At 45.6% G+C, this 121,896-nt stretch overlaps 2 protein-coding genes and 1 long non-coding RNA gene across 3 annotated transcripts; 2 read left to right on the forward strand and 1 right to left on the reverse strand.

Annotated features, from left to right (window-relative positions):
- The first annotated feature begins 64,320 nt into the window (after nucleotides 1-64,320).
- LOC146186301 (uncharacterized) lies at nucleotides 64,321-92,057 on the forward strand. Its single transcript, XM_084608023.1, has 7 exons — nucleotides 64,321-64,442; nucleotides 74,954-75,015; nucleotides 75,911-75,958; nucleotides 82,099-82,146; nucleotides 84,524-84,626; nucleotides 90,800-90,909; nucleotides 92,004-92,057. The coding sequence occupies exons 1-7, from the start codon at nucleotides 64,364-64,366 to the stop codon at nucleotides 92,055-92,057; spliced, it is 504 nt and encodes a 167-aa protein (XP_084464149.1). The 5' UTR covers nucleotides 64,321-64,363.
- A 6,789-nt stretch (nucleotides 92,058-98,846) lies between these two features.
- Nucleotides 98,847-104,975, forward strand: LOC146186302 (uncharacterized). Its single transcript, XR_014707850.1, has 4 exons — nucleotides 98,847-98,959; nucleotides 99,540-99,578; nucleotides 99,715-99,746; nucleotides 104,762-104,975. It is a non-coding gene; the product is annotated as an uncharacterized LOC146186302 (long non-coding RNA).
- Nucleotides 104,976-107,473: 2,498 nt separating this feature from the next.
- LOC146186303 (uncharacterized) lies at nucleotides 107,474-121,440 on the reverse strand. Its single transcript, XM_084608024.1, has 5 exons — nucleotides 121,308-121,440; nucleotides 121,104-121,160; nucleotides 111,941-112,155; nucleotides 111,284-111,478; nucleotides 107,474-107,737 (listed from the first exon to the last, which is right to left on the reverse strand). The coding sequence occupies exons 1-5, from the start codon at nucleotides 121,438-121,440 to the stop codon at nucleotides 107,474-107,476; spliced, it is 864 nt and encodes a 287-aa protein (XP_084464150.1).
- Nucleotides 121,441-121,896: the final 456 nt, after the last annotated feature.

The following is a 121,896-nucleotide window of genomic DNA, read 5'->3' on the forward strand; positions in this document are numbered from 1 at the left end:
CACCACTGCAGAGAGAAAACAGCACTGTATTAGCGCTAATATTACTCCGTTATATGTCGAGGTAGATACTTTGTTGACTTACATTGAATGTTATGCTCCGCTGAACAGAGCTGGAAATATTTGATCTGTTTTTAAAGGAGTCATCATCATCATCATCATCAGCCTGATTATACCCACTGCAGGGCGAAGGTGTCTCCCATATTTCACCACTTAACCCGGTTCTGTGCTAGCTGCATCCACTTGACCCCTGCGAACTTCTCAATGTCATCCGCCCACCTAACTTTCTGCCGCCCCCTGCTACGCTTTCCTGCCCTTGGAATCCAGTTTGTTACCCTCAGCGACCATCGGTTATCCTCTCTTCGCACTACATGTCCTGCCCATGCCCATTTCTTCTTCTTAATTTCCACTAGAATGTCGGTAACTTGAGTTATTTCTCTGACCCACTCCGCACGCTTTCTATCTCTTAATGTTACCCCTACTATTTTTCGTTCCATAGCCCTCTGGGTTGTCAACTTAAGCAGAACTCGCTTGGTTAGCCTCCACGTTTCAGCCCCATAGGTGAGTACAGGCAAGATGCAACTGTTGTATACTTTCCTCTTGAGCGATACCGGTAAGCTGCTAGTCATAATCTGCAAGTGCTTGCCAAATGCGCTCCATCCCAATCTTATTCTTCTTGTTATTTCCTTTTCATGGTCCGGATCTGCGGTTACTACCTGTCCTAAGTAGACATATTCGCCTACTACTTCCAGTATTTCTCTACCTAATGTAAGCTGCTGTTCCTTTCCGAGGCTGTTGAACATCACCTTAGGCTTCTGCATATTGATTTTCAAGCCTATCGTTCTACTTTTCCTGGCTAGGTCATCAATCATTATTTGCAGTTCATCTCCCGAGTTGCTTAGCAAGGCAATGCCATCAGCAAATCGCAGATTACTGAGGTATTCTCCATCTACCCTTATCCCTAACTGCTCCCATTCCACGTCTCTGAATACCTCCTCTAAACAAGTTGTAAATAGTACTGGGGAGATTGTGTCTCCTTGCCTAACACCTTTCTTTATGGGAATTTTGTTACTTTCTTTATGCAGAATTATGGTTGCTGTGCAGTCCCTATATATATCTTCCAGCACTTTCACGTACGGCTCGTCTACCCCCTTTTTTTGCAATGTCCGCATCACCGCCGAGGTTTCAACCGAGTCAAATGCTTTTTCGTAATCAATGAATGCTATGTATAAGGGCTGGTTATATTCCGAGCATTTTTCTATCAGCTGATTGTTGGTATGGATATGATCGATAGTAGAGTACCGTTTTAAAGGAGTGAACAGGTAATAATCGCGATATCGTAAAAGTAGCAAGACTTAAGAAATCCGAAGTGAATATGTGTGCCTGGCGTGGTAATCAACAAATTCAACTTCATATAGAGACTGGGCAGAGCAGTTGCACTGCGGAGACATCCCCCACTCTTCCGGAACCCGTTAAACCTATCACATTTATGACAAAATACAAACTCGAATACGGAGTATTTTTACATTTAAGTGCTTCATCACCCCGTAGTAGGAGGAGCGGAGAGAATGAAAAACTGATTGAGTGCATCATTTACGGTTGGCTGACTTGAGAAAAATAATGATAAATAGGAAATAAGGCTGTCATGAAATAAAGCAGGTGGAACAGACATTGTCTAGAGACAGGTGATACAAGCTTTGAAGCCAACACAAACACATAAACACGCACATTATATATATATATATATATATATATATATATATATATATATATATATATATATATATATATATATATATATATATATATATATATATATATATATATATATATATATATATGATTTCGTAATGAGGGTGTAGACGCGGGGTACGTGAAAGTACTACAAGATATTGTTACATATATGTCATTGCAGAAGGCAGAAGACGGCGATCAACAACAGAACTGAAGACGAATTGGTGGCTGCGGTTGATGCAGAGAAGTACAGGTACATTCACGCAAGTCATCAGCTGTTGTATCTCTTTGGTTTATCTTGCCACGTATAAATATCTCTAGTGGCTGCATAGCAACCATAGTGCTGCGTTAGAAAAGCATAACAAAATCCTGTAAAGAAAAGTGTTAGGCAAGAAGACACGAACTCCCCAGTACTCAGTAACCTTCGATTCGCTTATGACATTGCCTAGCTAAGGAACTAAGGGATTGAACTGCACAGAATAATAACCTAGACAGAAATAGAAATACGATAGGCTTGAAAATCAATATGCAAAAGTCTAAGGAAATGTTCAACGGACTAGGAAAGGAACAGCAGTTCACAATAGGTAGCGAAGCACTAGAAGCGGTAGGGTAATCTCTCTACTGTGTTTGTGGGGCTCAATGCCCCAAAGATAAGCAGACTATGAGACGCCGTAGTGGAGGACTCCAGAAATTTCGACCACCTGCGATTCTTTAACATGCACTGACATCGCACAGCACACGGTGCCTTGCTTTTGGCTTCAATTGAAAAGCGGCCACCGTGGCCGGGATTCGATCCCGCATCCTTGGGTGCAGTTGTCGAGCGCCCTAAACGCTGCACTACCCCTGCGTGACCACTATCTAGACCATGAATACCTTGGCGAATAAGGTTGGGGATGGAGCGCATTTGGCAAGCACTCGCAGATCATCACTAGCAGCTTACCGGTATCGCTCAAGAGGAAAGTATACAACAGTTGCATCTTGCCTGTACTCACCTATGGGGCTGAAACGTGGAGGCTAACCAAGAGAGTTCTACTTAAGTTGACAACCCAGAGGGCTATGGAACGAAAAATGGTAGGGGTAACATTAAGAGATAGAAAGCGTGCAGAATGGGTGAGAGAAATAACTCAAGTTACCGACATTCTAGTGGAAATTAAGAAGAAGTGGGCATGGGCAAATCATGTAGTGCGCAGAGAGGACAACAGAAGGTTGATTTGGGTAATAAACTGGTTCCAAGGGAAGGAAAGCGTAGTAGAGGGCGGCAGAAATTTAGGTGGGCGGATGAGGTTAACAAGTTCGCAGGGGTCAAGTGGATGCAGCTAGCACAGGACCGGGTTAATTGAAAAAGTATGGGAGAGGCCTTCGCTCTACAGTGGGTATAGTCCGGCTGGTGATGATGATGACCAGAGGGAAACATTTTTCGTTTGTTCGGAAGCCAGAACAGAAAAGTGGAGAAACTAATTATGAGGCGATTAAAATTGATATGGCATATGCCGTCAACGGCAAATTGTTCGGCTATGGGAAGAATCTAAAAGGCTACTTTCTACGTGGTCCAGGAACTTTGTGTGGGGCACAGCACTTACGTTGCAGTGAACACGACAGGCGGCAACTCTGATCCTTCTCTCAGCTTCTGCTTGGCTCAGAGCACCGATCCGCTGCACCGCTTCCACAAGCTGAGGTTGCGACGAAACCAGTTGGAAGGCTTGTGCTGCGCGCTTATTCTCAGATCCGAGAACGAACCCGACGGCGCAGTGCAGAAGACCGTAGTTACGGCGAGCCTACAGTGTGCAAAAATTGAGAGAATATAGCTGCAAACACAACCGTGTCTCCGTAAGAGTTAAATAGCTTGTTTGCTGCTTTAAATTCTGAGCTGATTCACCGTTGCCAGGGGAAGGTTTTCGGAAAGCCTTTGCAACTGGCTTGTCATAGTTATGTGGAAGAACGACTCCTATAGCTTAAGTGAATAATCCAACTCAAGTTCATGCAAATCAAGTAGCGATAGGACTGCAGTTTAAAGGCTTATGTTTCAAACCTTCATGACAACAGACATTTCTGTGAGAAAAAAATTGGCTTATGCTATTTGCCCCGTATAAACGTACAAAAATGCAGCCGAATGAAGTAAAAAGTGTATACAGCAGATTTGGCACATGAAAGGTATACGTGTCGCAAAAGGACTCGCCAGCAACTCACATGCCCGAGGAGCTGAAGTTTTATATGCGGTAAAGTGTCAAGAAATCTTACCAGGTTGGCGACTTGGAGTTTGTGCTTTTCATTCAATTCGTAGCCTATTGCAGTGATTGATGTCAAGGAGTAGTTTGATTGTAGATAACCAGCAAATGTTTTCAGGACTCGATTCGCCGAATCAAATGCCAGTGACAGTGTTAGGCTGTTCGTTCGCTGGCGGTCCCGAAGCCATTCGCTAAGCAGCTTGATAGCATCGTCGTTGAAGTTAAAGCCTGCGCATAAAAATAAAAAGATGTCGCTTAAGGGCGCATTTATCGTTCTGCTGGACGAAAACGAATGTTATAGCTTTTTTGAAACAGTGGATCAACCCACAGAATCATCGCGGCAGAAAACCCACACTCGATGCGCACTGTATAATTCTGTCCTACCTATGTTCAATCCGGCAATAAATATTTAGGATACACGCGGTCGGCCATTAGGAGGGCTGCGATAGCGCTAGCGGCTCCTCGCGTCGGCTCCCTTGGTGGTTCCTCGCTAGCGTATATGCACTTTAGTACTCGCCTGTTCACGGATCCATTCAATTGTACCTCTGTAATCTCATACAGTTAACATACAGTCGTAAACAACGCAGCTATGTAACAGACCATTCAACAATGATACAGAGTCCCGCTTCAACGAAGCAGTACCGACGTGCCCAATAGGCACAGGCTTTGGGTTTAATTCTCATCCATCATAACGCTCTTCCTATTTCGGCCAAACTATGTGCTAATTAAACGTCTAGATCCCACCGATCATCCACTGCCCGCCCAAGCTAGCGACCAACTGTCAAAGGAATGCTCGGGCTGTTTTCGATCGCAACGCAGGGTATGCGGCTGTCATAGTATAATCAGCGCTCCTTATATCCCCGATTTATCAATCACCTAGGGCCTCAAAATAGAAACTATTCGCTTGCAAGCCCAACACACCATTCCTTGATCTTAAAGACCTCAGCTATGACGCAGACGATGATGCTTCTAGCCGAGCAAGCGCTTGGCACAGCGGCTCCTCCAATTGCCCCGCTTCCAGTTGCGCGCTTTCAATTGAATTTCAGACGCCTCTCATGAAGAAACGGCAACTTGCATTGCGATTGTCACTATGGCTGGGCGAGACATGTGAGCATGCTGCTTGGCCCCCGCGGCATTCTAGCGTATAAATGAAGAATCGTAAATGAAAATATTATAAAGCAAAAGCTTTACTATGCCCCTGCGCAGCTTGGGCAGCGTGTGTTTGACATGGCCTTCAACGTGCCTAGCGGCACGCGGCCTCAGTACCGCCCGCTTCTTCGTAAATGTGGCGCTCGGCCCTGACGGTGCACGCTTCTTGTGCCGCTTAGCTCTTCTGCGTCGCACATCGCTTCTTCGCACACCTGACAAATTTAATTTGTACCGGTTCATTCACGATGCGACACATCCTTTCAGTTCCCTGCCTACCCTTTCCCTCGATGGCCACCGCTGCCCTTCGGGCTTACCTTGGGACTTCTACCTTCAAAATGCACTCGACATCCATCTAGAGCTGGCTACAGTGGACTTGAGATTTGCAGATATCCATAGAGGTGTCGCACGCTTTCGATTTGTCAACCAAGGTTTAGCTGGGTTAAACCTTTGCTTTATTTTTTCCTTCCCTGAAAAAGCAAGCCCGACCCTCCCCTCAAAGTAATATAAGCGATAACTTGCTGCGAGCAGTTAGTTATATGAGCAGCTTTTCTTGGAGTTAGCACAATTAATAATAGCGACGCACAGACAATACGTGAGGAGACGATTTTCGGCTAGCTATGTGGTACTCATGGGTCACTTCGTTGCAGTGATAATACTTCGGAGCTATTTTGGGTTATTTCTAAAGAATACGCACGGACCGCGTCTATAAAATATTTAAGCCCTTCTTCGCTTTCGTCACCAATAAGGATTCGCGTTGAAAGAAGAAGTACACATTGTCCGCCATGCACGTTGTACCATCGTTTGTTCTCACTACCCATAGCGAGCATTAATGGCTATTTTCATAATATCAACTGTACTATGGGATCGCGCCGTGACGGTGCCTGAACTTAAAGGTAGAGTGCGGAGCCTATAAGGTTGCTCAATTAATTTTATTGGCCCATTAAGGTGGGTGTTAAACATTCTTATGGAATTATTTATTGCCGCTCTTCATGCCACGGACGCCACACCACAACCGTGCTTTGAACCCATCCAATTAGAACTGGCAAGGTAGAATTTTGCTTCTTGCCACTGGTGCTGCGTAGAGCGAGCCTTTTTGAATGCTCGCCTTGGGACGTCGTGTAATAGGAAATCTCCGGAGCCCTTTTGAATGTCTTTTTATTACCCACTCACACTTGCGACATGCAGAGACCGTGTAACCGTTTTCTCTGAAAAGCGACAGTAGCAGGCAGTAGCATGCTGCTTCTGTGAATGGGAGCTGGTTCCACATGTGGTGCTTCTTTGTTGATACAAAGTGCAGATTGATTTTATTTAGCGGTTCAACGTCCCAGAGAGACTAAGGCTATGAAATGCGCCGTAGGGGAAGGCTCCGGAAATTTTGACCATGTGGGTTGTTTTACCTCTTTCGGCCCTATATGTTTCTTAAGCGCAATATGAACAGATGAAAAATTAATGTTTACTCTAATAGCATCTTCGGATTCCTGTTTCTACCGGTACTACTATTGTCAAAATTGAGCAAAGGTGATCGGTATGAGGAGGAAGAAGAGGCAGCAGGGAAGCCATCACTAAAGAAGCAACACTACAGCAAATTGGCAGATTGACATTTCCGTATCCATTTTATCTTTTACAGCAATAGCTTTGGATCTTTTTGTTGAATATCTTTTTAAGCTTACACCCAGCTTTTAAATACAATGGAATGTGTAGAGGCCTCGCTGGACCACGTTTCCGACATGTGCGAGCTCCACACTATCAAGACTGAAAGGTTGTCAGGGGGGGCTATTGAGTGATGGTAGAGAATATTTCTTGACGAGCTTCCGCTTGCTTTTTTTCTGATGTACCTATATTATTCAGGCTATTTTACTGCTGACATCAGTTATTTACGGTAATCACACTAAATTGTATACTTGTTTCTGAATTTACGGAAAACTGAATTTTTTCTATCAGAGAACACAAAAGTTGGAATCTAGCCATGCACAGACGATGATCACATTGGTGAACAGCGAATGGGAGTGAGAATAAATTATTGCTTCAACACTTGCTTTTATTTAACTCCATTACTGCACTGCTCTTCCTGTGGACACAGCTAGGGAGCGCCGGAAACCTTGTGCGGCATTTGTACAAGATACACGTATACTATGTTCTCACTAACTCATTTTGTCTATGAGGAACCGGCGCTGAATTCGGATATGGCAATGGCGTAACATGTGTAAGCTCTATAGGGTTTATTAACGAGCCGTCACTGCGTCCTAAAAACAGCGCAAGGCACAACACGGAGACAAACAGGAGAAAGGACGGAAACAGGCGCTGTGTCTTTACTTTGCATCACTGTCTTTACTAGCAGCCATGGCACGCCACACGCGACATCAATTCTTTTAAACGAAGAAGGGAGTGCTTACGGCGTATGTTGATGGCGCGACATCGGTGGAATTAGAGTTCTGGTTGCACGGCATTGCATATAGCCTTTGATGTCGGACAAACTAGCGGCGTGCAGCTGGGAGTAGCGCATTTACTCGAACCTCACAATTGGCGGAAGACCGGCCCGACGCGTCGAAAATATTTTTCTGGTGCGTGTACTTGCGAATCTGGTAACGTTGTGGTGGCTGTCCCATTCACAGCGCTCCCACAACTGCCGCCCGCTAAATAAAATAGTGATTAGGGTCTACACCCACTGCAGGGCAAATCCCTCTCCTATATTCCTCCAATCAAGCTTGTGCCCTTGAGTCTTCTTAATCTGATCAGCCCACCTAATTTCCTCCCGCTCCAACTGCGGTTTTTTCCCTTGATCTCAATTTGTTAACCTCAGCGACCATCGTTTAGCCTCGCTTCGCATCACATGTCCTGCCCATACCTATTGTCGACTTCGACTAGAATGTCATTAACTTGTGTTATTTGACCTACTCTCTACGCGTACATCTGTTAACATTATATCTACCATTTTCCATTTCATAGAGCTCTACGTTGTGCTCAGCTTAACTGGAACCCCTTTCATTGGATTGCACATTTCAGCCCCATATTTGAGCACTGGTAAGTGTAACTGTTGTATACTTTCCTCTTGAACGAAGGCAGTAAACCTGTTGCGATATTCTGAGAGTACACGCCAAATGCGCTACATTACATTGTTGTTCTGCTAGCTATAAACTTGTCGTGGTCTGGATCTACAGTTACTACCTTCCTTAAGTACACATAATCACTTACCTCTTCGAAAGCTTCGCTACTTATTGTACACTGCTATACCATTCCAAGGATGTTGAACATTACCTGCCTTCAGCATATAGATACATAGGCCTCCCGTTCCGCTTTTCTGGTATAGGCCATTAACCATTCTTTGCAATTCGCTCTTGAGTTACTTAGCAAGGCAATACATTCGACGAAGCGATTATTATTTTGGTATTCTTCATCAATGTTTATCATCTAACAGTTCCCACTCCAGATCTCTGAATACTTTCTCAAATAAAGCAGTAAATAATCCTGGGGAGATTGTGGCTTTTTGCCTAACACATTTCTTAATGGGAATCTCATAGTCACTACAGTTTCATTTGTGGCTCCATGATTTCACAATGCATGCATGATGGCAGAGGTTTATATTGAGTCAAATTCCATCCCATAATGAATAAATGCTACGTACAAAGGGCTGGTTATAGTCCAAGTACTTTTGCATCACCTTGTTGATAGTATAGATATGATCAAAGGCAGAGTACCCTTTGAGAAGGCCTGCCTGATCCTTTGGTTGATTGAAGTCTAAGGTGGCGAGTGTCCGATTAGCTAGTACCTTAGTAAATACCTTGTATAATGTCATCCACATCTAGTTAAAACATATTCACTCTTTTCAAAGCTCTACTGCTTCTGACCCGACAACGCAAAACGCCAAGTGGCAGGTCATGCGGAGCACCATCGCCGGATACCCCTGTGCTTGTGTCGCTCTGCAGCGATATGCAGTTACGTCAGACGCATTGTTGCTTTGAAAGCATTGACTGTGTAATAGCTGAAGGGGATGACGCCAGACGTATCGGATAGTAAGCTTCTCGGTCAAATATTTCAAGACCTTGTCGTCCTCTTTCTGAGGATTCAGGTAATGTGAACGCTCTTCCACTATTCCGGTACTCTTGAGGTCATGAGGCATTCCTTATAAAAAGGGGCCAGTGTTTATAGCACAATCCTTGAACAGTCTTTCAACTAGTCTGCAGTTACCTTGTCCTCCCCATCTACTCTCCCTCTTTTCATTGCTGCTAATACTTCGTGTACTTCGGCACAAGCGCAAACGTTTATTTGCTCCACACTTTTTTTATTCTGCTGGTTAATTTGGCTACTATATAAATCAGTATGAAACTTCTCAGCTACATTTACTGTCCTCGTCATGCCAGTAATGACATTGCCGCTTTATCCTTCAGCGCATACACCTGCTTTTTGCTAGTCATAGTTTCCTCTGGACAATTTTGAGGCTACCACTATTCTAGAGAGCATGAACTCTCCATGTTACGCTTTTTTCTGGGGAAATTTTATGCTAATAACCGGTCTCGCTTGAAAGATCTGCAGAATGTATCTTCTCTTAGTTTGAAGGCATTCGTGCTTTTGCGTTTCTCAAGTAGGTTTTTGGTCTCCTTAGATAGCTTACCGGTATAAGCCTAACACTACCAACCTACTATCGCGCACTCAGTAACGCTATCTCTGAAATTATCGCTCATTGCTTCTACATTAAGGTCAGGTAAGCTAAGCATCAACTCTGCAGCGAGATCCAGAGTACCTCTAATTTCCCGCTTAGCTCCAATTCATTGATCGGCTTCTTGCTTACCAGATTGTTCAGTTCCCTTTTGTAAATCTTCTGTATGACTATACCTTATTATGCTGTGATTATTGCATCGCCCCTCCTCGATGACCTCCACATCCTGCAGAATGAGGGGCATAGAGCACATAAATTCGATTTCATTTTTAGCCTTCCAGTTAACGCTTATCCATGTCCACATAATGTACGTTGAAGAAGGTATTCATGATACGTAAATTATTACTTTGTGCGAATCGTACTAAAGACTTTCCTCTGCTATTTGTAGACGGTATTCCGTAGTCCCTTAATATCTGGTCGCCAGTGTGCTACTTGCCTACCTTAGTATTGAAGTTACCTATATATACGATTAGCAGTACGTGAAACTAATTTCATCAACTATGGAATGCGGCTGAATAGATTGGTATCGGAACCTGAAATCCTTGCGTGGTGTGTAAAAAGTGAATATTTGAGGCTTAGCTTGCATGAAGTAATATCCTCTTATAGCTATGGAACGAAAACTAAAAGATTGGATATGGCATTCCGCATCGTGACTGTGAATGTCCAGTGCAACCGACAGATGTAAAATAAGAAACATATTGCCACCTTGTTATCTAAACTGACAATTTTAAAAACAAATCTTGATACCGACCCTCAGCGCACACTCTTCAGAGATAATGAAATTGCCAACAATATGGCACGTTATTATGAAGGTAATGAAATCATCTTCTGCCGTATTTTATATATTGAGCACTCTAATATTCAAAACCAGAGAAATAAAGATTTTTCTCGACAGCCAAAAATAACTGCAAAAAGAAATATCGTCTTGCAGAAAAACTGCAATTATCAATCTAATCCAATATAGAACAATATTTAGCCAAATTTTAACTGATTCCTTCAAGTGGGAAATGATAATTTGTCCTTCAGGACCGCCAGTCATGTTTTTATTATGTCTAGCACTGGCCCTGTTTATCCTTGACTATGAACGCTTCTTTCGCATCGCAAAGTGCATGCTTGTGGCTTTTGCTAATTAATGGCGCACATTTGTTTTGGATTTCGTGGCGTGCAACGAGGTCTGCTAATACTTTGTCAAAGAGCGTACAAACAAAAAAAAAAGATCAGAAAGAACAGCCCTGAAAAAGTACAGCCGTGAGCAAAAATGGTACAAGACGCAGCTCATGTTGGAGCTCGCGAGAACTGCATTGGAACGCTATCTAGCAACAGCTATTTTGGATCTATACAACCGTGGCAGTGCCCCATTTTATCGACATGCATGTGTCACTTCGCTAGATGGCTTTTCGGTGCAGTTTTTTCGATCAACACCAGGGGCTGCTTATTGTATACCACGCTTGCTCACAACTGTACAGTCAGGGAGAAAAGTTTCCGGAATGCGGATTTGTGGAAAAACATTTCTTTTCTTCGCTATTTTCCTGTGACATTTTTCTCTGAATGGCGCGTCCATTTCCCCTAGGGATTCAGCAGATTTTATTCACTATGTTTCCCTGGTCATACAAAAATAAATAAAAAGAAATACTAATATTAACAATAATAAATAATAAATAAATAATAAATACGTCCCGAAAACTTGTGTCTCTGGCTGTACGTCTCTATACCTTGCGAGCCTCGAGTTTGGAAACTGAAATAGATGTTATACTCATTTTAACGCATTTGATTGTCAGCTAGTTATGGAAGTCTATTTTAAGTTTCAAAATATGACCATTGCAAAAACAGTGTTGCATTCTAGCTCGATCATCGTACTTTCGACAATAAAAAGACATAAAAACAACCGCTTGCACTCAAAAATTTTCTGCAGCGGTTCTACTTAACGCATTTTGGCAACGACCCCTTTAGTGAGCACGTTTTCAGATGCGCTGATACGCTGTTTTTCGGTCGCTTCCAGAATAAAAATGATTTAAATGCTCAACTCCTCCTACATCAATGTGTGTTTAATCAAAGCTGCAGAGTGGATCGCATTATTATGGAACAGACCCCCTTGGAATCAAATAAGACTATTATACTAGTCAATTGTAACATTATGCAAAACGCCTCTTAATTCTATTTCGAACATATAGCCAACGGGTGACGGCTGCTGCTCCTTATCTTTTTACGGCTTAGAGTTTCGCCAGACTGTCTCTTATAATGAGAAAAACTACAGCCTACCTCCGGATAGATGGCAGTCGTCCCGCTGAGAAGACTGGTTTGAATGTACAGTGTACTTTTGTTTTAAGTTTTCTTGCTAGATTTCTGTGTGACGCTTACGGGTATCATCAATGTTGCTTACTCTTGACAAATCATCCATACGGTCATTTGTACCCTGCCGAAGACGTTTCTCTACCTAAGTAAGAATCTAAAGGTCATTTAACCTTGCGTACTACATTTATCAAGCTGTTCACCATATGACATCGCACGGTATGTGGAGTTTATTGTACGGAAGCTACATCGGTTGTGAAGTACGCCGTACTGTATGCCTGATAATTTCGGCCACTTGTGGTTTCTTAACGTTGTGGGATGTTTAAGTTTGTTACTTTCCGCAAAAAGAATCTTTTTTTATGTTCTAATCTTTACACTACATTACGCGCCTATTATGCTTCTTGAGTAATAAAAAAATAGGGTCGCTGAAAAATCCGACCAGTTGGGTAAGGGGGTGTGTTACTGTCAGCAAAAAGGTAACCACGTATAGTGCGAAACTCGCGACGAAATACGGTTTACTAGTTCACCTCTATCTGGAAGGGTGGAGAATATCTTTCATTGTTTACCGTAACGGGCTTATGGGATCAATTCATATAATATTGTAATTTTTGACTATTTCACCAGGCGAACCGATTCTCGCCACGTATACATGGCCTTATATCATACTGAGGGCAAGAAAAATGGCATAAATAAGTATAATATGTAAAGTCACCCAAACCTTTAAATGGCGCGCGTGCCTCCCATATTTCCTGTCATTCTGAGCGCTACAGACAGAGTAGTTAGCCAGCGAAAAGTCCAAGTATAAGCAAGAAATCACCAAACCTTCCAGCAACCTTTATCTGCACCAGGACGCAAGAGCACTGAAAAGGCGGCGATCGTGCACGCCAGCTAACGATTTGGGCTGCTGTACAAGCAAAGAGAAACCAAGTTAGCAACAACTGGCTAAATGTTTCCCGAATACGAGTCGTCTGAGCTGCAGATAAGCCTTCGTGGAAACTTAAATTGTGGCTAACATTTTTGACGTTACTACTGTTCCGCGTATAATCATGAGCATCCGATATGTACAGAAATTACCATAAACTTACTATCTAATGTGAGCACTTCGATGCTTGTGCACTGAATGATGCCGTTCACGATCACACCTGCAATTGAGGGCCAGGCCAGGAACCTTAATGAAAGCTTCCGCAATCCGTGCGCCAAGGGCAGGTAGGCGGCCAAGGCCTCCGCAGCCTCCTGACCGAACTTGAGAAACTCAACCCAGATTTCCAAGGAAGTCAGATGATCTTAACCGTAATCAGCGAGGGTTCGGCACATGTCTGGCATGGACTGATTCCGATTGAGCAGGTTGGCGGCCTCGTTGAAGTGCAGTTGCTGTCCGCCGCTCAGCAGCTCGCTCCAGGTGCGGATAGCCAGCGTAGTCATGTGACCATCATTCGCTAACCAGCTGCATAAAAACAGGAAAGAGCTCTGACGTCATTTGATGTTCAAGTAAAAACAATGCTGATGGCAGGCGACATTAGTGTGGGCTGCATGGCAACTATGTACAGTTTCTTGATGTTCTCGATGACAATGAACAATAAGGTAATTGCCTTGCTGCTTGTTTGGGGACAGAACAATGACGTAAAAGCATGAGAGCCAACACGCTGCCGTGATGCGCACATGAGTATTGCAACACCATCTCGAAAGTCTTTTCGAAATCGTCGAAATGAGTCCAGTTGTATATAAGATAATTTCTTCCTTCGGATGTTTTGTTGAAATCATTGGATAAAATGCAGTAAGTTATTCTAGTACATACCAAGTAAAACATGTTTTACAGCTGTAAGAACGAACTAAATTATGGAAGAATGGTAATTTGGCCAAATTGGTAAGGTGTCCGGTTGAAAGTATAGCAGCAATAAAAAACAAAACAAAATTCTCGTAGTTGGCATCCAGGTCATCCACATCGGTGGTGCCAATGCTCTCAGTGAAATCACAGTGTTTGAAGCAGCTTGCTATAACTGTGGTGGTGTGTTGTTCCAAACGGGCACTAGAATGTGCATTGCACTGAGAAGAGAGATGTCATACTTGCATCCTGCTTCCAAGCATAACAACATACCGTATTTATTCGAATGTAACGCGAGCTTTTTTTCATGATTTTTGGCTCTGAAAGTCCATACTCGCGTTATAATCGAATACTGCGATTCGGTGTGCTCAAAGCAGCACTGGGATGCAGCCATACTGAATCCGCTACCACTCGGTTTCGGTTTCTGCCGATTTACGATGTTATGTTGGCAACATGGGTACCAGGGAAGCCAAGTCTCAATCCATCTAAAGTCACAACGACTTGCTTTTTGCTCGTGGGCTCAGAAGCACGTTGTCGCCTTGATTGTGTACTTGTCGCATCTTTCACATTGGATTAGCATGGTTACTTATGTTATCGCATTTTGCACATGGTGACGTGCCGTGCACAATATGACACTCGCCTCAAGAAAGCTATTCTGATAGCAGAAGAAATCGGACATCCTGCAGCAACTCGACGGCTAGATGTTACTAATCTACCTTATGTGGATGGCGGGTGCAGCGGGAGGTGATTTTTAATTGTGAGCCTGACCGCAAAGGCTCCAGATGACATCGTCTGGGAAGACGAGAGTGAAAAGGAAGATTTGGTTTCTGAGAACTCGGCCTCTGACGACAACGACGACGAATCAGCGTTTTTGATTAGACTGCAATGGCGATAATATCTATTAAAGGTACTTTTTCAAGCACTTATCTCCCAATACATTCGCGGTTATGCTACATTCGAGTAAATACGGTACATTCAGAAACATGCTTGCGGTATCAGGTTTTCAGGTACGGAATTATTCCCGTGTCCATTGGGTTTATTAGGAGGCAGAAAAAGCAGCTCGATGTTTTCTAGCCCCGACATCCTGCTGTATGCACTGCAGTTGTCGAGCACAAGCAATGCCTTGCATTTTTTTTTTTGCAGAAAAGCTGCGGTCCAGTTGATGTAGCCAAGCTTGAAATATTTCGGATGTCATCCAAGCTTTTTTGTTTGATAGTCTACAGGCAGCTGTTTTATGTTCTTGAAGCACCGCAGTTTCTGTGATTTTTTAATAACAAGTTGTGGCAGCCACTCCGTGCTGGCCATGTTCACTCCGAGCAAAATTGTCACCCTGGTTTTACTCCATTTGCCGCTGATGCAAGGGCCTCCTTTAAATGCGAGTGTCTTATCTGGCAGAGCCTTGTAGAAGTGCGCCGTCTCATCTGTATTAAACACATTGCGGGGCTCATAGGCAGCAAGGCGCCTCGGAAGCTTGCTCCTCCAGTCGTTCGCAACGCTTTCGTTCACATCGCCTGTTTGGCCGCAGGCAATGTGGAAGAAAGACTAAATTATGCCTCTTTTTTGAAGCGGTCAAACCATCCTTCTGATGCATTGAAACCTTCAGTGTCCGTCATTAGAGCATGCCTTCCTGCTTGTGCGCAGATTAGGGATCCGCTGAAGGGCAGCTGTGGACGGCACATCTGTGATTCATCGAAGCAGTGCTTCTTTTAACTTTGGGTTCACCGCTGTTCGGGGTCTCTTCCGCTTAGAGAACTGTCCATCGAACGCTTCCAAAATTTTCGTTTCATTTTTAATGTATGAGCTGAGTGTGCTCCTCTTCACGTTATACTTTGCCATGATGTCCTGTCGCAGAATTCGTTCCTTTACAGCTTTCAGTATTTCTACCTTTTCTGACAACTTTCCGCCACATACGTCGCTGGGGCCACGATGGTGCTGTCGGGAGAACGCTGTCCACACATGCAACAACTCACACTCAATGGCACATATGCAAACAGAGAGAAAAAATGGCGAGGTGCAGCTGCGCAACAAGAAACAAGAAAGCATCCTGTCGTGCCTTCTTCGCTGATTTTTACAACGATGAGAATGGCACCTTTATTTCGGTTGAACACCAGCGCCGCTCCCGCTATCGTCGCCACCATTATCACCTCACCTCGGCTACCCTCACAGCTGCCCTCTACACATGCAAGCTCTGCCGCCTGTCCAAATTAACCGAAGGACGGCCAAATTTGTCCAAATTAACGAGTTTCACGCCATAGTTGACGGGACCGGATGGGCTGTCCAAATTATCTGATTTTCCGAATTAGTGAGGGTTGAATTAACGAGGTTTTACTGTAGCTCGCATTATCATAGTGCCTGCCATGGATCAGTCTACCTTTGTACCTCAGTTGTTAGCTACTTCTTGCATAGCTCAGTTAAGTCTTCAGCTTGTCGCAGTGTTCGCAGAATCTCTTAACACGCCCTCAAACAAGGTACCACGTGCCGGGAAGCTTAAAAAATGGCATGTGGCAATTATTCTTGTCACTTTCGTGCTTCCACTTCATGTTATTTCATGTCTTCATAAAGTTCTATGTAAGTATTGAGTCAAACTGTACTGTTCGAAAACCATCTGAGGATTTAAGTTAGGAGGTAGCCTAGACTAGGAGGAGAAAAGGTTTTAAAGGCCTTTTCTACAGAGAGTGTCAAGGAATGGCAGACAGCAGACTTGTTAAGGATGCAGATAGGCAACTGATCCTTGAATCGTGACCAAACAGGTTTGTGTTCCGCAAGCATTACGACAGCTGCATCACACACAGGCAATGCTGACACCATTTGAAAGGCTCAGAAAGGCAACTCTAATATCGATCATATCCATACCATCAATTAGGTGATAGAAAAATGCTCGGAATATAACCAGCCCTTACACATATCATTCATTGATTACGAAAAAGCATTTGACTCAGTTGAAACCTCGGCGGTGATGCAGGTATTGCGAAATCAGGGGGTAGACGAGCCGTACGTGAAAGTGCTAGAAGATATTGTTACGGGGATGCACTTAATGTAACAGCACTGCGATGGGCTGAACTCGGCGCTGAGACTTCAGTAGCCGTGCAGTGTCCACTCTGTGAGCGTCGTCCTCTTTCTCAACGCTTTTTGTGTCGTCCTCTTCGTCAGTGAGCACATCACTTTGGTACCGCGTTTCCAGGTAACACTACCCCCCTCGGCAAAAGGCAACGTCCCGGTGCGTATTAGGCGTGCGATGTGGAGGGGGAGTAATATGGCTTTAGGCGGGCGACATGTACGATTTCGGAAGTGGGTGTAGCAGTCGGTGACTTTGGGTGGAGCGGTGAAATCTCATAGGTAACGTCGGTCACTGGGCGTAGTACACGGTAAGGACCTGTGTAGTGGGGCAGAAGTTTTTGACACAACCCCACACGACGGCACGGAAGCCAGAGCAACACCAGAGATCCGGGAGGGTAGTGCACATCGCGGTGGTGAGCGTCGTAGCGGCGTTTTTGAGTTTCTTGAGAGATGGTGAGATTCTGACGAGCAATCTGGCGAGCAGCGTCGGCTCGGGCGATGGTATCGCGGGCATAGGTTGTGACGGGGCTAGCGGCGGAGAGCAAAGTGTCGAAGGGCAGTAAGGGGTCTCTTCCAAAGAGAAGATAGAATGGAGAGTACCCAGCAGTGTCATGACGCGAAGAGTTATATGCAAAGGTGACAAATGGCAGACTAATATCCCAGTCGCGATGACTGTCGGATACGTACATTGCGAGCATGTCGGTGAGTGTGCGGTTAAGACGCTCCGTAAGGCCGTTCGTCTGAGGGTGATACGCAGTGGTGAACTTGTGCCGAACGGAGCAAGAACGAAGTATTTCCTCAACAACTCGGGAAAGGAAACAGCGGCCACGGTCGGTAAGGAGTTGACGGGGAGCACCATGGTGTAGTATGACGTCGTACAAAAGGAAGTCAGCAACGTCTGTGGCGCAGCTGGTTGGAATGGCGCGAGTGATCACGTACCGCGTGGCATAATCGGTGGCCACAGCGATCAATTTGTTTCCCGACAAGGACTCGGGGAAGGGCCCTAGGAGGTCAAGGCCAACACGAGAAAATGGCTCAGTCGGGATAGCAATCGGCTGCAGGTGTCCAGGTGGTAGCACAGGGGGTTTCTTCCGGCGTTGACAGAGGTCGCAAGCGGCTACATAACGTTGGACAGAGCGGTAGAGTCCAGGCCAGAAGAAACGCCGGCGCACGCGGTCGTATGTGCGTGAGAGGCCAAGATGACCAGCTGTAGGAGCGTCGTGCATTTGTTCGAGAACGGCGGAGCGTAGGTGTTGGGGAACGACCAGCAAGTGCTCAGCACCATCAGGTCGCATGTTGCGGCGGTATAGCGTATTCCCATGAAGGAAGAACAGGGCGAGGGAAGAGTCACGGCTGTGTGTGCGGAGGCGGTCGATGAGAGAACTGAGGGTTGGGTCCAACCGCTGTTCGTCGGCTATGTGGGAAAAGTCCGAGAGAAGACCCAGGGGTCCGACTCATGGTCAGTAGAGGAAGGGGGATCGACGGGATAACGGGACAGACAGTCTGCATCCTGGTGAAGCCGACCGGATTTGTATTCAACGGAAAAGGTATACTCCTGCAAGCGCAGTGCCCAGCGGCCGAGGCGGCCAGCAGGATCCTTCAGGGAAGAGAGCCAACATAAGGCGTGGTGATCGGTAATTACAGTGAAGGGACGGCCAAACAAATAGGGTCTGAATTTTCCAACGGCCCAAACGAGAGCCAGGCACTCCCGTTCCGTAATAGAATAGTTCTGTTCTGCTGATGACAGGAGACGACTGGCGTAGGCAATAACGCAATGTTGGCCGCGTTGTCGCTGTGCAAGAATGGCACCAATCCCGTGGCCAATGGCGTCGGTGCGAAGTTCCGTCGGGGCAGACGGGTTGAAATGGGCCAACACAGGAGGATTGGTGAGAATAGCGATGAGGGTGGAGAATGCGTTAGCCTGTTCTGGTCCCCATGAGAAAGGAACGCCTTTCTTCAGCAGATTGGTGAGAGGACGAGCAACAGCGGCAAAGTTTGGGACGAACCGGCGAAAATAAGAACACAGTCCTATAAAGCTGCGGACATCACGGGGTGAACGGGGACATGGAAACGCACTGACAGCGCGAACTTTGTCGGGATCGGGTTGCACGCCGGTGGCATTCACCAAATGGCCAAGCACTTTAAGTTCGCGGCGACCAAAACTGCACTTCTTTGAGTTCAGTTGAAGTCCGGCACGGCGAAAAAGTGCCAAGATGGAAGAAAGGCGACTAAGATGGCTTTCGAACGAGGGCGAGAAGACAATCACGTCATCCAAGTAACATAGACAAGTCGTCCATTTGAAGCCGCGGAGTAAGGAGTCCATCATGCGTTCAAACGTAGCAGGGGCGTTGCAAAGTCCAAAAGGCATAACCTTAAATTGGTAAAGTCCATCGGGTGTGACAAAAGCTGTCTTCTCGCGGTCTTGTTCGTCAACAGAGATCTGCCAGTAGCCGCTACGAAGGTCGATGGAGGAAAAGTAGCGGGCTCCATGTAAACAGTCCAAGGCATCGTCTATTCGCGGCAGCGGGTAAACATCTTTCCTTGTAATCTTGTTCAGATGTCGATAGTCGACACAAAAGCGCCAACTGTCGTCTTTCTTTCTAACGAGCACGACAGGAGATGCCCAGGGGCTGTTCGAAGGTTCGATGATATCATTGCCCAACATCTTGTCGACCTCCTGCTGGATGACTTGGCGCTCAGAAAGGGACACACGATAAGGCCTCCGATGTACAGGCTTTGCATCGCCGGTGTCAATGCGGTGAGTCACAACTGATGTTTGGCCCAGAGAACCGGCAGCAAAGTAAAAAATGTCGGAGAAGGATAACAAAAGGTTGCGCAGGTCCTGAGCGTGTTCGGGGCTGAGGTCAGAGGCAATCATTGCGGAAATAGGGTCGGTAATTGTGGTGGAGAGTACGGGTGTTGGAAGGACGCTTGAATGTGGGCCAGGAGTGAGTGCACAAATGGTGCAGTCTGTGAGAGGGGACAAGGTAGCAAGGGATATTCCTTCGGGAAGAACTTGGGGTGACAGACTGAAGTTCAGGATAGGAAGGTAGGTGCTGTTCTGTGTAACGCGTACGATGAGATGAGGAAGAACGGCGTTGCGGTCAAGAAAGACCTCGGTGATAGGGCAAGCAAGATAGTCACCGTCAGGCACAGGCGGGAAAGGTGACAGAGGTAGGTAAACAGCAGAGTCAGGGGGCAGGCGAGCGAACTCAGTGGAGCGAAGGCGGGGTGCAGATGGAGGATGTTCTGAGCAGACAGGTAGGTCCAAACGAAGAAGGCCGCTGGAGCAGTCGATAAGGGCAGAGTGGGCCGTTAAAAAGTCAAGGCCGAGGATCACATTGTGAGGGCACTGGTTGAGGACAGTGAACAAAACAGGGATGTGATGACCGGCAAGGGTGACTCGGGCAGTGCACTGCCCAGTGACGGCAGCAGTACTGCCATCGGCAACACGAACGGTGGGCGAAGCGGCGGGGGTGTGTACTTTCTTGAGGCGGCGGCAAAACGATGAGCTCATGATCGAGACTTGGGCACCAGTGTCAATGAGGGCAGAGACGGGAACACCATCCACGAACAGGGACAGGAGGTTACAGGGCGAAGAAATGGGCAGTAGAGGATTTCCAGGTCGGGGTACCAATGCAGCGTCACCTCCGGGAGCTGCATTGGCTAGTTTCCCGTGAAGCGGCCGGCAGAGGACGGCGAGGAACTGCGGCCAGGAAGAGGTGAACGGGAACGGCGGGCTGGCGGGGAAGGAGACCGACTGGACACAGGAGGAGGCGGAGTAGTATCGGTGCGGGGCGGCTCATAACGAGGCGTGAAACGGGGGTGACCGTAATTGGAGTAGCGGTCAACGTAAGGAAAACGTCGAGGTGGTGATGTCCAGCGGCTGCGGCAGTGGCGAGCGATGTGGCCAATACGCGAGCACGTGAAACAGATAGGCCTGTCGTCAGGGGTGCGCCACTCATCAGGATTGCGGTATCGGTAGCGTGGCGCGTAGGTGTTGCGGGGTGTAGCGGTGGCGACCATGGGAGGGACGGAGCTCGAACTGTGTTGTTCTACGGTGTGGCTACAGGGGACGCCCAAGTTGGCAACCTCTTGACGAACGACGGCTTGAATGAGGGATATCGTCGCTAGGTTGCTGTCCGAGGAGGGCGGGTTGGATGCAGCAGGGGCGAGCGCTTCTAGTTCACGACGCACAATGCGTGTCACATTTTCAGTGTTGGAAGGTTGCCTTAGGGTCGGCAGATCCTCGCACGTGGAGGTAGGGGCAGTGTTGGGGAGCCGATCGAAGCGATGTGCAATGCGTCTGTGTTTGGCCTGCTCGAAATGTCGACAAACCTGCAAAACGGAGTCAACCGTAGTACAGTCCCTACAGAGTAGAAGATTGAAGGCATCGTCGGCTATGCCTTTCAGGATGTGCCCCACCTTATCAGGTTCTGGCATGTCTTTATCAACTTTTCGGCAGAGGGCCAGAACGTCTTGTATATACGTAATATAAGGCTCGGTAGATGTCTGGGCCCGTTTGGCGAGGTCCCTCTTAGCGGCGAGTTGACGGCCAACCGGTTTTCCGAACAGGTCACGGAGTTTTTGTTTGCAAATATCCCAGGAGGGTATTTCTGCTTCATGCGTTTCGAACCAAACGCGTGCCGTGCCAGTAAGGTAGAAGATGACATTGGCCAGCATCAGCGTGGCGTCCCACCTGTTGTGCTGGCTAACACGCTCATAAAGCGAAAGCCAGTCCTCGACGTCGACCTCATCTGTACCGCAGAATGAGCCAGGGTCACGGGGGTGGGCTACGACGACAGTTGGGGTTGCGGAGGTAGATGGAGCCGCGTCGGTTGTCATCGTGACGGTTCCGAGGTGACGGCCACTGCGGAGATCCAGCGTCAGATTGTGTCGAACCCGCGACCTCCACCAAGATGTTACGGGGATGCACTTAATGTAACAGCACTGCGATGGGCTGAACTCGGCGCTGAGACTTCAGTAGCCGTGCAGTGTCCACTCTGTGAGCGTCGTCCTCTTTCTCAACGCTTTTTGTGTCGTCCTCTTCGTCAGTGAGCACATCACTTTGGTACCGCGTTTCCAGGTAACAATATATATAGTGGCTGCACAGCAACCATATATAGTTCTGAATAAAGAAAGTAACAAAATCCCCATAAAGAAAGGTGTAAGGCAAGGAGGCACAATCTCCCCAGTACTATTCACAGCTTGCTTAGAGGAAGTATTCAGATGCTTGGAATGGGAGCAGTCGGGGATAAAGGTAGATGGAGAATACCTCAGTAATCTGCGATTTGTTGATGACATTGCCTTGCTAAGCAACTCGGGGGATGAACTGCAAATAATGATTGGTGACCTAGACAGGAAAAGTAGAAAGGTAGGCTTGAAAATCAATATGCAGAAGACTAAGGTAATGTTCAACAGCCTCGGAAAGGAACAGCAGTTTACATTAGGTAGCGAAGTTAGTAGGCGAATATGTCTGCTTAGGACAGGCAGCAACCGCATATCCGGACCATGAAAAGGAAATAACAAGAAGAATAAGATTGGGATGGAGCGCATTTGGCAAGCACTCACAGATTATGACTAGCAGCTAACCGGTATCACTAAAGAGGAAAGTATATAAAAGTTGCATCTTACCTGTACTCACCTATGGGGCTGAAACGTGGAGGCTAACCAAGAGAGTTCTACTTAAGTTGAGGACAACCCAGAGGGCTATGGAACGAAAAATGGTAGGGGTAATATTAAGAGATAGGAAGCGTGCAGAGTGGGTCAGATAAATAACGTTACCGACATTCTAGTGGAAATTAAGAAGAAGATATGAGCACGGGCAGGACATGTAGTGCGAAGAGAGGATAACCGATGGTCGCTTAGGGTAACAAACTGGATTGCAAGGGAAGGCAAGCGTAGCAGGGGGCAGTAGAAAGTTAGGTGGGCAGACGAGGTTAAGACGTTCGCAGGGTCAAGTGGATGCAGCTAGCACAGAACGGGGTTAAGTGGAGAAATATGGGAGAGGCCTTCGCCCTGCAGTGGGTATAGTCAGGCTAATAATGATGATGATGATGATGAAAGGCAGCAACCTGACATTCTGGAAAAGTGCTTCACCATTAGCTTAAAAAGCTGGATAAAACTTCAGGAAGGCAGTTGCAATGCTTGATAAGTGTGTTGCATTGTGGTTGCAGAGATTTCCGACGTAATTTGCGAAATGGAAGTCTGTGACCTTGTGACGTCACACTGGTCAGCCATGCGTACTATTTTTCTCCAGATTCGAAGCACTTCCTGTTGTCACCGTTGGACGTCTGGGCTCTTTTTCGTAGTCTCGGCACATTCGAAATTGCCGCCCCCTTTTTTAAGTCATCGCTTTCTTCTCAGATTTCCTTCTGTTGCTCGGAGCGACAGTGTCATGCAGTCTGCGAAACGAATGCCGATATTCGGGTCAAATGGTGTAAATAGAGCGGCACAAGCGATTATATTTACCAAATTTACCAAATCGCGATGGGGTTTACCTTGGAAGCTGGGAAGAGGCTTAATTTCGTGGTTTATATTCGCTATGTGAAGCATGCCACCGGGAGCTAGAAACTGGTGAAATGGTGGAACCATGGATGTACCACCGTGTGGGTACAAAAAATGCAGATGCAGCGACTAGTGGTGCAGTGTCCTTAGATGGGATGATGAAGAATTAATTCGGGTGGTAGTGCAGCAAGTAAGTATAACTGATGAATGGATAAATACAAACTGGGCCTGTTATGACCGTGTGGTCGTTTGCACTTAGTAGCGCTAAACTGTGGGATTAGCAGCTTGTGGGAAGTTTGATGTCGCATGTGGAACAAAAAATATATACATTGCCACATGTCGCTGTTGATTTGTGAAAAAACTTCAGATTCAGATCAGATTGGTCCATGGGTGGCCTGATTCTTAGACCACGATGGTTCTAAGCAATAACGTGGCTCTTTACGCAACGACTGCTTTGGAGGAAATGTGCATAAGCAGTGCTTGAAGCAGATAATTACGTTTGGATGCACATTAGTGGTTTGCACATGTGTACGATTTGTTTCCAAGACTTAGGCTCATCGTGCACCAAAGAGGAACCGAAGGAATGAATGCATGGTTCACGACTGCAGGTCTCGAGAGGACCCCCGAAGTTGAGAGCTTGGTCCGTCGTTGTGCCAACCTTGCTTTGGAAGGAGCGTCGGCTCGTCCCAATAAGATGCCCATTTATTTTTTTATTATTTTTGATTTGTTTTTGCGTGTTCTTGCCGCTAAATGCAAGCCCAAAAAGGACCATCATGGCAGTCTGTGGTTGCGTAAATTTATCTACTTATTAGTACTTTAGTTTTGTCAGTTTTTCTTGTGGTGGTCATTTTTTTTAGTGAGTGTTCTTGTGGCCTGGCATCTGGGTCGTTTTCCGCCGTGCATGGGGCATGCAGCTACCTGCCCGTGGAGAAACACTTTATTTTGTTGAAGGCAGAAGACAAAAAGTTTAGGCAAACATTTTACTGCACTTTCAAGAACTTAAATTAAGGTCGCAGAGTATTACAGATCTGTGTTTGGGAAACTGGAGAAAAAACAATATTTCTCAGGGCTTTCCATGCAATTGCTGCCTCCATCAAGACGTCATTTTTTTGTTGTTGCGTGGAAATAGTTATGCGCCAAGAAGCATGGGTGAAACGTCATATGCCAAGTCCATTCTTATTGCCTTGGCAACCTGGTATGAACGATGAAGCCATTAATTGATGTGTCGTGAATGCTGTTGATTTTATTGGCCGCATGGCAGTTAAAGATGCTGAACCAGGAGGGAAGAAAAAAATAAAGATTTCCTGGATTGCGCAAAAAAATCAAGGCTGAAATGGTCTGGGTAGAGGAAAATGGCAGCTGGAAATGCTGGAGTAAGTCCAGTTGTGAATATGTAGTAGAGTTTCTTTTGTGTAGCATTCATTAATAGAAGATGAGAAATGCATTTATCTGTCAGGTTCAAAATTGATATGGGACTGTCGAAGGAAGCTGAATTTAATTGAGGAGTGCTCAGTCAGCTCTGTAGCATGCCTTTTCTTGCTCACACTGCATTTGCAGACAGCTGCCTGAACCTGCCTCCCAAGTCAGCTGTTGGCAACCTTGCAGACTTCCTAAAACACCTAGGGCTGTCTAAGTATCTGTCCGTGTTTGAGTCGAAGGGCATTGACCTGGAACAGTTCCTCACATTTGGCGACGCTCAGCTTGAGCAGGCAGGCATTCGGTGAGGACAGACTCAATTCTGTTTCTTTTTTTTTTTCAAAATTTGTCGTTTAGCAAGCGGTTGTGCATGCTTGTGTGTGTGTGTGTGTGTGTCTGTGCGTGCGTGCGTGCATGTCACAAGGGGCTTTCTGCAGGGCACCTTTACATGGGGGACTGGAGGTATATCCACCGGTAAAAAAAAAAAAAAAAGCATATCCCAACCTCCACATGCCCACCTCCACAATCCTGAAGCTCCACATAGTCTCCTCTTTTGTTGCAAATTATACAAGAGGTAAAAATAGGTAAAATACGTACCAATTATGGAAATAGGATGCACATTCGAAAAACAATTTCTTATCATAGGTATTTGGTGCAGATATAATAAAAAAATTAGGGAAGCGCAGAATTAGTTGGATCGGGATAAAAAATTTGAATTTACAAGGCAGTAACTCTTGATGAAAGTTGCTAAAATAAATTCTGGAAGACATAAAACGTTTTAAATCTTTCTAGATGCTTGCCGGACAAGTCCTAAAATTATATAACACAAATGCGTTTTGAGGTAGAAATTTTCCTCGTACAACTTGAAACAGGGTTTTTTCAGCCTTTGATTTGAAATTATTTTTCTCTCCGGGAAGAGAAAAAATTTAGAAGTGAATTTTTTTTACTTAACTAAAATTTGATAACAATGCTTTAAACCATTATCGGTTTACACTAAGATCACTTTTGAGAACTTAAGGAAGAACTATCAAATGATAGTGAGAAACCGAAGCGTACGTGCGCCGCAGCCGCCATCGTTCTGGGTTGTTGTTTCCGAGTTTCAATATTGGAATCAAAATTCAAGGATGCAGCATTGTCTTCTGAGCCCCTGCTGCTGATAGCCTCCAGCACTGCTCCAGAGGGAAAAAATTTGCTCGAAATAGTTTTTTTGCGTGCGAGTGTTGTTCCCGAGGCTGATGCCATGTTGGGAGCGTTCCAAGCTGCAGCCTGACGTTCAGTGGCATTTGAAAACCAGCTTCCACATGAAAAAAAAAAATTCAAAGCGCTGAAAACTGAAATAAATTGTTGAAAGTACAAGCTTGACGGTGCAGCAAGTCTGTCCGTTGGGGTGCTGGTGGTGCAAAATTTGAACTTCGAGTTTTTCAATCACCAGTGGGGGATGGAGTCAGAATGGAGCAGTAATAAAAGAGTTAATAAAATGTGAAGCTAATACGCCACCACTGCCTTGCCGGGTTAAGCTAAGCTGGACGGACGCGCTTTATTCATGACGCACTCTGACGAAACACGTAGCTCAGCAGCCCTCTCTTATACCATGCGTGAGGCGTACGCGGCCGTGCAGTCCGCGGCTATACACCACATCACAGCTGCTTCTCCGCGGCTCTTCACTGTAATGGAGCAAGGACTAGGCAGGCGGGCAAATATCAGCAAAATGCTGGAGTGAGGGTCTTGGAGCAGCACTCAGAAATAAATGTGAAATCAAGTTGAAATACCTCATAACAGTCATAACAGATGAAATACCTCAAAGCACGGCATAACAATAAAATATACAATCGGTACTACTCCTGAAGGTTCATTGCATCACATTTTAGATTGCACATTTTTCCGTGAGCTAATTTCGGTATCATTCAACCGGTATTGTTCAAGAGAAAAGTGTATAACAGTTGCATCTTACCCACCCATACTCACCTATGGGGCTGAAACGTGCAGCTTAAAGAAAAGTGTTCTACTTAACCTCAGGACATGGAACGAAAAATGGTAGGGGTAACATTAAGAGATAGGAAGCATGCAGAGTGGGTCAGAGAAATAACTCAAGTCACTGACACTCTAGTGGAAATCAGGAAGAAGAAATGGGCACGGGCAGGGCATGTAGTGCGAAGAGAGGATAACCAATAGTCGTTTAGGGTAAAAGCTGGATTCCAGGAGAAGGAAAGCGTAGCAGGGAGTGACAGAAAGTTAGGTGGGCGGATGAGGTTAAGAAGCTAGCAAGTGTCAAGTGTATACAGCTAGCATTGGATCAGGTTAATTGGAGGAATATGGGAGAGGTCTTCGCCCTGCAGTGGGTGTAGTCGGGCTGCTGCTGATGATGATTTCTCCTTGAGCAGAACATGGAAAATTCACTGAACACGAGCCCTTTTACAGCATGAGCTGTTTTGCATAAGGGCAGGAATCACATAAATTTTCTGCATGCGAGTGTAACTAAAAGAGCACGAGTCAGCAACCTCTAGTTCTTTAGCCATCTTAGTGCTGGTGTTGCGTGTTATGCCTTGAGCATAGTTCATTTCTTTCAGCATTCTGTGCGTGATGCTGTATTGTCGAATGCTTAGTGCGTTGATATAATGCCTTTGTTTCTTTTTTTCTGATAATCGTCTTTCAGCCTTGATAAATTGTTAAAATGGGCTGTTATCCACACTGTGCCTCAGAATGTAAACAGTCGTGAAATTCTTGTGTTTCTTGCACTGCAGCCTAATTGGCCCAAAGAGGAAGATGGCTGTTGCCATTTCCAACTGGAACGAAAGAGAGCGACAGCTCGCAGCAGATCGTGGACGCTCGACTGTGCTTCCATTGTGATGACACTTGGCCGTAGTCTTCCAGAAGCTTTGAGGAGCTTTTTATTACGCTCTTGCTGTTTGTGATTGTGCTCCTGCGTTGATTTCTAAAGAACGCTTTGTGTGCTGATGGTACAAAGAGACAAGAAAGAAACGACATGGAAGAAACAGAGCTGCTAGCTCATTATCAATGAGGTGTTCAGCGTTATATCAGCTGAAGGAAGTTCAATGCTCGAGAGTTTGTAGGTTTCATGGTGAGTAGCAGACACTCTGCCACAAAATGTCTGTCGATAAATTTATTAGCGTCTAATGGCGGTTGCATATTGTAGTTTAGCCTTGTGCAAGCTAGAACTAACATTTAATTTCACATATCATAAACACAGTCTCTCTAAGTGTTTTGTGTCCACTTTACTATATTTCACTGTGAAATGCTGTGGCTTTTAAGGGATTTTTTACGTTTTATTTTAGATAATTTTAAGGGCTAGGCTATGGCTTAGTGATCCCACTGTTAGCTGGAACACCAGTCCTGTCAAGCATGAGTTCATATATCTCAAGTGCTCTTCTTGATATTTTGTTTCGGTACGAATTTATTTTTGATATGATCTTGGTTTTGCCTTGAGGAGTAGGTGTCGTGTAAACGGCCCCAGTATTCTTGAGGCTTGCTTTTAGGGTTGTACAGGGTCCATCATTGAGATGTATTTTGCTCATAAAATATGCATGTTGGACATTCACTCATTGTATTACTTTTGCACTGTGAACGATTGCTGCTATTTTTGTATCAGACTCATGCACAGGATGTTTCACTGCAAGAGATCAACGCACTACTAGGAGGGTAGTCAAGCCAGTAATCTTTTTTCATGGAGAAGTATTGTTAGAAAACTGCTGAATGCTATGACTATGAATATGCACAAGATTTCTTTTAATAGCATTCAGTCAACAAGAAATGCTAATAAACTCAGTCATTAACTTTATTTTAAAGACACAATTCTCGTGCCAATCCCAGGTTAGCCACGTTTGTTGCTCATAAATTGTCATGCAATGAAATTAAGCTTACCAACTGTATGAAATATCTACAAGATTTCTTTTAATAGCATTTACTCAATAAGAAATGATAATAAACTTAGTCGTCAACTTTATTTTATAGAAACTATTCTCATTCCAATCCAAACTTGGCCAAACTTGGCCAAGCTTGTTGCTCATAAATTATTATGCAATGAAATTAAGTTTGCCAAATGGATTACATGATTAATTAAAGGCAAACATGGAATATTATGTTGCTTTCTTTAGTGGAAAAAATCGTCTTCTGGGGAATGGCTTTTAGGAACAAACATTTCCTTCCATTTATACTTTCTGTTCTGGGGTCCGGTGTCCACTTTTGGTATAATTTCCATTAAAGTCCAAGGCATTTATGAGGCTGCATAATCTGTGTTTTTATCTTTTTATGTTTCCTTGCAACCTAATAAAGAAATGTGGTGTAGTACCAGCAATGCTTTATTTTCCTCTTTCAATTCACACATCACTTCACCGTACCGGCAGAATGCAGAACGATTACATAGAAACCCAAAGGTGTTGCTGGTTGAAGCATAAATTTACGTGTTTGGATGCATTTAAAAAGTGTGATCATTTCTCAGCTGTATATTGTGTTTTTAGCGCCGTCATATAGTGGAGACCGAGGCAGAATGTGATGGGGCAAATTGGTTAATAAACTTTGTAAGAGTCCTTAGATTTTAAATGGGTGACTGCATTAACTAGATATTTATGTGCTATGACCCGCCAGTTGTTCTTTACGATTCAGTTTAAAGTTGACTGAGAACGGCCTTTTTGTAAACAGGAAGAAATTCTGATGCAAGATTAGGTGAAGTGATCAGAATGGCGCTAAGTTCCGCATACAAATTCTTTAAAACTGTGCTGCTCATTCAACATGATCTAGATTAAGGTTGATTCATTGCAGTTGGTTACTGTCCTAGAATTATTTTTGCAAAAAGTTACTTCCTGGGGCAAAACATAATGTTCTGGGGTGGTTAAGTAAATGAAATTGTTTTGTTGCTTCCGGTAAAGCTCTGCCCACTTTTGTCTGCTCTCTGGGATGGTCTGTATGCACAAAATGGAAATTTGAATGCCGACTAGCAGGCACCAAACATGGACAAATCGGATAAATCTTTGAAAAGACACAAGCAGCAACCTGTCAAGCGTATTGGTGTTCCCAAAGGTTCTCACTGCTGAAAAATAATGAAAGTAAGAGCATATGAAAATCAAAAGCTGTATGTAAAGTCTTAAGAACTTCAGAGCCACACTCTGGTGACAGGACATCCCAACAGTGGACTAGCTCAATTCATTCTGGCCAACAATCACACTGAAAACCTCGAGATCATGGGATATGAACTCCACCAAATCGCATGCCCCTTCAACGCTGCTGAGCAAAAGAATGGCTGTCGCACTAGATATATTGCAATGAAAGTCGAAAATTGGAAAAGACGCAGCCAGGCTATGTGCCGAGCCTGGCAATAAATACCATAGCTGATAGTGGGGCATGGAAGAAACCGGTGCTGGGTTCAGTCAATAGAGTATGTGTGATTCAAATAGGCTTGCGGACGTCAAGATGTCAATGGAGCAATCGCTGGCACTCATTGTAAGAACAAGGAATGTGTTCATTCTTAAAGGGATGTTTAATGTCACGCCATGGGGTGGAGCAAAATATGATAGTTCGAAGTTTTCAATCTTATCAAATTTCACTTCCGTCCTAGCTGGCCATTTGCTATTTGATGAGCATGATGCCAGAACAGCAGGGAATGATTTCGCTGTGTTGGCTATAACTTGGAAATTTCCGTCACATTTTCTCCCACTCTCCTACTGCAAAGTTGGGGTATGAAATCTTGGGATGTGCTAAAGCCAGAGATCACAGAGGTGACGAAAAAAGACAGCCCTTTTGCCACCCTGTAAAGAATTTCAGCAGAGGTCATTATAGTTGATGTGTCAATTGTGGAGGCATAGCTGGCAACACGAGAGCACAAACATTTTTTCGGCGCTGTCGCCTCATCACTGCCAGCAATGGAGAGAGCACAACATTCGTGGGTGACTCAAATTGCGTGTTTCATCCAGGTATGCGTTTTCGCACTTTGCCAGCTCCGGCTGTGAGCTGGCTTCAATTACTCGGCTATCTCGACAAATATCGGGTAATCTAACGGTGCTGCAGCACCGTCCCAGCTCATTTTTGAGCTATGCACATTCCCTCCTCAGAACAGCAATTGCGGCGGCCTGGCAGTGATGCCACCGAAGAAAAAAAGTTGCGGACGATTACGTTATTTAATGCGAAATTTGAGCGCAGCTCATCAGCTGTTTCACTTTTCGATAGATCGAGGCAAATGATTTGCGCAAGACATGGCTGTATGTACAATTACAGGTAACTTTTAGGCAGGCGGTTCACAGTGGCGAACGGCGGCGGCTATGCGTTTCGGCTCGGGCGGTGCACCTGTATCGAGATCCGCCGCCACCGATCCGGTGCTGATTGCAGCCGCGCAGGGTTGGCATTGGTGGAGCGAAGAGAGCAATTAAGTTATCGGGAGGTCGCGGGAGGCAGCGCGTGGGCCCATAGGAACGTTGTACGGCGAAGAGATAGAAGCGACTGACTGATGCCGCTAGCGAGTCGTCAACGTAGATCTGCGTTTCGGCTTGGGACACGCACCGCACCGTGATCCGCTGATGCCAAGCCGGTGCTTCGGCAACCGGAGAACACCGTCGCCGCCACGCCGGAAGCGGTGGGGGTACACGCAGCAGCGAACGATGGCGGCAGAAATGGGCGCAGGAATCGGAGAACACGCGGTTGCCGCCACGGAGGAAAAGGGAGAGGGCGGGTACACGTAGCGGCGAGCGGTGGTGGCAGGAGCGCGGGCAGCAACCGGAGAACACACGGCGGGAGGGTACATGCAGCGGCGAATGGCGGTGGCAGGAACGCGCGCAGTAACCGAAGAACACAAGGGGGGAGGTTACACGCAGCGATGAACGGTGGCGTCAGGAGCGCACGAAGCAACCGGAAAACACGAGCGTGAGGGTACATGCAGCGGCGAACAGTGGCGTCAGGAGCGCGCGCAGCAACCGGATAACGCGCTGTCGCCGCCATGGAAGAGGGAGGGGGCGAGTACACGCAGCGGCGAATGGTGGCGGCAGGAGCTCGAGCAGCAGCCGGAGAACACGAGGGGGGCATCAATTTGGAAGGCTTAGCAAATGAACTAATAATCCATTTAAAATGCGAGGTGATAACTGCTTTGCGACACATTCTAAGTGGTCCTTGTTTTTTAGTTTTTCTATTCATAAATTCGACCTTAACTGTACATACCCCTGTGTAAAGTTTACCAATGGAACTGCCGTGGAATTTGCAACAAAGAAGCGGAGCTAATGGTACACATTGACGAGCAAGACAACAAGCCCGATGGTAATTGCGCTACAGGAGACAAACGGGAAACCAAGACCTCCGGGGTACGTCACTTACACGGACCCCACGGAGAACGGAACTGCGCGGTGTTTGTTCGCAACAATGTGGCGGCAACTCAAAATGCTACGGCGCAGGGCGGGTGCGAGCACACGCTGATCGAAATTCATGCAAGAGAAATTGGCAGCGCGGGCAATTTATTTGTAATGAGCGCGTATGTCGGCCGTCACAACAGCAGTACGAATTTGACCGCATCGTTAGCCAGGCGAAAGGGTTGGCGGGGACCAGGCCGCTCCTGATCCTTAGCGACTTTAACGCCCCTCACACAACGTGGGGCTATAAGTTCCAGTCAAAAAGAGGAAAAGCATTGATCAAAGCAATGGAGGATCACGAGATTGCCCTCCTGAACGAGCCGGACGTAACTACCAGAAGAGGAAACAGTGCCGCCAGGGACACCACACCGGACCTTTCGTGGTTATCGGGCATGCTAGACATCTCCTGGAGAAGCGAAGTAGTGGACCTGGGGTCTGACTACAGCGTGATCGACAGCACGATCCGAGGTTCCCGATATCGGGCTGTGTTGGGCACAGCGCGGATCACGGATTGGGACAAGGTGAGAGAGTTCACCCATGAACGAGAAGAGGCGTCTGAGGAAGAATCGGGACAAGCTGAAACGCAACAGACCTACACCGAATGGTCTAGGGACCAGAAGAAGACCCTCCAAACTTTTACCCAAGAAATCGCAACGACGTCGCAGACACCGTACGTGGATGCCAGACTGACCCACATGTGGGCGGCATGGCAGTCGTTAACGCGCCGATTGAAACGTCAGAGGCACAACAGAAAGCTGGCCAAGCGCATAGCAGCCTTGAACAAACAGATTGCCGAGCACGTGGCCCAAATATGCAGGGAGAATTGGCTGAAGACCTGCAACGGCGTGCAGGGCACGCTCTCGACGTGGTGTCTCTTGAGGCATCTAATCGACCCGCTGAGTAGAAAATTTAACTGCGACCAATCGCAACCCTACCAAAGTATAGAACATGTACAATGGAGACGGCCGCAGGATCCTGGAAGACCTGAAGGCGAAGTACCTAAAGACAGAGAAGAGGCAGTACCCGGTGCCCGAGAGGTTCAAAGGACCTGATAATGGAGTTGGACCGGCCGTTTTTCATGACGGAACTGTGGACAGCGATAGATGAAAGTAACAAGAGAAGTGCACCTGGCAGGGATGCCATCATACAAACTACTCAGTAACATGAAAGGTAAAGAGGCCCGCGGCCTCCTAGGGCACATCAACGAAGCCTGAGAGAGCTTGCGGTTGCCGAAAGAATGGAAGGAAGCCGAGGTCTGCTTCATTCCAAAGTCCGGCAAGGCCCCCACGATAGACAACATGCGGCCCATCTCCCTCAAGTCCTGCGCGGGAAAGGTGATGGAACGCATGGTCCTTCGCCGCCTGCAGAAGCATCTCGAAGAAACGGATCAGATGCCGCAGACGATGTACGGCTTCAGGCAACATCTCAGCACCCAAGACGTAATGATCCAACTTCACGAACTGGTTGTCAAGCCGGCAACGAGGCACGCGCCACGCGGGATGCTCGCCCTCGACCTGAAGGGAGTGTTTGATAACGTGTCCCACGCGAGCGTGTTGCGGAATCTGAATATGACCAGGTGTGGCCGAAAGACATTCGGCTACATCAAAGATTTTCTGTCAAACCGAACAGCGGCCATCAGGATAGAGGAGAAGTCAGACTTTGTTGAGCTCGGTGATAGGGGCACCCCACAGGCCGGGATCGGTCTTTCCGCCCCTGCTCTTCAATCTGGCCCTCTTGCCCCTGCCCGGTCTACTCAAGCAAATCGAAGGCGTGGACCACGCTTTCTACGCCAACGATATTACGGTGTGGACGGCTCGAGCCGGGTCTGATGCCTGGATGGAAGAAGCCTTGCAGAAGGCGGCATAACGAGTACGCAAAGTCGTGCGGACTGAGCTGCGCTCCCCAGAAATCAGAGCTGCTTATGATCCAACCGGGAAAATCCAAGAAAGAGCTGCCGCCGAACGTGATGGTCACCATCGACGGAACGGCCATCAAGCCAACACAGCAGATTAGGATCCTCGGCCTACTACTTCAGACGACAAGTAGGCACACGCCGCCATCACAAAGATCAAGACCAACCGAACAGATGCTCAGTATGATAAGAAAGGTAGCTAACAGAAACCGAGGCCTCAAAGAGGACGATGCCATGCGTCTGATACGCGCGTTCGTGGTATCGCGGTGTACCTACTCCGCCCCTTATCTCCAGCTGACGAAGGCAAATAGGGACACCCTTAACACGATGCTTCGTAAGGCAACGAAGCAAGCACTGGGCATACCCATATACTCGTCCACGCAAAGACTGTTAGACATGGGCACCCACAACACGGCGGAGGAGCTCATTGAAGCCCACCTCTCTAATCAGAGAATCCGGCTCAGTCCCACGAAACACGGACGAGCCGTCCTACGCAAGATAGGATGACAGATTGAGCTAGTACCCCTCAAGGAAGCCCTTCTGGAAGACGACCATTCAGACCAAACACCTTCCCCGGAACATGACGCCGGGCAAGGACGATGAGAGGCGCACCGCGCGGGCCAAAGCCATAACCCAGAAGCTGGAATAGAACCCCAGTGTCCTCTACGCGGACGCATCGCTCCGAAAACACAATGAGCGTGTAGCGGTGGTGATTACGTCAAAAGACAGGCTGATCATCAGCGCGTCCATAAAGACAACAGACCCCGCTGTTGCCGAAGAAGCGGCCGTGCCCCTCGCACTCGCACAGGCGAGCGTGGACACCGTGGTCACCGACTCAAGGACAACCTACAGAAGCTTCCGCAGAGGCGTAATCCACTCCGCGACCCGAGCCAAGTGCAAGCCTCCGGGACGAGCCATAGAGCTCGTGTTGGTCCCGGCTCACTCGCAGGTAGCAGGCAACACCATCGCAGACTACCATGCCCGAGAAATATCAATCCGGGGCGAGCACGAGTCGGAAGAGCTACCGCATCCAATTACTAGCTTTTGGGAGATAACCTGTATGTACCGAGAGGAAAGGTGCAGACTGCCAGAACCGCACCCCAAACTCACTAGGCAATATCAGACGATCCTGCGGCGAGCGCAGGCGGGATCGCTTGCGCATCCCGTACTGATGAACCGCATGTACCCTGCGGAACACGATATGCTCTGTCCTCTTTGAAAGAAAAAGGCACTCTGCCGCACGTTTTGGCAGAATGCACAAAACTCAAGACCCCCGCTTTTCCCCATCCCGCTAATACCCCCAATCCCCAACCCCTTGAGCGATGGGAGACCTTCTTATCCAGCACCGCCCTATTAATCCAGCTCGCACTGACGGACAGGGGCCAGGAGCTGCTGGGAACATATGGGTCCCGCAACTAGGGAACCACCCCCTCTGGTGCAAGCATGCACCACCGAATTATTTCGGGCCTAATAAATGTTGATTCCTCCTCCTCCGAGGCAAGCGTCTAGCGAGCTCCTTGTGTAGTTGATAATAATCATTTTTCCTGCGCATGAAGTGCGTAGTACATGCGTCTGTGATAAGCTCGAGTGTGGTATTTACAGACGTGTTGTATCGTGAAGGAGACAGTCACAGCAATCGACTGCTCTATAGCCGTTCCGTATTCTTTCTTTTCCTCGCTCGCTCTGCGTGCGCGGGTGCAATAACAAACACTTCGTCGTTATCACACGCGTCATGAACACAGGTATTAGGTAAGAACCACATTTCCCTCTCGTGTCGCCCACAAGCGTTATTTGCTCTTTAATCACGATGGGCTATGTGTCAGAGTCACTGTCCAACTAGACTGCTGTCGTGGCTCCCCCCCCCCCCCCCCCCACACACACACACTCCCAATGCGGTGTCAAGGCTTTTTGCTTTATACCGCATTTGCACGGGGACGTTAACCACAGTTAACTATGTTTCCCATAACTATAGTTAGCTGCGCTTACACGATATGCAGACGAAACTGCAGTTACTTCAAGTAGAGCTTGCGCATAACAATAAATGAATTCCTTCTCTCCATCCAAAGTGCTAGATAAGCGCTCTTGCGCCAAAAACAATTAGAACACGTAGACAAATAAAGGTGATGATTTCTTTTTCAGCTCTACATGCGCAGGTAGAAAATGTGAATGGTAGAAAAGCGGTGCCTCCCGGAGTCAGCGCCTTCAGCCTGCTGGTGCTGCTGCTGATCAACAAGCAGTTGGTATTTTTCGTCCAACGCAGTTTGCCTCCTCGTTTTCAAGTCCAACACGCGAGAGGCGCTACCGCTGAGTCTGGGCCTTCGCGGAGTTCTCGAGCTAGCCTGGATGGCCGACCACAAATAGTGGACGTTGCCTGGGAACTGACCGGCATCCCGACCTCAGTGAAGTCGCAGCGCTGTCATGCGAATTTTGAGAACAGCATGGTCGTCGCATGGCGCAGCCTATTTTCCTTCAGACATGATTTACAGGTTCTCATTGAGGATTTCACAGACACCCTCGCCGAAATCAAGACGCGTCACCGCAGATTTGTGCTCGATGTCCGAGCGCAAGGAGCAGCTAGGTTTTAACCTACCGGATGAATCTGACGAACGCGTGATGGCGGCTGCAACAAAACCGTCTGACAAATGTCCTTAAGCAAGTCACCGTGCTGACGGATCGCAGGAACGTTCATAGCAAACTGACGGTCTTCCACGACTACTTTGCATTCGCACTTTACCACCCTGACCTGCCGCTAGCTTTCGACTATAGTGAACTAGTTCACTATACTTTCGACTACGGTGGCGCTGGGCACTTCACTGCAGACAAAATTCTCAGACGACTCTTTCCAGATTCCGTGTACGACAAGAAGCCGGGGCTCACAAACACCGCCCGTGATACATCACAACCAGAGTCCTACTGCCGAGACTCCATCGGAGGGGTTCCCGCATAGCGTGCCGAGCGCTATCTTGGCCGCCTTGATTGGCTACCGACTACGCATCTAGCGGTACCCTATTGGCGAGCCTTCCAGGTTGTCGAGCCTCGCTCATGACCGACTTTTCTTCGTGTCCTCCTGTTACGCGCTCTGCTCTAGCTGCTACCACGGGGATGAAGTGTGCGGAGATGTGAGCGGCCGCTGGAAAGAGCAGCTCAAAAAGTTATCCTAGTCTACGGCTACTTCAAATGAAAGCTCAACAATCGTTCGCATCAGATTTAGCCTAGGAACCTTCTCACGGCTTCATCTTTTTTTTCTTTTTATTTTCAGGCGAAAGCCTTTCTTGCCTCATGAGACGCTCTGGTGTCAACTCGAGCTGAGGACAAGAAAGTGTGGACAGGCGGTGTCGATCGATAATCGTCGGCCAATATCAATAAGAAAATCGTGTCCACGCTAGGACTCGAACCACTATCATTCTGTGCCCCAGCCGAGCGCGTTAATTACGTTGACAATTCATGCGAACGTGTCCATAATTCTCCTTGTCCAGCGCAATTTCTGCTTTTAAACTACTCGCATTTCTGGTTCAGTAAGTTTGTGGTACCTACTGTGTGACGCGTGTTCACTACGTGGCGCCGCGGGCGTATTGCAGTTGCCCGAAAACTGCAGCAACGGAAGTGCTGGGTACGTCACTAATATATAGAACACAACAAAAAGCAAGTCTACAAATTTAGCCTTACGCTTTGCTCGAGCATACAGAGAAGTACGCAAAATGCACTATTAATAAAATAGTTTTCTTTATTAAGTCTAGAGTAGAGATCTTAATACATTGGTTGCGTCCATTGCGCCATCTTTGCTACCTTGAATAAGTTGACTTGGTTATCGGTGCGGCATAATTGTTGTTGTTGTTGACCAAATAACATAAATTGGGTACCTAAGAAGTTTTTTGAAGTGTAATTAAAAAAAAGTGATTTGAGGGGTAGAGAAAAAGGAAACAAAAAGGGAAATAAATGAAATATAAAATGAAATGTGGTAACACACACGGGAGGTTGACACTGGAATTGCAGAACAAGTGATGCTGAAATATTTAGCTTGGCAAACGATTTGATTCCAGTAAAAAAAAATTTGCATGGTGGCAAAAACAGACCTGTGACTGTGTCCAAGGATGGTGGTACCAAATGATAACAATATCGGGCTACTTAAACTGAGGCCAAGCTGTTGAAAGGCCTTTCCATCAACTGTCTTCTCAAAGTAGTGTAGTGGCGGCAAAACAATAAAAAGTGATCTAATGATTCATGTTCACCGCAAAATTTGCAGAATGAAGAAAGGGGCAAACCAGACTTGTGAAGATAGAAATTTAAAGGTGGAATACCGCAGCCTTGTTAGAAAAATCTCAAGTTGCCGTGAATGACAATTTCCTATTGCAAGAATAATTTAGATGCAAGTAGTCATCAGATCTTTAAAGATGTCCAGTTTGAATATTTAATAGAACGTTTCTCCGAAACCTCGCTGCGGTGATGTACGCTGTCGCCAGAAGGATAGATAATACGGGGCCATTGAGAGACTCTTTTGCCAAACTATCAGCATATTCATTTAAAGTCACACTGCTGTGGCCTAGTACCCATACCATGTGCAAAAGTTTCAAATGTTGAGGGATCAGGGAGAGAAAGACTTTTACAATTGCAGAATCCACTTACGAAGAGAGGGACGAACACAAGGATAGAGAGTCGGAAATTACAGCCACTTTAGAAAAAGAGGAGTCTAATTTCCGTAAAGCGAATACCACCGCCAGAACCTACGCTTCAAAAATTGGGGTGAAGTCCGGAAGACAAACAGAAAACGACCAGTCTAAATGCGGACAATATATACCCAAACCCGCCTTTTCATTACACTGAGATGCGTTAGTTAGCTATTGCTAAGCTAGCCTAAAGGCTTCCTAAATGATTTTCTAATAATCAGTTTAGAATAACGGATGATAAGTCTAGCATTATTTCGGGAATATGTCGTCAAACACAGTTTCAACAGACGACCCGCTGGTTTGTATGGGCAGAATACTAGGAAGGGAAACGTTTAAACGATCTAGCAAATTTCAACCATAACTACCTGCGGGGTGTGAAATTCAGACCAATGGACACCGAAAAAGTGGTCGGTTGACAGCAAAAAATAGACATACATCGGTGAAACTCTGATTCATATATGCTTAGGTACGCATGAATAGTTAGAATTTGTAATCTACATATCAAACTGTTGTGGGCGCCCCTGACGACAGCGCCCCAAGCGGCAAGCTAACCAGGCGGACCGCCGGGAGACCCCGGCATGGGCGACCGCGCCAAGCAGAGCGAAAACGGGTGCCGTTACCTGATGTATAAATAAACGGTTTTGCTTGTTATACCGGCTACATCTATCACATGGTGAAAGCGGCGGGATAACCAACGCAGCGTGACACCCAGAAGGACAGCGAGCCTAACGTAAGCGGCCGCAGCGTCATGCCAGACACTCGCGGCGCGAACGAAGAGCGCGCGAGCGGCACTCCGAGAATGACGTTAAACCCGCTCGCCGTGGAACTGCCGACAAAGCTCGATTTCCGCAAGCCCGAAGATTGGACACGATGGCACCGCAGGTGGGAAGGCTACCAACTCATCTCCAGTCTAACAGGACAGGACGAGACGACGCAGATCAACACATTACTCTACGCCATGGGCGAAGAAGCGGAGGACGTGCTCGCTCTTTGCAACTGACAGGCGAACAGATGGCGTCATACTCCGCCGTGGTGAGTGCTTTTGAAAAGCATTGCCTACCTCGAAAGAATGTCATCTATGAGAGAGCGCGGTTTAACTCTCGGAAACAAGAACAGCATGAAAACGTCGACGCATTTGTTCAAGATGGCCGAAAGATGCGATTACGGAACTCCCAAAGACGAACTGATTCGGGACAGGCTCGTGGTCGGCTTGCGAGACGTAAAACTCAGCGAGAGCCTACAGCTTGACGCAGAACTCACTCTTGAAAAAGCAATCACAGCTAACGGCAATTCAGAGAGCGTGAAACTTCAACACAAGGAAATTCGCTCCATCGAACAGCCAGCTCTAAACATGGGAGCAGTGCGCGGCCAGACAAACGTCAAAACTCGCCGGAACGAAGCGAAGGTGCCTTTCAAGTCGCGCCCTCAACGTACACACAAGACGGGAGACAAACGCTGCAAGTGGTGTGGTGGTGTGCGTGACCACACGAAGACACAGTGTCCCACGATAGACAAGACGTGCAACCAGTGTGGGAAAAAAGGCCACTACGCCCACGTCTGCATGTCTAAGCCGAAGGACGAGACCTCGAGTGTCCGACAATGACCAAAAGATCTCGGAGAGATATATCTCGGCGAAATCAAAGTGGGAGTGAACACGCCGTGGAAGATTACTGCTACCGTGAACAACTTGCCTTTTATCTTCAAGGTCGACACCGGCGCGGATGTGACTGCAATCGCACACGACCAGTACGACATAACCGTCATGGGACCCATCAAGTCAACGCAGCAGCTGTTGATAGGCCCAGGCCAGACAGCGATATCCACTGCGGGCTACATCGATATAACAGTCACCTGGCGCAACACTGAAGTCCAAGAAGCAGTATTCATCAAAGGATTAAAAGAAGCGCTGCTCAGTCGACCAGCTATAGAATCACTTGGGATTCTACAGCGCCCTCTTGAGCTAGGCGAAACTCTCGCACAATCAACTGAAGTCCCCAACTTCATGGCGTCATACCCAAAGCTAACGTCTGGGCTTGGAGTCATGAAGACTGGGTACCGCATCAAAGTCAAAAAGGATGCCGAGCCATACGCAGTCAGTTATCCTAGGCGCATGCCTCTTCCACTGCTTCCACTTGTGAAGAAAGAACTAGAAAGGATGGAAGACTTGGGAGTCATCCAGAAGATCGAGCGAGCAACCGAGTGGTGTTTTTCAATGGTTGTCGCACGAAAAAAGAACAATGAGCTGCGCATCTGCGTGGACTATGGTCAACTCAACCAACAAATAATACGCGAACGTGTGCTCATGCCTACGGTGGACGAGTGTCTTGCAAAATTATCAGGTGCAACAGTTTTCAGCCGCCTAGATGGATGAGCAGGGTACTGGCAGGTGCCACTGTCCAATGACTCTCGCGAATACACAACCTTCATCACACCAGTTGGCAGGTTCCAGTTCCTGAGGCTTCCCTTCGGAATCTCCACAGCGCCAGAGTTCTACCAACGAGAAATGCTCCGTGTGCTCGAAGGACTAGATGGTGTGAGTTGTCTACAAGATGACATCATTGTCTCAGGGAAGACAACTGAGGAACACGACACCAACCTACTGCTGGTGCTGAGGAAGCTGGAAGATGCAGGTGTTACCCTCAACATCGACAAGTGCTCCTTTCGACAAACAGAAGTAACATTCTTAGGACATGTCGTAAACTCAACAGGAATCAGCGCAGACCCGGAAAAGGTCAGAGCCATAGTCCAGCTCGACCCACCACGTGATGTGTCAGAAGCCAGGTCTTTGTTGGGCTTTGCAAACCACCTAGCGCAATTTCTTCCAGAGCTAGCAGACTTTACGAAGCCTCTCAGAGACTTGCTCCACCAAGACGCCGATTGGCACTGGGGCCCAGCTCAGCAGCAGAGTTTTGAAAACTCAAGCAAGCTTTAAGCAGGACGCCGATTCTCACTCACTACGATGCTCAGTCGCCTCACAGTGTCTGTGGATGCTTCCTCATACGGTCTTGGGGCTGTACTTCTACAGCAGTTGCACGAAAAGCTCCTACCTGTTACATATGCATCACGCTCCCTTACGGATACAGAACAAAGATATGCTCAAATCGAAAAGGAGGCACTGGCAATCACATGGGTTTGCGAAAATTTCCGCAAATACCTGCTGGGATCAACCTTTCACGTGGAAACGGACCACAAGCCGTTAATACCGCTGCTGACGACTAAACGACTTGACGAGCTGAGTCCTCGCCTTCAACGTTTCAGGATGCGCCTTTTGGCATACGACTACACCATGTGCCACACTCCCGGAAAAAAGCTGTACACAGCTGAACTTCTGTCCCGGAAGCCATCTGGGAAACCAGCAGAAAAAGAAAGAACTCTCGAGAGTGCAGTGCGCGAGTTTGAAGAATTATCACTTGAACAGCTCCCTGCTTCAAACCAAATGCTGGACAGAATCAGGGCAAGCATCCAGTCAGACGAAACACTTTCCAGGGTGGCTAACTTCTGCACTACATCATGGCCAACTGTGCATGGGCTGTCGCCTGACCTGAAAAGGTACGTCGAGGTGGCTAGTGAGATTTCGCTCGTTTATGGTCTGCTATTCAAAGGCGACAGAATAATCATCCCGCCAGATATCAGAGTAGAGGTTCTGGGAAAACTCCATGCAGGCCACTTGGGTACAACGAGGTGCCGAGAGAGGGCAAGAAAATGCATATGGTGGCCAGGCATAGACGGCGGTTCATGGTGCGTCCCTTGTCGAACACAACCAGCATTCCATTGAGTGCATCAAAGTTCACTGGCGTTTGATAATTCGTTTACAAGAAATTAAAAACGCAGCATCTGTCACAGGCAAGCACATTGAAGACTACATGGAAAAGTGTCCAACTTGCTGAGAGCACAGAAAGCCAGAAACAGAACCCCTGCTTCAAACCCCATTGTCAGCACACCCTTGGGACACAGTCGGCATGGATCTCTTCACGCTGGAGGGGAAAGAGTATGTTGTAGTAGTAGACCACTACTCTCGATTTTTCGAGCTAGACCAGCTGCCGAGGACCGCTACAAAAACATAGCCGTAGTCTTGGAGCCAATGTTTGCACGGTACGGTGTTCCACGGATAATAGACAACGGGCCGCAGTTCACTTCCACGGAGTTCAAAGAACTAGTGCATCACTGTGGAGCCTCACACACAACTTCAAGCCCTTACTACCCGCAGAGCAACGGTATGGCTGAGAGGGCTGTGCAGACAGCAAAGCAGCTTTTGAGGAAGTCTTCCAACATACACGAAGCGCTGCTTGCTTACAGGGCCACATCCAGCGTGGAAGGGTTTTCACCAGGAGAACTCTTAATGGGTCATCGTCTGAACACCACAGTACCAACCACTCCGAAGCTGCTAGCGCCGAAGTGGGATGACAGCGAATTCAGACAAAATAATGAAGCCTACAGAGCTCGTGCAAAACGATCATACGACACCCGGCACAAGGTACAGAGCCGAGAGCGCTTACCAACAGGCACAGCGGTGCGCATCGTCGCTGGAGCTGCATCAGACGGCGTGGTAACACAGCCAACATCAGAACCAAGGTCTTACGTTGTACAAACCGACACAGAGGACAAGCAAGACGTACAGCAAGTCACCTGCAACCGTTGCAGGACACGAGCACCACAAGAAGTGGACGTGTTTGTAAGAGACCAGAACGCCTGGACCTATGAGATCTACTGTTCCCAAGGACGCGGGATCGAATCCCGGCCTCGGCGGCAGCTTTTCGATGGAGGTGAAAAGCAAGGCGCCCGTGTGCTGTGCGATGTCGGTGCACGTTAAAGAACCCCAGATGGTCGAAATTACCGGAGTCCTCCACTACGGCGTCTCTCATAGCCTGAGTTGCTTTGGGACGTTAAACCCCACAAACCAACCAACCAACCAAACCTTCCAAGAAAGGGAAGTGTTGTGGGCGCCACTGACGACAGCGCCCCAAGCGGCAAGCTAACCAGGCAGACAGCCGGGAGACCCCGACATGGGCGACCGCGCCAAGCAGAGCGAAAACGGGCGCCATTACCTGATGTATAAATAAACGGTTTTGCTTGTTATACCGGCTACGTCTAACACACAAAGGAGGAATCCGGGCTTCAGGGTAGAGCACATTGTTGGCAACAAATTTTGGAAGTCCAAGACACAACCGAAGCGCGCTTTTCGCTCCAAGAGAACAAGCGGCCGAATTTTATAAGCTGCTGAACCAGAAAACAAGACTGAACAGTACTCTAAAACTGGACGCACATACATAACATAAACAATTAAAAGCCCATCTCTCCGCATTCCAGACCGGGGACGACTAATTCGGCGCAACATGCCCACGGACCGACCCCCTTTCGTAGCAATATGGTTAATGTGGGGCTGCCATGAAAGATTATCATCATAAGTTACCTCTAAATAGTTTAATGATTTAACCTGAGGTATTATTTGTTGCTGATACACTACAGACAAGTTTATAGGATCTTTTATATTGAATACAAGCACCGCGCTTTTGTTCACATTTAATTCCGGCACAAGGCACACCAGCGTGTGCCGGCCGCAATGGAACAAAACTTCATGAGTCCTGCTACCCCCTCACTTGTTAGTAATCCCACCGCTTTACAAACACCCCAGTGGGTCGACAGTCATCCAGAGTTTGCCGCCTCGTGCAACGGTATGCGCCGTAGTTTCAACTTGGGGCAGGAGGAGTGTTGTGGTGGTAACTAGCGCCGCCGAGGTGTGTCGGTAACCAGCGGCACGGAGTGGACATTCAGGTGGCGTGCAGAAGGCAGACTGGACGCGGTGTCTCATGCGGTGTCTGGTGATCTGTGTTCCGTGTGCTTGGGTTAGGGCTAGGGTTGGTTGGACAACCGCAATGCTGGCCGTATGTAGTTGAGGTTAATAAAAGTGTATTAACACTTGTAACAGTTGGTACCCGCATATTATTAACCTCTCGCTGTAACGATACACCACACCAGCCGCCGAAAAAGGTCGAGAGTCTCAGCTAGAGTTAAACTAGTGTCTATTCATCGGACCATTCCTTTTGTGCATGCAAGATGAGATTGGATAAAGCTGCTCACCTGAAGCGATACAAATAAATTGCATTTAAGGAGATCCTTAACGCAATTGAGGTCTGGAGATCGGCACAGTATCCCGCCACGTCCAAACTGCCTCACTTCAGCAATCGAGTCATACTGCGAAGAGGCTGCCTGGAGAGCAGCTCTAACTTCCAGGGTTAGTCATTTTGATAAATCCGCCATCCTTGGGCACCAGCGCTACAGGAATGTTTCGAACGCCAGATCGTTGGAACGCTTCCAGAGGTAAATAATGAGGCACGATGAAAGCCGACCAGGGGGAGCTCTCCTTGCCTTGTCAGATGGAAGGGAGCATGCACCAGATGCAGTCCTCCTGTGAGGGTACAGACCTCAACCAGTGACCATCATCATCCTACGGCAACCCCAGGCAAGGCCTCCCGCACCACAGGGGTGGGGGGCGGGGGTTGTTTCGGGGAGCGGGCTTTTTCCTGGCCGGGAAGCTGCGTAGACATCACTTTACAGCTACAATCTCTCTGCGTGCATTATCAACACGGTAAAAGGCGCAAATGCGCAGGGGAAAACAGAAAAAGAGGACCAGCCACCCAATACTTAGCCGATTCACACCATGGTGCGTCGTAATCCACGTCAGCACGTGTGCTGACAGCGGCATAATTCTTTTTTCTCAATGGTAGGGTCCCATAACTTCTTTCTCCTTGTCTCCCAGCGAAATAAATGGCGATTGCTGCTGAGAGGTGCTCTGAACGCAACCTTACGATAACATACATTCACTGAAGTCAGTAATTGATTGCGGTGAAAGTAATTGCATAGTGTAACCGTTGTCATACCGTCACCTCCTGGCTGTGTATTTTTAATTGGATCACAGGAAGGGAAAGGCGCTGTATGTGTTACACTTGAAGGGCTACGTGGTAATTTAGACCACCTGGGAATCTTTAACGTGCACTGACATCGCGGGATCCTTCCCCTGATGGGGCTGGGGCAGGTAGGTCACCGCCGCTTGCGGCGGGGGCTAGTCTGCCACTGATTTTTTATCTGTTGTAGGCCGTCATTGCACCCGGCACCGCTTCGGCGGTGGTGGACGGCGGCTGTTGTTGTGGCGGGCGTCTTTCTCTCCCTCTTCTTTTTTTCTTTCTTTTCTATTTTCTCTTCTGTCCACACGAGGCAGCGAAGGTGGCTCACCTACAGAGCCAGTAGCAGGCCCATGCATTTTCTTTTCTTTCTTCCGACAGCCACAAAACAACTGACATCGCACAGCACACGGTCACCATTTCGTTTCGCCTCCATCGAAACGCAGCTGCCGCGGTCGGGATCAAACCCGGGAACTCCGGCAAAGTAGTCGGGCGTCTCACGACTAGTTTTGGGGCTATCATCATCATCATCGTCATCATCCTGACTATACCCACTGCAGGGCGAAGGCCTCTCCCATATTTCTCCACTTAACCCGGTTCTGTGCTAGCTGCATCCACTTGACCCCCGCATACGTCGTAACCTCATCCACCCACCTAACTTTCTGCCGCCTCCTGCTACGCTTTCCTTCTCTTGGAATCCAGTTTGTTACCCTAAGCGACCATCGGTTTCCTCTCTCCGCACTACATGTGCTGCCCATGCCCATTTCTTCTTCTTAATTTCCACTAGAATGTCGGTAACTTAAGTCATTTCTCTGACCCACTCTGCACGCTTCCTATCTCTTAATGTTACCCCTACCATTTTTCGTTCCATAGCCCTCTGGGTTGTTCTCAACTTAAGTAGAACTCTCTTGGTTAGCCTCCACGTTTCAGCCCCATAGGTGAGTACAGGTAAGATGCAACTGTTGTATACTTTCCTCTTGAGCGATACCGGTAAGCTGCTAGTCATAATCTGCGAGTGTTTGCCAAATGCGCTCCATCCCAATCTTATTCTTCTTGTTATTTCCTTTTCATGGTCGGGATCTGCGGTTACTACCTGTCCTAAGTAGACATAATCACCTTCTACTTCCAGTACTTCGCTACCTAATGTAAACTGCTGTTCCTTCCCGAGGCTGTTGAACATTACCTTAGTCTTCTGCATATTGATTTTGTCATCAATCATTATTTGCAGTTCATCCCCCGAGTTGCTTAGCAAGGGGCTATGAGGAATCTAAAACATCACATTATGCAAGCTGAAGGGGATCACGCCCTAGGAAATATGTTAGTAATTTATTTGAATGGGGTGAATAAAAAATAAAAATTGCACTCACAGGATTCGAACACATGCTTTAGTGCTGAGATAAGTAGTGTAAATCCATTGCGCCACAAAAGCTTTTCAGAGAGCAGCTCTTTGGCGCCCGTTCCTGGGTTTCGCGTCGTCGTCGCCATCGACGTTGTTCCTCATAACCAGCTCCACTTTCATTCCCACATACCTTCTTTCCCTTACAGCGAGATTCTGGTGCTCACAGAAACAAGCGTGACAGCCCTACTGAAAAATGAAAAGTTCTACGGGGCAATAACCTCACACAATCTCATCAGATCACATACTCTCTCATACGTGCATATCATTATCATAAAATATCTTCCATAATTTATGCTAATGTGCAAGAAACGATGAGATCATACGCAATTATATGCGACTTGTATGTGATTTCTTACGTGAATTGAGTGAGACTGTGGGAGAAAATGTGAGATTATTTCCTCACACAAGTTTTTCAGTAGGGAGATACTGCGCCTTTCCATTCCTGCGAACCAATTATGAAAGACACTTCAGAGCTCAAATGGACATTCACTCCCACCTTCTTTCCCTTACGGGGCAATTCTGGTGCCCCCCCCCCCAAAAAAAAAAAAAAAAAAAAAGATCACTGCAGAATCTGCATTGGAGTAATGCGAAAGCACGGATGCAGGTGGTCGAAATTTCCGGAGTCCTCCACTACGGTGTCTCTCATAGCCTGAGTTTCTCTGTGTTGTTAAACCCCACAAACCAAACCAAACCAAGCCGATGCTGCTGTTGGTTGCTTCTGGTTGCTTCTAGTTGCTTAATTCACTTCTTGTTTCCCCATTTTAGTCTTTGGTACTTTCAAATTGCGCGCCAATCCCTTCCTATGCCCTTTTTCGGCTCTACTTCTGGTTGCATGACGTCACACAATCTACCTCACATTAATTCACTTCTTGTTTACCCATTTTAGTTTTTGAAAGTATGCCAAAGACTAAAATGGGTAAACAAGAAATAGACGTCATAGAAATAAATGAGCGCTATTTATAGAAAGGGTCGTGAAATTCGTGGCCTAAAATCAGGGAGGTGAGGCTAAGATGCAAGAGCAGTGTTAACAAGTTAGGCAGGCATAAGCATGGTTTGACCTTGTGCCGAATGCGGTAAGATGGTCCGGTTCAGAATAGTGTTTATGAGCAGCATTGAACAATTCAGTAGGTTCTAGTATGGTTCAACTAAGTATCGAGCGTAAGCGGTATGACGATCCGGTTCAACAGCGCGTTTAACAGGCTTCCGATTACGGTCATGCTCCAGCCTTGCAGCCAATTCTTTGGTCTCCGCCGCCGGATCGTCCACCTCACACCTACGCCCTCGCTTGCTTCGCTGCACTGCGGCTACGGCAGAGCCGCAGAGTTGCTATGTATAGCGTCAGCATTGGAAGTGGTACTATGCGAACCATTGAGATTGACTTTTGCATTTACTACAGCTTTCGCGCTAAACACTTTCTAAGATAAATTGTTCATAGAAGCTACGCGTTAAGACTAATAGAGAATTGATTATTATATCAATATGACAGATTTTTTAAAGAAATACGAAGATAAATATTGAGCATGGCGGGAGCTAACGTCCAATCGTTTGCAAAGAAATGCTCATGTATCGTCCACCTACTGACCCATCCACTGGGCAAGAGTCCGTTTGTCGTCCCGCCCGGCTATCAATCGATCCGTCGGTGCTTCCGTCCCTCTGTATGCCTGTGTGTACTGGAGTCTGTCAGTCCGTCCATCCCTCCGTCTATCCATGCACCCGCCAACCCACTCACCTAATAATTTACTAGGTCGTCTGTAATTCATCCTTTCTTCATTTCTTTCTCCGTACGGGAGAAAAGGTTTTATGGAACCTTTTTTGTACAGCTGGACACCCAGAATGGCCTAGTGCCCAATATCTGGTCATACTATATGATTCGGCAGATATTGGTGGGTCGTGTTGGGTAACCACGTTTTCCAGAGCTGCCGCACGAAATTCAGAAGCGTGCCTCTATTAAAATTGGTGCTTCTCATTTGCATCTTTAAACCAAGTTAGGAGCTGCCGTATCCTTTTAACTGCCGACCATTAAATGCACGCAATGACCTTCAGAAACAAGTTTATGAATTACTCATGAGAGCAGTGCGCGGGTAGCTCTTATGACGAAATTTTGGCAGCATTTACATCACGTATCAGATAATACTTGCGGATGTCGTGAATGAGATTGTCGCTGGGGAAAATTCTTTATTCTCGTTAGAAGCACACCGCGCTGCTGCGCCCGATAAGGGGTAAGTGGAAGCCTGCTTGCGACAGGCTGCGTCACGAGTGCCAGCGAAGCGACAGGCAACCTGCCTGCGAAGTACCTCAGCATGGACTTGCCAAAGAAGAAGGAAAGTAGCCTAAAAGCATAAATATAAAGTGCATGATCTCGGCGCCAGCAGACGACGCCGGACGTATTGCCAAATACACGCCGATTTCCCGCAGATGCACGGGCTTGCATGATACCAAGTTTGCGGCGCACATTTTTCTACAAAGCTTGTTGCTATGAGAAACGCGGTCTCTGCAGCTGTACTGATCTGCGCAACTACAGAGTTGAAAGCGGTAAAATGTAGCGAAGGTGGTAAGCGGAGGAAGGAAGCTTTCACAATGCACAGCCTTCTTACACGTGTGTAAGCGTCTACAGCTTAGTAAAGTCTCTGTTAAGCTATTTCCTTTATGGAATTATGATGCAGTCAAAGGAGAGTTTATATAAGGTAATGAATGCTCGCAGATATTGCACATATATGTGAAAAGCATGCTTGAGCGCGACAGAATGTAGACTATAGCTATGACATTCCTAAAACCTTTTCCAGGTATGAAAACACATTCCTACAAACCCAAAGGAAACAACCTGAACACGCTGCGGCCTTTTGTTGGGCAAGAATTATTCAGTTCAAAAAGGCATGTGACATGATCCTCCCCCTAAAAATTAAGCTTCGCCTCGATGTGAAAAGAGTTGTGTATAAGAAAAAAAAAAAGAAACAGAAAAAAGACCTACACAATTATTGCACAAAGGAGCATTACACAGCCTGGGCAAGATGGTACACGCAGCGATGGTAAACACAGCGCCGATGACGCTCAGTCCCTAGAAAAGTAAGGCTTGAGCCTCACCTCGTTCACGACTTCGGGCCGCTGATGCCGATGAGCCACTGTCGTAGTTCCGTCAGGCACAACTTCGTAGTTCACGTTGCTTAGGCAGCGGAAGACATTGTACGGGCCAAAATACCGATGCAGGAGCTTTTCACACAGGCCCTTGCGATTCACAGCTGTCCACACCCACACCTGGTCACCCGGTTCGTAGTGCACGTCCCTGTGGCGAAGGTTGTAATGTCGGGCATCGGCACCTTGTTGTCCTTTGATGTGAAAGTGGGCTAGCTGGCGTGCTTGTTCTGCTTGTTCCACGAATTGGCCAGCGTCGGAGGTGATGTCGTCACCTCATGGTAGCATGGCGTCTAACATCATGCACATTTTCTTACCATACACGAGACGGAACGGGGTAAAACGTGTTGTTTCCTGCCTCGCGGTATTGCAAGCGAAGGCGATGCAAGTCAGCATTTTGCCCCACGTCTTGTACTCACAATTGACGTGCATTAAAATCATGTCTGCCATGGTCTTATCGAGCCGTTCTGTTAGGTCACTCGTTTGCCGGTGGTAGGCGGTAGTTCTTCGATGTTCAGTATGGCTCAGTGTCACGATATCCCGTAAGAGCTGAGCGATGAATGCATGTCCCTGGTCAGTGATGATGGTCGATGGGGCGCCATGTCGAAGAAGGATGTCGTGCATAAAGAACTCAGCCACTTCGGCTGAAGTAAAGCGCGCAAGGGCCTTCATCTAGGCGAAGCGGGTCAATTAGTCCGTGGCAACTACGATCCACTTGTAGCCAGTCGATTACAGAGGAAAGGGCCCAAGGAGGTCTATGCCCACTTTGTCGAATGGTATTTGTTGGGCTCGATGGACTTAAGCATGCCTGGAGGTGGAAGCGCAGGTTTCTTACGACGCCTCTGGCATTGCCGGCACGTTCGTACGTAATGCTTGACGTTGGACGCAAGGTGTGGCCAGTAATAATTTTGACGGGCTCTAAAGAGAGTGTGCCTGTAACCATGATGGCCGAACGTCGGTTCGTCATGACACGTAATAAGGACTTCATCGCGAGGTTCTCAGGGTCAGCCGGGATGCCACCAGCACACACGATGTGCCCAAGAAAATTCAATTCAGTGAAACCGAAGTGGCAGTTTTCAGGTTTGAGGGACAGGTTGGCAGACCGAACGGCGTCGAGGACAGCTCTGAGACGATGACAATGTTCTTTGAAAGTTGCCGAAAAGGTGATCACATCATCCAAGTAAACTATACATGTCTGCCACTTTAGACCAGTGAGCAACGTGTCCACCATCCTCTGGAAGGTTGCAGGAGAGCAGCACAGCCAGAAGGGGAGGACACGAAATTCGTAAAGCCCATCGGGTGTGATGAAGGCAGTTTTCTCCAGGCCCCTCTCATCAAATTCAATCTGTCAAGAGCCACGTCTGAGATCGACTGAAGAAAAGTACTTAGCGTGTCGAAATTTGTCCAGGGAGTCGTCTATGCGCGGGAAAACGTCTTTCTTCGTCTCGCTTTTAGCTTTCTGCTGTCGACGCAGAAGCACAGTGTGTCATATTTGTTCTTGACGAGAACGACAGGAGTATATAAATGGAAGTTGGAGGTAGTAAATGGGAGAAAAGCAACATGGCTATACTGCTGATAAATTTTCACTTTGGAATGCCACACTGCATATTTCAAAACAAGGTATGTTTGTCTCAAAGACAGTATCACCTGTAGAAGCTCCTTGACAGTAAGCTCGGAGTATTGTATGTCGGTAAAGTCCAGTCATGTATTCGATAGAGACATCATACACGACGTAACAACAGCCATGCGAAGCGTGCATGAAATGTTCTGCAGTTTCAGGCGTTATATTGGAATTATGATTAATAAGACAGTTGATGCATGTGCTATGTGAAGTCACAAAATAAAAAGAAAGAAGAGAAGCATGTCCTAAAAAACTGCATAACGTGCTAAGTTAAACAATAATATGCGCCTGACATGAAAGTAAATAAATCCACCTAGCCATGATTGATTTTGAACGCAAAAGTCATGCACACACTACTGACATTTTAAAGCACATTTCATGCTGTAATCAAACGAACCGAAAACTTCAGTATATAAATCGTTTTCTGCTTATTGGCAATGTTAATGATAACTTAAAATGGAATAAATTCGATATTTTTTGCCATTGCATGGTAATTACATATGCAATTGACGGTTTAGCTTTTACTCTACCTTGTATTTTTTATTTTTTAGAGCAGTACTATTCAATCCAGCTCTTAACAACTTTACTTCTTATCTTGGCTATGGCAATGATAACAATACATTGTTCAAGATTACCTAAAGTGCACTTGCGTACTATCATAAGCAGAACGCATAGCGTCATTATAGTTCTGGTGAAATTATATTTCTTTACGCCTGCGGCACGAATTAGCCGAGATGGCGAGTATTGTTGTTGGAGAAGCTATCTAGCCCAGAAAAAAGGCGGGATAACACAAAGCGAACCCGCCATCCACTTAACCTGCAAAGTCTCATGGCTTGCAGGTTAGCTTAGTGGCGGGTTCGCTTTGTGTTGTTTCGCCTCGCCTAGCCTATAGATAGCTCTATCGACATGAACACTCCCTATATCGGCTCTTTCGTGCCGCAGGCATAAAGCCATATATAGTTCTCTCAAAGCTATTATGCTGAGTAACAGTTTCATGGAAAACTATAAGTTCAGAGTTGATTTTGAAACCAAGAAGTAGTGTTCGAAGGTTCCTATTAGCAGTTATCTTTCGTTAAAAAGAGGGCGAAACTGCATCTTTTGTTTCTGTGTAGACACTACTTATCAATGCCGTTGTTCGAAAGGGCGAATAATCATTGAATTAGTCGCGCCAGAATACCTTTTCAGCTGAATTATCTGTACCAGACGTCAGGGCTGCAGCGTTTTACGCAGATATCTTTGACATACTAGGAAAGTATTTTCATACTTGGAATGTTTTCAGGTGTGCCATATGTCTGCCTTCTATCCCAAGTATGCATTTCACATATATGTGCAATGCATGCTGGCCTGCTTTTTCTGATAATAAAACTGTCTCTCGCAACTTCCTCCTGTGTCGGATCTTACTGTGTTTACCATATTTCCATAAAGAAATTGCTTCGTTGAAGGTTTCGTAAGTCGCAGCCGCTTACAAACGTTTGCGACGGTAGAATTTACTGTGCTTCATTTCACCATCCTCGCATCTTTTTCCTCCATTCAACATTCATACTGCAGTCGAGAACATCCACTCAGAGCGCCCGCATACACTTGTGAGCGTATGTAGCCGTATGTGAACGCATATGCGGGCCAGCCAGTTTGGTATTCATGCAAGACAATGCATCTGCGGTATACTAACAAGTCTTAGGCAATACGCATTTAGGCCAGTGCTAACAGTGCGCCGTGAATAACATTCCTTGCTTGTGCTTGTTTTGCTTTGTTACCATGCAGTGCATGCTCACATGCTGCACAAAAGGCGCATCTCTTCGCTGGGTCTACTTTAGTGGCCAGTCGCAAGCAGGCCTTGAAGTAACCTCTCATCTGCCTCAGAATCTAGAGGTACCTCAAAAGAGAATAAAGACTTCCAACAATTTCCTAGATAAAGCGTAATGGCGAGCAAGTAAAAAGAGTATGCTCTTTTTTCTTGTATATGCTTGGGCACAAATGTAGAATCATACATTCCCCTGCATGCCCAAATTGCCCAGAACACTATGCAAACTTAGAGCATTGCATCTTTTCATGCCCTGTCGCCCTCCAATCTCCTCACTTTCCACACCCTCCTCCCCCAACGTGGCGGGCTTGGTTAGCCTCTGACCAGCTGCAAGATCAGTTGGCCTTGGTGACCCTGGCCCAGGACATTCTTAACGCTTAATGCAATGCGTTAAATAAAGTTGTTTCCTCCTCCTCCTCCTCTAGAATGAAAGGTTTTCTGTTGATGGCAGTTACGAAAATTTGTCGCTAAAAGCAGCGGTTAGTCTTTCACATTGCTGCCTTGACTTCGTCATAAAGTTGGAAGTACCAGAAGGACGTGGTATCTCCTGTCAAGTCGGTCTGTACACGAAAGAGAGAAATATAATTTTTAATTGAGGCATGTATTCAACGACATGCAGCAATGCGCGAAGGTGTACCCACTCAGAACACCAAAAACCTGTACAGCCAACTATTGCAGGAAAGAGGCCACAAGGCAATTCTTGATGTCAACTTTAAGAGCACGTTCAGTAAAGTTATCTGCTTTATGCAAACTGACGGATGAATGCATGTATAGCTGGACGGACGGGAGATAAAGTGGTTGGCTGGATTTTATCATGGGGTGAGTGACAGATGATGACTGACGGACGAACGGCCGGACGGACCAACAGGCTGGCGGGCGTGCAGACTGGTAGGAGGAAGGGTGTTTATGCATTCATGTATGGGTGTATGTGTGTGTCTATATATTTATGTATGAACAGGTAGATGAACGGACGGATGGATTGATGGATGGATGGATGAATGGATGGATGGATGGATGGATGGATGGATGGATGGATGGATGGATGGATGGATGGATGGATGGATGGATGGATGGATGGATGGATGGAGGGACGGGCGGACGTATGGATGGATGGACAGGCGGATGGACGGATGGATGGATGAATAGATGGGTGGATGAAATAACGGATGGTAGCAATGATGGCTGGACGGATGGACGGACAAACGGATGAATAAGAGGTGTGATGGGCGGGTGCTTGTTTTGCTGAGTAGAGGATGTATGGGTGGGTGGATGGACGGACAAGTGGGAAAATACGTATGCATGGATGGACAGATGAATAAGTGAATAGTTGAACATTCCGGGGAGTCTACCTGCCCAATTAAATGCAAATACCTGCGCGTGAAAGCCACGTTTAAACAAAGTTGATGTAGCAAGCATGCATGAAGGCGCAGAATTTCACGCGGAACATAAAATGACAGTGTTCTATCAAGTCTTCTTAGACGGATGTTTCGGGCGCCTGGCTGGGCCTAGTAAGCTGCTGTAGCATTTTGCATACAGTTCGTTAGAAGACACGCGGTATCCGCTCATGAAAAAGGCACAGCTGTTTGGATTCCACTGCTGAGGGCGCTCTGCTTCAGAATCGACCTGTTCATTTCCATTGATCCCGCAGTGCGCAGCGTTTCACTAAAACATTGTACTGTGGCCTTGCAGTCGGGCAGCAGGTGAAGGTGGTGAAGGTTGGCTGTTCCTGGCCCTATGGGGCTGGGATGGTAGGTCAACGCCGCTTGCGACGGGGGCTAGCCTGCCACCAGATTTTTATCTGTTGTAGGCTGTCATTGCACCCGCCACCGCTTAGACGACGGCTGTTGCGGCGCGCGTCTTTCTCTCCCTCTTTTTTTCTTCTCTACTTTCTCTCTTCTGCCCGCACGAGGCAGCGGAGGTGGCTCAGCTACAGAACCAGTAGCAGACCCGTGCATTTTCTTTTCCTTCTTTCTACAGCCACACCAACAACAACAACGGTCGAGCAGCAGGGGTTAGCGGGAGGCGGACAGGTAGTGAAGGTTGACTGTTCCTGGCCCTACGGTGCTGGGACTGGTAGCCTGCCACCAGATTTTTATCTGTTGTAGGCCGTCATTGCACTCGCCACCGCTTAGGTGGTGGACGACAGCTGTTGCGGCGCACGTCTTTCTCTCCCTCTTCTTTTTCTTTCTTCTCTACTTTCTTTCTTCTGTCCGCACGAGGCAGCGGAGGTGGCACAGCTACAGAGCCGGTAGCAGGCCCGTGCATTTTCTTTTCCTTCTTCTTACAGCCACAACAACAACAGTTGGGAAGATGTAAGGAGTTCCATGGTGTTGAGTGCCAGAGACTGGTACGCGGTGTGCTGTAAGAAATTTTTCGAAATTTGCAATGCAGTCTTTGAGTCCGTGAATATATATCATCATTGAGGTAGTTCCCCACATATGTAGGTAATAGATTCCCGAAGGGCTGCAAGTTCAGCGGCGATTGACGTGGAAATATGCCCCAAAAGGAAATGAACAGTCGTTTTCTGAGCAGGTATCACAACGAATACAGCGGATGCCTGTGCTGACACAGATCCGTCAGTGTATACGAGAATATAAGTATGATTTTCTGACCAGATGTGCGCAAGAGTAAGTTGTTTGAGTCGACTAAATAGCCCCATGAATTCCTTTAGTATCTCGGGAACACGTAGGAGGCCCCGCCGGGGTGGTGCAGTGGTAAGACGCCCGACTACTGTGCCGGAGTTCCCGGGTTCGAACCCGACCGCGGCGGCTGCGTTTCGATGGAGGCGAAACGAAGAGGCGTCGTGTGCTGTGCGATGTCAGCGCACGTTAAAGATCCCCAGGTGGTCGAAATTACTCCGTAGCCCTCCACTACGGCTCCTCTTTCTCTCTTTCCACTTTCATTCCCACCTTCCTCCCTTCCCTTACGGCGCGGTTTGGGTGTCCACAGAGCAAGTGTGACAGTTACTGCGCCTTTCCCTTCCTGTGAACCAATTTAACTTTAACTTTAACACGTAGGAGCACAGAAGTATTATCCATCACGCATGGTGGTTGGGCGGGATAATATAGCCTGTTGGTACTTGCGAGTGATGACAGCGAAGTGCACTTTTAAAGCTACAGTCCGGCCGTTCATCCACAATCTTCATCACTGGCCGACAACGATGCAGTGGAAGTGCTCGTAAATACACGCGAATTAGTTCGTGTGACAAGTATATCGACATTGCACGAGCATGTGCCTCTTCAATTGTGCCTTTGTTAGAGGTATGTACATACATATGGGCAATTCAAGGAATATCATCAGCGTCTGCGCTTGCACGCTTTCCAAAGTCCGCGAGCAGGAAATGCTCATTACGAGCAGTCTCGTAAAGTCGTATTAAGGAGCGCTGAGTGAATTGTTTGATAAATGAATAGGTTTGACGGATGAACGCTTGCAATTATGCATGCATGGACAGATGAATGGAGGAATTGATTGAGTGACAGGTGGTTGCGAGTTTTTGTGGGTTTGGTGTGTTTAGAAGTCGAATGTAGATATATACCTTGTTTGCGCACTTTGTGCACAATTATAGCAACTTGGAGTTCATTTTTACAAACACAAATCCTGGAATGAACAGGTAGAAGCTTTTCGACAAAGGCTTTCTAAAAGTGTGATATTAGTAACGCATGCTTTCTTCAATGGGAAAACATTATGGTGTTAATTTGCGACTCTTGGCTTCTATCATATATAAATTGTTTCAAAGTGATATGAATTACCACTACGCAAAATTAAATTGCATAATTCATGAAAAGAAGTGCTGTTCATTCTGGCTAATAAATCTTTGGACGCCGCCACAGGACACATATTTAAAAAAAAATTAAGCTTGGGCTTGTAACTGCTTTACACGAAATTATGCTGTTAAAAAAGTTGGATGTGGTTTAGCTCTTAGCGCACGTTAAAGATCCCCAGGTGGTCGAAATTACTCCGTAGCCCTCCACTACGGCTCCTCTTTCTCTCTCTTTCCACTTTAACGCCCACCTTCCTCCCTTCCCTAACGGCGCGGTTCAGGCGTCCACAGACACAAGTGTGAGAGATACTGCGCCTTTCCGTTCCTGTGAACTACTTATTATTATTATTATTATTAGCTCTGGTTAACCCTAGTTGAATTGCGAAAGCAACGGCGGAAGATTCTTTTGCCTTCTACATTATTCCCCTATAATCTTCTAAATTTAAAAATGCTACTGTTTCATTGGCTCCATCTCTATGTGTATTTGGGACATGAAAAATTGCTAGGGGGCATCGCAGAGGCTTTCTGCGAAGAAGCGAAAGCCGATGGTTGTAGCCCTCCACTATGACACCTCTCTCTCTCTATTTCTTCTTTCACACTCGCCTGCCTTCTTTTCCTTACCCCCGCCGGGGTGGTGCAGTGGTACGGCGCCTGACTACTGTGCCGATGTATCCGGGTTCGAAGCCGACCTCGGCGGCTGCGTTTCGATGGAGGCGAAACGAAGAGGCGTCGTGTGCTGTGTGATGTCAGCGCATGTTAAGGATCTCCAGGTGGTCGAAATTACTCCGTAGCCCTTCACTACGGCTCCTCTTTCTCTCTTTCCACTTTTACTCCCACCTTCCTCCCTTCCCCAACGGCGCTGTTGAGGTGTCCACAGAAAACAAGTGAGACAGTTACCGCGCCTTTCTCTTCCTATAAACGAATCAGTTTTTTTCTTTTCCTTACGGCTCGGTTTAGGTGTCCGCGGAGAACTGCGACTGATACTGCGCATTTTCTTTTCTATAAACCAATTGAAACGTCGCTGCAGGCTGCTGTACTGCGTCTGCTTCTATATGCTGGGGACAGCGTTCGAGGTAGCGCTGTAAGAAAGGCGTTACACGAACGCCTGGATCTGCCGCCCGGCGGGATCAGCTTCGTATATTCGTGAATTTTCTGGTGGCGTCGTGACCGGACGTGACGTCCGGTTACTAGACATGTTTGTATAGGACATCATGATGACGTGTCGTCCGGTTATGACCACGGCCGATCACATCACTATGTGATGACGTTATGGTCAGTCATCTCTGTCATTACCCATGACTTGTCAGTAAGACTAATTACTAATTAGTCCTAGTTAGAGACTAGTTGGCCATCAGTACTAGGTAGTCAGTTCGTACTGGTTAGTGACTATTTAGTCATTAGCCATAGCTATTATTGGCACTAGTTAAAATGCGACATGGTCGTAGCCGGACGGACAGGGTCATGGCCGCGAGTGTGAGCCATTGAAGGCACAATCTCGCGGAATTTCGTGGAATCTCGCGAAGATGCGTGACACTTCTCGTAGGCGGACAGACAGGGTCATTCATGGCTTTCGCCTTAATTGACATAGGCACTACGGCACGTTGGCCTAGAATATGTTGCGCCCGTATCTATCCCCAGATTGCAGAATGAATGAATGAATGAATGAATGAATGAATGAATGAATGAATGAATGAATGAATGAATGAATGAATGAATGAATGAATTAATGAATCCTTTATTTGAAGGAAGGGGTGGCTCTCGGCCGCTGTTTGGGTAATTAGGGAGTTAGGAGGGATGGGAGTGTAGCTTCGTTTTCACGGTTCTTCAAGCTGTTGCTTGTTGTTTGCCATGCTGCCGATCTTCGCGCTGTAAGTCGACCTCTTTCACACTACACGAAGCAGGCCACACTCACTGCCGTATGTAGCAAAGGAATGTTATATTGCGGTACTTGATAGAATCTGATCTGCTAGGGTGGGCATGTCGTCATGTGGAATATGCGTAATTTTGTTTCTTCGTGAAAACAAGGGAAAATGCCATATAAGGTGTTTTAGGTCTGCTGTACACAGTTTCTGACAGTGGGTGCATATGCTGTGTTTTAGTGTTTCGTGTCTTCCGAGAAACCACTTGTCAAGTAAGTGCGGTGTGTAAGTTGCGTTTGTTATTTTTACTTTGTTAAGAAATATGTCTTGTGGTCGAGTGAGCCCTTTCGTGTTAACACCGGCCTTGGTGTTGATTCATATAACCTAAGCTTGCTGTCGTGTTTTATTTTGGAGCGTACTATCGGGCGTCAAATGAAACGCGAACAGCGGAACGCGCGATAGGCCCAACTGAGGCCGCCTGCCTATCGTTATCAGAAAGAGGCGCGAATTTCCAGTTCGCGATAGTTTGTTTCATTTTCTTTGGCGTTCATTATCTTGTTTTGCCACAGGAGCATCACAGTTATATTATCCATCGATCGCAACTGCCGCAGCGCGGTTTCTCTGGCGAAAGTGGCTTATCAGAAAAAAAAAAAATCGATGAAGAACGTCACGTAGAGCACCGACCGTTCCCGATCGGCCGCCTGCGCTGTTCGCATCGCAACCAGATGCTGATGGCATGCATCGGTGGAAGCCCAATCAAAGTGCTGTGTGGTGCTGTGCGATGCGGCGTTCGAGGAAGCGGCAAATGGTTTGGTTTGTTAGGATTTAACGTCCCAAAGTGACTCGGGCTCTAAGAGATGCCGTGGAGGAGGACTCCGGAAATTTCGACCACCTGGGGTTCTTTAACGTGCACTGACACCGCACAGCACACGGGTGCCTTTGCTTTTCACCTCCATCGACAAGCGGCCGCCGAGGCCGGCATTCGATCCCGCATCCTTGGGAACAGTAGTCGAGCGCCGTAGCCACTGCGCCACCCCGGCGGGGCGGAAGCGGCAAATGAAAGGCGCCACACGGACGCCTTGATCGGATGCCCGGCGGGGTCAGCTTTGTATATGAATGAATGAATGAATGAATGAATGAAAACTTTATTTCCACCGAAAAGGAGCCCTTCATCTCCCGCCCCCGGCACGCAGGCCGGGGAGCAGGTCAGGAGGGCCCCGCAGGCTGAGGTGAGGTGAGGTTACAAGCACTCTTCACGGCCTCAGCCGCCAGGCGGGTCGCATGCCGCTGAACGGTGGGATCTCCGCTCCGCAGACAAACCTCCCAGGCTTCTCTACTATCAATGTTAATGCCGGCGCCTGGGGAATCGGCGCATTGCCATATTATATGATCTAGCGTGCCTTTTTGCCCGCAATTTTTACATTTAGAATCTTCTTCCTCCCCGGTCTGTGTTAAGAAAACCTAGACAGGGCAGATGTAGTTATCGGCTTGTAATCGCCTACAGATGCGTGCTTCATTGTTAGTGAGAGACCGATCTGGGGGAGGGTATACTTTTCGATCTAATTTGTAAGATTCTGTGATCTCATTGTATGTGATAGCGCATTCTTTAATTCCCTTGCATTCGGGCTGTTCTACCGCTGCCCGGTGGTAGGGATCTCGGGCCAGCAGGTGCGCAGCTTCCTTGCCAGGGACAGACTCGTGTGCTGGCATCCATATGATGGATATGGTTCTAGTAATGGGATTTGTGAGAAGAATCTTTTTGGCCTCCTCTGAGATCTGTCCTTTTGCAAAATTCTAGACAGCCGTTTTGCTGTTAAAGTTAAAGTTAAATTGGTTCACAGGAAGGGAAAGGCGCAGTAACTGTCACACTTGTTCTGTGGACACCCGAACCGCGCCGTAAGGGAAGGGAGGAAGGTGGGAATGAAAGTGGAAAGAGAGAAAGAGGAGCCGTAGTGGAGGGCTACGGAGTAATTTCGACCACCTGGGGATCTTTAACGTGCGCTGACATCGCACAGCACACGACGCCTCTTCTTTTCGCCTCCATCGAAACGCAGCCGCCGCGGTCGGGTTCGAACCCGGGAACTCCGGCACAGTAGTCAGTCGGGCGTCTTACCACTGCACCACCCCGGCGGGGCCGTTTTGCTGTCGCTGATTATAGTTTTGGCTTGTGTACCAGTGCATGCGAGCGCTATTGCGACCTCTTCAGCTGTACTAATGTGACGGGTGCGTGTTGAGGCCGCAATTTTAGGTGCACCTTCTCCGTTTACTACTGCCGAGACAGCTGCTCCGTGTCGTCCGCATGATGCGTCTACATAAGCAACTTCATCGACTGCTTTGCGTTTCATTCTTGTTAGCGATGGCTTTGGCTCTGTATTCTCTGCGTTCTTTGTTGTAGTCTGGGTGCATGTTTTGAGGTAAGGGTGGTACCAGTATGTGTTCCCTCATGTTGGGTGGGATAGATGTTTTCATCTGTGGGCCTCTGTCTGATTGGAGTCCGACCCAGTCCAGGATGGCTCTGCCTGTCTCCGTCTGACTTAGTCTTTCCAGTTGAGAGATTCTGACAGCCGAATTGCCTGGTGACGTCATGACCAGTCGTGACGGTACATCGCGCGCCTTTTGTCGAACACAACCAGCATTCCATTGAATGCAACTAAGTTCACCGGCGTTCTTTAATTAGTTTACAGGAAAGGAAAGGTACAGATATCTAGGTGTCACTCGCGGAATCCCGCTATCATCCTCGCGGTAGAGAAGGGGAATTATGATAAGCGTCTCACGATCCGGTGCGGGGCGCAGTTGGTTAAAGCGTTGGGCTGGGGATCCAAGGGATGGAGTTTCGATTCCTGGTGGAGGCAACATTTCTTTATTTTTAACTTCACGTCCGGTCATGGTCGATGACGTTACCAGGCCATGACGTCCCAATCTCGCAATATCCCGCGGAATCTCGGAAAGAAATGTGGTGTGGAAATTAAAAAGTTGTTTGTAATTGTACATACATGTCTTGTTCAAATTCTTTGCCTCAATCTATCGGAAAGCTGAAACAGCTAATGAGCTGCGCTCAAATATTGCATCAAGAAGTAACGTAATCGTCGGCAAAAAAACATGGCCAGCGGCAGCTACGTGATGCACGTACCCATTTTTGATGAGAGGGATCAAGCAGCGTTTTGTTTCTTAGCCTTGCAATGAAACGGTTTTGGAGCCCTTTGTCTTAATAAATTATATGAATTATAGACCTTTTCAACGTTCCAGATAAGGAGATATTAATGTAGCAGTTCCAGAGTGCTGTCTTTGGATAAAGAAATGGTTTCGAAAGATAGCTGGTCTTCTAAACGCCTAAACTAGCATGATGGCGCAGTCTATTCCTCGCAGGCGCCTTCACCCACATCCTATTTTACTGGTCATGTCAAACCACTTCTTAGAGATTTTTCATATGTCTATGAAAAATCCATCGGTGCGTTCTCAGCAGCTTGCTTGTATGGAGCGTCAGGCGTTATTTAATTGATAAAGCTAATAGAATAATATTGATTTAACACTGAAATTTGTAATTTGAATGTATTGTGAAAGTGAGCCGACTTTTTTATTGCTTTAAAATTGGAAACTTGGCTTCAAATGCAAACTTAAAAAAAGATGTTTTTGCCAGGTTCTACAGCATTCAAACGGCGTTCATGCATCTGGTGCCCCTGCGGGAACGGCGAAAATGTATTCTGCGCCATAAAATAAATGAAACGAAAAATATTTCATGCATTAATAACGAGTAACAGTTCGCATCGCTGTTCAACGTAGGAAGGAAATACTGATCAATTTTAAGAAGTAAGCCTTAAAAAAAAATAGTATAAATTGGTCCTAAGAAAGGAGACGTGCTGTATCTCTCCCACTTCGCGGTCGCCACCTGGCCACGCCTTATGGGAATAGAGGATGATAGATATGACTAAATAAAAGAGGTGCCATAATGCAGGCCTTCAGAATAATATCGATAAATTGGGGACATTTAGCGAGGTCGGAATTATTCGGCAGCCCTGTACCACGGCACCTTTTATCTTTTGCTTAAAGTATGCATTGCCTGCTGGGAAAAGTCATCGTGCAAGAGTTATGTGTGTATAATAACATGAATCGTTTGCTTCCTTAACTGAAACTGGTTTAGGAAACATGCATCTGCATAAATTCGTTAAAGCAAACAGAATATGAAAGTTCATGCGATAACTTCATATTACTGTGAGTTGTCCATCACGGCTGAGAAAATGTTTTTCATTTCGCTCATATACTGCGTGCCTTTTTTAGTGGGTCTTGGCGAAGTTTGCATAAATAGTCTAAACAAAAACTCCTTTTCAGTAATATAGTGTATTGAAAATTACCGTTTTCGTTGCAGTACTTTGCGGTTGTTACTTGATTTTGCTAGCATACAATTTCTTGTGCTGAAAGGTGACTGGCTACTTCTATATATGAAATTCAAAAGCGTATAACGGCCCGGCAAGGCACGCTTCTTACATATTTTGCCATGAAATATCACAAAAACGTCACTAGGCCTATAGAAGAGGAAAACAGAACACTGGCAAATTATAGCAGTACATAGGCAAATTCGCGCACTAAGCGGGCTCAAAATACTTCTGGCAATTAAAAATGCTAGCGGCTAGTTGTTGGTAATATAAAAGATTTGAATTTAGGGTTAATCATCGAATATTCCAGAACTATAGCATATCCACTCGACAAAACTTTAAGCAACATAATTTTTTTTTTTTTTTGTGATGTGATGATAGAGTAGAGCTAGCTGTTCGCAGCGCTCTTTTTTTTTTTTTTTTTTTTTTTTTCTTGTGAATACAGCAGGGTTTGACGGGTGGCTGCGCAATACATTCCCAACCTCGTAACACATGACTGCTGGCAGCTGGCGACATTTGCCACGCATGCGGCGAATGCGGCTATTGAGCAAGCACTTGAGATATAGCTTACTGGCGGTGAAATAGTGAAAAAAGAATGAAAAACTAACAAACCAAAAATAAATGTCTAATATCACGTTAAGCTTCCTGTTGGGCCTTTAAATAGGGCGCGCAAGATCTAGCTAGATCATATAGACTTTGTGAGAGGCTGTCAGTCCATTTAGAAAGCACTCTCTGGCTAAGAAATACTGTAGAATCATGTTAGGATGGAATCTGGCAGCACTTCTTGGCCTTGCCATCTTTACGTCCTGGGCGCCGCTTATTCCGACGGATGCAGGTGAGAAATCATCGTCACCGTCCTGCGACTGCGGACCATTATTCGGAAACCCATCTATTAGAAAGAAGTGCACATTCTTTCAATTTCATATGCCTTGTTTGCTGCTTTCATACGCACAATTGATTTACAACTTCTCATTGAACTTTCTTAAATATGGCAAGAAGATACAACAACAGTCGGTGCACTCCGAAAAGTATGTTATAAAAGTAACGAAGTCCACAACTGCGTGCCTAGCGACAGCATTGCGGTGCATCAAAGAACAATAAAGACTGAGCAATCGGGCGAATTTTTCGCCCTACGAATTTTGTACTGTAGCAGCTGAGAGTCTCAAGGGCATTTCCCTTTAACGAATGCGCAGGACACCTTCAACAACTGAGTGCCTTGCTGTCAATGCGGAAACGGGAAGGGGAGACAAAAATTTAGGCTCAAGCATTTTTAGTTGCCTTAGATGAATTTCTTTTGTAATCATTTTTATATTTTCGCACAACTGAAGGAACAAAGACTGCAGTGAAAGTTTAGAAAAGGTTAACAGAAAACTGAAAATATTGAGGTCGAAGAAATTCTGTGGAATAAAACTTGTAAATTGTAGAGAACATGCTCGGCACAATACCTGCAAGGACAGTACTGCGTTGTGCCTGATTTTATGGCGCATATTCAACTGAAGCTATCTTGAGCCAAGAAATGAAAACTGCAGGAACACCATTTTTCTAAAGATATGCACCCCAGGAAAATATTTCTCAGAGCTTTGTACTATTTGTCTTTTTTGCTTCAAAGGCATTGGCACAGGCACATATCACTGGCTTGTTATACGAGATAGGACCCGATTTACCTTAAATGGTTATACCCATGCGCAACTGCTTCTACACAGTTCCAGATTATTGTGGCTGTTATTCCTACCTCAGAGAGCAGCGGTGATTAAGTTTGTTGTTGCTACTTGTAGCACATTTGTTGCTACTGTTGCGGTTGAATTTCTGATTTCAGTACAGCCCTCCCAATACAGACATTCTGAAAGCTTTTTTTATCCTCCTGAGCACTGGACTGCTTTCACTACTATTCACCAATGTAAAAGAGGCACACATACTATACGTCCGAAACTGAGTTTTGAAATCGGATATAAAGACGGAATAAAGCACATATATGGTACGTAAGACTCGTTCAAAGCTCATTTTGCATTGCTAAGTAACATCGATGACTGACATTACGATTTCCAAGTCCATAACCAGGAACGTTCATAGTGTTCTGTGATAAAATTCTTCCCCAAATTGAGGACCTCTTGAGAAGGCATGTAACTCTATAAACAAACGAAAAAATAGAGGAGGGGGGGGGGGGGGTCCATTTCTTCCCATTCAGGTATTAATGCTATTTGATTTTGAGATTTTAGTGTGGCATGTACTCTTCAGTGTGTAACCAAGTATATGGTGCTGCGGCTGGTAGCTCTATTACAAGAAATATTGAAAAGCGCACATTACACCAGCGCTGAAATAATGAAGTCTTCACTGGCAAAAACACTTGCTAAGGAAGCTTGTTTTATGCATGCAGCCCTTATAGACCAACCGGAGGTCTTTTCGTTGAGCGCACCCATACGGTAGATGCCAGTTTTACTTTGCTATTTGTAGGCGACAGTATTGTAGCCACATAATTTGAGTTGGAAGCATATGTCGGCCTTTAGTTTTTATTTTGAGTTGCAGTGCTTTGTTTGATATTGTGGACTCCAATGTCCCTGCCAGGCGCCTGAAATTCTACATTGTTTTAATTATGGGTCTGTGTATTCAGCGTGTACACAGACAATGCAACCACTGGGTTTAAAATATGGAATACAAAATGTTAGCGCGTGCGCACGAATGAATTTCATCGCCAATGAGAGCAGTATCAGTGTAGATGCTGAGAGTATCTGAGTCCACATCCTGAAGCTGCTGAATTGCAAAAACCTGTGGGGAGGGAAAAATTGTCGCGAGATATAAGTGATATATCGCCGAGAAGCGATCGGAGTATATCTTTCGCGAGCCGAGAAGGAATAAGCACGGGAGCACCGTCACATTACTGGAAATTTCAAGCTAGAAGGCGCCTGCCTTGTTGGTCATTTTACGAATGAATATGATGTTAAAACAGGCATCACAGATAGCGTGCCGCAGTGTTGGGCTAGCGCCAAAATGTGCCTTCTTCGTTTATGTATCCCTCTGCGCTCTGAGCTTCTCACAATCTTAGAACCATTTGCGCCCTCCCGCGAACTGTAATGAAACCAATATGAGTCTTCACTGATTGATGCGCGGCTTACTAAGAAATATTTCGCTGCCTCAAAGGAGGCCGCAGACACGGGCATTCAACCATCTTCCACATGCATGCGCAGGTAAGGAATGATATTGAAATAATTTGTACACCATGCCCGGTGATAATATGATGGGAACTGCTGCTCCTGCTACCCCAGATAGGACGATCATTTTTAATTTACCAACCCTTCAGGAGAGAACTTGTATGCTACACAACCTCCTCAGCAGCTACACTAGGGAACAGGGCAACAAAGACTGGGGAACAGGGCGACAAAGACGGGACAAGAACGAGACAATAACTCTCTCGTCCTTGTCCTTATGCCACCTTTGTTGCGCTGTTGCCCAGTATCAATGCATAACAACTCGCCCACATCTCAGCTTTACTCTTCAGTATCCACCATGCACTGAGCTCGTGCGTTTCTTCATAAATCAAGTCGTTCCCGCATGAAAAAAATCACTTCACCGGTCCTCGTTTTGTGCAAGACCAGCCTTGAACCGTCCCACGTGGTCTTTATCAACAAGGGTTATGCTGACTCGGCGTATACCCATATACTCTTGAGAAATAGCGACAGCCCGTACTGTCGCGGTAACGTGCTCGCAATGCGGTCTGCACTGCGGCGCCGACCTTACCATTTGACTCTGCCAGTGTACTGCATTTGAAACCGGGCGAATGGTGTCCAGCCGACAGATTCCAGAGCCGCGCTGCTCCGTGCTCTAGTTAGCGACATATAGAAGCCAAAACTGCCTGATCAAGGTTGAGTAGGGAGGCTGACTGAGGCCCACCTGATAGGGTGCAGCCATAGAAAAATGGTACACACATTCGGACCTAGAGATGTGACTAAAGCTCTTTCCGCATTTCCGCCGCAGAGGACTCATGCCTTCCCTTCAAAATAAAGGACTCTCAATTAATGAATCTCAATGTTTCTTCGATTGAGCCCCGTTAGGTCCAATTATGCACACCTCTCGCATACAATGACATCTAGTCACAGCCATAAAATACTCTTTTGTTTATAGGTAACAATTTTAGTGCAGCACTTAAGAACGTACTGCTCAGCAAATAAGGGAACTGATGGAGAACTGTTCAATTATTGAAAGTATCAATTAGCTCGGAACAAAGTGTGGTTTTCAACTTGAATTCATTACGTTCTCCTATTTGTAGTTTTTGCACTTCACCTGCATGTACACTCCTATCGTAGTCATGAATAAGACCGATAGTACATCTAATATATGAGATATAAGAGAGCGAAAGAGCAATTACGGTTCCTTCAAGACAACGCCATCGCTTAAACAATTCCTGAAGGAGACACATTAAAACTGCAACCTATATATAGTGCCGACGCCCGGATTTATCAGACCAGCCACTTATGTGACTATGTATCTTTTACCGTTTTCAGTCGTAATTTCACGCAACACAGTCTAGTGCACGAATCACGTAGTGTCATTTGGCGGCTTCGCCATAGGTCAGAGATTTTAGCAAAGCGCGCAAGGACGGCACAAGAGACCCAGTTAAACATCCTCCCACCTCAGCGACCGGAACCCGACTACACGCACGAGCACCTCTTCGTCCTACTGCCTATAATTCATCCTATTCAAGCGCATTAGCAATGTGCAATTCTCATCTAAACACATCGATTCATACAACTGATCGTAAGATAATCACCGAGAAAGCTGTAAGGGGGGCACGCAATTACACTATATCTTGGCAGTGCGCACTAGAACAAAAAAACTGTTGATGCCATTGCACTGTATTTTTTATTCCGTCTAAAGACAATTATTCGTATCATTTTGTCAAGGGTCTCGAACCCGTACTAATATAAACACCACGCTAAGAACATCTCTTCTCCTGCGTGCCAGGACCTAGAAAATAACAAAAATAGGGAGGGGAGGAGGTCACTGACATTGCGCAGAGTGTGCACTTCGCAGTCCGTTAAAAGAAAATAGGTGTTAAAAGAAATAGAAAAAGAAAGAAAAGAAAGCAACGGCGGAGGCTTTTTTTGCCTGCTACATTATTCCCCTATCGCGCCCTATCAGTGTAAGGTGCTACATTATTAGGGACACTTAAGCTCACCCTATGACGCGAGAGCGTAAGCTACCAGCCCACATATGAAGTTACGCTTCAACCAAGCCGTATGGATGAGCCTGCGTATCGTACGGGTAACGAGAATGCAAACGGTTCTGGCATGCTGATTTTGATATTACCCTTCCATATGAAAGGACCCGCGTTGGCAGCTCCTGTCCATGGCATAGGGGTAGCGTGAATTCATATGTCATGGCAGGCTGATTTTTTTACGAGCAGACCGTAGGTAGGTAGGTAGCAACTTTAATGATTCAAAAAAGAACCAGGTGAGGGGGGGTAAAGGGAAGCGAGGGAGCAGGACGACGATGGGCCCTCAGGCCGAGATGGCCGGGCACTTTTGTGCTTCGGCGACCCCTCGGGCCCAGCTCACTGTCAGAAGCTGTACCTCGGGCAGCGAGCTGCGCAGAGCAGCCTCCCATCGCTCCTGGTGTCTTGGCCCTTGCCACGGGGGCTTGGGTTTGTTCGGGCAGTTCAGGAAGACGTGAGTAAAGTCGGCTCTGGTGCTAGGACACAAGTGGCAGTGAGGAGAGGTTTCGCCACGGTTTATAACCGAGAGAAGGAAAGGGGTCATGACTGTGGCCGTCTGAAGTCTGCGCCAGAAAGCCTGGTCGCTTTTGGGAAGAGATTTATGCGGAGGAGGGTACAGCAGGCGGGAATTTCTATAAAATACGGTGAGGTCGTGGTAGTTAAGAAGCCGATCTCTGGCACTGCCAGACGAAGGCACCAGGTCGCTCTCAGCCCGGTTGACGAATGCTCGGGCTTGGGAGTGAGCGGCCGTGTTGCCTGGGTGCTCGCTGTGCGCAGGGACCCAGAGGAGGGTGATGAGGTGATCCGGTGGAGGGGATGATGCTAGAATGTTTGCGGCCGGGGAGTGGATTTTGCGATGGGCATAATTACTAATTGCTGTTTTGGAGTCTGAGAAGATATACTCAGCAGAGGAGTGTGTGATTGCTAGGGCAATTGCTGCTTCTTCAGCTTGCAGGGAATCCTGCAAATTTGGAATGGACGCACTGACTATCGTGTTGTGGAATCCATCCACGACGGCAGACCGTAGCTTCGCCTCTTCACACCTCTTCACGGCGTAGCTGCGGTCGCCCGAGGTCTAGTTTTCGCTGTCATAGTATTGCTTTCGTAATAATATCCGGCATTAAGCGTGGCCCGCATGGAGCGTTTTTCTAGGCGATTAGTCGGCGTCAATGGCAGCGGATAAGTTTTTCCGCCGTCCGAAAGGACGTTTTTGCCAAAGCCACGGGGGAGAGGTGCGGCAGAGGGCCAGTGAGAGTCGGAGGTGTCGTCACGGGATTCTGGGTGGAGCCTTGCCGTTCGAAGGAGTCGCGCACGCGACTCGAGGAAACAGTCATACGTGGTGGCGCAGCTGCTGACCTCGACTCCAGCACTGAATAAGCAGCTTTCCCGGCGTGCGTCATCGACGGTGGCGCATCTACCCCGTTATCTCGTTAAATGCCTCTTGAAGGTAGCTGCTCAAGGCTATACTGAACTAGCTATACTAGACTCAAAAAGTAGGGGTGGTAATGGCAGCGCGGAGCACATCTATGGAAGTCACTGACTCCGAAGTACAGTACAGAGTCGCGCGCTCAGCGCATTGTCAAGGGAGTCAATTTTATGAGGCTTTCAAACCGCAGTCGCAGCCAGTTTGCTTCATTAGGAAAAACTATCCTATATTTTAGTGATTAGTGTAACAGCGGAGCGCGAGTGCGATTGTTGTGTGATTGCCAACTCTCGCCCTGTCATCGCACCATTTCGCGCGGGTAGGCGCATGGTGCCCCGCAACTACCCCATCCCCATAACCTGTTGGTCCCCCTATTCTAAATCTCGCTAAGGAGCGTTTTGCCTTGTCAGCAGACCTCAGGCTCCATTTTTTTGGTATAGCTCCAGGGATGCTTTTTCAAGCATCCTCTGAGTACCGTCGTCTCCGAACCATAAGAAATTAGGAAGTTATCGGAACCGGCAGTTCCTTTTTATGGCAACGTAGACGCACATAGATGCTGTGCAGTGATTTTTTTTTCGGCGTCAGATGCCTGCGAACCGGACTTCGGCAGCGTTGACGGGATTCAGCTGCTTAACGAAAAGGCAGTAGATTGGAAAAAAGAAAAAAAAAATTCAAGGACAGGTTGGCAACTGAAGTGATGAAAGGCGAAAGCCTGAGTTTTGCGCTAAATTTGCGCCTGTCCTTAGGTGCAAGCATTTCGGGGAGATGACATTAGCTCATTAGCAACGAGATCGCGCTTCTTGTATCTTCGCAGTTGTTCTCCGTTTACGGTTGTGTGGTTGATTTTACCGGGTGCGCGGCATTAATTAGTAATTATTGGTTAGTTAGGCATTAGTCAATAATTATTTATTAGTCAGTACTTATTTAATGAATTAGTCATTAGTTAGTAATTGATCATTGAATGACATACGACCATGGTGTGCGGCATTGATCAGTAATTAATTAATCAATCAACTATGCAACTATGCAATTAGTAATTAATACTCATTTATAATTCATGATTAATTAATATTTTTGCCATTATTGATAATTGTTTATTAATTAATTATTCACTGATTAGTGATTGGTCATTGGCATATGGCTATATAAAGCACGCATGGGCGCATACTGTGGTGATGCTCTGTGATTGGTCGAGACCTCCATGACGTAATCCTATCTCGACCAATCAGAGCCGCCGCAAAAGCGTGACTCTTTTGTTGACAACGATTAGGCAATAAAGGCTTTCGCCTTAATTAACGCGCTACAAAATACAGCAGTGGGAAGAAAGCATGAGTGTTCATTGTTGGGTAGTAGGCTGAGAAGCGTGTGCTACCTCTATAAATGCCTAGCGAAGATGGATGCTCAAGAAAATCAGAAATTGTAATGGCAGCGAGGAGTTTCTGGGGAAGGGACCCGTCCGGAGAACATTGAATCTCACTCTTAGCGGATTGTCGAGGGGTCAGTTTTATAGCATTTTCAAGTCGCAGTCGCTCAAAATTGTTGCAGGAGAGCGAGGTCGGTGAAGGCCAAGGTGGGCCGCCGACAGGGACCACGTGCGATCGTTCGTGTTGAGCTCAAAAGTCGTTAATGAGCTGCTTGCCTTGCCAGAACCCAGACGCCTTCCGTGTGCTATGGCTTCAGTATTTACATCCATAGCTGTTGGAAGTGATGACTGTGTACGTTTCTTTGGCACAAATGACGCAGAATAGAGAGAGAGAGAAATCACAGCTCAAATTTCGCGGCGACAGGGAGACCCATAGATGCGTGTGCCCGGAGGGGTGCGTTCGCATCGAGACACTTTAGGGCGATCCGATTAAACGGCGCTCTTCTGGCTCGGCTCCTGACCATGCGGAAGTGAATTCGTCGACGCCGGCTGGGGCGTTTGGCGCGCAGCGTGATTTCGCGTGCAAAAAATGCTTCATGCGGGCCAAGCTTTAGATCTTGTGCGATGATGATTCGCATGCTTTCTCTAAGGAGCCCGGTTACCATTCTTAAACGCAGAACACGGTTTTTCAGTTTCAGGAAATAGAATATATAGCTCGCAGAACTTTGGCTCAGAATCACAAATCCTTACAACTTAGAATTAAGGGAGAATTTTGAACTTTTATTGAAAGTTCGCGGATGTATTCAAACTAAGTTTATTTTTTATTGAGATTTCGGAGAAAATCTTGTTAAGCATCGAATATTCTTGGGTAACGTGTCCTAGAGATTACAGGGGTGGAAAGTAGTTCAGAGTTGCCGCTCTTCAATGGCACCGCCTAAGTTCTAACTTCGTCGAAAATAGACGAGCACCTTCACTCTCTGCCATTATATTTTTCTCGTTTTCCCAAAAGCTATGCGTTAAAGATGTTCCGGGGATAGCATTAGTTTGTCAGAAATGCACGGAAACGAAGCCTGAACTCTATCTACTCATCGATTGGATTACATTGCACTTTCAAGAAGCAGTCGGTTTCCTTTCTGGGGTAAAAAAAAAAAAAAAAAAACTCTATTGAGCACATGTATTTGGCTGAACGAGCACGCGTTTGTGCGGCATAGAATCTCCATATGAGTGTTGCCTTTTACCTCTTGCAACACAGAAGTGAACTGACGGTGGTTGAGCGTTCTTGAACGAGTGAAGTTCACTGCGCATGACACAATGTCCATGACAGATTTCGTATGAAATTCCTTGCTGCACTGTGCTTCTTTGTATAAGACGCAGTGCACCGCCACGATTTCTTCGGTGACCCCGAGTCCTGCAAGCTTCGTTATACCAACGTCGCACCCAAATATAACTAGCTACTTATAGAGGCACGCGGGTAGTAGTGAGATTGTCGGGGATAAGATATGAATGAGAAAATCAGCTTACTGGACCGTGTGGGGCTGAAATCGCAAGTTTTCCTTTAAACAAATATGAACCAAAACATGCTACCGTCGGACACCATTCGCTCTTTCCTCGCCGAAGGAAAAAAGGACAACGTGCGCTCTCTTGCGTGAACTGCGGACTGTCGCCGCTTAAGAATGGCTCGGTGACAGCTATTGAAAGTGTGCAATGAGAAATACCACCCTCTCTTACCTTCAAAAAAGAAATGTAGACTTGAAAATCAGACACAGGGATGAATACACCAATTTTCTAAGGGAAGGAAAGCTAGCACTGGGGGACAGATAATTAGGTGGGTGAATGAGGTTGAATTCGCAGTGGTCAAGTGGATATAGGTAGCACAGGACCTGTTAAATTAAATGATAACGGACAGGTCTTCTCACTGCAGTGGTATAGTCTGGCTGATGATGAAGGGAATGGTGATGATATATTCACACGAGGAAGCCATTTCCATTAATGGAATGCTTAGTCGTCATGTATACACTGCTGCACAAGGAAGGATGTAGCATATTTGCATAGCGTAAGGTACCGTGAAATATCAACAGCAAATGCACAGCCCTTAGGATATTACACTCAGAAATTGTAAGCACGATCAGCACCAATCAGGAAAGGTGTCAGACAGCGAAGTGCAAAGGTTAAGTGCTTTTCGACGCGCCTTCACTGAAGGTATGTTGATAATTGCAATCAGAAGACTTAGATCAGTGTTGAGATTATCTCGGACTTCCACCGTCATTATTAACCTCTTCCGACATATTACAGCACTTGCGCTTATCGAAACAAAAGTTCCGCCTACATCTAAATGATTGCACAAATCCGAACAGTGTAATTTACGTCGAATAAAACGATGCCATTTAACAATCCAGGAAAGCTTCAATGAGTCAGAATCATTCTAAATGGATTGTAAATTTTGCAGGCAGAAAGTAGATTTATGCCATACGGTATGGGCCTGCCAGGCCAATATTACCTCATTCACTATAATAGAGCCAACGTGGGGAGGATTGGGTGTAGCCCTGTCCAGCTCGGGCCTCGAGGACCGAGAGCATTCTCGAAAGAGTGAGGGCGGGAGCGCCAACAGAATTCCGCGCTAAGGATCCGACCATCCTTCCCACAATTCCGCCTCCCTCTTTGCTTTCAATAAACGTTTTTCACCATCATCATTTTACATTTTCATTTTCTGATGAGGTAGCCTTGTTTTATCGTTGTGCAAGTCAGGAGACGAATTATGAAGCTTAAGAGAGAACAGAGACACACAAAATATATCAGTGAACTCGGGAATTACAACCAAGAGTTCTAAAGCAACGTTCAATACTCTCGGAAGGGCACAGAAGCTTACAGTGGGAAGTAAAGCATTGCAAATTTTGTCAGCTGTTGTTGTGTTGCATTTGAACTAACCACTTTGGCTGACAGTAGTGTATTATCGATCCGTCGCCTATTAGTAGCGTAATCAGCATTCTGCTGACGCTAAAGATAGTGCAAGTGCCGCAGGGATAGTAGCCGTTGTGCCAATTTGTGTATATTGAATCCGGCTTTGCGATCCCGCGACGGTATAAGCTTTTTAAGTCCGTAGCTGGTACCTGATCCTGGTTAATTGGAGGAATATAGCAGAGACATTCGCATTGCAATGGGTGTACTAAGGCTGATAATTTTTTTTATGTCGCCCTTTAATCTCTTTCTTGATGAGTGCCAGGTCAATATTGCCGAAACACTCTGAGCTGTATATAAGCGTTGGTTTCGCACTTGTGCGTCAAACGATACAGAGTCATTCTATTTATATTTTTTTTGCAGTTTTACTAAATATATTTGCTTTGTGCATGATTCCAGCTGATTGTTGTACATTTCGCCTTCCCACCATTGGAAACAAATGTGTTCTGAAAAGTGGAATGGTAAGTTATCTCCTCATTGTCTCGAAACGTTTTTGTTATTGCGAAGGTGAATTGTGCTGGTGTCGAAATATTTAGGCTGAAGGTGAAGTGTCGTTGGTGAGAAAAAAAAAAAAGGGAGTTATGAGGCTTTTTTAAAAAAGAATATGAATCTAAAGAAGACATTATATCTTAGTCGCTAGTGGTAGCGAATCAAAGAAAAATTTTAAAGAACTCAGAAATGATTTTAATGCCTAACTAGAGTGAAAACATACTGCAGATGTCATCATTGGGAGTTTTAGAATAAGTTAGCTTTTATGCGTTGACCCCATGATATAAATCTAGTGTTACAAACAGCAGTTAGTCATTGTATCCAATGAGGGCAAACTATGACGGTGCGTTCTAAACCGCACATGCACCGTTCAGCCTTCGCAATCGGTGCACCCAAACGACATAGGCGGGATGAAGCGCGGTAGGTCAAAGCCCCAAACATGATATATTTTTTAGGCATTCGCATGTATTAGTTTCAAGGGGAAGAAGATACACACGACGTTTATCTTCAGATAACTTGTACGTAGTGAAGCCCAGACAAAAATGTTAGTGCGGAGGTGAGAATACCTAGTTTCAGTACATATCGTTTCATAATTTTTTACTCAAATTTTGCAATTTTTCCTCTTTGTGCTTGTTATGTTAGAGGCGGGCGGTATGTAAATGAGCACCTCATCAAAGAAAATGCCATTTAAACGTAGCGCTTCATCTCTCCTCAATTTTTCCTTTGTTTACTTGATTTCGTAACAATCAGTTTTCATGACAGAGTATCAACGGCCTTCAGAGCTTTTCTTCCGCAATGTCAGCTTAAGTAAAGGTAAAGACAAGAAAGCGTCGCTGTTGATGTTTGTTTTATTCTTGCTGTTTCCAGGTGTTCCACATCGATTCTATTAGCCAGATGCAATGCGGCACATCCCCGGTAAGAACAAAAGTATATGAGATAGCTTGGGTAAGAAAGAAACGAAGAAAAAGTGGCTCGTTTCTCGGCATAAAGGTCGCATATTAACGGGACCGCTTTAATTAGCAATCCCGTTACGTCAAGAAATCCGGCTTCGGCATTTTCGTTGTGAGCGACAAATCGCGAACATTACTGCTGCAGGTGGTCGGTAGCAAGGGCGCTCGGTAGCAAGGTGGTCGGTAGCGCTCGTCCTGTACCCTCTCTTGTGTGCGTTTTTTCGCGCTACTATAAGATGTCTGAGGTAGCAAGGGACTTTTTGGATAATACCAGTTGGGAAACTGCTTCAAAAGATAACTAGTTTTTGTATGAACTTTTCTGGTGCCGATGACGTGTTGCGCCATCTAGAAGCGGTCAATAGAAGCCTTCCGCTGTTGCCTTCATTACCTTATGGTAATTACTTTTTCTTTCTTCTCTTCCATCTCAATTACCTCGACGGCAGAGTTTTCTAGAAGGTTTCAAATAAGAAAATTTCTCTATGCAAGTTTTCATCCAATTTTATTTTCCAGGCGGTTGTGAATTATCAACAATCTGAAAGTTTGTAACTTTGCCCAATTTCTTTAAAGGCCACAGGTGGTCCCAATATTCGTACACAGCCTAATTTTGACCAATCAAAATCGCCGAATTTTTATACATGGGCCCTACGGGAAGTTTCGTAACTGGTAGTATTGAAGAGCTCTGAGTGCAGGTTACAAAGCCGAACTCGCATTTGTATGCGGGTCGCGTGATGTCCCAAGATCGCATGACTCGGCCAAGTTCACAGACGCTGCCGACTCAGGGCCTCTCAGATTGGGATGGAACCTGGGTCTCTGGAGTCCAGTCAGATATGCTACCCATACTCTACGCAGGCACGTTCGCATGGCTTTGCTAAAACAGGGCTTTTAAGGTAGAAGCCTGTGTCCGCTCATGGGCTGCGGACATGTTCCCAAGAACTGAAAGTTGAGAAAACAAAATGTCTCCACCGGTTTTCGAACCACTATCTTTCCGATCATCAGTCGAGAGCGCAAACTATTTTTTATTTTCTTTATTATCTGGCTTTATCACCTACTGTTTCACAAAAACAAACCATAATCGCAGCATTAAGCGCACATGGCTACGTATATATAAGAGACATCATGATCAGCCACGTTTAGCCTGGCTTTGTGACATTGAAACTCCCTCAAAGAAAACAAGGGCTGTACCCTAGAGGGCCGGTCGGGAGGTTCTGAAGCCACTTTTGCTATCATGACAAACCAATGCATAGTCTCAAAAATAAATTCGAGCAGGTCTGGCATCCCTGTGATAGGCGATGCCTGGCTCATGAGAAACCGATCATAATTCTCTTTCACTAGCGTGAGATTAAAAGTAGCGATGACAACGACGATGTACTCAGTGACAGTGATAGTACTAGCGCTGACAATGACTTTGCATATGGTTGATACTGATGATTGTAGCGATAGTGATGATGAGAGTAGGGGTGAAAATGACGCAGTTCGTGAAACCGTCCTTTAGAGTGGCTTCCGCAATTTCCTCTCTTAAGAAGCAGAGTCCTGTAATTTCTATTCTTGTTGGGTAGCTTTTCACGTAACGCGGCAACATACGTACAAATGTATGCTCAAAAGTATACGTGTGAGGTGTCAAAGTCACATATAAAGGGATTTTCGTTTAAACTATTAACACAGTACATATACTACACGAACGAGGACAGGCATTGGGAGCCGTGGACAGAAGCCACTAAATGGATCGCAGCAAACCTTCCACGTCAGAGCGTCACATTTTCGAAACTTTGTTCCCACAACCAAGAGTTTCAGGTGTGGTCAAGCATTTTCACTTCTGAATATCTGTAGTGGCTGATACCTGGCACTGCTTTGCTTAGAAGATTTCGAAGGATTTCAGCCCTATGTTTACCGTGTCCCACAGTAGCGGTCCTGCTTATCACTTTTAGCGTGCTAATGCGCAGCGGTTTTTAAATTTTCTTTGAATTTCGCAGATATGTAATGCAGCAGAAATGTGGTTCTCATAAACGAAAAAAAAAAAAATTAAAGCACTGCATGTAAGTGTGTTTAGGAGAGAAAATCGCGAATGCCACTTTACTGGATGGTTTTGACTAACCGCATCGTCATTCTCATCACTAATATCATCACCTCTGTCGCTACCGTCATCATAATAATTGTCACTGATTGCATCGCGTTGTCATCGCTATGAATCTCATCAAGCTAACCAAGGAGAATTACAATCGGTTCTCGCAATCCCGAGGTGGACTAGTTTCAAGACTCGGAACTGTCAATTCGTGCGAACATTTCCTGGCAACGTTTCCTGCCGGCATTTCCGGCGCCCATCAGACTAGAAATGCTTAAAATATGAACCGCTGTAACGTTTATTAGAGGCGGTAGGCATCAACTGACTCAGTATTTGCCTACAACACGAGCTGTGAATTTAGGCTGAAGAAGCATGAGCTATTTTATTTACTGATGAGACATTATTCCGCGCTCTTTGCGAATGCACTTCTAGACAAAAAATCTTTCTCGTGCAGTTAGATTTTCTCTTGAGCCTAGTACGTAGTGGCCAGCTTTTTCTAATTGTCCGTAAAATACACGATTTAAAACGCGTTTACTGAATTTAGAGTCCAGCAGAGTAAAGGTAATTTGTATTTGCCAATATTATTATTTGCGCTCTTGCGAAAAGACAATTTCTTTCATTCATGTCACAATCTCAAGTCGCAAAAACGCTCAGCAAGAAGCAAAAACGCAGAACACGAAAGTAACGGCGAAAATACCACCCGACTCTGCAAAACTTTCGCATGCCTGTAATCTTTATTATGTTTTAGTTTGTTGGTTACGTTATTGCTGTTCACGCCGCTTTATTGGTTTGTAGCTGCTGCACAAAAAGTGGGAGGCTTCTTTTATATGTGAAGAACAGCCATCGAAAGTAATTTATGTCCAGATGGGGAGATGAGTAGGCTTGAATAGCTGTAAAATTTTCGCATTTAATTGGGGCTATGCTCGGGCTTTTATCGTCAGTGTATAACTACGCAGCAAAGATACAGTGTAAATATAACTTATGAGACCATTAACTGCTTTAAGCTTTCTCATATTCTAGTCCGTAGACCCGAATTCGAACGCTGTAGACAAGCCTGCTCACGTCGGTACAATTCATTCCACTGTCAGACTGATGCAGCGCATTTTTCCTGGAGCGGCCGTATCAGCTGCTTCCGAAATATTTTGCAGATGTTTATTGTATGGCTTTGGCCGTCTCTTTCACTAATCCGGAGTGGGCCTTGTATGTAATGGGAAAGGATTGCTAAAAATAAACATTCTGCATAGCTTGTTCCTACCCACTGAACTCCAGGTAGTTCGGGATCTTATTAAGAAAGGTATATGTATAAGTTACAGAGTCCACCTACTTCCAGATATGAATATCTCAGCGGATCATCGCATATACTTGGCCTCTCTCTATAGAGGCGTCGCATTCAGCTGGAGGTGTTCGAGTCGTGACATCGGCACAGCGGTCAATTGGTAGCTTCTGCTTTCATCTATGCTCGATTTAATCTCGCACTTAATGCACATAGCTTGGAAACACAACCAGTGGGGAGCGCGGACACAAGATAAACATTTCGTTCTTAGTTTCTTGGAGTCCTCTTGATTTCAGTGCAGCGATGTATACCGGTTATTTGTTACTCGGCTTACATCTACTTCATTTAGAGCCTGGATCATGCAAGGAAGTACGCGACAGCGCGGTTGCATGCGAGGCTTTTATTCGACGATGACCGCGTAGCGTAAAGCCTCTCGCTCACTAGAAGTTGCAAGCTGCAGACTAATGAAGAAGCGATGGGAGCCGCCACGTAGCTTTCGCTTTCGACTCGAAAGAAAATGTAATCAGTGAGTACCAAAACCGCAAAGTGAAACAGTGAGAACAGCGATGCTCTTAATCTTGTGATAATTCGCGAAAGTGCAAATTTCGACAACACTTTGCTTATTGAAAGAAGCGTAGATAGGTCCCGCAAGTCCCGCAAGGATTTTCGTGCTCGAATGAATCCGGTGTCCCGTTATCGCCACCACCACCACCACCACCACCACCACCACCACCACCACCACCACCACCATCATCATCATCATCATCAGCACCATCCGGACTATACCCACCGAAGTGCGAAGGCCTATCTAATATTACTCCAATTAAACTGGTCATATGCTAGCCGCATCCACGTGATCTCTGCGAACTTCTTAACGGCACCTCATCTACCCACCTAACGTTTTGCCGCCCCCTGTTACGCTTTGCTTCTCTTGGAATTCAGCGACGATTGATTATCCTCTCTTCGCACAACATGCCCTGCCCATACCCATTTCTTCTTATCTTTAATTTCTGCTAGAATGCCATTAACTTGAGTTATTTCTCTGACCCACTCTGCACGCTTCTTATCTCCTAATGTAACACATACCATTTTTCGTTCCATAGCTCTCTGCATGGTTCTCAACTTAAGTTGAACCCTTTTTGTTAGCCTCCACGTTTCAACCCCATAGGTGAGCACAGGTGATATGCAACTGTTACATATTTCCTCCTTGAGTGATACCGGTAAGCGGCCAGTCAAAATCTATGAGTACTTGCAAAATGGTCCCCCTTTTAAATATTATTCTCCGTGTTATTTCCCTTTCATGGTCCGGATCTGCGGTTAGTACCTGTCCTAACTGAAAAAAAAAAAAATCGTCTAGCACTTCTAGCGCTTCGCTAGCTATTTTAAGAGGCTCTTAATTCCCGAAACTGTTGAATATTAGCTAGGCCTTATGCATATTAATGTTTAGGCTCACCTTTCTACTTTTCCTGTCGAGATCATCCATCATTATATGCAATTCATCACTTCAGTTACGTCGCAAGGCAGTGTCACCAGCGAATCACAGATTACTGAGGCATGCTCCATGAACACTTATTCCTAACTAACCCCATTCCAAGTCTCAGAATACTTCCTGTAAGCAAGCTTTGAATAGTACTGGGGAAAATTGTACTAACTCCTTCCGTCATAGCAGTTTTTTTACCTCCTTTATTCTGAAAGTTCGTTACTGTGCAGTCGCTATAAATACCTTCCAGTACTTGCACACACGGCTCATCTACACCCTGATTTGGCAATGCCAGCACGATTGCGAGGTTTCGACTGAGTCACGTGCTTTCTCGTAAACATTCTTTTTGTGTCATGCCATACGTCAGCTTACATATCGCGCTGACGTAGGAGCCTAAACGAGTATAGGCTCCGGAAGTTCATCTATGAGGTGATGGCTGATACCGTCGTGTTGCAAAGCACGGCTGTTAGACACGTTAGCCTTGCTTGCCCCGTCGGCACCGCAAGCTAGCGTCGATTCATGCCAGGTTGTGAGCGCCACCTGCTGCATTCCACGGTTGGTGCAGCGAAGACTCAGCTGCTCTTCACCATTCTTGGTCCACGCTGTAGCCACCTGCCAAACTTGGCATGTGCAAAAGGGGAGACGGAGTCCCCCCTATACTGGTTGCGGATGGAAGCGAGAGGCCTCCACAGAATGAAGCCTCATAAATGAAATTTGTAATCTAGTTAGCCCCCCCCCCCCCCCAATTAATGGGAAATCACTTGTAATAACTCAACAAAGATTACAACAAAGGTGTTAGGCAGTTTGCTTAACAAAGTTAAGGAAAATTTTAATTCAGTAAAATGCCCATAGAAAACTATGTAGTAATACTTCTGAACCAGATGTAAATTGATGAAAAGCAGTTAAGCCCAAAGTGAGTAACTAATGCTAAACATTGGCAATTAGAAATAGTTATTATAAAATTTGTAATTTTTTGTTCCTTAGCCAGTGAAATCATCTTGGTTGTTCATGAGCCTTTATAGTTGAGCTTGCGAGAAACAGTTCCACTGTTGCTCTTCTTTGCCACTTAAACAATATAATTTAAATTGATGGAATAAGCTCGCCAAGGTCATGATACCTTTTCCTCTGCTATGTTTTGGGGCTCGGTAAATATCTGTCTCTGCACAGATGGTTTATAAAAGTTGTCAAAAAAAAAAAAAAAACGTTAACGAGAACACGTAAAAGCATCTAGTGAATCGGCTTCGTGCCTGAATAAGGATCTTTGCTTTAACTGAAAATTTTCATTTCTTTCAGAAAGAAGATTCACTGAAATATGCGATGATCTTGATTGATATCTTCAACGTACGTCTTAATTTTTTTTATAAAACGTTTCGCTTGTGCCTTACTCTATTGCTGCGTCAATCTTGAATAACAGTTGCCAGTTAGAACCTGTTCTGTCAAATAGCCACTCTTGCTCTTAAAGTGAACAATAGAAAATAAATACGCACCGGTGCCTATATCAGAACTGAAATTAGGATTCAGATTATGACACTGTAAGGCGACTTTCTTTACGCATCTTACGAGTTAGGAAGCAAATTTAAATATAGGCATTCATTATTTAAAAAAAAAAATAATTGAATTTTTTCGACTAGATGCTTGTATTCATTGCAGTGTCTGAATAAAATTTATCTGGAATAAGAACTTACACGAGAACGCTTAAATGCAGTATGCTTGGCTCTTAATAAATGATGCAATTGCTACCTGCGGAATAAGCATCAGCATTGTTTAACCCTGTAATCTGGCTAATTTTGTTCTCAAAAAATGAATCTCATGAAAGATTTTATGTTTCTAGTTTTCATTCACCTAGATATTAGAAATGAATTCTAAATCCAAACTGTATAAAACAGGAAAATAAAAAAAGATACGTGAATTATCAGCAGCATCATATCATCTAAGACAAAGCGGCGTCTAACTCTCAGAATGCTGTTGGTCTTTAGAATCACAGATGTTTACCACGCGTGTCGTCCTTGTGCGTCTGCCACAGGTGGCATTGGAGTTTATCTGCCTGTGTCTGACATGGACTTCCTGAAATTGAAGTGCCTGGCCATGTCGATGTGGTCGGAAATTCAATATCCTAGCTGCGCTAGCATGATCTATTCGAACGCGCACCACACTGTACACGTAGCAGATATAGGTGCGTCCTCTCTGCAAGCGCTCTCCGGAGGTATGTTCACGTGATCATTGTGATTGTACACGTGTAAGCCAGAGAATTAGCAGTCTTTAAGACTGCCAGCTCTGGTTATGTGCTCGGCCGTAAGCATGGACTTCCCCATTCACCTGCTGCTCGAGACATCTATATAAGCAGTTGAGCGTGATACTGCGACCGCAATCGGAGCTTTTCAAAACGCAACATTATTGCCTTTATATCAGTTAGTTAGAATGTGTATTCCATAAACATATGGTACCATGAAAAGGGCGCTCTCGATATTTACTCAACCTTTCCAATTTGAACAAACTTAGACGCTTTTGACATCACTCGCGTTTCAGAATATAGAGCTGGAAGTAAAAACATAAAATCGCTTTTTTGAAACTGCACTGACCAATGATGAATGCCCAACATGCAATGTTCCTTGGTGACGTTTAATGGTTATCATGCAAGATTAAAAAATCATTTTTTGAGAATACTAAAACTGCTTTCGAATTCATTTAATCTGACCAGAAATTAGTTACAGCTATACAAATTTGCGTAACGTGAGTTCCTTCTTTTAAGTGAAAAATAACGTGCCTGTGAAATCAGACCCGAAAGAGGAACTGGTTTTCATTATTATTTGATCAGGCGTCGAGCATCTTTTGGTCAAAGCGAAATTAAATCTTGTCTAACTCTTTTGAAGAACAAAATCGTTGTTGAAACGAGATTCTGAAAGTCGCGAATACGGAAGTGGAAGCACGGGACGCTTAGCTCAGTGATTGAAGACAAATATACAAATTAAAATAAATATATATTCGAGCCACACTTACACGTAAGAGAAAGCTGTGATATAGTTGCCTTTCCCTTTCTCCGCCTTTGGTGACGCATTTGAAGCCTGATTACCATCCTGATTGTGAGAGCACTACATAAAACATGTCGCCAAAGAACATTGTGAAATAAAAAGGAATAGCTGATCGACTTGCAAAGGCAATGAGGAGAGAAATCGAGTCTGGATTGAAGCAAATGAACTGGGATGTCAAAATAAGTCATATCACTAGATACAAATCTAACCAATGACAACAAAATCATAAAACGAAGGGCTACCTAAAAATGAGTGTTCAGACACTGCGAATACCTCAAGACCCAAACAATCTCGCAGCTAGATGGTGGCGCATATTAGAGCAGGGATCAACTTTTTTAGGCTCAAACTTGGGGTGACCTTGAAGCTTAGCAAAGGTCAATCTAATACTTAATCTGCATACCGACAAGCTTCTTCTAGTGTAGTATGCTATGTTGAGCTGGTGTATAACCAAGTCACTACCTGGACACGTGACCATGTCTAATCCCATTTGGTCGTGTAGGGTGCCTGATTTTTCATAACGTTGGGGATTACGTCATAGGCGTCCGAAGACGTCAGCTGCATATATGGTGTTAGCAACACAGACTTTCTCTCGTAACACTTGTCTTTGCGTTTGACCACATGTATGTTTTCCTGATTTGGGCCATCGAGGATGATTTCGCAACGATCTGTTCTTTTTTTTTTTTTTTCAGTGTATGTTCTATAATTTGGCAGCCAGTAACAAAGGTTCGGTAGCTGCGCTCGCACTTAAAAACTCTTTGTGGACGTTTTTCGTGTTTGGCCCGGAAGGATACAGTGAGTAAATTGTACCCTGCGTGTTTGTTTCGTGTTAACCTCTAGTCGATATGTTTTATAGGGGTCTCTTCAGTACCGATAAGATGTGATGCCACAGCATTGACGTGAGCATATAAGTGATGTTATTAAGCGATGGTCATAGTAAGTAGAGCAAGTGATTAGTGCTATGTAGTAGTGGTAAGTAATACAGTTACATAGTAGCGAAAAGTAGCAGAAGTAGGTAGTAGTGCCACCCTGTAGTTCTAATTAACAATGTAAGCTCTTTGCTATCAACAATTTCTATTTGCTGCCCATTCTAAGATATGAGGCACGTGCCTAACATCTCGAAAAATATCACGCTAAACGAAAGCTCCTCAGCGGCGCAGAGTTAGATTGCCCGGCTAGCAAGCGAAAGGGTTCGGTTCCCGCACTATCACTTATCTTTTTCACGCGAGTGTTTTGCTTTCTTCGGAAGCACTTCGTAACAATATACAAATAGACGCTTTGCGTAGTTCTCTTTAGAGCGCAGTTGCAAAAATATTGGGAGGCCAGTGAAATGAAAAGTCACAACGCGCAACTTGTTAGTGGCGCCTAGAGCACAGCAATAGCACGGAAACAGGCAAACTTCTCGCTTTATTGGAAGGCCTACAGAGACATGAAGACAAAGTTTTTGTCAGGCATTGAGTAATGTATTTGCAAAAGGTAATCCTAATGGACTAGAACGAACAGTAAAAAAAAAATGGCAGTGGCTTAGCTCCGGTTAAGACTGGTAAATTGCGTTAGCAATGGCCGCATGGTAGCTTGTGTGGTTCGATAATTTGGGAGTAACACATGACACACAATGGTTACGGCTGTTCTTCCGGCGATTCTTCAGACGAACTGTATAACGGAACCTTTTGTTCCTTCAGACTTGGTCGGCATGTATTACACATTTTAGCATTTTGCACAGTCTCATCGTCCCACTCTGGGTAAGCTAACCGTTGTTCACGTTCTTCAGCAGTCTCTTGAGACCGTTGCCGTTTTCTGGCTTCGGCGCATCGCCGATGCTTCTCTTTGCAAGACTGCACAGTAACTGATTTACCCCGACGCGAACTCCCATTTCTCTCCTTTTACTTTCACTCCTGTTAGCGATCGTCTTTTAATAATGTGCAATTCCTTACCCTGGGCGGCGGCCGTCCACCCCTTGGACCCTGAGTGGTGCGTCCCAGCCACCGCTATGACGCACGTGCCGGGATTTCGACGCGCATGCAACATCGGACCTTGCTCGCATCGCATGTGGTGAGAGAGTGCGATCCGGGGAATGCCAGGAGTGCGAAGTACGTGAGGACGCGAGTGAGCTGTGCGTCAGCACGGAGCGCGAACGCTTGAAAATTGTGTGAACGTGTGTGAGCACTCCCCCCTTTACGGCGCTGTTCATGTGTCGACGCAGCTGCGACTCAAGGTGAAGCATGGCCATGAGCATGGCGTTGTGAGGCCGAAGCAGCGGCGCTATAGTGCTCTATAGCGGCGCCGTTGCAGCGCGCGGCGCGCCGACCTGTGCCGCCATCTGGCGGAGTCCGGCTGAAGCGATTGCTGTTCAAGGTCAAGCACGGCGTCGGCTGGGGATACGCGACTGCACGAAACCTGGCGCATCAAAGTTAGCTGAGCATAGATGAGCAAGTGGCACAGTGCAAACGCCAAAAGTATTCGCCCTCACTATCCATCTAATGATAGACTTATTACGGCGTTCTACTTTGGTGATATGTTTTGTTTTATATACAGAAATGGTGTGGATTGAGAGAACAGTTGATATTTTTCGTTTTATCGATTAAACGTCGATTAAACGTGGTGTGTATTCAGAGAATAATTTTATTATACCTACTCGGACTGGTAAATTGGTAAATTGGTTTACAGAAAAGGAAAGGCGCAGCATCGGTTAAACGTCTCCGTGGACACCTGACCCGCTCCATAAGGGAAAGGAAAAGTGGGAGTGTTGTTGTTGTAGTGGTTATTTATTGTATGTACAAAAGGAAAGAAAAGATGTTTGCCAGCCCCGGTATCTGCTATCTTATATCTGAAGCACCTGAACTGGGGCGGCGGAAATAAAGGGATAGCGAGGAGAAGGTAGAGGAAATCAAAGAGGTGAGTGATAGGGAGAAGGAAAAGGGTAGGTAAAAATAAAAGAAATATATACACTATGGTACAGTATACAGTAGTTTACTTGAGGCCCACCCGCAAATGTCTTGTCACTGAGCACTCGCACATCGGGCGGGCCTCCGCAATAGCTCTGCGTCCAGGCAACTGTTCACAACGCACGCACTGGCCAACTGTACAAAACACTGACGGCTGTCGTGGGCGATCGGCCGTTATTGTGGGAATAGCACACGTGGAGCGTTCAGTCCCAGCGCGCACTATCTGGCGAGGTGAAATAGGCGGGTCATCAAGCCCGCCTGTTCGATGTAATCACACAAGCTCACGTGAGCTCGCTCGCGGACGCGCGCACAGCCCGGCGGCCACAGGAGCACAGCTACGCTGTCCGGGATTACCCCCTGCGCTCTGTAAGCCGCCAGAAACTCACGTCGTGGTTCGGCTAGCGCGGTGCAGCGCAGTAGAAGATGTTCGAGAGTTTCTACCGCGCCACAGCCGTCACACACGTCACTAGTGGCAAGTCCGTGGCGCATCCGTCGTACCCCAGGCCACACACATCCAATGCGTGCACGGAGGATCATTGCGCGTTGCAGCCGAGTCAGCGAGCGGCCGCTGACACTGTGAATGCGCTCACCTCTTGCGATGCGTGGGTCGGGGGGCTGCGTGCGGAGGTGATCGTCAATTACCGCACGCACATCCTCCAAAGCGAGTTGCTCATCGCTAGGAGGGAGTTCACGTGCTGCGGTCGCGAGCTCGTCGGTACGTTCGTTGCCCTCTATGCCGCAGTGCCCGGGGATCCACTGTGCCCGTATAGCGCAGCCACGCTCCGCCAAGCGCTTGAGACGCGCGCGAATCTGACACAGCAGCGGAGTTCCCCGGCCGGTGGTTCGAAGGCGGCTGAGTGCAGCGCGGGAGTCACCATAGCACGGCACACCTGGGTGACGGCGGAGTCAGTTCAAGCAGTAGATCCAGGCCTAGGCGTAGGCCCAGCAGCTCCGCCGTGGTGGAAGAACCCAGGTATGACAGGTGCAGCTGTCTGTGCAGTTGCAGGGCGGGGATGGTAGCCGCCGCTGCTAGCGAGCAACTGTCTCTGGCCACGGAGCCGTCGGTGTAAACGAGGAGGTGGTGTTGGAGTTCCTCGTAGATGACGGCTCTGGTCAGCTGCTGCACTGCACAGGGCGGTGTGGTGCGTTTCCCCGCGATTCCGACAATCTCTCGCTGAACCTCCGTAGCAGCGGACCAGGGCGAGAAGAGGTCGTAGGGGGGCGTTGCATTGGTGAGCTGCTCGTACTCGAGCAGCGCCGCTCCCATGCGCGAGTGGCGATGATGTCGCAACCGATGTAATAGCGGGCCGCCGTCCTTTGCGCGCTGTAGGCGATCGATGTGTCGGAGCGCCCGCTGCGTGGCCTGAAGTTGTAAAGGCCACGCACCTGCCTCGGCCAAAGTAGCTGCGCATTGAGAGTTCTGAGGTAGGCCGAGGCAAATGCGGAGCGCCTTGCGATGCTCGACCTCTAGCTTCTTCCAGCATGGTTTGCGCAGTGTGACGAGCGGTAGCGCGTAGAGTATTGCCCCCAGAGCCGCGGAGTTGTACAGCCGTAACGCTGCTTGCTGGGAGATGCCCTGGCCTCGAGAAGTGAGCCTGTGTACGGCGGCGGTGGTTCTCTTCATCTGCAGGCAGGCCGAGTGGGTGCAAATTATGATTTTCCCTCGGCTTGTCGTATAGTGAACTAGAGTACTAATTTTTCCGCAGCAGATCGGCCTTTACCCGCAAACCCCTTCTTTACGTGCCGTTCACGTGTGGTGATGGTTTACAGGAAAAGAATGACGCAGTATCAGTCACGTGTTTTCTGCGGGCACCTGACTCACGCCGTAAGAGAAGGGAGGGAGGTGGGAGTGAAAGTGAAGAGAAAGAAAGGGTTTCAGGTGTCCGCAGAGAACTGTGGCAAGTTCGACTCCTTTCCTATGAACCAATTCACCATTTAAATATATAGATGTCCATCTAGAAATGTGATCGATACTACGCTTTTCCTTTCCTATGTCATCATCATCAGCTGGACTGTAGCCACAGAAGGGCGAAAGCCTCGCTCATAATATTCCAATTAAGCCATTATTGTGCTCGCTGCATTCACTTGACCCCTGTCAGCTTCAGAACCTCATCCACTCACGTGAAGTTCTGACGCCTCTGCTACGCTTTCCTTCCTTTGGCTTCTAATTTGTTACCGTTTTCAACCATCGGTTGTCCTCTCTTCGCACTACATGCCCTGCCCATGCCTATTTCTTCTTCTTCATTTCTAATAAAATTTGACTAACTCGAGTCATTGATCTGACACACCCTGTACGCTTCCTATTTCCTGACATCACACCTATCATTTCTCGTTCCAAAGTTCTCTGCGATGCCCTTCATTTAAGTAGAGCTCTTTTCGTTACTCCACGTTTCAGCTCCATAAGTGAAGTGAGGTACGATGCAACTGTTATTACTTTCCTCTTGAGCGATACCGGTAAGCTGCTAGTCATAATCTGTGAGTACTTGCCAAATGCATTCCATCTCAATCTTATTCTGCTAGTTAGCATCTCCTTGTTATTTTCCTTAACAGCCCGCCAGTGTTGATCTCTTCCCAACAATTCTGTTGATCCATACGCTACCAGGAATAACTGATGCTATAACTCTACTGATGGAGGACTCGGGCGAGGCGCGGCTTTTATTATATCATGAAAGCTTTCTTTGCAATTAACTCTCGCATTCTGTCTCTAAAGCGAAATCTTCAGGAATCTGCAGTCCGACTATAACCTTTATACGCAGTTACCTTACTGAGCGAGTTGAATTGTTCACGTTAGGGGAAAGTGTAACTCAGCCAGTGTTTATTAACCAGGGTATGCCATAGGGTTCAATCGTGGGCCGCTTCTTTTCTCAGTACGCCATAAAAATTCTTCTTTAATTTTGAAAATTTACTCGCACTTTGTTTGATAATAACACCCTATACAGTCGCGACCGAAACATATATGACCTAATATCAACCTTGAATATTGACCGTGAAATTACACATGGTTGAGATCGAAATAATCGCCTGAATTATTCCTCAAAACCACATTTTGTGGTCTTTTATTCGCATCGTAGTAATCAGATTGCTGTTACTCCACATTGTTATGTCAGCTACCTCAGATCGATTTTTAATTGTGCTGTCCATTGTGACACCATAATACTCTAACATCTGAGATATGCCTTATACTATGAATAATTATGGAGAAAGTCGCTTTAGGCACACGGTTGCGTAAGATACTCTCCCCAACATGTTCTTTGTCCCTATTATGTTTCTTCTATTCACAGCTACCTAATGTATATCATTTCGTGAGTGGGCGTGTTACTAATATCTGAAGCATCCGCCATTAAAAAAAAATAGTGCACTTTGATTGCTTACTTGCCCTATTCACTAGCACAACTGTCCACTCGTATTAAAATCCCAATAGCCTTCCTTTACTCAGCCCGCTTCAGTTGCAATTTGTTTCGCTCATCCACCGTGCGCGTATGGAAGGCATTTCAATCACTGTAATTCCCCCATCTTACTTTAGAATGTCTTCTTGCTACATTTTCCCAGGACGACAATTTGCTGCTTCTCAAGGTTATTGTAAGCAAACCCTTTTGTTTTCTGCAGTAACGTTATGGTACTCACTGCTTTCGCGCATTGATTCCATAGTTCGGGGTTTACAATGTGGCCTTAAAATTTTTGTTAGCAGTTATAACCAAGCTGTTGGGCTATATTTTTGAATTTTTAATTGTGTTGCTGTGTATTTGTATTAGGCACATTGCTTTAGGAGGGCCCCCTGAAAATTTTGATTTGGGACCACCTGCTGTAGCAATGTACTGAATACCCGCTTTTATAATGTATTGCATTCGATAAGAAAACGTCAAACATTTAAACTTATTCCAGACAAGAACGAGGACTTTCACTCAGCAACCACAATTAGCACAGGCCGAGAAAGCGTGTAAAAGGTTAAATTTTGCAGCGTCAAGGGAAGAAAGCAGGAATAACAGTGAGACACTGAACATTCATTTCTTTTTTTGTTTCAAGAATACCTCGAAAGAGATGTGCGCAATGCTTTAAACAGCTCGTTCGATCCTGAATCAATAGTAATCCAAAGGTCAGCGGTTGACATCTCCCTCAGCGAGTGCCCAGAGCAGGTGAGTGTTCTCACAGCAGGTGTTTGAGGAATATCAGTATAATGTCGACGATAAATTATTTTCCTTAAAACATTATGTGTGTCCAAAGGTTAGTCTTTTCGTTTTTTAACGCTCAGAATATAAATTTTCTTAATATTTAATCAAAGCGTTTTAACACAATTCCTAAGAGAAAATCCCAATGACGGTTAATCCTAAAGGCTCGTAGACAGCGGAAACGCCGCGCAGATAAGTCAATTACTGCAAGATTATGACTATATTGTTACGAAGCGGCAAGCCGATGACAACAGGAGAACAGAGGACAGAAAGAAGATGTTCGATGACAGTGAGATGATGTTTAATGAAAATGTCAGTGGGCTTAGCGCGAGCGCTCCTGCCCGCGCCACTGCTCGCTTCGTCTTCCTTCCTCGTCCGTAACAACATGAGGACGAAAATAGGAGTTTGGTCAAGGGAATTGGCCCAAACTGGTAATACTCTTTTTCCAGCAAAAATAATTTATCCGTCGAATATTTCTAATTTTTGTGTTTGTTTTATTTTTAGTTTGAAAGAAAAACATTTAAAAAATTTCTTGAGGGGAGCCGTGAGTTATGGGAAGCATACAGACTCGAGATTTGAATGCGGAGTTCGGAAAGAAAACTATTTATCGAATAGACTGTTAGTGCTTTCTGAAAGCACTCACCAAAATTGAATAAGACCTACACCGCGATGACACCATGTGTGGCCTTAAATGAAGTGCCTATTTCATTCATTTTTGTTTCCCAGTCAATTTGTGCTTATAAAAACGCGAGCGGACACAAAAGAATGCACAACAAATGAATGAAAAATGAAACAATATTTCGGCATTTTTTGGAAAACATTTTTTTCACTGTTATAAGAAAAATCGACGTAAAGTACACCGACTGTGCCACGTATCAAGATTACATCTGCATTTGAAGTGTCGCTTTAAAACTAGAGCTCTTCACCCTCTTTTCCCTGTAGCAGTAGCTAAATGTACAATAATAAGACAAAAACAGCAGGGTGCAGACAGTAAAATATGCGTCTTCAAGACCTGTTAAATGAAGCTGTCGGCGATCAATCAACAATTTCTTTTCTTTCAGTGCAAGGAACCCGAGAACCCTAACGACAACAACGTAAGTTTTTCTTGCCAATAAGCAAACTCTAAGTGCACCCAAGTGGGAGCACCGCTGGGAAAGGAGAAATTTTAATGCGAGCACAAGTGCCTACAGGAGAATCTAGATTACTATACATTCATAGCGGGAAAATCCGTCGACCATGGTGATTTTTGTCCCAGCATAAGGATTTCTATAAAAAGCTTGAACGCAATTCATCATACCGTTTAATGATGACTGGTGAAGGCTGCTCTTTCTGCCCGGACATGGTGTATTTCTAAAAACACCCGTCTACGTTACTGCTCGCATAGCTTAATAGAGACAGGAAGCTGAAAGGTGGCCCGAGAACATATGACGCGAAGTTTTACGGGAGGAAGTTCGCTGCCCTTCAATTCACGTTCTTCGCGCCGTCTAGAGTTAGCCAGCTACAAATGCAGCGTTCTGTGCGCGCAAAACTGATAATTTTATAATAACTTTTGTTCAAACCGTTTCTTAATTTGAAACAATATGCGAGCATTGTGATCACAGAACATTAGATACCATCGCACAGTATGGAGGCATCTGCGAAACCACGAATGGTAAAAAAAAATGCCGACTGGAACATCATTTTATAATGACGAACACAAGTTGCCCAAGAGCCAAGCCCAGCGGGGGACACTAGAGAAAACTATATATAGTTGTAGGAGAGTAGTTGTTATTGTTAACAAACTGATAAATACTCTTTTGGAAACAGGACGCTCATGTTGTAGAGAGTGAAATCAAAATTCTGCAAAATTTGTTTAAGCCACCCTTATTAGGTACACTACTAAAAGCGTTTCAAAAAACGAGCCAGATGACGTCAGTCTAAGAGGTAGTTAAGGTTGCGATTGGTAGCGAGCAAAAAACGTTGGTTTTCACATCAGGAGCCGCACCGAAAACCATGGTGGTTGGCAAAAACCGAAGGATTTCGAATCAGGATGTGTTGCGACTTGTCAGTACATATTGTTGCCTTGGTAGTTTGCATGCTGTGGATGTTGCTGCAATTGAATGATAGCTATCACAATACTGATGTTGATTTCTTTGAAAACTGATACTACTCAAATCTGATTTTAGTTGTCTGGAATTGGGGGGGGGGGGGGGGCTGTAGCAATAGAGTGCTCAGGGATTATTTTCATTATGTGTCTCGAGACATCCTTGGTGCCTTTCAGTATCCTAATTAATATCACCCGGTCCAAGGACACTTGACAAGCTTAGCTTATCAGATTGGTTTGCTATTCCATAAGAAGTTATCGTAAGACGCAAACCAGCGAAAATGTCAACCTCGTGAGCGTGATGCAACTTTGGAGGAGTCATTGCTAGTAAAAGAGCTACAAATCGGAGAATTCTTCAGTGACACGTTAGTTTTGTAGAAAACTTTTATGGTAGAATGATGGCATGACGTTCAGGGGGATTATACAGCGTTTTTAGTGTGAGGAATCTCTCACGTGTCCGTGAAGCACCACAAATGCTTTTCCCACTTCAATGCACTTGTCAAGAGCTTTCCTTGATGGAAGGGCAGTTTGTTTCATTTTAAACGTTTCTGAGAATTTAAGAAAGCTTGGGCTTCCTGGCCACACTTCGAATGCACATGATAGGTACATGTGTAATTATGAGTAAAAATATACTGTGCTTGAAAATGAGCCAATTTTACGAACCCTTCTCTGGAAAGCGTATATGGTGAAGTTTGGAAGATCTTGTCAAACAGAATGAAAAGTCTTTTTTTTTTTTTTTCGTAAAAACAATTATGCATGGTTTGGGAGTATCGATGGGCGAGGAAGATATGTAGAACAATGTACAGTGATTGCTGAAGCCAGCAGTGCGCGATAATAGCGTTCTCCATTCAGGGCTCGGAGCAAAAAGGCAAATATTTTAGGGAAAATGGAGCCCCGAAACTGTGCGTGAAGGTGAATGTAAAAACCTAATAAAAAATCCTTCTCAATTGTCAGTATGTGTGAATAAGCAAACCGATTAAGCTCTAAAGCTGTAATGTCGTCGCTTAGTAAGTAAATGGCCAGGGGAAAGCATTGTTTAGACCCTGTATTACCGAGTACCGAGTACTGTATTACCGAGTACAGAGTACAGACTAAGAAATTCAATGTCGCTGTCTGCAGCGCGATAGCATACATCGAATAGGATTGTAGTCTGCAGAAGCCATATGTTAACAGAAACAATGTCATGATTGGAGATGATGAATGCGACTCACTTTATTGTAGTAAAATGTGTAGGGTCCTCCGCCGTCGATCTGCAATGTTGCAATAAGGTATCCCAGCTGACAAGAGACGCATGCTACATGGACGTTAAAGCGGAAACCATATGGCGGTTACATTATATGCGGCAGCAATCAAAGAGGTCAGCAGGGCACGACATTGTTACTGAGAAAGCACTACTTGGGCAGAAAACTGCCCCGAGGTGATAACTAACTTGCGCAGAGACGCTGTTTAATGCAACTTTTGGACGCTCCGGCGTGTCGCCTGCAACGAAGTGGGCATGACGCTTTAAGTATAATATAAATATTAGACAAGTATAGGTTTAACAAAATAATTTCTTTACTAAACAGTTAGCCCTGCCTGGTGTTTTCTCGGTCCCTTTCGAAATCACCACCTGCCAGGGGCACGTTTAAGATTTTCAGAATCTGTAAGTTTTCCAACTGTCGATGACGCCAAAGCCAGCGCTTACGGCATCAGACATTTTATTTTGAAGCGGAAGCTTCACGAGGGCAGCGAGCTCGAGCAATCAGCGTCACTGTCGATGGGAGCCTGAAAGAGCGCCAACTCGGGCCTCTTCTTTCATGTGGAAGGCTGACATTAAAATCAGCCTGCCATGTCATTTGAATTTCCGTTACCCATATGCCACGGGTAGGAGCTGCTAACTCGGGTCGCTCCTTTCATATGGGAGGGTGATGTCAGAATCACTCACTCAGCGCCATAAATAAATAAATAAATGTCAGAATCAGCCTCCAGAACCCTTTGCATTCACATTACCCCTAGGACACGCAGGCACGTCCGTACGGCTTGGTTCAAGCGGGACTCTATATGTGGGCTGGTAGCTTAGACTTTCATGTCATACCGTTAAAGGCTGAGCTTAAGTGTCCCCAATAATGTAGCTCCTTACACTGATCGGCCAAGATAGGGGAATAATGTAGCAGTCAAAACGTTGATCTAGGTTTAACCAGAGCTAAACCACAGCTGATTTTTATTACACGGTGACACTAAAAGATCATGTCTCATCAGATCGGTGGCGGCAAAGAAAATGCGGCGGTGAAATCAGTGAGCGCCTTCAAAACGACGAGCCGCGTGGTCCCGTTACCACTATGTCAGCGTGTTTCGTATTCAAGGAAAAATTCTAGTTTTATTTTCCACGAATGGCGCTCCCGATGAGGCGCACTAATGTCATTTGGAGGTTATTTAGAGCGTGCTATAACCATAGGTAGTACTAGAATGATTTTAACGCAAGATGTTTAGTACACTATGTCGGGGAAAATTGTCCGGTGACGTCAGCGGTGTCGACCATATGAAGTCACGTAGCCTAGAAGTGAGTGTGCCTTTTCGAGTTGATAGTTAGCTGGGAACGTTACCTGACATTGATTGATCAGCGGGTTGATCGGAGGACAGTACAAGGGGAACAAGACGACGACGACGAAACGAGTAGTTGCTCGCAAGAGAGGGCGTGACACGTATCACGCATTAAGCGTGCAAACCCGCAACTTATCATTCCCCGTAGAACCGTAAAAGGATCAGCATTTTTAGGACAACAGCACATTCATTGGCCTAAAGAGGTGCGCGTATTCATGCGATACAGCCGAAAGTGGGCCAGCAGTATTATCGAAAATTGTCAAAGAATTCCTCTACCAACATTTAAAGAACTATTTAAGTATCCCTGAAGCAGTCTGAAACCATTTGTTGGGCACCAGAGCGTAGGAGCTGTTTTTGCTTACGTCGTCCCAAGACTCTCATACCACAGAAATATGGTTTAGAATTAAATACTAATTAATTAGTGCCACACAAGATGAATGCTGTATTTAATTTGCATGCCCTCAAATCGGTCATTTACATATAGCCTCGGATGGCCAGTATCAGATTTTTCACAAGGCAGCTTTAATGGCACATTGGAAGAAACTCTTCTCGTGGTTTTCCAGCAACCAGACACTTTATCGCATATAATTAGCCGCCATAGCTTGAAGTTTGTTTTCGTCCTGTTCTTCCTGTCACGAGCGGCCCTTTTGTGCGTAATGAAATTGCTATAATCAAGTGGCAATGCAACACCTGTGAACGTGATAGTGAAATGCTACCAAAACCATGACAAGTAAAAATAGTCTGCGTAGCTTTCACATGCCTTACTGCCCAGGTCCTTCGGTTATCAGCCCACGAAAGTTCCGAGCAGTGTGACTACGTACAGCACAAGAATACGCAAACGACACAACGTGCCATACGGCGAGAGGCTGTTAAAGAGGAAGTGCCAAAATACAGTGTATATTTTAGAGGAAATTCAATCGCACCCTTGTTCTCAATCTACAGAAATACATTAGTAACAAGGAGCAGAATGGAAACATGTTTTTTCTTCACACTTTTCTTGTTTGTCGGTCGCATTCAGGGATCCTTTTCATAGGGCCCTCCCATCTTTTTCTACACAACAATCTTGAGAGAAGCCGTAAACTATGAGCCCCTTTTGCGTCAATCCGGTGTACAAAGGACGCAAAAGCTGTTCATCTTCCTGCGCTCAAGCTAACAAGTGAACGTCACTATCTAACGTATTCACGGGATTGTGGACATATAATGCGCATAAAGGCCGCAAATTACGCACCACTGCAGCTTGCTTGTGCCAATATAGTGGCCGGGCGGCGCGAGGTTTCGCAAAGGCTGTCACCAGCCTGGACTATGGCGCTGCCATCAAGGCACCCTAAGTGAGATACCTATACTCCTAGGCGATGGAAATAAGCTGTGGGCGAGGAAAGGCAGAACAGGGAGCGTAGAGAGGGTGACAGGTCGAGAGCTATACCCAGGGAGAAAGGAGACGCTGCAGCTGCGTTGATGTTTTTGGTTTGGTTTATGGGTTTTAACACCCGAAAGAGGCCTCAGCCTATGAGAGAAGCCGTAGTGGAGAGTTGCGGAAGTTTCGATCAACTGGGGTTCTTTAACATGCACTGAGACCGCACAGCACACGGTCACCTTGCTTTTCGCCTTCATTGAAAAGCGGCCGCGGCGTTCTGGCTTCGATCTAGCATCCTTAGACACGGTAGTCGAGAACCATAAACACTACACCACCGCGGCGGGCTTGATGCACTTGGGTAGCATCTACTCGGCATACACGCAGGAACAGTTTCGATCGGCGCCTAGTGCCACATTTGTCAATCCCAGCGCACCAAGGAGAGGAAACTCGGTCATCCCGGTGCGCTGGCACACTAAATGATTCAAAGTGATTGAGAGCAAAAAAAAAAAAAAAAAAGAAAACTTCCTGTCATTTCTTTGCATAGACGGTAACAAAAACACCTAGCATGCTGAATAATGTAAACTCACGCCTACGGGCTTAATAGATCTCATTGGTTGCCTTCGAAATTTTTGCGAATAACATGACCTGCTCAAGAATTGGCTGGCTTCTTTTCAAGAGATACCGTCCCTAAAGGTAATTTCCGATACTAGGCCCTTTCAATTAGAGGAGCTAAAAACGCAAGAAAGCATTTCTAGCCGCCCAATGAGCTCATACACTCGATGTTTTTCTCAAGCGTCAGCGTAGATTTTAATATGGGTGAAGTGATAAAGACCTCTGAGCATGCATACTAGCAATCCCCGCGGAGCGCTTCAGAGCCGGCTTGAGCGGTGCTGTAACATGGCTAACGGGGTTGCGTGCCTGCATATTTTCTAGATCGAATCCTAAGGGGCACAAGAGGTAAATACACTGAAGCTCCATTGCAATGCTATTGGCGGCACATTGAGTGCTTTTTAAACATTGAGGCTTCGTGGCGCAAATTGTGGCATCCGTAATAAAGGCTCACCACCAAATTTCTTTTTCAGACCGTGTACCTGGAACGAGTCAACATCGCATTTCCAGTAAGGATGCAACGGAATGCCCTCCGTGGACTTTCTGGCCTTCATTAGCTAGCAGCTGTATAGTTGTAGAAACATTTTAGGAACATTCAGCTATTAGCTTTGAAACCGGGATATAAATGATAAATAGCGAGGTGGCTGCTTGCAACACACGTGTTGCTTTATTTCAGCACTAGGAGTTTACAGGCATCACGATTAGCACATAAAGAGCCTATATGCCCTTAATATACGACCTACATAAGGCACAGAATCTGGAATTTTAGATCAGAACTATAGATGTGGCCTGCCCTGAAAGAACAACAGTATAGTTGTTTCGCTTTGTGCGCAAGATGCATAAACATCATGTCTTTTTGGCTCACTATTGTAACAGGTGGCTTCTTTCGCTGAAATTAAAGTTCTCACCTTGCAGGGCAATGCTGCGGAGTTTTAATGTGAAAGCTTCCAAATAAACTTGCATAAAAACACACACACACACACACACACACACACACACACACACACACACACACACACACACACACACACACACACACACACACACACACACACACACACACACACACACACACACACACACACACACACACACACACACACAGCCAGCCCTTTTGAATCTGCATCTGTAACCTTATCTTCTTATTTGGGCTATCATTCTTCTTCAATACATTTTTTTAACATTTTGTCGCTCCGAGATTTATCGTCCTCTTCGTTCACGCTTCTTGCAGTGTTTGTACGCCCACTTTTGGCGACACTTTACAAAAGACCGAAGGGAGGCATATATAGTACGTATGGCCGACAACGTTCTGCACTCGGCCCACACTTTAGAAACAAGCACCCAGGATGACATTATGAAAGAAGTGGAGCGTATACTTGAGCGTGTATCAAGTGAGTATTATAAATAGGCTGCTTGGGAATTATGCTGTACATTACCCGCTGTCTGGTGGTGTATTCTACAGTTTTAAAATATGAAATTGTTAACCTCCCCGTAAACGATGCTAATATCGTGGCAGGTGACTGAAAGTTGTGGGACATTTGTGCATCGCGCAATTTAAGGATAAAATGGTGCATTTTAAGCGCAGTTGACATCACCTCAGCTATGAGTTGCGAAAATAGTTATTGTCTATTTCGACGTGGCGACAATGTTCCCACCATGATTTCTTGAGAAGCTCCTACGTCCATTAAAATGCCCATAATACTTTGATTTTTAATCAGGAGCAGCTACATATCGAAAGGAATTGCTTTTTCCTTGCTGATTCCTGACTGATTTCTGAAACTGAAACATTTCCCATTTGTCCACCGAGTCACTTAGCCTCGCTACTAAAGATCGAGGAATGAGAAAACCAATTCAGGCAACTCAAGTCTTTTTGTGAATATGACTGTACCACCACTTTGGCTAGGCAGCTATACAGTGACGTGATATGAAAAGTTTTAACACATGAAATCTTTATGCACTCTTTTATTTTAGATGATACCAGTGACTCTGGCGAAAACAACACCGAGGATAGTAAGTAGTGCAACGCTTCTCTGCTATTTTTTATACTGTGAAGATTCCTACACCGGCATCTTTGCCACGCAGCCGTTCAATACTGCCATATGAAAAATTTTAGCACATGAAGGCTTATTTTCTTCTTTTGTTTCAGCCGACCGTGATGATGAATACGAGGAACACATAGTAAGTCAGGAAACTCCTTACTTCTATTTCCTATATGCGCAAATTACTACGCCGCCAAATTTTACGCGTAGCCATATTTAGCGTCATTTCAAAAATTTGACCGCATGAAGGCTTATTTTCACTTGTTTCAGCTGAAGCCAGTGACTGATACAAAACAAGAACGAGCGGAGTATGTCGTGCTACTTCTCTCAGTTTTCCGTATACCGCAGAGATGGCTATCCCACCACCTTTGCCACGCCGTCGTACAGTGGCATATCTATTGAAAGATTTAACGCATAATAGCTTATGTTGTGTTACGTTTCAAGAAACACCATTCACTAATATGCAAACGAGGACTAAATTGAGTCGTGCTATTCCACTCGGTTTTTGTCATGCCGCAGAGATTCGCGGTGAAAACATGCAACGCTTATGTGTGGCCTTTAGCAATAAATCAAAACAGTTAATCGCCTAGTAATAACTAGAGCCCAAAACTTTCGTGCTCTTAGTGTGGTTATGGTAATGTTGAGCAACCTTTAGTTTGCCTTGAAACAGTTCTACTTATCATCTTTAGTAATATCATTCACATCGCTTTTCCGGAAAGCTACAGACTCGTCATTACTCTAAGGAATTATTTCGCTCCTTTTGTGTTTACAAACACAACAAGCCTCACGTTTTTGGTTCTGCTGGCGCCGTTTTGGCACCGAGAAGCTCCTAACCACGACGGGCGTTATGCGCATCACGAAAACAGCAATGGACGAATTGATGCTTTTTGTTTATTTTGTTTTGTTTTTATTTATTTATTTAATAATTTTATTTATTTTTTTTTATTTTGTAACAATTGAGTGCTTCTGAGTGACCCCGTTGGGCATTCTGCGTCGGTGAAGACAGCCAGTGATATCAATTGGATTGCAGCCGGTGATCTATGGCGTATATCGATGACAATATCGGTAGTAGTTTTTTCAGACAAGCTTACCAATCTGTTTAGGTATTGTCAGTGACTCTTCATTTAGTTCCAATTCGTCGATTTCCATTTCATTTGCTATTTTATATATGTGCAGCTCCTTTATGCAGAGCTATACACGTGAAAGGTTTACCTTTAGTTTCTTATTCTATGTGCTTGGTGCTGTGAGCGGAACTTTAGCTCCAAAATGATGTTTTCAATTGGTTTCTTTGTCTCATGCCCGTGTCCTGCACAATGAACAAAGAGAAATTTGGGCGCGGATAGTCATGCCCACCAGTTTGCAAACAAGTTGGCGGTTTTTGTTTTAAGCCTATATCATTGCTTTGTATAAAGGTAAAGGAGCCTAGGGGATTCGTTGAGGGGATCCATAGTTTGCCACATAATATTGCCAGTAGGAGTAGCCAGTAGCATTCGCGCGAACCGTTTCTGGTTTCTGAAGGTTTGGCTTTTTTGCAACTATAACTCATGCTCACGGAATAATATTTGCCCTAAGAAATAGTCATTTCATTTCATTTATTTTCCTTAAAGGCCCGGTGAGGGGCATTATTCGTTAGTTATATTATGTAGCTTGCACTGAGGTTCCTTTTTCTTCTCTTGAACCTGATGCTTCTGCCTGGAATGCCCCAACGGTGGCGTGACAAGCGTAATTTTATAGCATACCTATTCTTGAACAGTTGCTCAAAATGGCTGAATAAGAATATAACCGTTGCATGGCTGTATATTGATCAGTATTTAAATAAAAAATGTTTGAGGTGGTTTGGGCTGCCAGTCCTTCAAAGAATTCAGGACTTTTGCATAACCCGTAGGGATACCACACATAAACATCGCATAACCTATGATTGAAATGGCGCATAGTATGTAGTGTTTTCTTAAATGTCCATTTGCAAAAGTTAAAATTAAACTCTCTATACTTCGCCATGAAAGACTCTTTTCCGCACACTAAGGTTTAATGATCACAGCTGAATATGCGATGTAGAAACGACTTCTCTGCGGAAGTTTTTTTCAGAAATCTGAAGCTGAGTATCGCACACAAGTTTTCATGCGGGCTGGCAGTTGTATGTATACAAGTGCGCTTGCTGTAATACGTTTCTCTGGTGAAAGAAACATTCTTTCAGGAATTTTTCAAGTATTTATAGACGGCAGCGCCAGAAGTGGACCTGATTCATAGACGGTTGTAACTCAGTGCTACAGGTGGAGCGACAAAACCAGTTGTCACCAGATTAGTGCTTGGGAAAGGTGTGGATACTGTTTTCCGAGAATTTAGCTGGTCGGATCCAAGAAAAAGGTCAATAAACTCCTGCCATTGACCACTGTGGTTGCATTAAATGCATCTGATATAAGAGTGTGCCTCTTGTTTTCAGAACCTTTTTTTTATAATTTCCAGCATTGCATTATGTTTTGCTGTTCGGCCAACATTTGCATCTGCTCCTGCGACATCGGAAAACACCCTGCAATTCGTGTACAAACGTTAGCCTCTGCCGGAATTCTCTAATCATTGTTGCCATTGTTTAGCTTGCTTGGACGCCAGACAGCGGACAGCTTTATTTTGCAAGTGTTGGTTATTGGAAATGTAAATTATTCACGCAATATACTGGAAGCCAGCAGTTGTGGAGGTCAGGATTGTCAATAACAATGCTCATTGTGTAATACTTTTCTCAAAATTTATTCTATACTCCTTCAATTATGGAGAGCAATAAATAAAGGTAGAGCTAATAGTACATTTGTAGGTGCCATGCATCCGAAGCCATACCAATCATATACAAAAAAAAAAATAAATAGAGCTGCGCTGAAGGTGAATAAAGTATTAACCTCTATCAGGGGAAGAATGCGAGAACAATAAAAAAAAAAAAGACTATGTTCTGTAGATCACTCAGCAACTTATCGGCGATGCTCCACAGCAGATGGGAGGTATACCCTGCCGATGCTAGCCTCTGTATCAGGACGCGCAAATTGGAGCTGTCTTCATGCTCTCAGGACCTCTCGACGGCGCTCCTCATGAGTCGACGATCCCTCATTTCGCTAGCTTCGAATGGGACGATGTGAATGAAAAAAGCAGCTTTTTTGAGCGTGCCTCATACTGCCAGCAAACTTGGTCTAGGAAAATTAAGGTAACCCGTTTGTGTAAAAGTAAAAATATTTATGACACTGAAGCCATTTGGTAGAAAATAATGTTTACACGCTCCAGGTGCCTCCTACAATGCAGAGCTAAATGGCCTGCTGCAAAGTTGAGCCTAGCTTCACTGTGGGTATGCTTTACAACCTTCTGATTTACATAAACAGAACATTTGGTGTTCTTTTTGCTTTCTTGTTTTTCTTAAATTTATCCTGCCCTTTTTCTTCAAGAATGCTTCATATGCGCATACTCGCGCGCCTCGACCCACTGAGACATTCTTGCGCCACCCGTCAAAACACCGCGTCAGCTTCGGCTTTTTATATATCGCTTCAACGATCGAATTAACAAGGATTTAGCGCGCTGTCGTTAAATGTCACGTGTTGACGAATCTCTTACTGCGTCAGCATCGTCATTGGTTGTGAGCGTAAAAACCCGATGGACATTAAAATTCAAGACCAGATTGAAATGTCGAATTGTTGTTAAATTCCACAAGGAAGTTCATGTAACCAAAAGAAAGTAGTTGAACAGTAAATGAAAGGACTTAGCTTTGAGTGGGGTCAGAATTCGGGTCCAGGGCTAGAGGAGTGTGAGGAAGACGCGCAATTCTTAGGCCACGAAGCAGCTGGTTCGAACTGAATAGAGATGGACCTACTGAACGTGCGATGGTGGTGGTGGTAATAACTTTTTTAAAATAGAGGAGTTTGGGGCATGCATGCCCCTGGGCCCCCGCACGACCCCACTACACTCAAACGTTCATGTTCCTATGGTAAGACGAAAGCCTTCAATGGCTCATACTGTGGTGGACAAAGTGTGTTCCGCTTTTGCGGCGGCTGTCGCGTAGCGTTCTTTAGCGCACGTTCAAGTGTGGGATTGCAGATGGCAGGATCGCTAGACAAGATCAGACTTCTCAGGCTTTCGCCTTTCACTGCTTTAGTCGCTAAGGCCCTCGTAATTTTTTTTGACAGACGCGCATTCATACCTCGTTCGCAATGCGTTCATAACTCGTGTCTGTTTTTGACAGCGTACGTCCAACTGCAGTGCGAGATTTCGCCTTTGTGCAACGTGTGTCGCAAAAGTTTTGCTGATTTGTTTTTAGAAATAAGCACTGGATCAGTGGCGGTGACAGGTCTGCGCTGATGCTGCAGTGTTTTCATCTAGTGTGCACGTCTTGAGAATGCCTGGACGTTGCTGTGTACCGCGGTGCCGCGGAAACTGTGATGGTGGGGATACAGTGAGAGTCTTCACGTTCCCAACGAACCCTGTGAGAAGGGCTAAGTGGATAAAAGCCATCCATCGTGCTGATTTCACACCAGGAAAATGATCGGTGGTAAGGCAAATATTCCTCTTTACTATTTGTTATCGGCAACTTCTTTGCATCATTAACGCTACATAGATACTCCGAGATTATGTGTACGTGATACTTACCTTAAAAATAGCGAGGGACTTTAGCAAGTAAAGTAGTGGAAGGCGAAAGCCCGAGAAATCTCATCTTGTCTAGCGTTCGTGACATCTGCAATCCCACACTCGAACGCGCGCCAAGGAACGCCACGCGACAGGATCGCGATGGCGTACCATCCAAACGAACACTTGTCGGAGAAAGTGCGACTGATACTGCGCCTTTCCTCCAGAAGTCTCATTTTGTCTAGCGTTCCTGCATCTGAATTCCACACTTGAACGCACACCGAGGGACGCCAAGTGACAGCTGCCGCAAAAGCGGGACACACTTTGTCCACGACAGTATGAGCCATTAAAGGCTTCCGCCTTAAAAGAGAAAGTTTCCATAGCTATGGTGCGAACGTTATTCTATACTACGTGAATGTGACTTAGAAACACAGTATTACTGATATTTAGTGCGCGCGGACTTAAACTAAATTGCGATCATTAGAACCTTAAAAGGAAGGGCTGCTGGTTGTTTTTACCTTCTGGTATTGCATCCTTCTAACGTCTCATTTCACATCCTAGGCCTGGCCGCGTCCCTATAGGCCTTTGTACGTGCCCTACATGAAGAAATACATGGATGCGAAGACAGGAAGAGTATATTGAAGCTAAGCTGACTGGTACGACTTCGACCTGACGCAGTACCAAGCATACTCCCAAACTGCTAAACGTATCTTTCTGGTCCAGCTACAAGTGCTTCTCGAGAGTATTTTTTTAATAAATACTTTCATACTCGATACATTTTACGTATTTATTGAGCTGAAATCAATTCTATAGCCAAAAATAGTCTACTGCTGATCGTAGAGTTGCATGTTTTGAGTGCTATGAAATCATTGCGAAACTTTCTTAACATTTGTTTCCAAAACGAGTACAGAAACTTAAGAACGTCCCGCCGTTTATAGAGCTGACTCTGAAGCTATGTTTACATCCGTAGCGTTATACTAACACTGGCACAATAAAAGCAGTGCTTCTGGCTTTTCATAAACTCATTTAGATTATGTGCTGTTGTCTGAAACTAACCTTTAGAAAACCCGCTGCACGAATATACAGACGTTTACTTACGATATTGCAGCCGACTGAAAAGTTATGTATTACCTTCCTCCCTTCCCTAACGGCGCGGTTCAGGTGTCCACAGAAACAAGAGTGACAGATACTGAGCCTTTCCTTTCCTATGAACCAATTATTATTATTATTATTATTATTATTATTATTATTATTATTATTATTATTATTATTATTATTATTATTATTATTATTATCATTATTATTAAACAACGGGGCTTAAAACACCAAAGAATATTTTCGCGTGCGGCAACAACTACAATTCTAGTGAAACAATAAGTCCGCAGCAACGCGCAGCAGCGTGCACCTTCCGCGTTCGTCGTAGTGTGATGATGTCTCGGAGGAGCGGAGAGGCCTTGAGTAGTCTAGGTGGTGTTGGCTCCTGCCCTCATCGTTCGCCGCTGAGTGTACCCCCCTCCCCTCTTCCTGCGAGGCTCCGGTTGCTAGCCCCGCCGGGGGTCTTTCTCTCTTTTCACTTTCACTCCCATCTTCCTCCCTTCCCTTACGGCGCGGTTGCGGTGTCCACAGAAATCAAGTGAGACAGTTACCGCGCCTTTCCCTTCCTATAAATAAATCAGTTTAGCCCCGCCGGGGGCCCCGTCGGGGTGGTGCAGTGGTAAGACGCCCGACTACTGTGCCGGAGCCGGGTTCAAACCCGACCTCGGCGGCTGCGTTTCGATGGAGGCGAAATGAAGAGGCGTCGTGTGCTGTGCGATGTCAGCGCACGTTAAAGATCCCCAGGTGGTCGAAATTACTCCGTAGCCCTCCACTACGGCTTCTCTTTCTCTCTTTCCACTTTCACTCCCATCTTCCTCCCTTCCCTTACGGCGCGGTTGTGGTGTCCACAGAAAACAAGTGAGACAGTTACCGTGCCTTTCCCTTCCTATAAATAAATCAGCCCCGCCGGGGTGGTGCAGTGGTAAGACGTCCGGCTACTGTGCCGGAGCACCCGGGTTCGAACCCGACCTCGGCGGCTGCGTTTCGATGGAGGCGAAACGAAGAGGCGTCGGTGTGCTGTGCGATGTCAGCGCACGTTAAAGATCCCCAGGGGGTTGAAATTACTCCGTAGCCCTCCACTACGGCTCCTCTTTCTCTCTTTCTAGTTTCACTCCCACCTTCCTCCCTTCCCTTACGGCGTGGTTGCGGTGTCCACAGAAAACAAGTGAGACAGTTACCGCGCCTTTCATTTCCTATAAATAAATCCGGAAGCGCCAGCTCAAACGGGGGGGGGGGGATGAAAGGGGGCGGAGCTGGTTACGAGGCCGACGCGGATGACGCCGACGAAGACGCGAAACCCAGAAACGGGCGCCAAAGAGCTGCGCACTAAAATGAATTGGTTTCTATTGCAGTTTGTATGTTCAAGGTCTATAAGAAGACAACGCCAATCCAGCACACAGGTACATTAAGTTTGGTTGGGTTTGGTTGGTGGGGTTTAACGTCCCAAAGCGACTCAGGCTATGAGAGACGCCGTAGTGGAGGACTCCGGAAACTTCTACCATCTGGACGGAGTAATGTATATATATATATATATATATATATATATATATATATATATATATATATATATATATATATATAGAGAGAGAGAGAGAGAGAGAGAGAGAGAGATTGAACGCCAGTGCAAGGGAAAATTTACAGTACTCCTACTTACTAGCTTTTTTAATTCCGCTGGAGCAGGCTGTGGTTAGCACTCTGTGATGGACAATTTCTTGCTTTATCTTGGCCAGGCAAAGGTTTCGTTACCTTTAGCAGCGTGTTCTTAGATTTTCGTGATTGGATCAGGCCGCCACGCGCCGAAAGCAACTTCCAATATGATTCGCTCTTCTAACTTCGTCCATCTTTTTAATACCCAGACACTTCTTTCCAAGACACTAGTGTTTGCCTTTTTGCGTTCATTGAAGAGTGAACGCCGGGGCATAGATTGAAACAATTACCTGTGGGTTCCATTGCGAAGTTTCTTCCTCTTTATTATTCTGTTTGCCTTCAGTGTTGTTCTTTTGGCTTCAACGGAGAGTTGTCAGTGCATAAAATACGCGATGAACGTATTTGACGCCGCAGCAGTGGTACAATAAGGGAGAATGGTTCAAACACATGCAATGGTGGGATGTGAGCACTCGTTATCTGAGCGTCGTCTACCTCATCCGCAGTACTTGGGCCTTATACCTTCCGGCGGCGCTAAGCGCCTGACGGAGCAAGGCTGTTTTTTGTCGGCTTTTCCTCGTCTCGTGTGCTGCATAGATGCAAGGCTTCGCTAGGAAGGCTTGCTGACTGATCTTCATCGTCCAGGATGTCACTAAGCTTGAGCAAGGAGGAGATATGCGTGAGCACGTACTGCCCGAGTTGATCAAGCTGTAAGGACACATCTCTGTCATCGTGGCTGCCGTTGTCCGGTTGGTTGCACTGGAGCTCTCCTTTCACAATTCTCGCAAGCTGCCAGAACTGCATACAACAGAACAGAAGTCACCGTTGGCACAAACATCAGATGCATTTCGTGAAAATGCTGCCAAACCATTCCGGAAGGTGTTGCATCACAGCAGTATAGTTTTGCTTGGTTTGCTTTATATTATTTAACGTCCCCGTGTACTCAGGTTATGATAGAGGTCGCAGCGGAAGGCTCAGTAAATTTCGATCATTCGGGGTTATTTAACCTCTGGTGACTTCGCACAGCACACTGGCGCCTTGCTTTCCGCCTCCATTGAAAAGTGGCCCAGGCCGGGATTCTATCCCGTATTCTAGGGTACAGTGTGCGAGCGACCCCTCTACTTCGCCACCACTGCAGAGAGAAAACAGCCCTGTATTAGCGCTAATATTACACCGTTATATGTCGAGGTAGATACATTGTTGACTCACATTGAATGTTATGCTCCACTGAACAGAGCTGGAAATATTTGATCTGTTTTTTAAGGAGTCATCATCATCACCATCAGCCTGATTATACCCACTGCAGGGTGAAGGCGTCTCCCATATTTCACCACTTAACCCGGTTCTGTGCTAGCTCTATACACTTGAACCCTGCGAACTTCTTAATCTCATCCGCCCACCTAACTTTCTGCCGCCCCCTGCTACGCTTTCCTTCCCTTGGAATCCAGTTTGTTACCCTCAGGGACCATCGGTTATACTCTCTTCGCACTACATGTCCTGCCCATGCCCATTTCTTCTTCTTAATTTCCGCTAGAATGTCGGTAACCTAAGTTATTTCTCTGACGCACTCTGCAAGTTTCCTATCTCTTAATGTTACCCCTACTATTTTTCGTTCCATAGCCCTCTGGCTTGTCAACTTAAGTAGAACTCTCTTGGTTAGCCTCCACGTTTGAGCCCCATAGGTGAGTACCGGCAAGATGCAACTGTTGTATACTTTCCTCTTGAGCGATACCGGTAAGCTGCTAGTCATAATCTGCGAGTGCTTGCCAAATGCGCTCCATCCCAATCTTATTCTTCTTGTTATTTCCTTTTCATGGTCCGGATCTGCGGTTACTACCTGTCCTAAATAGACATATTCGCCTACTACTTCCAGTATTTCTCTACCTAATGTGAGCTGCTGTTCCTTTCCGAAGCTGTTGAACATTACCTTAGCCTTCTGCATATTGATTTTCAACCCTACCTTTCTACTTTTCCTGTCTAGGTCATCAATCACTATTTGCAGTTCATCCCCCGAGTTGCTTAGCAAGGCAATGCCATCAGCAAATCGCAGATTACTGAGGTATTCTCCATCTACCCTTATCCCTAACTGCTCCCATTCCACGTCTCTGAATACTTCCTCTAAACAAGTTGTAAATAGTACTGGGGAGATTGTGTCTCCCTGCCTAACACCTTTCTTTATGGGAATTTTGTTACTTCTTTATGCAGAATTATGGTTGCTGTGCAGTCCCTATATATATCTTCCAGCACTTTCACGTAGGACTCGTCTACCCCCTTTTTTTGCAATGTCTGCATCACCGCCGAGGTTTCAACCGAGTCAAATGCTTTTTCGTAATCAATGAATGCTATGTATAAGGGCTGGTTGTATTCCGAGCATTTTTCTATCACCTGATTGTTGGTATGGATATAATCGATACTAGAGTACCGTTTTAAAGGAGTGAACAGGTAATAATCGCGATATCGTACAAGTAGCAAAACTTAAGAAATCCGAAGTGAATGTGTGTGCCTGGCGTGGTAATCAACAAATCCAACTTCATATAGAGACTGGGCAGAGCAGTTGCACTGCGGAGATATCCCCCACTCTTCCGGAACCCGTTAAACCTATCACTTTTATGACAAAATACAAACTCGAATACGGAGTATTTTTACATTTAAGTGCTTCATCACCCCGTAGTATGAGGAGCGGAGAGAATGAAAAACTGATTGAGTGCATCATTTACGGTTGGCTGACTTGAGAAAAATAATGATAAATAGGAAATAAGGCTTTTATGAAATAAAGCAGGTGGAGCAGACATTGTCTAGAGACAGGTGATACAAGCTTTGAAGCCAACACAAACACATAAACACGCACATTATATATATATATATATATATATATATATATATATATATATATATATATATATTTTGTTACATATATGTCATTGCAGAAGGCAGAAGACGGCTATCAATAACAGAACTGAAGACGAATTGGTGGCTGCGGTTGATGCAGAGAAGTACAGGTACATTCAAGCAAGTCATCAGCTGTTGTATCTTTTTGGTTTTCCTTGCCACGTATAAATATCTCTAGTGGCTGCATAGCAACCATAGTTCTGCGTTAGAAAAGCAAAACAAAATCCTGTAAAGAAAAGTGTTAGGCAAGAAGACACGAACTCCCCAGTACTCAGTAACCTTCGATTCGCTTATGACATTGCCTAGCTAAAGAACTAAGGGATTGAACTGCACAGAATGATAACCTAGACAGAAATAGCAATACGATAGGCTTGAAAATCAATATGCAAAAGTCTAAGGTAATGTTCAACAGACTAGGAAAGGAACAGCAGTTCACAATAGGTAGCGAAGCACTAGAAGGAGTAGGGTAATCTCTCTACTTGGGAGACTGTTTGTGGGGCTCAATGCCCCAAAGATAAGCAGACTATGAGACGTCGTAGTGGAGGACTCCAGAAATTTCGACCACCTGCGATTCTTTAACATGCACTGAAATCGCACAGCACACGGTGCCTTGCTTTTGGCTTCAATTGAAAAGCGGCCACCGTGGCCGGGATTCGATCCCGCATCCTTGGGTGCAGTTGTCGAGCGCCCTAAACGCTGCACTACCCCTGCGTGACTACTATCTAGACCATGAAAGGGAAATACCTTGGCGAATAAGGTTGGGGATGGAGCGCATTTGGCAAGCACTCGCAGATCATCACTAGCAGCTTACCGGTATCGCTCAAGAGGAAAGTATACAACAGTTGCATCTTACCTGTACTTACCTATGGGGCTGAAACGTGGAGGCTAACGAGACGGGTTCTACGTAAGCTGAGGACAACGCAGAGGACTATGGAACGAAAAATGATATGTGCAACCTTAAGAGATAGAAAGCGTGCAGAATAGGTGAGAGAAATAACTCGAGTTACTGACATTCTAGTGGAAATCAAGAAGAAATGGGCATGGGCAAGTCATGTAGTGCGCAGAGAGGACAACAGAAGGTCGCTTTGGGTAACAAACTGGATTCCAAGGGGAGGAAAGCGTAGTAGAGGGCGGCAGAAATTTAGGTGGGCGGATGAGGTTAACAAGTTCGCAGGGGTCAAGTGGATGCAGCTAGCGCAGGACCGGGTTAATTGAAAAAGTATGGGAGAGGCCTTCGCTCTACAGTTGGTATAGTCCGGCTGGTGATGATGATGACCAGAGGGAAACATTTTTCGTTTGTTCGGAAGCCAGAACAGAAAAGTGGAGCAACTAATTATGAGGCGATTAAAATGGATATGGCATATGCCGTCAACGGCAAATTGTTCGGCTGTGGGAAGAATCTAAAAGGCTACTGTCTACGTGGTCCAGGAACTTTGTGTGAAGCACAGCACTTACGTTGCAGTGAACACGACAGGCGGCAACTCTGATCCTTCTCTCAGCTTCTGCTTGGCTCAGAGCACCGATCCGCTGCACCGCTTCCACAAGCTGAGGTTGCGACAAAACCAGTTGGAAGGCTTGTGCTGCGCGCTTATTCTCAGATCCGAGAACGAACCCGACGGCGCAGTGGAGAAGACCGTAGTTACGGCGAGCCTACAGTGTGCAAACATGGGAGAATATAGCTGCAAACACAACCGTGTCTCCGTAAGAGTTAAATAGCTTGTTTGCGACTTTAAATTACGAGCTGATTCACCGTTGCCAGGGGAAGGTTTTCGGAAAGCTTTTGCAACTGGCTTGTCATAGTTATATGGAAGAACGACTCCTATAGCTTAAGTGAATAATCCAACTCAAGTTCATGCAAATCAAGTAGCGATAGGACTGCAGTTTAAAGGCTTATGTTTCAAACCTTCATGACAACAGACATTTCTGTGAGAAAAAAATTGGCTTATGCTATTTGCCCCGTATAAAGGTACAAAAATGCAGCCGAATGAAGTAAAAAGTGTATACAGCGGATTTGGCACATGAAAGGTATACGTGTCGCAAAAGGACTCGCCAGCAACTCACATGCCCGAGGAGCTGAAGTTTTATATGCGGTAAAGTGTCAAGAAATCTTACCAGGTTGGCGACTTGGAGTTTGTGCTTTTCATTCAATTCGTAGCCTATTGCAGTGATTGATGTCAAGGAGTAGTTTGATTGTAGATATTCAGCAAATGTTTCCAGGACTCGATTCGCCGAATCAAATACCAGTGACAGTGTTAGGCTGTTCGTTCGCTGGCGGTCCCGAAGCCATTCGCTAAGCAGCTTGATAGCATCGTCGTTGAAGTTAAAGCCTGCGCATAAAAATAAAAAGATGTCGCTTAAGGGCGCATTTATCGTTCTGCTGGACGAAAACGAATGTTATAGCTTTTTTGAAACAGTGGATCAACCCACAGAATCATCGCGGCAGAAAACCCACACTCGATGCGCACTGTATATTTCTGTCCTACCTATGTTCAATCCGGCAATAAATATTTAGGATACATGCGGTCGGCCTTTAGGAGGGCTGCGATAGCGCTAGCGACTCCTCGCGTCGGCTCCCTTGGCGGTTCCTCGCTAGCGTATATGCACTTAGGTACTCGCCTGTTCACGGATCCATTCAATTGTACCTCTGTAATCTCATACAGTTAACATACAGTCGTAAACAACACAGCTATGTAACAGACCATTCAACAATGATACAGAGTCCCGCTTCAACGAAGCAGTACCGACGTGCCCAATAGGCACAGGCTTTGGGTTTAATTCTCATCCATCATAACGCTCTTCCTATTTCGGCCAAACTATGTGCTAATTAAACGTCTAGATCCCACCGATCATCCACTGCCCGCCCAAGCTAGCGACCAACTGTCAAAGGAATGCTCGGGCTGTTTTCGATCGCAACGCAGGGTATGCGGCTGTCATAGTATAATCAGCGCTCCTTATATCCCCGATTTATCAATCACCTAGGGCCTCAAAATAGAAACTATTCGCTTGCAAGCCCAACACACCATTCCTTGATCTTAAAGACCTCAGCTATGACGCAGACGATGATGCTTCTAGCCGAGCAAGCGCTTGGCACAGCGGCTCCTCCAATTGCCCCGCTTCCAGTTGCGCGCTTTCAATTGAATTTCAGACGCCTCTCATGAAGAAACGGCAACTTGCATTGCGATTGTCACTATGGCTGGGCGAGACATGTGAGCATGCTGCTTGGCCCCCGCGGCATTCTAGCGTATAAATGAAGAATCGTAAATCAAAATATTATAAAGCAAAAGCTTTACTATGCCCCTGCGCAGCTTGGGCAGCGTGTGTTTGACATGGCCTTCAACGTGCCTAGCGGCACGCGGCCTCAGTACCGCCCGCTTCTTCGTAAATGTGGCGCTCGGCCCTGACGGTGCACGCTTCTTGTGCCGCTTAGCTCTTCTGCGTCGCACATCGCTTCTTCGCACACCTGACAAATTTAATTTGTACCGGTTCATTCACGATGCGACACATCCTTTCAGTTCCCTGCCTACCCTTTCCCTCGATGGCCACCGCTGCCCTTCGGGCTTACCTTGGGACTTCTACCTTCAAAATGCACTCGACATCCATCTAGAGCTGGCTACAGTGGACTTGAGATTTGCAGATATCCATAGAGGTGTCGCACGCTTTCGATTTGTCAACCAAGGTTTAGCTGGGTTAAACCTTTGCTTTATTTTTTCCTTCCCTGAAAAAGCAAGCCCGACCCTCCCCTCAAAGTAATATAAGCGATAACTTGCTGCGAGCAGTTAGTTATATGAGCAGCTTTTCTTGGAGTTAGCACAATTAATAATAGCGACGCACAGACAATACGTGAGGAGACGATTTTCGGCTAGCTATGTGGTACTCATGGGTCACTTCGTTGCAGTGATAATACTTCGGAGCTATTTTGGGTTATTTCTAAAGAATACGCACGGACCGCGTCTATAAAATATTTAAGCCCTTCTTCGCTTTCGTCACCAATAAGGATTCGCGTTGAAAGAAGAAGTACACATTGTCCGCCATGCACGTTGTACCATCGTTTGTTCTCACTACCCATAGCGAGCATTAATGGCTATTTTCATAATATCAACTGTACTATGGGATCGCGCCGTGACGGTGCCTGAACTTAAAGGTAGAGTGCGGAGCCTATAAGGTTGCTCAATTAATTTTATTGGCCCATTAAGGTGGGTGTTAAACATTCTTATGGAATTATTTATTGCCGCTCTTCATGCCACGGACGCCACACCACAACCGTGCTTTGAACCCATCCAATTAGAACTGGCAAGGTAGAATTTTGCTTCTTGCCACTGGTGCTGCGTAGAGCGAGCCTTTTTGAATGCTCGCCTTGGGACGTCGTGTAATAGGAAATCTCCGGAGCCCTTTTGAATGTCTTTTTATTACCCACTCACACTTGCGACATGCAGAGACCGTGTAACCGTTTTCTCTGAAAAGCGACAGTAGCAGGCAGTAGCATGCTGCTTCTGTGAATGGGAGCTGGTTCCACATGTGGTGCTTCTTTGTTGATACAAAGTGCAGATTGATTTTATTTAGCGGTTCAACGTCCCAGAGAGACTAAGGCTATGAAATGCGCCGTAGGGGAAGGCTCCGGAAATTTTGACCATGTGGGTTGTTTTACCTCTTTCGGCCCTATATGTTTCTTAAGCGCAATATGAACAGATGAAAAATTAATGTTTACTCTAATAGCATCTTCGGATTCCTGTTTCTACCGGTACTACTATTGTCAAAATTGAGCAAAGGTGATCGGTATGAGGAGGAAGAAGAGGCAGCAGGGAAGCCATCACTAAAGAAGCAACACTACAGCAAATTGGCAGATTGACATTTCCGTATCCATTTTATCTTTTACAGCAATAGCTTTGGATCTTTTTGTTGAATATCTTTTTAAGCTTACACCCAGCTTTTAAATACAATGGAATGTGTAGAGGCCTCGCTGGACCACGTTTCCTACATGTGCGAGCTCCACACTATCAAGACTGAAAGGTTGTCAGGGGGGGCTATTGAGTGATGGTAGAGAATATTTCTTGACGAGCTTCCGCTTGCTTTTTTTCTGATGTACCTATATTATTCAGGCTATTTTACTGCTGACATCAGTTATTTACGGTAATCACACTAAATTGTATACTTGTTTCTGAATTTACGGAAAACTGAATTTTTTCTATCAGAGAACACAAAAGTTGGAATCTAGCCATGCACAGACGATGATCACATTGGTGAACAGCGAATGGGAGTGAGAATAAATTATTGCTTCAACACTTGCTTTTATTTAACTCCATTACTGCACTGCTCTTCCTGTGGACACAGCTAGGGAGCGCCGGAAACCTTGTGCGGCATTTGTACAAGATACACGTATACTATGTTCTCACTAACTCATTTTGTCTATGAGGAACCGGCGCTGAATTCGGATATGGCAATGGCGTAACATGTGTAAGCTCTATAGGGTTTATTAACGAGCCGTCACTGCGTCCTAAAAACAGCGCAAGGCACAACACGGAGACAAACAGGAGAAAGGACGGAAACAGGCGCTGTGTCTTTACTTTGCATCACTGTCTTTACTAGCAGCCATGGCACGCCACACGCGACATCAATTCTTTTAAACGAAGGAGGGAGTGCTTACGGCGTATGTTGATGGCGCGACATCGGTGGAATTAGAGTTCTGGTTGCACGGCATTGCATATAGCCTTTGATGTCGGACAAACTAGCGGCGTGCAGCTGGGAGTAGCGCATTTACTCGAACCTCACAATTGGCGGAAGACCGGCCCGACGCGTCGAAAATATTTTTCTGGTGCGTGTACTTGCGAATCTGGTAACGTTGTGGTGGCTGTCCCATTCACAGCGCTCCCACAACTGCCGCCCGCTAAATAAAATAGTGATTAGGGTCTACACCCACTGCAGGGCAAATCCCTCTCCTATATTCCTCCAATCAAGCTTGTGCCCTTGAGTCTTCTTAATCTGATCAGCCCACCTAATTTCCTCCCGCTCCAACTGCGGTTTTTTCCCTTGATCTCAATTTGTTAACCTCAGCGACCATCGTTTAGCCTCGCTTCGCATCACATGTCCTGCCCATACCTATTGTCGACTTCGACTAGAATGTCATTAACTTGTGTTATTTGACCTACTCTCTACGCGTACATCTGTTAACATTATATCTACCATTTTCCATTTCATAGAGCTCTACGTTGTGCTCAGCTTAACTGGAACCCCTTTCATTGGATTGCACATTTCAGCCCCATATTTGAGCACTGGTAAGTGTAACTGTTGTATACTTTCCTCTTGAACGAAGGCAGTAAACCTGTTGCGATATTCTGAGAGTACACGCCAAATGCGCTACATTACATTGTTGTTCTGCTAGCTATAAACTTGTCGTGGTCTGGATCTACAGTTACTACCTTCCTTAAGTACACATAATCACTTACCTCTTCGAAAGCTTCGCTACTTATTGTACACTGCTATACCATTCCAAGGATGTTGAACATTACCTGCCTTCAGCATATAGATACATAGGCCTCCCGTTCCGCTTTTCTGGTATAGGCCATTAACCATTCTTTGCAATTCGCTCTTGAGTTACTTAGCAAGGCAATACAATCGACGAAGCGATTATTATTTTGGTATTCTTCATCAATGTTTATCATCTAACAGTTCCCACTCCAGATCTCTGAATACTTTCTCAAATAAAGCAGTAAATAATCCTGGGGAGATTGTGGCTTTTTGCCTAACACATTTCTTAATGGGAATCTCATAGTCACTACAGTTTCATTTGTGGCTCCATGATTTCACAATGCATGCATGATGGCAGAGGTTTATATTGAGTCAAATTCCATCCCATAATGAATAAATGCTACGTACAAAGGGCTGGTTATAGTCCAAGTACTTTTGCATCACCTTGTTGATAGTATAGATATGATCAAAGGCAGAGTACCCTTTGAGAAGGCCTGCCTGATTCTTTGGTTGATTGAAGTCTAAGGTGGCGAGTGTCCGATTAGCTAGTACCTTAGTAAATACCTTGTATAATGTCATCCACATCTAGTTAAAACATATTCACTCTTTTCAAAGCTCTACTGCTTCTGACCCGACAACGCAAAACGCCAAGTGGCAGGCCATGCGGAGCACCATCGCCGGATACCCCTGTGCTTGTGTCGCTCTGCAGCGATATGCAGTTACGTCAGACGCATTGTTGCTTTGAAAGCATTGACTGTGTAATAGCTGAAGGGGATGACGCCAGACGTATCGGATAGTAAGCTTCTCGGTCAAATATTTCAAGACCTTGTCGTCCTCTTTCTGAGGATTCAGGTAATGTGAACGCTCTTCCACTATTCCGGTACTCTTGAGGTCATGAGGCATTCCTTATAAAAAGGGGCCAGTGTTTATAGCACAATCCTTGAACAGTCTTTCAACTAGTCTGCAGTTACCTTGTCCTCCCCATCTACTCTCCCTCTTTTCATTGCTGCTAATACTTCGTGTACTTCGGCACAAGCGCAAACGTTTATTTGCTCCACACTTTTTTTATTCTGCTGGTTAATTTGGCTACTATATAAATCAGTATGAAACTTCTCAGCTACATTTACTGTCCTCGTCATGCCAGTAATGACATTGCCGCTTTATCCTTCAGCGCATACACCTGCTTTTTGCTAGTCATAGTTTCCTCTGGACAATTTTGAGGTTACCACTATTCTAGAGAGCATGAACTCTCCATGTTACGCTTTTTTCTGGGGAAATTTTATGCTAATAACCGGTCTCGCTTGAAAGATCTGCAGAATGTATCTTCTCTTAGTTTGAAGGCATTCGTGCTTTTGCGTTTCTCAAGTAGGTTTTTGGTCTCCTTAGATAGCTTACCGGTATAAGCCTAACACTACCAACCTACTATCGCGCACTCAGTAACGCTATCTCTGAAATTATCGCCATTGCTTCTACATTAAGGTCAGGTAAGCTAAGCATCAACTCTGCAGCGAGATCCAGAGTACCTCTAATTTCCCGCTTAGCTCCAATTCATTGATCGGCTTCTTGCTTACCAGATTGTTCAGTTCCCTTTTGTAAATCTTCTGTATGACTATACCTTATTATGCTGTGATTATTGCATCGCCCCTCCTCGATGACCTCCACATCCTGCAGAATGAGGGGCATAGAGCACATAAATTCGATTTCATTTTTAGCCTTCCAGTTAACGCTTATCCATGTCCACATAATGTACGTTGAAGAAGGTATTCATGATACGTAAATTATTACTTTGTGCGAATCGTACTAAAGACTTTCCTCTGCTATTTGTAGACGGTATTCCGTAGTCCCTTAATATCTGGTCGCCAGTGTGCTACTTGCCTACCTTAGTATTGAAGTTACCTATATATACGATTAGCAGTACGTGAAACTAATTTCATCAACTATGGAATGCGGCTGAATAGATTGGTATCGGAACCTGAAATCCTTGCGTGGTGTGTAAAAAGTGAATATTTGAGGCTTAGCTTGCATGAAGTAATATCCTCTTATAGCTATGGAACGAAAACTAAAAGATTGGATATGGCATTCCGCATCGTGACTGTGAATGTCCAGTGCAACCGACAGATGTAAAATAAGAAACATATTGCCACCTTGTTATCTAAACTGACAATTTTAAAAACAAATCTTGATACCAACCCTCAGCGCACACTCTTCAGAGATAATGAAATTGCCAACAATATGGCACGTTATTATGAAGGTAATGAAATCATCTTCTGCCGTATTTTATATATTGAGCACTCTAATATTCAAAACCAGAGAAATAAAGATTTTTCTCGACAGCCAAAAATAACTGCAAAAAGAAATATCGTCTTGCAGAAAAACTGCAATTATCAATCTAATCCAATATAGAACAATATTTAGCCAAATTTTAACTGATTCCTTCAAGTGGGAAATGATAATTTGTCCTTCAGGACCGCCAGTCATGTTTTTATTATGTCTAGCACTGGCCCTGTTTATCCTTGACTATGAACGCTTCTTTCGCATCGCAAAGTGCATGCTTGTGGCTTTTGCTAATTAATGGCGCACATTTGTTTTGGATTTCGTGGCGTGCAACGAGGTCTGCTAATACTTTGTCAAAGAGCGTACAAACAAAAAAAAAAGATCAGAAAGAACAGCCCTGAAAAAGTACAGCCGTGAGCAAAAATGGTACAAGACGCAGCTCATGTTGGAGCTCGCGAGAACTGCATTGGAACGCTATCTAGCAACAGCTATTTTGGATCTATACAACCGTGGCAGTGCCCCATTTTATCGACATGCATGTGTCACTTCGCTAGATGGCTTTTCGGTGCAGTTTTTTCGATCAACACCAGGGGCTGCTTATTGTATACCACGCTTGCTCACAACTGTACAGTCAGGGAGAAAAGTTTCCGGAATGCGGATTTGTGGAAAAACATTTCTTTTCTTCGCTATTTTCCTGTGACATTTTTCTCTGAATGGCGCGTCCATTTCCCCTAGGGATTCAGCAGATTTTATTCACTATGTTTCCCTGGTCATACAAAAATAAATAAAAAGAAATACTAATATTAACAATAATAAATAATAAATAAATAATAAATACGTCCCGAAAACTTGTGTCTCTGGCTGTACGTCTCTATACCTTGCGAGCCTCGAGTTTGGAAACTGAAATAGATGTTATACTCATTTTAACGCATTTGATTGTCAGCTAGTTATGGAAGTCTATTTTAAGTTTCAAAATATGACCATTGCAAAAACAGTGTTGCATTCTAGCTCGATCATCGTACTTTCGACAATAAAAAGACATAAAAACAACCGCTTGCACTCAAAAATTTTCTGCAGCGGTTCTACTTAACGCATTTTGGCAACGACCCCTTTAGTGAGCACGTTTTCAGATGCGCTGATACGCTGTTTTTCGGTCGCTTCCAGAATAAAAATGATTTAAATGCTCAACTCCTCCTACATCAATGTGTGTTTAATCAAAGCTGCAGAGTGGATCGCATTATTATGGAACAGACCCCCTTGGAATCAAATAAGACTATTATACTAGTCAATTGTAACATTATGCAAAACGCCTCTTAATTCTATTTCGAACATATAGCCAACGGGTGACGGCTGCTGCTCCTTATCTTTTTACGGCTTAGAGTTTCGCCAGACTGTCTCTTATAATGAGAAAAACTACAGCGTACCTCCGGATAGATGGCAGTCGTCCCGCTGAGAAGACTGGTTTGAATGTACAGTGTACTTTTGTTTTAAATTTTCTTGCTAGATTTCTGTGTGACGCTTACGGGTATCATCAATGTTGCTTACTCTTGACAAATCATCCATACGGTCATTTGTACCCTGCCGAAGACGTTTCTCTACCTAAGTAAGAATCTAAAGGTCATTTAACCTTGCGTACTACATTTATCAAGCTGTTCACCATATGACATCGCACGGTATGTGGAGTTTATTGTACGGAAGCTACATCGGTTGTGAAGTACGCCGTACTGTATGCCTGATAATTTCGGCCACTTGTGGTTTCTTAACGTTGTGGGATGTTTAAGTTTGTTACTTTCCGCAAAAAGAATCTTTTTTTATGTTCTAATCTTTACACTACATTACGCGCCTATTATGCTTCTTGAGTAATAAAAAAATAGGGTCGCTGAAAAATCCGACCAGTTGGGTAAGGGGGTGTGTTACTGTCAGCAAAAAGGTAACCACGTATAGTGCGAAACTCGCGACGAAATACGGTTTACTAGTTCACCTCTATCTGGAAGGGTGGAGAATATCTTTCATTGTTTACCGTAACGGGCTTATGGGATCAATTCATATAATATTGTAATTTTTGACTATTTCACCAGGCGAACCGATTCTCGCCACGTATACATGGCCTTATATCATACTGAGGGCAAGAAAAATGGCATAAATAAGTATAATATGTAAAGTCACCCAAATCTTTAAATGGCGCGCGTGCCTCCCATATTTCCTGTCATTCTGAGCGCTACAGACAGAGGAGTTAGCCAGCGAAAAGTCCAAGTATAAGCAAGAAATCACCAAACCTTCCAGCAACCTTTATCTGCACCAGGACGCAAGAGCACTGAAAAGGCGGCGATCGTGCACGCCAGCTAACGATTTGGGCTGCTGTACAAGCAAAGAGAAACCAAGTTAGCAACAACTGGCTAAATGTTTCCCGAATACGAGTCGTCTGAGCTGCAGATAAGCCTTCATGGAAACTTAAATTGTGGCTAACATTTTTGACGTTACTACTGTTCCGCGTATAATCATGAGCATCCGATATGTACAGAAATTACCATAAACTTACTATCTAATGTGAGCACTTCGATGCTTGTGCACTGAATGATGCCGTTCACGATCACACCTGCAATTGAGGGCCAGGCCAGGAACCTTAATGAAAGCTTCCGCAATCCGTGCGCCAAGGGCAGGTAGGCGGCCAAGGCCTCCGCAGCCTCCTGACCGAACTTGAGAAACTCAACCCAGATTTCCAAGGAAGTCAGATGATCTTAACCGTAATCAGCGAGGGTTCGGCACATGTCTGGCATGGACTGATTCCGATTGAGCAGGTTGGCGGCCTCGTTGAAGTGCAGTTGCTGTCCGCCGCTCAGCAGCTCGCTCCAGGTGCGGATAGCCAGCGTAGTCATGTGACCATCATTCGCTAACCAGCTGCATAAAAACAGGAAAGAGCTCTGACGTCATTTGATGTTCAAGTAAAAACAATGCTGATGGCAGGCGACATTAGTGTGGGCTGCATGGCAACTATGTACAGTTTCTTGATGTTCTCGATGACAATGAACAATAAGGTAATTGCCTTGCTGCTTGTTTGGGGACAGAACAATGACGTAAAAGCATGAGAGCCAACACGCTGCCGTGATGCGCACATGAGTATTGCAACACCATCTCGAAAGTCTTTTCGAAATCGTCGAAATGAGTCCAGTTGTATATAAGATAATTTCTTCCTTCGGATGTTTAGTTGAAATCATTGGATAAAATGCAGTAAGTTATTCTAGTACATACCAAGTAAAACATGTTTTACAGCTGTAAGAACGAACTAAATTATGGAAGAATGGTAATTTGGCCAAATTGGTAAGGTGTCCGGT

This window comes from Amblyomma maculatum, chromosome 6 (genome assembly GCF_055883805.1).
Source record: "Amblyomma maculatum isolate TAMU_Amacu chromosome 6, ASM5588380v1, whole genome shotgun sequence".
NCBI classification, from domain to species: Eukaryota; Metazoa; Arthropoda; class Arachnida; order Ixodida; family Ixodidae; genus Amblyomma; species Amblyomma maculatum.

Coding starts and splice junctions, on each gene's coding strand:
- LOC146186301 (XM_084608023.1), top strand. CDS start 64,364: ATGTTAGGATGGAATCTGGCAGCACTTCTTGGCCTTGCCATCTTTACG. Junction 82,147..84,523: donor TCTTGATTGATATCTTCAAC/GTACGTCTTAAT, acceptor TTTTTTTTTCAG/TGTATGTTCTATAATTTGGC. Junction 90,910..92,003: donor TCAGCGAGTGCCCAGAGCAG/GTGAGTGTTCTC, acceptor CTTTTCTTTCAG/TGCAAGGAACCCGAGAACCC.
- LOC146186303 (XM_084608024.1), bottom strand. CDS start 121,440: ATGACTACGCTGGCTATCCGCACCTGGAGCGAGCTGCTGAGCGGCGGA. Junction 112,156..121,103: donor CGAAGTGCTCACATTAGATA/GTAAGTTTATGG, acceptor TTTTATGCGCAG/GCTTTAACTTCAACGACGAT. Junction 111,479..111,940: donor AACTCCAAGTCGCCAACCTG/GTAAGATTTCTT, acceptor TGCACACTGTAG/GCTCGCCGTAACTACGGTCT.